At 38.9% G+C, this 144,179-nt stretch overlaps 1 protein-coding gene across 1 annotated transcript; it reads left to right on the top strand.

Moving 5' to 3' along the window:
* The first annotated feature begins 90,831 nt into the window (after positions 1 to 90,831).
* CIAO2B (cytosolic iron-sulfur assembly component 2B) lies at positions 90,832 to 136,555 on the top strand. The gene is made up of 5 exons (XM_053712629.1): positions 90,832 to 91,019; positions 93,741 to 93,818; positions 132,414 to 132,539; positions 132,713 to 132,758; positions 136,097 to 136,555. Exons 1-5 carry the CDS (start codon positions 90,891 to 90,893, stop codon positions 136,192 to 136,194), a joined length of 477 nt encoding a protein of 158 aa, XP_053568604.1. The 5' UTR covers positions 90,832 to 90,890; the 3' UTR covers positions 136,195 to 136,555.
* Positions 136,556 to 144,179: the final 7,624 nt, after the last annotated feature.

The following is a 144,179-nucleotide window of genomic DNA, read 5'->3' as shown; positions in this document are numbered from 1 at the left end:
TATCTTAGAGTTTATTTTATAGGTAAGTATTTAGATTTAAATAGGAATATTTTAGTTTATAATATGAATTAGATTTATTTAATAAGAATTTAGTTAGGGGTGTTAGGGTTAGATAGAGTTAATATAGTTTATATAAATACTATAGTAACTATATTAACTATATTAACCCTAATATGATTAGGGTTAATATAGTTAATATGTATAATGTAATAACTATATTAACTATAATATACTTAGGGTTAATATAGATAATATAGCTGGCGGCGGGGTAGGTAGATTAAATTAGGGGTTAATAATTTTAATATAGATGGCGGCGGTGTAAGGGGTTCACATTAGGGGATAGATCAGTTAGATGGTGGCGGTTTTAGGGGCTCACAGTAGGGGGTTAGTTTATGTAGATGGCGGCGGTTTAGGGGTTAAATACTTTATTAGGGATTGCGGCGGGGGATCGCGGTTGACAGGGAGATAGACATTGCGCATGCGTTAGGTGTTAGGTTTTATTTAGCAGATCGCGGTTGACAGGGAGATAGACATTGCGCATGCGTTAGGTGTTAGGTTTATTTAGCAGCCAGTTTAGGGAGTTACGGAGCTCCAATAGTCAGCGTAAGGCTTCTTACGGCTGCTTTTTGTGGCGAGGTGAAAATGGAGTAAGATTTCTCCATTTTCGCCACGTAAGTCCTTACGCTGTATATTGGATACCAAACTGCGCGGGTTTGGTATACCTGCCTATGGCCCAAAAAACTACGGGCGACGGCAGAAATATACGCGCGTAACTTCTAGGTTACGCCGTATATAGGATACCAAACCCGCGCAAATATTGGCGTCGCCGACTTTTGCGGGCGACGATTTTTATCGGATCGACCCCCAAGTGGGGAGCGACATTAGAAAGGACTTTACTTTCATTCTTTTTCTATGTAATCAGCAATGCATATCAACTAATTGTGAGCCAACATTTTAATCTAATAATATAGTTTAGAACCACCCCACCTCCCTCTGTTCGAGTAACACATTTGATACCCACAAAATATTCTCTGTATAACTTAACTCTAGTGATCTTCCAACTTAAATCCCAACATTCCCTTGTTTTAACTATATCTTACACCCTCTTTATATTAACTGTTGGGGGAAGATAAGCACCATTTATTACTATGTGACCAACAAAGTATATCAACTGGCTCGATGCCAACATTTGAACCCTTGAGCAAAGTACAATATAAGGCCCTCTTTACTCCATATATTTATACTATACAGTCAGCATAATGTACAGTACATTACGTTTGGTCCTAACGACCTCTCGACAGACATCTTACCAGTCCCTTGATGTAAAAGCATTTCGAATGTTCTATAAATTAGTTACTTGGTCAAGGTCCAGGCCGTTTAGTATTTGAAACCCTTGTCCATCCAGACCTTCTGTTGTTCTGTATTGCAGGTTGTGCTTTTATCCTATCACCAAGGTCAATTTCTTGAGGTAATTCCGGAATTTCCAAACCAAAGATTCTACAGGCTGCTGGTATCTCCGTAGGGGTCTTGATTGAGATCATCTTCCCATCTTTAAGTATGTTGAGGGCGAAAGGAAAGCCCCAGCGGTACTGAATTTGGTGTTTTCTCAACAATGATGTAAATGGCCGGAGTCTGCCACTCCTTTGCAATGTTCTCACACATAAATTCTGGAAAATTTGCACCACATTGCCTTGGAATTTGAATGTAGGATTCTTCCTTGACGCATTTAAGATTTTTTCTTTGTCAGTGAACTTCAGGAATTTAATAATCACATCTCTTGGTGGCATATCTCTCTGTGGTCTAGCCCTGAGTGCCCTATGTGCTCTCTCGATCTGGTATTCTGTGCCCTCTGACTCCGCTGTTATAGATTTGAACAGGGTTTGTAGATAAGGTAGTAAATCTGACATGGTAACGGATTCTGGTATACACTTTAGTCGAAGATTCGACCGTCTGTCGCAATTCTCCATGTCCTCCATCTTATCTTGCAAATCTGCTATTTGTTGTTGTTGCTGGGAGACTGTTTGCGACATGACGCAGACATTTTCCTCAAGGTCCCCTCTATCATTTTCCAAAGCATCAACTCTGTTACCAATTTCCATCATCTCCTTTTTAATCTCTGAGAGACTGCTGGTAACTGTAGTGTGGAGGCTATCAATTTTGTCCCATAGTTTCTCGAAATTTATAGAAATGTCCTTTTTTGAGACTAGTAAATGAAGATCTGCTTTGGTTGCAGGAGTCTGGGCATCGATATTATCACATGAGCTGGATTCCACATCAGACTCCCCCTCTGCCTCCATTCTATTAATTTCTGTTTGTTTATGGTTTATATTAGACCTGAGATATGTATCCATTAAAGCAGACTTAGAGACCTTATAAGCTTTTTGTATTCTTCTAGATGACATTTTTACTGTAAGTTCAATCCTCTATGCAGCCAAGCTATACAGTCTGTATATAGATAGAATCTGGACAGCCAGAAAAATAGCTCCACTGGAAATAATGCTATAGGTCTTGTTACAGCATATCGCCAACAAATCAAAGTCCCCTTAATTATAGGGCAGCAGCAACAGTAGGGTTGTATGCGCCATGTGATATGTATTTCTTCTATTAGCTTTACTGGTTAGTGACAGCTTCAACCAAAGCAGCACATAGGTTGTGTTATTGCTTCTAAGGCCAGTTTCCATTAAATAACTTCCCTTGCTTAGAACTTTGTGGCATTTCAATGTACTTTAAGGCATACTTTGAGTCGTGCGTGCTGCTCAGTAGTCTTGTCTGACCTCACAGTATCCCTCATAACTCCCCTGCGATGCCGTCATGAGTTCCGGTAAGCATAACCAGCCTGATGCAAATAAGTATCGTGGTTCTTTTATAGTTTTATGTCGTGAGGCAAATGGTTGCTTACCAAACTTCAGGCTTTATCCTGCACTTGTCTCCGCATCTGCTGCGTAGTTACTCCAAGATGGCACCTATCATACATTGCTGCATCTTGTTGGGGCTTTATTATCTCTTGTGGTGTTCTGCTCCGGTGTGAGATCCTCAAAAAATGGTTGGGGTAGTTCAGCCCCACAGACCTAGGCTCATGATGTCTCTGAGTGTTTGATTTTAGAACATTTGCTCTCTTTTACTTAGTATCGCTCTCCAGAGCTCCGGGTTCACACAGCCATCTATGTGTAGCGCTAGGCTCCGCCCCCCTATATTTTGTTTTTAGTAGACAACCCAAAGTATTGATCTAGGCCCATTTTGGTATATTTCATGCCACCATTTCACCACCAAATGCGATTGAATTAAAACATTTTTAACTTTTTCACAATTTTAGGTTTCTCACTGAAATGATTTACAAACAGCTTGTGCAATCATGGCACAAATGGTTGTAAATGCTTCTCTGGGATCCCCTTTGTTCAGAAATAGCAGACATATATGGCATTGCTTTTAGGTAATTAGAAGGCCGCTAAATGCCGCTGCACACCACAGTTGTACTATGCCCAGCAGTGAAGGTGTTAAAGGGATAGGAAAGTCAAAATTAAACTTGCATGATTAAGATAGAGCATGTCATTTTAAGACACTTTTAATTTCACTTCTATTTTCAAATGTGTTTTGTTCTCTAAGTATCCCTTGTTAAAAAAATGAATAGGCACATATCATACACTAGTGGGAGCTGCTGCTGATTGGTGCCTGCACACATTTGTCTTTTGTAATTGGCTAAATAGATATTTTCAGCTTCATGTCAGTAGTGCAATGCTGTCCCTTCAGCAAAGGATAACAAGAGAATGAAGAAAATTTGATAATAGAATTAAATTGGAAAGTTGTTTAAAACTGTATGTTCTATCTGAATCATAAAATAAAATTTTGGGGTTTACTATCCCTTTAATTAGGGAGCTTGTAGGGTTAATTTTAGCTTTAGTCTAGAGATCAGCCTCCCACCTGACACATCCCACCCCCTGATTCCTCCCTGACCCCTCTCAAACAGTTATCTTCCCTCCCCCACCCCCCCAAATGTCACCCCCATCTTAAGTACTGGCAGAAAGTCTGCCAGTATAAAGATAAATGGGGATATTTATCAAGCCATCAACCACAAATATACTGGAATTCTGCAGCGTAATTGTGGCAAGCTTGATTCAAAAGTTGAAATCTGTGACGTAACATACGATCCGCCGGTCTCAATCCGACAAAGATTGATGCTTACGTCATTACAGATGTTCCGAATACACATTCGGGCCTATTTGACACTTTTTAAAAGTTATCAAATAGTTGACAGGTACGCTCGCGGCTATTCCGGCCCAGCGTACCTGGTTTTCAATCCGTCACCCTGGAGGACGCGGATGCCATAGGAATCAATGGGAGTCTGAAAGCATCAAAAGCTTATGGTAGATGCTGCCAGATATCCCATTGATTTCTATGGAAGAAAACCAGTTACGTTTACACCTAACACCCTAACATAAGCCCCAAGTCTAAACACCCCTAATCTGCCGCCCGACACCGCCGCCACTAAATAAAGTTATTAACCCCTATCCTGCCGCTCCCGGACCCCACCGCTACTAAATAAATGTATTAACCCCTATTCCGCTGCTCCTGGACCCCACCGCAACTAAATAAACGTATTAACCCCTAAAACCCTGGCCTCCCACATCACTACCACTAACTAAACCTATTAACCCCTAAACCGCCAACCCCCCACATTGCTATAAACTAAATTAAGCTATTAACCCCTAAACCTAACAACCCGCTAACTTTACATTAAAATTATAACATCCCTTTCTTATAATAAATTAAAACTTACCTGTAGAATTAAATTAAACTATATTAAACCATTAATTAACCTACCCTAACTATTATACTAAAATTACATAAAAGGGACACTGAACCCAAAATTTTTCTTTTGTGATTCAGATAGAGCATGCAATTTTAAGCAACTTTCTAATTGACTCCTATCATCAATGTTTCTTCATTCTCTTGATATCTTCATTTGAAAAAAAGGCATCTACGCTTTTTTCTTGGTTCAGGACTCTGGACAGCAGTTTTTGATTGGTGGATGAATTTATCCACCAATCAGCAAGGCCAACCTAGGTTGTTCACCAAAAATGGGCCGGCATTTAACCTTACATTCTTGCATTTCAAATAAAGATACCAAGAGAATTATGAAAATTTGGTAATAGGAGTAAATTAGAAAGTTGCTTAAAATGTCATGCTCTATCTGAATCACGAAAGAAAAAATTTGGGTTTAGTGTCCCTTTAAACTACCAATTAAATTAACTATATTACATATTAAAAAAAACTAACCCTACTCAAATTATTTAAATCTACTATTAAAAATTACTAAATTACAAGAAAAAAACAAACACTCCGTTACAAAAACAAACACTAAGTTACAAAAACAAACAAACCACAGTATCAAAAATAAAAATGAATTACAACTAATCGAAAAGCCCTATCAAAATAAAAAGCCCCCCCAAAATAAAAAAAAACCTAGCCTACTTAATTTATTTGTATTTTTAAAGTAGTATTAGTTTTTTAAATTTAATAGTAACTTTAGTATTTGGTTAATTAGGTCATTTGGGTTAATTTAGGGGGGGTTAGGTTAGGGGGGGTTAGGTTAGGGGTTAGGGTTATTGCGTTGGGGGCTATGGCAGTTTAGGGGTTAATACTTTAATAGGTTTATTGCATTGTGGGTTAATGGGGGATTAAGGGTTAATAGTTAATAAGTTAGTTTGCGATGTTGGGTTTGGCGGTTTTAGGGGTTAATAATTGAGTTATTACTTGCGGTGTGGGTTTGATGGTGGATATAGGGGTTAATACATTTTATTAGTTATTGCGGTGGGGGATTGCGGTTGACAGGTAGATAGACATTGCGCATGCGTTAGGTGTTAGTTTATTTTTGCAGGCATTTTCGGGAGTTACGGTGCTCCCATACTCAGTGCAAGGCTTGCTACGGCTGCCTTTTATGGCGAGGTAAAAATGGAGTAAGATTTTTCCATTTTAGCCACGTAAGTCCTTGCGCTGGATACTGGATACCGATTTACGACGCGGTCCCATGTTAGCCTATTGGAGTAAAAATTGCGTGCGACGGGTGAAATATACATGCCGCATTTATATGCGGCGCTGTATATTGGATACCAAACCCGCGCAAAAAACGGCGTCGCTGGCTTTTGCGGGCGACACCGCATATGTAATGGAGCCCCAGGTGTTTTAGCTGGTCTGACAGCTAGAGGGTGATGTTGCAGAGCCTATATTAGTGTCTGCAGACAGGAAGTAGGGTCACTGTTTGTTGTCTTGCTGGTTGGAACAATGGAGAGGTCTCGTCGTACTTCTAAGGCTCCAAGGCGCTTTGTGGAAGAACAGGAGGCACCTGCAAAGAAGAAAAAGGCAGCGGTTACTACTTTGGGTGATGTTATCCCCCTTCTCCTCCTGTACCTTCTGCTATGCCCTTTCCCTTTGCCACCTATTCTCTTCTGTCTTCCTCTGCTGCAGTTTTTTTTTCTGCCTGCCTATTCTTTAACTCTCCCTTCTTCCTCTGTCTTTGCTATGTCTATTTATTCTTCCCCCCTTGCTCTCCCTTCTGTTTCTTTCTCATCTTCCTTAGCTGTCCCTGTCTCTTCTCCTATTCCCTTTGTCTCTTCTTATCCCCGTTTTTATCCCCCCCTGGCAGCATTCTCTGCCCATTTAGGTTTTACCCCCCCCCCCTGTATCCTTTAAATGTTCCCCACACCACGGGTCCTGTCATAACCACATGTCGCCACTTCTACTTGAGGACACGGTAGTGTCCGAAAGATCCACCTCTCCCCCTCTGACTCCCGGGCAAAGGGTGCCTGGTGGAGGCGAGGTGGATCGTGGAGCACATGCGGTAGGCTCTCCGGAGGCACTAGGGACCAGGGCCGGTGCGGCTTCTTAATTTGCCATCTGTTCCACCAGTTTGCGTGTTGCTGCGCAGGCCACGCCCAGTCACGTGGGCATCCTCTGAGCTCTGCGCCATCTTGCGCCATTGAAGTTACTGCGCGGGGAGCAGAGGCTGATTACGGAGGCTCTTCTGATCAGCGGTCATTGACACGGATCCCCACAATAGTAAGTGGGGTATCCGGAGTCGGCGGTGACCGCCGGGGGGGAGGAGGTTCCACTTTAAAGGGGCAGTGTGGCAGTAGTAAGAGGAAGCAAACCAAAAAGACAGTAACTGGGGCAAATAAAGGTAAAAGTAAGGCTGGCATAAAAAAGAGAGTTAAATCTGTGGAATTGACACTGTCAGGTAGAGGTGTAGATGTTAAAAGTGGATACATGAATATTTTGTCTAGTCTTAGAAAAAGGTTGCTAGCAAGGGGTTCAAGCAATTATCAGAGTGTGAGTGGTTTAGAGAAACAGGATCAGGGTGTGAGGGGCCTCATCACCGATTCCAGTTATACCCCCACTTGCACTTTTATTTTGCAGGTCCCCATGGCGTCGTCAGCAGTAGCATCCGCTGGGGAGGCTTCTTCTTCAACTCAGGCACAGACTGGGGTGACGGCAGCTGCAGCAGCACCTGCAACAAGGCAAGACCTCATGCCTACCCTGTTAGTGTCTATTCCGGCGTCATCTGGAGTCGGTATGATGTCTGGAGCTGGTGAGTCATTATCTACACAACACATTAGGGATGATGATAGTTATTCCACGGGATTTAAAGATAAGGGGCAACACAAGCTATTTAGGTACATCAGGAAAATAGCGAATGTGAAGGGGGCTAGCGTGGTGGGCTCCGTTAATTTAGGGGCGTCAGCAGGGGGTCAGGGAATAACGGGTTCTAGTTCTCTGTCAGGTAGCCAAGCCAGTTCCTCCAAGTCACTTGTAGCGAGCACAACCGATACTGCATTCTCATCTTAAACCACGTATAGCCAGATGGATTAGAGAAGGGAGGTACATTAAAATATTTGAGCTTTCTAGGTTGGCACAAGATTTGAAGGAAAGGGTCGAATAGGAGACAGGAGATAAAAAAGGTTAAAAGGCCCGAGACTTATGAAGAGTGGATGCGTTGCATCTGCGTGTTAGCATCCTGCTACTTGGAGGCTAACCCTCAGCATAACCTTAATATCCTCAAATATATGGAAGTCATGGATGACATTCATACCAGAGGGAAAGGGACAGCATGGTATCAATATGACACCGAATTCAGGCGTAGATTAGAGTACAATCCCATACTTACTTTTGGGATGAAGGAGATGGATCTGTTTTCTGGTCTAGAATTAGCAGATAGTGTAGCCATGGTGCCGGTAAGGCCCACAGTGTCAAACATACCGAATAGGCAGTTCAGGAGGAGCGGAGGGAGAGAGTGCTAGCGATTTCAGGAAAAGCAGTGTGACAAGGGTTTACATTGTCTTTTTTGGCACATCTGCATCTATTGCGGTGGGCCTCACGCAGGGGCAGACTGTCCCAGGCGTCGTGAGTCAGATGGGGGGAGGGTGCCATTTAGATCGGCTCCTGCAGGAAAGGGCCCATCTGAACCTAGGGGAAATTTGTAGTTTGCTTAGGGCTTATCCTGACGAGGCGGCGGAGGTCTTCCTCAGGTCTGGGTTATCATTTGGTTTTCGCATTCCAGTTAGGCGTCCCGTTTCCCCCTTTCCTGCAGTTCATAACCTTAAATCAGCTATTCAACACCCCCAGGCTGTTGCTGAGAAATTAGCGAAGGAAGTAGACTCAGGGCATATGGCGGGTCCTTATTTTTGCGTCCCGTTAGAGAATCTAGTTATCTCCCCACTTAGCATAGTGCCTAAAAAGGAGCCAGGGAAGTTTAGGCTGATTCAACATTTGTCTCACCCGGAGGGAGCATCAGTAAATGATGCTCTCGACGAAGGGGACACGTCAGTATCATATCAGTCATTTGAATCTGCCCTGGCGGTCATTCAAGGGCTTGGTCCAGAGGTGGAGATGGCGAAGGTGGACATTGAATCAGCCTTTTCGCCTCCTCCCTATTCACCCAGAGAACTTCTACCTGATGGGGTGCATGTTTCAGGATTAGTATTACGTGGACCGCTGCTTGCCAATGGGTTGCACAATATTGTGAGCATATTTTGAACTGTTTAGTTATTTTCTGCATTGGGCGGTGGTTCACGAATCTGGGCTGGAACAGGTAGCTCATTATTTAGATGATTTCCTTTTCTTGTGGAGGGCAGGATCCGGGGATTGGACTAGGCTTCTGGCTAGCATGCAACAATTGTCCTCGCACTTAGGTGTTCCGCTGGTGGCCAAAAAGACAGACGGTCCATGCACGAATATTGTATTCTTAGGCATAGAAATTCATACCGTATCCGGGGAATGCAGACAACAGGCACAAAAAGTTGACTCTGCCTTGTCAGCTATCCAGGCCATCTGGGAGGCCAGTAGGTCCACGCTACGGGACTTTCAATCTTTGCTAGGCCTATTGAACTTCGCATCCAGGGTGATCCCCATGGGTAGGATATTTAACAGGAGGATGGAGGCTGCAACTCGGGGGCTTAGGTTACCAAGGGCTCCGGTGAGGATCTCCCTAGATATTCAGAAGGACCTGACAGTTTGGTTTTTGTTCTTGCGGTAATTTAATGGTGTGAGGATCTGGTCAATGGCGTGAGGATCTGGTTGCCCAAACTGGTCAGCAGCCAGCAATTGCATTTGTACATAGATGCGGCAGGAAGTCATGGGTTGGGAGCTTATTTTGAGGGATCTTGGTGCGCAGCCACCTGGCCAGCCGAATGGATCGGCACAGGTGGGTTAAAAAATTTGTCATTACTTGAGCTCTTCCCCATTTTAGTGGTCGTGGATTTATGGTACGGGCAATTACAGAACCGGGCGGTCAATTTTTGGTGTGACAATCTGAGTGTGGTTCACGCCATCAATAGGCTGTCTGCTTCTTCCCCACCCCAGTAGTTAACGTCTTGCGCCAATTAGTTCTGCTCTGTTTGTGGCATAACATTTCATTCATGGTGAGGCACGTTCCCGTGGCACGCAATGTCATCACGGACACGCTGTCCAGGGGTCAGTGGGATAGGTTTAGGGAAGTAGCGCCCGCTGCTTTAGCTCATGGTGATGACTGTCCTGCTTATCTCTGGCAGGTGGTTCTGGGGAACTGCGCTAAGGTTACTACAAGGGTTGTTGGCGGCTAAGACCTGGCAATCGTACCGCAGGTATTGGGGCGATTGGGAGGAATTTTTGCTCATGCAGGGGCTATCTTGGAGAATGCAGGGCACACACAGTTTTTTTACAGTGGGTTGCGTGTTTGCATGAGAAGGGCCTGGCGCCATTGCCAGCCGAGCTGCGGCCATTTCTTTCTTTTCCAAATTGTATGGAATCATAGATGTCTCCAAATACTTCCTAGCTAGGGCCGCTTTTAAGGGAGCACATAGATTTAGAGGGGCAACTAAGGACATTAGGGAACCAATCACTAGGGGGAGGTTAGGCACCATGATTCAGGTCCTCCCGACAATTTGTAGCTCTGAGTACGAAGTCGTCCTCTTTGCTGCAGCATTTTCCCTTGCATATTTGCCGCGCTGCGTATTAGTGAGTTGGTAGCTCCATCTAAGGGTTCAGCAGGGTCAGCGCTGCTTAGGGATCATGTTAGGAAAGAAGGGGAAGCTATTTAAGTTTTCGTGGCACGTTCCAAGACCGATCAAACGGGTAAGGGTAGATGGCTCAATTTGCTTTCGCAGGTGGAGCCATCGATTTGCCCAGTTAGGTTGTGCAGAAGGTTCTTGGAACTCAGGCCAGGGGTTGAGGGGGTGTTCCTGGTTCACAAAAATGGGTCATTCTTATCCATGTTTCAATTTTGGGTAGTCCTGAAGAAGGTAGTTTCAAGTTTAGGGTGGGATCCCTCGGTATTGGACCCACATTCTTTCAGGATTGGGGCTGCTACAGACACGGCCTTGGCAGGGACTTCTGAGGGTGAAATTAAGGTTTTAGGAAGATGGGCATCAGCAAAATTTAAGAAATATATACGGCCGCTGAAGCAAGAAGTTGGTTCTTAATATAGCTCAGTTTTTGTTCTTTTGTTGCTTAGGTGGAGAAGCCAGGTTTTTTATTTCTTATGTTATTGCAGGTGAGGGGCTGCCGTGCAAAAGAGTTTGGATCTTAGGACATTCATATGTCCATTGGGCAGCGTTGCGTGCAGCAGCAAGTGCAGGAGGCTTGCAGTTGGGGTTGCCATCACAGAGGCTGGGCATTCGTTGGCTGGGAAAGCGTGGAATGATGTGGTCGGATTTACCGACTCAAGTGGTGGGGGCGTCCCCACATGATTGTATTACACTTAGGTGGAAACGATGTTAGGACTATGCCCATGGGGGATTTAGCTAGTGTCATGCTAGCAGATATTAGGTGGTTGGCGGCTCAGTTTCATGGGGTCAAGATTGTCTGGTCACAGATTATTTCTAGAAATGTGTGGAGGCACATGAGTTCCCGTAAGGCAGGTTTTAGGGTAAAGAGGAAGCTTAATAGGGACGTAGGTAGGGCAGTGTTAGCTGCAGGGGGAAAGGTTATCACCCATGACAACATCAGGATTGATTGACCTGGTCTCTTCCGCAGGGATGAGGTCCATCTGTCAGATACGGGTACTGACTTGTCTTTGCAGAATATTCAGTGTTCTCTGGCTTCCCTTTGTGTTTAGTGGCGGCAAGAGTTCCTTGTCCTCTTTGGGTGGCGGCAGCAGGGGTGTGACAAATCTCCAGTTGGGGCAGCCTGGCGGGGTGAAAGAGGAGGGGGACAAGTGAGCACATTTAACGTCAGCCGAAAGGGCTGACGCTCGGTAGCTCCCTGCACAATCCCTCCAGGCTGTCGGAATGGGGGGTGCCCCCCATTCCTTTAGGGCAGTCACACCCCTTTCTTGCCGGCCAACGCTAAGTTATTATTATTGTTATTTAGGTTTAAGTCTTAAGTTATGGGGAGGGGTTTTTTTCTCCCATAACTGGTGTCCGTGTGTTTATTGGGGTTGTAGGAGTTTGGGGGTACCTCAACTCCAGTTAAGTAGTAATATGGCATCATGTTTCCTGTTGCGGCGGCAGCAGGGGTGTGACAAATCTTCATTTGGGGCATCCTGGCAGGGTGAAAGAGGAGGGGGACAAGTGAGCACATTCAATGTCAGCCGCAAGAGCAGACGCTCAGTGGCTCCCTGCACGATCCCTCCTAAAAAGCCCTCCAGGCTGTCGGAATGGGGGCACCCCCCCATTCCTTTAGGGCAGTCACACACCTTTCTTAGGAGTTGTTCTTGCCGGCCAAAACTAAGTTATTATTATTAAGTTATTTAGTGTTTAAGTCTTAAGTTATTGTTTAATAAATGCAACCCTTGTCCCCGGATGGGGAGGGGTTTTTTTCTCCCATAACTGGTGTGCGTGTGTTTATTGGGGTTATTGGGTTAAGGGTATTGCATCACATAGCAGGTAAGGTATAGAAAGTTTTACCCTTAAGGAGTAAGATCTTAATTTGATAACAGAAGTACATTTGAAAGTTTTTAAAAATTGTACAGAAATTGTAAAAAAAAAAAAAATGGTGCTTTCAACGTACCCTTTGATTTTCATGGTTTTATTTTTAAGTTTTCCTATCTATTTCCTTTCAGTAATAATATTTTATGCAGATGACGCTCTAGTTAGCAAACCAGTCAAAATAAGCACATACACTTTAGGAGAATAATTGTATCTGATGTTTCATGTAACATCAACATCAATGCAAACTCAACAAAACTAAAACATCTAAAAGATTAGCGCAAATACAACAATCACATCCTGTGCAGCAAACATTATGCATCTGTCTCAATGATATTATATAATGATAGCATAAAATATAAAAAAAGGGTTATATAACTAAATAGATAGATAGATAGATAGATAGATAAAGGATGGATAGATATAGATATATTTATTATTATTATTAATAATAGTAAAGTATAATAACTCATTTCCATTTGAATGCATGATTTTAACCTTTAAGTGTGTTTTTAGTGCAGCATTATCTTTTATTTCATTGAATGGAAACACAAGACAGCTTTTCAGTTTTAGATACAGTGGGAATGATAATTCAGTGCAAACAAGAAGTTACATAAAGTAAAACACAAACTAAGAATGTGTGGAGGCATTATGTTGAGAAAACCATACAAAATCAGATTTATTGATTTCCCTACATGAAGCATGGTTGGTTTGTGATCGCACATGACAAAGAAAACCACACTGTTAGAAATGTGTCATGTGTTTGAGTTCCGGGCATAAGAGTTTGGGAATCAAACATAAACTAATTATGTTTACAACTTTACAATAAAAAACACAATCAGTAATGTGTGTTGTCAAACTTGAGGTTATTTAAAGGGATATTTTACTCAAAATAAATTCAACTTTATCCTTGTTGCAGAAAGAAAAAGTTTAATGGTGAATATGGAGTTATAAATAATATAGAATGTGTTTGTAGAAATGTTTTTTTTTTTGTTTTGTTTTTTTCTTTAAACTAAACATCTCATCAGATTAACTTCTCAGTGACTAGCTACAGTTTAGAACAGGGGTGGGCAACTATTGGCCTTCCAGATGTTATGGACTACATCTCCCATGATGCTTTACCAGCATTATGGCTGAAAGAGCATTATGGGAGATTTAATCCATAACATCTGGAGGGCTGATAATTTGCCCACCCCTGGTTTAGATCCTCTTCCTACATTCATCTGCCCGTTAAAACCAAACAGTCTATAAACATTACATGTGCTGAGTTTGAACTTTGTTTTATTATGATCTTGCAATATTTCAAAGTATACAACTATAGACGTCAGTGCCAGGAACTCCCACTAACAAAACACTGGAAAATATAGGTGAATCGATGCTCAATAAATTTGAAGATGATCTCGCTTTTAGCCACTTGACCCAATATGACATACATATAAGTCATGCGATACAAAGCCAATCGTACAACATAACGTACATATGTTGCAGCTTTAGGAAGCTCCAGCAGTCTTGGCTGTCAAGTTACAGTCAAGAGCTGCTCTTCCTAAGCTGCAGGCATCTGTCTGCATTTGGACACAAAGCACGATTGGTGCTTCGGTTCTATATAATGCCAGATCATTATAGACAATGACACTGTTTCACAGGGGGTGTGAAAGGGAAAGCGGGAGGCGAAAGCTTAGCTCAGCGGTGGAGGGGGAATGGAGGGGGGAGGTAGTGTGATGGGCCCTACATTGCAGAAAAAGAAAGTGATGGGAGAGAGAGGGATGGGGAGCTATACTACAGAAAAAAGGTGGAATGGGGGTGCCCTAACTAATGATTACTGGAGGGGGGAGGTGTGGGGACCATTACACTACAGAAAAATAAAAAAAAATATAAAAAAATAAAATAAAAGTAAATAAATGGCCGTCATTAGTGGGAGAAGGAGCATTAGAGAGCTATTTGGGGGCATCAGGGAGGTGGGAGGGTTTAGGAGGATAACTACACTGCAAAAAAAATATATAATAATAAATAAAAAAAACTGCATGCTGGCAAACTGTTTACCAGTACCTAAGATGGTAGAGATGAGTATGGGGGGGTGCGAGGTTCAAGGGTAACCTTACAAGCTACCTGATTAACCCCTTCACTGCTGGGAATAATAGAATTGTTGGGCTCAGTGGAGGCTCCTCCATATGTGCACTGTCGCACGTGAACCCCCAGGGGGCAGAGGAGGGGGGGGGGAATTAGCAGAACTTAAGAAAAAAAAATGAGAGAAAAAAAATTATAAATTTTTTTTATTTTTATTTATATTATTTTATATTATATTTATTAATAAATGTATTATTTTCCTGTGTGCTGTCTTCTGTGAGACTGTGCAGTGTAACTATCATCATGACATCATGCATATTAGGCTAAAACCTGAAAGTGGAAAGGGCTATTTTGCCTATACTTCTATGTATCGCACATGCTGTGCAGTGCGATACATAGAAGTATAGGCAAAAGCACTTTCCACTTTAAAACTGCATTGACTGCAGCGCTACCTACAGGCCAGCCCATAGCCTTCCTGTTCGCACAGCTCTTAGTGTGCGGGAGCCAGCTGTCACGTGACATTCGCACACTAAGAGCTGAGCTGACTATGTGTGTGGGAGGAGAGGAGGCAGGGGCGTAACAGAAGTTCAGCCAATCATATCCCTAATCCCTGGGCCTTCCCAATTCCTAAATCGGCCACACAGGCGCATGGTTTCTGGCGGGGAATTAAGCTACTGACTGAGAGGTGTGCACTGTGAGTGACGACACACCCGGCCACATGACACAGAGAGGCTGTTAGACAGATTAGTGTGTGTCAGTGCGCAGGGAGACCAGAACGATGCTGCCACCAGGATCGGGTCCATTCAGTGAGGCTCAGGGGAGGGCCCAGGGCTACTGAGCAGGGCTGAGTGAGGAGAGGCTTCTGCAAGTGCGACAACGAGACTGCGACTCAGCAGGTGGCCAGGTATGTGAGCCTGCAGTGCACCGCTCCCTCTGTTCTCACAATCTCACTCCCATGTGTGTTCATGTGTTACTGTTGTCTTTGCTGCCCTGGTTGCTCAGCAAGTGCTCAACAACCGCATGCTGCTAGCTGGTGCAGCCTCTACTGTGGCCTGTAATGCGAGACACACCTTCCTTCACATGTTTTTAATGATGGCCCCGCCATCCTGCTGTTTCTTTTAACTGACTCAGTCTGGAGTCACTTGGGCAATACTTCATCATATATGGGTGAGTAAGCTGCCTACAATAACTCAGTCTATAGCACAAATTGTTTTTACTTGTGATGCCCAAACACGTCTCTATTTTTATTATTTTATTATTAATATGCCCTTTGCCTTTTGCCTTCAAAAACTCTAAACCAGGGCTCACGTTCCCATCCTCCAGCAGGTCTCAGAAAGAGAGGACCTTTTTTTTTTTAACATAAATTAATACTAGTGTAATTAGTAGGCACCGGACTCCTCTGCTGCGGGCTGCAGTTGTATGGGGATTGCAAAGCAGATAAGATCATGATTCATTCATCTGCTTTACAAATCCCTGTGCACTGTTTGCAGCGACAACGCACGCTGTACATTTAAAGTTTTTCATAGTGTTTCAGGCCTCTTCAGCTGTGATCAGTGAAGCAGTTGAAGTGTTAGTCAGAAATCTCTCTGACCAGGGTAATCATCAAAGAAAAAATGTGGGTATCATGGCCCTTTAACATGGTCCTAGTTCCCTTAACTAAATGTTTTTGTGCAATTTTTTGTATGTATGTTAGTAAATATGTATGTAAGTAATTATGTGTGTGTATATGTATCTGAGTGAGTATGTATGTATGCATGTAATTATGTGTGTATTTGTATGTATGTGTATATATGTGAGTGAGTATGTATGTAATTATGTATTTGTATGTATGTGAGTGAATATATATGTATGCATGTAATTATGTGTGTGTATTTGTATGTATGTGAGTGAATATATATGTATGCATGTAATTATGTGTGTGTATTTGTATGTATGTGAGTGAATATATATGTATGCATGTAATTATGTGTGTGTATTTGTATGTATGTGAGTGAATATGTATGTATGCATGTAATTGTGTGTGTGAATTTGTATGTATGTGAGTGAATATATATGTATGCATGTAATTATGTGTGTGTATTTGTATGTATGTGAGTGAATATATATGCGCATGTAATTATGTGTGTGTATTTATATGTATGTGAGTGAATATGTATGTAAGTAATTATGTGTGTGTATATGTATCTGAATGAGTATGTATGTATGCATGTAATTATGTGTGTATATGTATGTATATGTGTATATATGTATGTGAGTATGTATGTAATTATGTATTTGTATGTATGTGAGTGAATATATATATATATGCGCATGTAATTATGTGTGTGTATTTATATGTATGTGAGTGAATATGTATGCATGTAATTGTGTGTGTATTTGTATGTATGTGAGTGAATATATATGTATGCATGTAATTATGTGTGTGTATTTGTATGTATGTGAGTGAATATATATGTATGCATGTAATTATGTGTGTGTATTTGTATATATGTGAGTGAATATATATGTATGCATGTAATTATGTGTGTGTATTTGTATGTATGTGAGTGAATATATATGTATGCATGTAATTATCTGTGTGTATTTGTATGTATGTGAGTGAATATGTATGTATGCATGTAATTGTGTGTGTGTATTTGTATGTATATGAGTGAATATGTATGCATGTAATTGTGTGTGTGTATTTGTATGTATGTGAGTGAATATATATGTATGCATGTAATTGTGTGTGTGTATTTGTATGTATGTGAGTGAATATGTATGTATGCATGTAATTGTCTGTGTGTATTTGTATGTATGTGAGTGAATATGTATGTATGCATGTAATTGTGTGTATTTGTATGTATGTGAGTGAATATGTATGTATGCATGTAATTGTCTGTGTGTATTTGTATGTATGTGAGTGAATATGTATGTATGCATGTAATTGTGTGTGTGTATTTGTATGTATGTGAGTGAATATGTATGTATGCATGTAATTGTGTGTGTGTATTTGTATGTATGTGAGTGAATATGTATGTATGCATGTAATTGTGTGTGTGTATTTGTATGTATGTGAGTGAATATGTATGTATGCATGTAATTGTGTGTGTGTATTTGTATGTATGTGAGTGAATATGTATGCATGTAATTATGTGTGTGAATATGTATGTATGCATGTAATTGTGTGTGTGTATTTGTATGTATGTGAGTGAATATGTATGTATGCATGTAATTGTGTGTATTTGTATGTATGTGAGTGAATATGTATGTATGCATGTAATTGTGTGTATTTGTATGTATGTGAGTGAATATGTATGTATGCATGTAATTGTGTGTATTTGTATGTATGTGAGTGAATATGTATGTATGCATGTAATTGTGTGTGTGTATTTGTATGTATGTGAGTGAATATGTATGTATGCATGTAATTGTGTATATATGTATGTATGTGAGTAAATATGTATGTATGCATATAATTGTGTGTGTGTATTTGTATGTATGTGAGTGAATATGTATGTATGCATGTAATTATGTGTGTGTATTTGTATGTATGTGAGTGAATATGTATGTATGCATGTAATTGTGTGTGTGTATTTGTATGTATGTGAGTGAATATGTATGTATGCATGTAATTGTCTGTGTGTATTTGTATGTATGTGAGTGAATATGTATGTATGCATGTAATTGTGTGTGTGTATTTGTATGTATGTGAGTGAATATGTATGTATGCATGTAATTGTCTGTGTGTATTTGTATGTATGTGAGTGAATATGTATGTATGCATGTAATTATGTGTGTGTATTTGTATGTATGTGAGTGAATATGTATGTATGCATGTAATTGTGTGTATTTGTATGTATGTGAGTGAATATGTATGTATGCATGTAATTGTGTGTGTGTATATGTATGTATGTGAGTGAATATGTATGTATGCATGTAATTGTGTGTGTGTATTTGTATGTATGTGAGTGAATATGTATGTATGCATGTAATTGTGTGTGTGTATTTGTATGTATGTGAGTGAATATGTATGTATGCATGTAATTGTGTGTATTTGTATGTATGTGAGTGAATATGTATGTATGCATATAATTGTGTGTGTGTATTTGTATGTATGTGAGTGAATATGTATGTATGCATGTAATTGTGTGTGTGTATATGTATGTATGTGAGTGAATATGTATGTATGCATGTAATTGTGTGTGTGTATTTGTATGTATGTGAGTGAATATGTATGTATGCATGTAATTGTGTGTGTGTATTTGTATGTATGTGAGTGAATATGTATGTATGCATGTAATTGTGTGTGTGTATTTGTATGTATGTGAGTGAATATGTATGTATGCATGTAATTATGTATGTGTATTTGTATGTATGTGAGTGAATATGTATGTATGCATGTAATTGTCTGTGTGTATTTGTATGTATGTGAGTGAATATGTATGTATGCATGTAATTGTGTGTGTGTATTTGTATGTATGTGAGTGAATATGTATGTATGCATGTAATTATGTGTGTGTATTTGTACGTATGTGAGTGAATATGTATGTATGCATGTAATTGTCTGTGTGTATTTGTATGTATGTGAGTGAATATGTATGTATGCATGTAATTGGGTGTATTTGTATGTATGTGAGTGAATATGTATGTATGCATGTAATTGTCTGTGTGTATTTGTATGTATGTGAGTGAATATGTATGTATGCATGTAATTATGTGTGTGTATGTGTATGTATGTGAGTGAATATATATGTATGCATGTAATTATGTGTGTGTATTTGTATGTATGTGAGTGAGTGAATATGTATGTATGCATGTAATTGTGTGTGTATTTGTATGTATGCATGTAATTATCTGTGTGTATTTGTATGTGTGTGTATGTAGAAAAATGTGTGTGGGTGTATTTCTGGTGCAACACTGAGAAAATAAATTACTGTTAAAGTATATAAATAAAATTAACTAGATTAAATAATCAGAGACCACTTCAAGACTCAATGGTATGTCATACTTTCTATACTTTCATCCTTGAGCAAATCAAATTTCTCTCTGTAAACAAAATAAAATATTTATAGAAACCTATGGCTGGAATTGTGCAAATATTTTTTTTTTGTCCATAGAGAAATGATTGGTTCAGTGGAATGTCATTTTAGCTATGGCTTCAGTCAGACGTATGCTATAGAGAAGATGTTCTGCAAACTTGTTATATTAAAAAAAAAACATATTTAGCTAACAGTTGTTTAATATGCAGCATGCCTCAACTAAGAAATCAGTTTCTAGGTTTCTGCTGCACCAGTTAAAGGGATACTAATCTTTCTTTCATGATTCAGATAGAGCAGTAGAGCACCAATTTTAAGCAACTTTCTAATGTACTCCTATTATCAATATTTCTACATTCTCTTGCTATCTTTAGTTAAAAAGCAGGAATATAAAGCTTATGAGCCAGCCCATTTTAGGTTCAGCACCATGGATAGCGCTTGCTTATTGGTGGCTACATTTAACAAATCAATAAGCAAGCATAACCCATGTTGTGAAAAAAAGTCTGGCCCCTAAGCTTTACATTCCTGCTTTTTAAATAAAGATAGCAAGAGAACGAAGAAAAATTGATACTAGGAGTAAATTAGAAAGTTGCTTAAAATTGCATGGTCTATCGGAATGATGCAATAATTTTTTTTTTGTTTAGTATCCCTTTAAGGTCTGACACCCTACCTAAAGTACATTTAAATAAGAAGTGGTGAGTGGAGGGGGGGGGGGCCTCTATGCCCCAAAATGCCCGGGCCTTTTTTTGGTTCCAGTCCGGCCCTGTTTCTGTAAGTACCCATTATGCTAAATATAAATGTATATACCTTCCTTCTGGACTGTATATAGCACCATGTACTTTTGCTGCTGTGCTGCTTCACAGCTGATGTGTCAAATACATTTTGGGGTATTTCAATACGTTGATTCCCTATAAAGCCTGCATCAACTTGTATAAACTCATTGCATTCCTGTGTTCTAATATATATATTCTGTCACTATCCCATCTCTTATCAGTGATTCTTTCTCATGCAGATAAAAGACAGTTTATTGAACTCAAATAATATTTGAGTTCAATAAACTGTCTTTTATCTGCATAAGAAGAGAATCACAGATAAGAGATGGGATAGTGACAGAATATGTGTGTGTGTGTGTGTGTATATATATATATATATATATCCATATACTGCGGCTGCCCCAGTGACAGGACTCTTGTACCCAGTATATATATATATATAAAATGGGCGGAGCCATCTGAGGGGCGGGGCTAGTGCTCCCCCATCTTCAAAAGTCACCAGCCGCCACTGGTTAAGGCTGCTATTTCTGAACAAAAGGGATCCTAGAGAAGCTTTTACAATAATTTGTGTCAAGATTGCACAAGCGGAATTTGAATAATTTCAGTGAGCATCCCAAAGTTTGTGAAAAAGTTTTTGTTTTTTTTATCACTTTTGGAGGCCTATTTATCAAATGTCTGTCGGACCTGATCCGACAGTGCGGATCAGGTCCGACAGACATCGCTGAATGCGGAGAGCAATACGCTCTCCGTATTCAGCATTGCACCAGCAGCTCTTGTGATCTGCTGGTGCAACGCCGCACCCTGCAGACTCACAGCCAATTGGCCCCCCAGCAGGGGGGGGTGTCAATTAACCAGTTCGTAGTCGATCAGGTTGAATTGTGGCGATCTCTGTCTGTCTGTTCAGAGCTCTCCATATTTAGCATTGAACCAGCAGCTCTTGTGAGCTGCTAGTGCAACGCCGTCCCCTGCAGACTCGCGGCCAATCGCATTCGATCGGGTTGAATTAGGGCGATCTCTGTCTGCCTGCTCAGAGCAGGCGGACAGCGTTATGGAGCAGCGGTTTTTAGACCGCTGCTTCATAACTGCTGTTTCTGGAGAGTCTGAAGATTTGCCAGAAACACGGGCCCTCAAGCTCCATCCGGAGCTTGATAAATAGGAATCTATGTCTTTAAATACCATATGCAGATCTTTGTCACGCACTTGTTGTACGCTTGTTAGATTCTGACTCTTACCTGAATATCTAGATTTTAACTGTCTGTGTGCTGATCTACTTTTGGTTGTAACTGTAACTAGACTTCTGTTTTGGACTTTTCGGTCATTCTATTACTTTCACTATTGGGTTGCTGTTTCCAAAAAACAGGAGTAACTACAACGGGAGTGCAACTAAGGCTGGGTCTCCTGAGCTGGACAAGGCTTTGTTTGTCTTGTAGGAGGATTTCAATTAGTATGCAAAAAGGTAGTAAAAGGGGAATGGATAGAAAGGGAGGTATAGGACAGGTAGGGATGGCGTGACAGAAAGAGAGGGGATAGAAGGGTGGTAGACAGGAAGTGACTACACTAATATTTTTCTTGTATTTCAGGTAAGACGTGCTTTACAAGTAAGAAGATGGTAGCGAAAAACAGGAAGATTCCCAAGAAATGTATTAACGGGGGTGACACCATTTGGAGGACAATAGCTATACAGGCCCAAAGAAAGTTGAAGAGGATGGAAAAAAAAAAAAGAAAAAAGAAGAGCGGTCTGGACAGGGAGCGGCAACGGCAGAAGTACCTGGATTGGAGCTCAGGTGATATCTGCAATGGAATCCGGTGGCGCATATGCAGGGAGGGAAGTTGGTCGGGGTAGGAGAGGTATGTGCCGCGGTCCCAGTGGGCCGAGTGCATATCAACGGGTGGCTGATATGAGGGAGAGTCAGGATAGAGAGATTATATGTGAAGTAGGGAGGAGGGATTTGATAAAAAATATGGAATACAGATCAGAAGAGAGGGACGGTAGCGAGGAGGATGAGAGGAGGAACATTATAGGAGTTTATAACATGCAGTATAGGGATTCAAGGCCCCAAAAACGGTATAGAACTGGAGATAATGTCAGGGAACACCCCAGAATGATCAGAGACATAGATAGTAATACATATGTGATGCTTGAGTGAAACCAGGAGATAGAGAAAAGGCGATTCACAGATAAAGAGGTTGGCAGAGAAAGGCAGAAGGAATATGTGGGGCATAAGGGAAGGATTGGCATAAAAGTATGAGGTGTCAAGGGAATAATAAAAGGCCTGTATTGCAGAAAACAATGGCATCAGATGCATCAAGAACCACATTGGAAGAAAAGGATGCAGAAGGAGAGTACTCAGAAGAAAATAGCAGGGGAGAGCAGACGGCAGGTGGAAGTACTGGAGCAGTACAAAGCAAAACGGATACAAGAATCAACCGAAGCAAGGTAAAAAGATAACATATTGTATGAATAATGGGTCAGGTAGTTCATCTGGTAATAGGAGAATTTTGAAATTTGCTAAAAAAATATACGCAAAGCAAGGAAAAGGGTAGAGAACGATACGACAATGGTAGATGAGAATAGTGAAGGAGAGTTTAATGCAGATGATGAGGTGGCAGGAACAAAACTGTTACCTTTGACTACACATTTAAAAGGCAAAAATAATATTAAGAGCACAAAAAAGACAAATATGTAGACGTGTTTGACATTACAAGGGAGGCGGTTGCTTTAAAATCAAGGAGTGATGAGGGAAAGGGGAGAAAAATAAAGCAGTCATTTCCTGAGTGGGTAAAAGGGATTATGATATATGCGGAATATTTTGTTTCAGAGAACCCAGAAAAAGTTTAGGGCATCCTGAGGTACATACATTTGATAGCAGAGTGTTACACCACATATGGGGGATTTGTATGGAAGGATTACAACGGGGATCTTAGAAGGGGTAACCTACAGTTGAGGGATAAAGAAAGGAAAGAATTTGGGGTAAAAATATTAGATATGTTGACACGATTGATTAAACCAACAGATGGGCAGGTACAGAGGCCACTAATGCAAAGAAGGGTGGCAAGATTGGAAGGAAAAACATAATTTATGTAAGAACTTACCTGAGAAATGAATTTATTTCATATTGGCAAGAGTCCATGAGCTAGTGACGTATGGGATATACAATCTTACCAGGAGGGGCAAAGTTTCCCAAACCTCAAAATGCCTATAAATACACCCCTCACCACACCCACAATTCAGTTTAACGAATAGCCAAGAAGTGGGGTGATAAAGAAAGGAGTAAAAAGCATCAACAAAGAAATTTGGAAATAATTGTGCTTTATACAAAAAATCATAACCACCACAAAAAAGGGTGGGCCTCATGGACTCTTGCCAATATGAAAGAAATGAATTTATCAGGTAAGTTCTTACATAAATTATGTTTTCTTTCATATAATTGGCAAGAGTCCATGAGCTAGTGATGTATGGGATAGCAATACCCAAGATGTGGAACTCCACGCAAGAGTCACTAGAGAGGGAGGGAAAAAATAAAAACAGCCATTTCTCGCTGAAAAAATAATCCACAACCCAAAATATAAGTTAATTCTCATTAAATGAAAAGAAAAAACTTAAAACATAAGCAGAAGAATCAAACTGAAACAGCTGCCTGAAGAACTTTTCTACCAAAAACTGCTTCCGAAAGAAGCGAATACATCAAAAATGGTAGAATTTAGTAAATGTATGCAAAGAAGACCAAGTTGCTGCTCTGCAAATCTGATCCACTGAAGTTTCATTCTTAAAAGCCCATGAAGTGGAGACTGATCTAGTAGAATGAGCTGTAATTCTCTGAGACGTGGGCTTGACCCGACCTCAAATAAGCTGAATGAAACCAAAGCTTTAACCACGAAGCCAAGGAAACGTCAGAAGCCCTTTGACCTTTCCTAGAACCAGAAAAGATAACAAATAGACTAGAAGTCTTCCTGAAATCTTTAGTAGCTTCAACATAATATTTTAAAGCTCTTACCACATCCAAAGAATGGATTTCTCCAAAGAATTCTTAGGATTAGGACACAAGGAAGGGACAACAAATTCTCTATTAATGTTGTTAGAAATCACAACCTTAGGAAAGAATTTAAATGAAGTCCACAAAACCGCCTTATCCTGATGAAAAATCAGAAAAGGAGATTTACAATAAAGAGTAGATAATTCAGAAACTCTTCTAGCAGAAGAGATGGCCAAAAAGGAACAACACTTTCCAAGAAAGTAGTTTAATATCCAAAGAATGCATAGGCTCAAATGGAGGAGCCTGTAAAGCCTTCAAAACCAAATTGAAACTCCAAGGAGGATAGATTGATTTAATGACAGGCTTGATACAAACCAAAGCCTGTTAAAAACAGTGAATATCAGGAAGCTTAGCAATCTTTCTGTGAAATAAGACAGGAAGAGCAAAGATTTGTCCCTACAAGGAACTTGCAGACAAAACCTTATCCAAACCATCCTGAAGAAACTGAAAAATTCTAGGAATTCTGAAAGAATGCCAAGCGAATTTATGAAAAGAACACCATGAAAATAAGTCTTCCAAACTCGATAATAAATCTTAATAGAAACAGATTTACGAGCCTGTAACATAGTATTAATCACTGAGTCAGAGAAACCGCTATGACTAAGAACTAGGCGTTCAATTCCCATACCTTCAAATTTAATGATTTGAAATCCTGATAGAAAAAACGGACCTTGAGACAGAGGATCCGACCTAAATGGAAGAGGCCAAGGTTGGCAACTGGAGATCCGAACAAGATCTGCATACTAAAACCTGTGAGGCCATGCTGGAACTACCAGCAATACAAATGACTGTTCCATGATGATTTTGGATATCACTCTTGGAAGAAGAACTAGAGGCGGGAAAATATAAGCAGGTTGGTAGCACCAAAGAAGTGTCAACGCAACCACTGCTTCCGCCTGAAGATCCCTGGACCTGGACAGGTACCTAGGAAGTTTCTTGTTTAGATGAGAAGCTATCGGATCTTTTTCTGGAAAACCCCACATCTGAACAATCTGAGAAAATACATTTGGATGGAGAGACCTCTCCCCCGGATGTAAAGTCTGACGGCTGAGATAATCCGCTTCTCAATTGTCTACACCTGGGATATGTACCACAGAAATTAGACAAGAGCTGAATTCCGCCCCAAGAAAGTATTTGAGATACTTCTATCATAGATAGGGGACTGTGAGTCCCACGCTGATAATTGACATATGCCACAGCTGTGATATTGTCGGTCTGAAAACAAATGAATGGTTCTCTCTTTAACAGAACTGAAGAGCCATGAGAATTGCACAGAGTTCTAAAATATTAATTGGTAATCTCGCCTCTTGAGATTTTCAAACCCCTTGTGCTGTCAGAGATCCCCAAACAGCTCCCCAACCTGAAAAGACTTGCATCTGTTGTGATCACAGTCCAGGTTGGATGAACCAAAGAGGCCCCTTGAACTATACAATGGTGATCTAACCACAAAGTCAGAGATAGTCAAAGACTGGGATTTAAGGATATTAAATGTGATATCCTTGTATAATCCCTGCACCATTGATTCAGCATACAAAGCTGGAGAGGTCTCATATAAAAATGAGCAAAGAGAATCACGTCCGATGCTGCAGTCATGAGACCTAAAACATCCATGCACATAGCTACTGAAGGGAATAATAGAGACTGAAGGTTCCGACAAGCTAAAACCAATTTAAATTGTCTCTTGTCTGTTAGAGACAGAGTAAAAAGGTGACCCTTGTCTGAGTAATTAAGGAACATTTTGGTAAATTGATCCTCCAACCATGTCTTTTAAGAAACAACAGTAGTTGATTTGTGTGAGATTCTGCAGAATGAAAAGACTGTGCAAGTACCAAGATATCATCCAAATAAGGAAACACTGCAACACCCTGCTCTCTGATAACAGAGAGTAGGACACCAAGAACCTTTGAAAAGATTCCTAGAGCTGTCGCTAGGCCAAAAATGAAGAGCAACAAATTGTTAATGCTTGTGTAAAAAAGAGAATCTCAGAATTTGAAAGCAATCTGGGTGAATCGGAATAAGAAGATATGCATCCTGTAAGTCTATTGTGGGCATATAATGCCCTTGCTGAACAAAAGGCAGAATAGTCCTTATAGTCACCATTTTGAAAGTTGGTACTCTTACATATCTATTCAACATTTTTAGATCCAAAACTGGTCTGAATGAAATTACTTTCTTTGGGACAATGAATAGATTTGAATAAAACCCCAGACCCTGTTCCTGAAACAGAACTGGCATGATTACCCCAGATAACTCCAGGTCTGAAACACACTTCAGGAAAGCCCGTGCCTTACCGAATTTGCTGGAATGCGTGAGAGAGAAAAAAAATTTTTATCGGTCTTACTCTGAATCCTATTCTGTACCCCTGAGAGACAATATTCTGAATCCAATTTTGGACCGAATTGATCCAAACATCTTATAAAAATCTTAATCTGCCCCCTGCCAGCTGAGCTGGAATAAGAGCCGAACCTTCATGTGAATTTAGGGGCTGGCTTTGATCTCTTAAATGGCTTGGATTTATTCCAATTTGAAGAAGGCTTCCAATTGGAAACAGATTCCATGAGGTTTCTGTTCCTTGCTTAAAGGGATAGTAAACCCAATTTTTAAAAAAAAACGTATTAAATACTTGTTAAAATAATAAATACATTTGCAATTGGTACCTTTGTAAAATATTCTCTCTTTTTTTTGTAATTTCAATTTGAAACTTAGTACTGCGCCAAACCCATTTTCTAAACATTATATGGGGCCTGTTATGATGTTCTACCTAGGTAGAAACATCATGGTGGCCCGCATGCGCATTAAAACTATTTTATAAGCAACGCATGCGCAGACTTGCCCCCCAGTCTCCAGCAGTCGAACTGACAGAAGCACAAGTTCTTTTACACCGACATCAAGACAGTCACACACAGAGTGCAAATCATCTCTTGCAAATGAGGGGAAGAGAGACGTATTCAACGTCTAAAACACAGATGGACTTCATCACAGGCAGTGAAGAATTCTAATATACACTCTGCTCTCCTCAGCTTATAAAGTCTTGCAACACAGCTCATACTGAAGCGTGGGTAATAGAGAACCCCTGTTTATATTGTTCCCTGTCTCCGCTGTTGCCGGTGTGAAGCTGCCCTTCAACCAATAGGATGACTAAGCTGTGAACAGCTGTGCTTTAACCTCAGTACTGCGCATGCAATACTGACTAAATGTATTATTTAAATTAAGGGGCCCAGCCGCTTTGCCATTGGATGGGGGGCGTATGGTGGTTTATATGAGCCATGCCTCATTTTAAGGGCTGTCATTACCACACATTAAATGACAATTTAACCTTTAAAATTAAGGTATGTGAAAGCTTAATTTAATAAAGAAAACTATTTTAATTTATTACATTGATCATAGTAATTATAATAATATAGTTTAATTACTTTCACATGGGAATCAATTTCTAACCCTTTAAGAACAAAAACGGTTCAAAGCTTTATATTTACCCTTAGATCTTATCTTGAGGCAAAAAACTTCCTTCCCCCCCCCCCGTGACAGTTGAAAATATTGAATCCAACTGAACCAATTAATTTATTAACTTGGAAGGAAAGAAATATCAATCTGGACTTAGAAGTCATATCAGCATTCCAAGATTTAAGCCACAAAGCTCTTTTAGCTAAAATAGCTAAAGACAGAGGATTAACATCAATTTTGATGATATCAAAAAATGTCATCACAAATTAAATTATCAGCATGTTGAATCAAGTTAACAATGCTAGACAAATCATGATCCGATACTTGTTGCGCTAAAGTTTCCAACCAAAAAGTTGAAGCAGCTGCAACATCAGCCAAAGAAATTGCAGGCCTAAGAAGAAGACCTGAAAATAAATAAGCTTTCCTTAGATAAGATTCATGTTTCCTATCAAAAGGATCTTAAAAAGAAATACTATCTTCCATAGGAATAATAGTACGTTTTAGCAAGAGTAGAGATAGCCCAAACAACTGTGGGGATCTTTTCCCAAAACTCCAATCTAACTGCTGTCAAAGGATACAATTTTTTAAACCTTAAAGAAGTACCAGGCCTATTACATTCCTTAGAAATCATAACAGAAATTACATCAGGAACTGAAAAAAAAAAAACTCTGAATAACCACAAGAGGTTTATAAACAGAATTTAAACGTTTGCTAACTTTAAAATCAAGAGGACTAGTCTCCTCAATATCCAATATAATCAACACTTCTTCAACAAAGAACGAATGTACTCCATTTTAAATAAATAAGTAGATTTGTTAGTGTCAATATCTGAGGAAGGATCTTCTGAATCAGATAGATCCTCATCAGAGGAGGATAATTCAGTATGTTGTAGGTCATTTGAAATTTCATCAACTTTATGAGAAGTTTAAAAAGACCTTTAAATTTATTAAAAGGCAGGATGGCAGACAAAGCTTTCTGAATAGAATCAGCAAAAAATTCTTATAAATTCACAGGTATATCTTGTACATTAGATGTTAAGATAACAGCAACAGGCAATGTATTATTACTGGTGGACACATTCGCTGCATGTAAAAGTTTATCATGACAACTTATTACAAACCACAGCTAGAGATAGTGGCCTCTAGTTATCAACGTGTCTACTTACCTGCCATCGCCGGCCCCAATACATTCGCCTAAGCTCGCCTCACATCGCCACCGCGGACCTGAATATGCTCGCCAAAGTTATCAAAAAAGCTGTCAAAAGCTGCGCAGCAAGTACGGGGCGATGAGCAGCGGATCCGATCTCGCTGCTGTTCGGCTTTTCTACAGCTTTATTGATAAGCTGTCACTAAGCACTCACACTAAACTACACTGTTCTACCCCCTATACCGGCGTCCCCGGAGCCCCCCGCAACTAAATAAAGTTATTAACCCCTAAACCGCCGCTCATAGACCCCGCCGCAACTATAATAAATTTATTAACCCCTAAACCGCCGCTCCCTGAGCCCACCGCCACTCTAATAAACTGATTAACCACTAATCCGCCACTCCCGGACCCCGCCGCCACCTACATAACACCTATTAACCCCTATCCTGCCCCCCCTATAACTCCGCCACCTATAATAAATTTATTAACCCCTATCCTGCTGATCCCGTACCCCGCCGCAACTAAATAAATTGTTTAACCCCTAAACCGCCGCTCCCGCACCCCGCCGCAACCTATATTAAACTTATTAACCCTTAATCTGCCCCCCACACCGTCGCAACCTATAATAAAATTATTAACCCCTAAACCTAAGTCTAACCCTAACCCTAACACCCCCCTAACTTAAATATTAATTAAATAAATCTAAATAAATATCACTCTTATTAAATTAGTTATTCCTATTTAAAACTAAATACTTACCTATAAAATAAACTCTAATATAGCTACAATATTACTAATAATTATACTGTAGCTATTTTAGGATTTATTTTTATTTTACAGGCAAATTTAAATTTTCCATTAAGGTAGGAAAAATCTGATTGGCTGATCCAATCAGCCAATCAGATTGAGCTTGCATTCTATTGGCTGATTGGAACAGCCAATAGAATGCAAGCTCAATCTGATTGGCTGATTGGAGTCAGATTTTTCCTACCTTAATTCCGATTGGCTGATAAAAACCTATCAGCCAATCGGAATTCGAGGGATGCCATCTTGGATGACGTCACTTAAAGGAATATTCATTCAACTAGTAGCTGTCGGTGGATGAAGATGGCTCCACGTCGGCTGCTTTGAAGATGGCTCCGCTCCACTCTGGATGGATGAAGATTGAAGACGCCGCCTGGATGAAGACTTCTATCGGATGGAAGACCTCTTCAGCGCCCCTTGGATGAAGACTTCGGCCGCTGCGGATGTCCTCTTCTGTTCCATCGGTGGTAGGCTGGCTAAAGACGACTAAAGGTAGGATGATCTTCAGGGGGGTAGTGTTAGGTTTTTTTAAGGGGGGATTGGGTGGGTTAGAGTAGGGGTATGTGGGTGGTGGGTTTTAATGTTAGGGGGGTTGTATTTTTTTTAACATGCAAAAGAGCTGAATACTTTGGGGCATGCCCTGCAAAAGGCCCTTTTAAGGGCTGGTAAGGTAATAGAGCTGTTAACTTTCATAATTTAGAATAGGGTAGGGCATTTTTTTATTTTGGGGGCTTTGTAATTTTATTAGGGGGCTTAGATTAGGTGTAATTAGTTTAAAATTCTTGTAATCTTTTTTTATTTTTTGTAACTTAGTTTTTTTTATTTTTTGTACTTTAATTAGTTTATTTAATTGTATTTAATTGTAGGTATTTGTAGATAATTAATTTAATTTATTTAATGATAGTGTAGTGTTAGGTTTAATTGTAACTTAGGTTAGGATTTATTTTACAGGTAATTTTGTATTTCTTTTAGCTAGGTAGTTATTAAATAGTTAATAACTATGTAATAATTATTCTACCTAGTTAAAATAAATACAAAGTTACCTGTAAAATAAATATAAATCCTAAAATAGCTACAATGTAATTATTAATTACATTGTAGCTATCTTAGGGTTTATTTTACAGGTAAGTATTTATTTTTAAATAGGAATAATTTAGTTAATGATAGTGTAGTGCTAGGTGTAATTGTAACTTAGGTTAGTTTTTATTAGTTATATTGTAGCTATATTAGGGTTTATTTTATAAGTAAGTATTTAGTTTTAAATAGGATTAATTTAGTTAATAATATTATTTTAATAAATCTAAATAAAATTACTATTTAAATTAGGGGGTGTTAGGGTTAGACTTAGGTTTAGGGGTTAATTAGCTTAATATAGATGGCGGCGGTATAAGGGGGGCAGGATAGGGGTTAATAAATTTATTATAGGTGGCGACGGTGTAGGGAAGGCAGATTAGGGGTTAATAAGTTTAATATAGGTGGCGGTGGGGTCTGGGAGCGGCGGTTTAGGGGTTAAACAATTTATTTAGTTGCAGCGGGGTACGGGATCGGCAGGATAGGGGTTAATAAATTTATTATAGGTGGCAGCGGTATAGAGGGGGCAGGATAGGGGTTAATAGGTATTATGTAGGTGGCGGCGGGGTCCGGGAGCGGCGGTTTAGGGGTTAATCAGTTTATAAGAGTGGCGGTGGGCTCCAGGAGCGGCGGTTTAGGGGGGAAATACATTTATTATAGTTGCGGCGGTGTAGGGGGGGGCAGATTAGGGGTGTTTAGACTCGGGGTACATGTTAGGGTGTTAGGTGTAGACAGCTCCCATAGGAATCAATGGGATGTCGGGCAGCAGCAAACATTAACTTTCGCTATGGTCAGACTCCAGGGCGGCGGATTGAAAACCAGGTACGCTGGGCCGGAAAAGTGCAACCTCAAATGGTCATTTGATAACTAGCAAAAGTAGTCAGATTGTGCCGAACTTGCGTTCGGAACATCTGGAGTGACGTAAGAATCGATCTGTGTCAGACTGAGTCCGGCGGATCGTAGGTTAAGTCACAAAATTCAACTTTTGCCGAGCAGCAGGGCTTGATAACTTAGGCGAATCAGCCTCGCCACAAATACGCTGCGGAATTCCAGCGTATTTGAGGTTGACGGCTTGATAACTAGAGGCCATAATCTCCATAAGATTACAACAAATGTACTTAGCTTTAGTAGAACTGTTATCAGTCAGCAGGATTCCAACAGTGTTTTCTGAGACAGGAACAGATAGAGACATCTTGCAAAATGTAAGAGTTTCAGGAATGGGAAAAAATGCAACAGCATTTTCTCTGATAGAGAAAAAAGGAAAGAGGCATATAGGAATGGAGTTTAAATTATGAAAATAGAAACATAGAAACATAGATATTGACGGCAGATAAGAGCCATAGGCCCAGCATGTCTGCCCGACCTTACCTAACAGTATAAACTTATCTAGTTCGTAGGATAGCCCTATGCTTGTCCCATGCATTTTTAAAGTCCCCCACAGTGTTTGTTGCTACTACCTCTTGAGGAAGTTTATTCCATAAATCAATCACTCTTTCTGTAAAGAAGTGCTTCCTCAAATTACTCCTGAATCTACTACCCTTTAGCTTGAGCTCATGACCCCTTGTTCTTGAATTTTCCATTTTATGTAAAATACCCACAGCCTCAGTTTTACTAAACCCTTTAATGTACTTGAAAGTTGCTATCATATCACCTCTTTCCCTTCTCTCCTCTAAGCTATACATATTTAGGTCATTGAGCCTATCCTGGTAAGTTTTATTTTTTAGACCATGTACCATTTTGGTAGCCCTCCTTTGCACAGATTCAAGTTTGTTAATATCCTTCTGAAGATATGGCCTCCAGAACTGCACACAATACTCAAGATGAGGCCTAACTAATGATCTATAAAGTGGCATAAGAACCTTACTATTTCTGCTGCAAATACCTCTACCAATACATCCAAGCATTCTGCTAGCCTTACTCGCTGCATTACTACATTGTTTACTAAGTTTTAAATCATCTGAAATAATAATTCCCAAGTCCTGTTCCTCGTCTGTAACAGTCAGTAAAGTGTCATTGAGTCTGTAATTAACATTTGGATTTTTCTTCCCTAAATGCATTATTTTACACTTTGCTGTGTTAAACTTTAGATCCCAGTCGTTTTTCCAATCCTCCAATTGTTGTATATCACTTCTCATTTTGTCTACCCCCCCTGGAACATCCACTCTGTTGCAAATTTTTGTATCATCTGCAAAGAGACATACTTTCCCCTGTAGCCCTTTGCTGATATCGCAGATAAATATGTTAAACAAAACAGGCCCCAGAACTGACCCCTGAGGAACACCACTAATAACAGCCCCCTCTGCTGAATGAACTCCATTTACTAAGACACTTTGTTTTCTGTCCTTAAGCCAGCATTCCACCCAGTTCACAATTTTTGAATCTAGACCAAGGAGATATAGTTTGTGAATAAGTTTATTGTGTCGGACGGTGTCAAATGCTTTGCTGAAATCTAGATATGCTACATCAACTGCTCCTCCCTTGTCTAATACTTTTGTTACATAATCAAAGAAGTCAATTAGATTAGTCTGACATGATCTCCCTGAAGTAAAACCATGCTGATTTTGGTCGTCTAAATTGTTTTTCTTTATGTAAGTCATAATTCTTTCTTTTAAGAGGCTTTCCATTAATTTCCCTACTACTGAAGTTAAACTAACTGGCCTGTAGTTGCCAGATTCTTCTCTACTGCCCTTTTTATGAAGAGGTATTACATTTGCTATTCTCCAATCATCTGGGACAGCTCCTGTTAATAGTGACTGATTAAACAGATCAGTTAATGGGACAGTTAGCACTGATCGAAGTTCTTTTAAAACCCTTGGATGAATATTATCAGGACCCACTGCCTTTGTAACATTTATTTTTGATAATGCTAACAAAACCTCATCCTCTGTAAAAAGATTACTGTTAAGCTTGTTTCTATTTTGCGTAGCCCTACCCTACAGTAAATTACAAATAGCCCTTAAAAGGGCCTTTTGCGGGGCATTGCCCCAAAGTAATAAGCTCTTTTACCTGTAAAAAAAAAGTACAAATACCCCCCAACATTAAAACCCACCACCCACACAAGCAACCCTACTCTAAAACCCACCCAATCCCCCCTTAAAGGGACAGTCAACCATAGAATTGTTATTGTTTTAAAAGATAGATAATCCCTTTATTACTCATTCCCCAGTTTTGCATAACCAACACTTATATTAATGTACTTTTTACCTTTGTGATTACCTTGTATCTAGGAACCTTCTTCCAGCCCCCTGATCACATGACTGTGACTGTTTATTATCTATTGTCTTAAATTTAGCATTGTATTGTGCTAGATCTTAAATAACTTTCTGTGCCTGAACACAGTGTTATCTATATAGCCCACGTGTACTTTCTGTCTCTTTGTGTTGAAAAGAGATTTAAAAAGCATGTGATAAGAGGCAGCCCTCAAAGGCTTTGAAATTAGCATATGATCCTACCTATGTTTGGTTTTTAAACTAAGAATACCAAGAGAAAAAAGCAAATTTGATGATAAAAGTAAATTGGAAAGTCAATTAAAATTAAAAGTCCTATCTGAATAATGAAATTTTAATTTATACTTGACTGTCCCTTTAAAAAAAACTAACACTAACCCCCTTGAAGATCATCTTACCGGGAGACGTCTTCACCCAACCAGGCTGAAGTCCTCAAACTGGGCAGAAGTGGTCCTCCAGACGGGCAGAAGTCTTCATCCAGACGGCATCTTCTATCTTCATCCATCCGGCGCGGAGCGGGTCCATCTTCAAGACATCCGACGCGGAGCATCCTCTTCTTTCCATGGCCGACGACTGAATGAAGGTTCCTTTAAATGACGTTATCCAAGATGGCGTCCCTTCAATTCCGATTGGCTGATAGAATTCTATCAGCCAATCGGAATTAAGGTAGAAAAAAATCCTATTGGCTGATGCAATCAGCCAAAAGGATTGAAGTTCAATCCTATTGGCTGATCCAATCAGCCAATAGGATTGAGCTGGCATTATATTGGCTGTTCCAATCAGCCAATAGAATGCCAGCTCAATCCTATTGGCTGATTGGATCAGCCAATAGGATTTTTTCTACCTTAATTCCGATTGGCTGATAGAATTCTATCAGCCAATCAGAATTGAAGTAACGCCATCTTGGATGACGTCATTTAAAGGAACTTTCATTCAGTCATCGACCGTGAAAAGAAGAGGATGCTCCGCATCAGATGACTTGAAGATGGACCCGCTCCGCGCCGGATGGATGAAGATAGAAGATGCCGTCTGGATGAAGACTTCTGCCCGTCTGGAGGACCACCCGGTTGGGTGAAGATGTCTCCCGGTAAGGTGATATTCAAGGGGTTAGTGTTAGGTTTTTTTAAAGGGGGATTGGGTGGGTTTTAGAGTAGGTTTGGTTGTGTGGGTGGTGGGTTTTAATGTTGGGGGGATTGTAATTTTTTTCAGGTAAAAGAGCTGATTACTTTGGGGCAATGCCCCGCAAAGGGATATTTGTAATTTAGTGTAGGGTAGGGCTTTTTTTATTTGGGGGGGCTTTTTTATTTTGTTAGGGGGATAAGATTAGGTGTAATTAGTTTAAAAATCTTGTAATTTGTTTATTATTTTCTGTAATTTAGTGTTTTGTTTTTTTGTGCTTTAGATAATTGTATTTAATTGTATTTAATTGTATTTAGTTTAGGGAATTTATTTAATTATAGTGTAGTGTTAGGTGTAATTGTAACTTAGGTTAGGTTTAATTTTACAGGAACTTTTGTATTTATTTTAGCTAGGTAGTTATTAAATAGTTAATAACTATTTAATAACTATTGTACCTAGTTAAAATAAATACAAAGATGCCTGTAAAGTAAAAATAAACCCTAAGCTAGATACAATGTAACTATTAGTTATATTGTAGCAAGCTTAGGGTTTATTTTATAGGTAAGTATTTAGTTTTAAATAGGAATAATTTAGTTAATTATAGTCATTTTATTTAGATTATTTTAAATTATATTTAAGTTAGGGGGGGTTAGGGTTAGGCTTAGGTTTAGGGGTTAATAACTTTATTATAGTGGTGGCGAAGTTGTGGGAGGCAGATTAGGGGTTAATAAATGTAGTTAGGTTGCGGCGACATTGGGGGCGGCAGATTAGGGGTTAATAAATATAATGTAGGGTTCGGCGATGTTGGGGGCAGCAGATTAGTGGTTCATAACTATAATGTAGGTGGCGGCGGTGCCCGGAGCGGCAGATTAGGGGTTACTAATATAATGTAGGTGTCGGTGATGTCGGGGGCGACAGATTAGAGGTTAATAAGTGTAAGATTAGGGTTGTTTAGACTCGGGGTTCATGTTAGGTGTATTTTCCCCATAGGAATCAATGGGGCTGCGTTAGGAGCTTTACGCTGCTTTTTTGCAGGTGTTAGACCTTTTTTCAGCCAGCTCTCCCCCATTGATTGCTATGAAGAAATCGTGCACAAGCACGTTTTACCAGTTCACCGCTAACGTAAGCAGCGCTGGTATTGAGGTGAGATGTGGAGCAAAATTTTGCTCTTCGCTCACTTTTTTGCGGTTAACGCCGGGTTTCTAAAAACCTGTAATACCAGCGCTGTCTGTAAGTGAGCATAAACTGCTCGTTAGCACCGCACAGCCTCTAACGCAAAACTCGTAATCTAGGCAAAATTTTCCTAAAAAAATGCATTTCCCAGATATGAAACTGACAGTCTGCAAAAGGAAATATACTGAAACCTGAATCATGGCAAATATAAGTACAAAACATATATTTAGAACTTCATATAAATAAATAAAGTGCCAATCCATAGCTGAGAGTGTCTTAAGTAAATGAAAACATACTTACCAAAGACACCCATCCACATATAGCAGATAGTCAAACCAGTACTGAAACGGTTATCAGTAGAGGTAATGGTATATAGGGAAAAGGGAGGTAGGAGATGAATCTCTACGACCGATAACAGAGAACCTATGAAATAGATCCCCGTGAGGAAAACCATTGCATTCAATAGGTGAAACTCCCTTCACATCCCTTTGACATTCAATGTACTCAGAGAGGAACCCTTCACGACCCGCGTATCTAATGCTGGCTTTTTTCTGTCCGCACCTTTAAAATAACTCTGGTATTGAGAGTCCACAGAATGGCTGCGTTAGGCTCCAAAAAAGGAGCGTAGAGCATATTTAACGCCACTGCAACTCTCGATACCAGAGTTGCTTACGGACGCGGCCAGCCTCAAAAACGTGCTCGTGCACGATTCCCCCATAGGAAACAATGGGGCTGTTTGAGCTGAAAAAAAACCTAACACCTGCAAAAAAGCAGCGTTCAGCTCCTAACGCAGCCCCATTGTTTGCTATGGGGAAACACTTCCTACGTCTGCACCTAACACTCTAACATGTACCCCGAGTCTAAACACCCCTAACCTTACACTTATTAACCCCTATTCTGCCGCCCCCGCTATCGCTGACCCCTGCATATTATTATTAACCCCTAATCTGCCGCTCCGTAAACCGCCGCTACTTACATTATCGATATGTACCCCTAATCTGCTGTCCCTAACACCGCCAACCCCTATATTATATTTATTAACCCCTAATCTGCCGCCCACAACGTCGCCTCCACCTGCCTACACTTATTTACCCCTAATCGGCCGACTGGAGCTCACCGCTATTCTAATAAATGTATTAACCCCTAAAGCTAAGTCTAACCCTAGCACTAACACCCCCCTAAGTTAAATATAATTTAAATCTAACGAAATTAATTAACTCTTATTAAATAAATTATTCCTATTTAAAGCTAAATACTTCCCTGTAAAATAAATCCTAATATAGCTACAATATAAATTATTATTATATTATAGCTATTTTAGGATTAATATTTATTTTACAGGTAACTTTGTATTTATTTTAACCAGGTACAATAGCTATTAAATAGTTAAGAACTATTTAATAGATACCTAGTTAAAATAATTACAAAATTACCTGTAAAATAAATCCTAACCTAAGTTACAATTAAACCTAACACTACACTATCAATAAATAAATTAAATAAAATACCTACAATTACCTACAATTAAACCTAACACTACACTATCAATAAATTAATTAAATACAATACCTACAAATAACTACAATGAAATAAACTAACTAAAGTACAAAAAATAAAAAAGAACTAAGTTACAAAAAATAAAAAAATATTTACAAACATAAGAAAAATATTACAACAATTTTAAACTAATTACACCTACTCTAAGCCCCCTAATAAAATAACAAAGCCCCCCAAAATAAAAAATGCCCTACCCTATTCTAAATTACCAAAGTTCAAAGCTCTTTTACCTTACCAGCCCTGAACAGGGCCCTTTGCGGGGCATGCCCCAAGAGATTCAGCTCTTTTTCCTGTAAAAAAAACACATACAATACCCCCCCCCCCAACATTACAACCCACCACCCACATACCCCTAATCTAACCCAAACCCCCTTTAAATAAACCTAACACTAAGCCCCTGAAGATCTTCCTACATTGTCTTCACCTCACCGGGTATCAGCGGGGGCTAGACATCCATCATCCGACGGCTGAAGAAGTCCAGAAGAGGCTCCAAAGTCTTCATCCTATCCGGGAAGAAGAGTAGATCCGGACCGGCAACCATCTTCTTCCAAGCGGCATCTTCTATCTTCATCCGATGAGGACCGGCTCCATCTTGAAGACCTCCACCGCGGACCCATCTTCTTCCGACGACGACTTCCCGATGAATGACGGTTCCTTTAAGGGACGTCATCCAAGATGGCGTCCCTCGAATTCCGATTGGCCAATCGGAATTAAGGTAGGAAAGTTCTGATTGGCTGATGGAATCAGCCAATCAGAATCAAGTTCAATCCGATTGGCTGATTCAATCAGCCAATCAAATTGAGCTTGCATTCTATTGGCTGTTCCGATTAGCCAATAGAATGCGAGCTCAATCTGATTGGCTGATCGGATCAGCCAATCGGATTGAACTTGATTCTGATTGGCTGATTCCATCAGCCAATCAGAATTTTCCTACCTTAATTCCGATTGGCTGATAGAATCATATCAGCCAATCGGAATTCGAGGGACGCCATCTTGGATGACGTCCCTTAAAGGAACCGTCATTCGTCAGGAAGTCGTCGTCGGAAGAAGATGGGTCCGCGGTGGAGGTCTTCAAGATGGAGCCGGTCCTCATCGGATGAAGATAGAAGATGCCGCTTGGAAGAAGATGGTTGCCGGTCCGGATCTACTCTTCTTCCCGGATAGGATGAAGACTTTGGAGCCTCTTCTGGACTTCTTCAGCCGTCGGATGATGGATGTCTAGCCCCCGCTTGGGCTTAGATGAAGATATCGGAGCCAGGACAGATCGGTGTGATACCCGGTGAGGTGAAGACAAGGTAGGAAGATCTTCAGGGGCTTAGTGTTAGGTTTATTTAAGGGGGTTTGGGTTAGATTAGGGGTATGTGGGTGGTGGGTTGTAATGTTGGGGGGGTATTGTATGTGTTTTTTTACAGGAAAAAGAGCTGAATTTCTTGGGGCATGCCCCGCAAAGGGCCCTGTTCAGGGCTGGTAAGGTAAAAGAGCTTCGAACTTTGGTAATTTAGAATAGGGTAGGGCATTTTTTATTTTGGGGGGCTTTGTTATTTTATTAGGGGGCTTAGAGTAGGTGTAATTAGTTTAAAATTGTTGTAATATTTTTCTTATGTTTGTAAATATTTTTTTATTTTTTGTAACTTAGTTCTTTTTTATTTTTTGTACTTTAGTTAGTTTATTTCATTGTAGTTATTTATAGGTATTGTATTTAATTAATTTATTGATAGTGTAGTGTTAGGTTTAATTGTAGGTAATTGTAGGTATTTTATTTAATTTATTTATTGATAGTGTAGTGTTAGGTTTAATTGTAACTTAGGTTAGGATTTATTTTACAGGTAATTTTGTAATTATTTTAACTAGGTAGCTATTAAATAGTTCTTAACTATTTAATAGCTATTGTACCTGGTTAAAATAAATACAAAGTTACCTGTAAAATAAATATTAATCCTAAAATAGCTATAATATAATTATAATTTATATTGTAGCTATATTAGGATTTATTTTACAGGTAAGTATTTAGCTTTAAATAGGAATAATTTATTTAATAAGAGTTAATTAATTTTGTTAGATTTAAATTATATTTAACTTAGGGGGGTGTTAGGGTTACACTTAGCTTTAGGGGTTAATACATTTATTAGAATAGCGGTGAGCTCCAGTCGGCAGATTAGGGGTTAATGTTTGAAGTTAGGTGTCGGCGATGTTAGGGAGGGCAGATTAGGGGTTAATAATATTTATTATAGGGTTAGTGAGGCGGATTAGGGGTTAATAACTTTATTATAATAGCGGTGCGGTCCGGTCGTCAGATTAGGGGTTAATAAGTGTAGGCAGGTGGAGGCGACATTGAGGGCGGAAGATTAGGGGTTAATAAATATAATATAGGGGTCGGCGGTGTTAGGGGCAGCAGATTAGGGGTACATAGCTATAATGTAGGTGGCGGCGCTTTGCGGTCGGCAGATTAGGGGTTAATTATTGTAGGTAGCTGGCGGCGACATTGTGGGGGGCAGGTTAGGGGTTAATAAATATAATATAGGGGTCGGCGGTGTTAGGGGCAGCAGATTAGGGGTACATAAGTATAACGTAGGTGGCGGTCGGCAGTTAAGAGGTTAAAAAAATTGAATCGAGTGGCGGCGATGTGGGGGGACGTCGGTTTAGGGGTACATAGGTAGTTTATGGGTGTTAGTGTACTTTAGAGCACAGTAGTTAAGAGATTTATGAACCGGCGTTAGCCCAGAAAGCTCTTAACTACTGACTTTTTTCTGCGGCTGGAGTTTTGTCGTTAGATTTCTAACGCTCACTTCAGCCACGACTCTAAATACCGGCGTTAGAAAGATCCCATTGAAAAGATAGGATACGCAATTGACGTAAGGGGATCTGCGGTATGGAAAAGTCGTGGCTGAAAAGTGAGCGTTAGACCCTTTTTTGACTGACTCCAAATACCGGCGGTAGCCTAAAACCAGCGTTAGGAGCCTCTAGCGCTGGTTTTCACGGCTACCGCCAAACTCCAAATCTAGGCCTTAGGGTTTATATTACAGGTAAGTATTTAGTTTTAAATAGGAATAATATAGTAAATGATAGGAATATTTATTTCGATTTCTTTTAATTATATTTAAGCTAGTGGGTGTTAGGTTTAGGGTTAGACTTAGGTTTAGGAGTTAATAAATCTAATATAGTGGCGGCGAAGTTGGGGGCGGCAGATTAGGGGTTAGTAAATGTAGGTAGGTGGCGGCAATGTTAGGGCCGGCAGATTAGGGGTTAATAATATTTAACTTATGTTTGCGAGGTGGGAGTGCAGCGGTTTAGGGGTTAATATGTTTATTATAGTGGCAGCGACGTTGGGGGCGGCAGAGTAGGGGTTAATAAATATAATATAGGTGTCGGCGATGTTGGGGGCAGCAGATTAGGGGTTCATAAGTATAATGTAGGTGTCGGCGATGTCGGTGGCGGCAGATTAGGGGTTAATAAGTGTAAGATTAGGGGTGTTTAGACTCGGGGTTCATGTTAGGGTGTTAGGTGTAGACATAAATTTTATTTCCCCATAGGAATCAAAGGGGCTGCGTTAAAAGAAGCTTTGTTGAGTATGTTGAACAAGCTAGGAGTTCAAGTAGCAGCAGAGAAATCGGTGGGCCCTTGCGTGAGATTGATTTTTCTAGGTATAGTAATTGATTTTGTGAAGGAACAATAAAGAAGCCGGAACACATGGTGAGGTTATCTGGTACAATAAAAGAGGATATAAGGTTTGGGATTCTTTATTAAGGGAATTTCATGGAATTAGGATATGGCCCAAAGAAGTGTCAGTGGAAGAGTTTGAGTTATATACGGATGCCGTGGGGGTGGGCGGGTTTTGGAGCATACCTGCAGGGTAGATGGTGTGTTGGAGAATGGCCAGAGGCATGGGAAAGTGACGGTTGGGTAAAGAATCTGGCATTGTTAAAATTGTTCCATATTGTGGTAGCGGTGGAATTGTGGGGCCCCTTGTTAGCAAATAGAAGTATTGTATGTTGGTCAGACAATCAAGGGGTAGTGGACATGCTGAACAACCTATCTGCTTCACCCGGCCCAGTGATTAAATATTTAAGGAATTTTCTGATGAGATGCTTGCATTAAAATATCGGTTTTAGAGCCAGGCATATTCCTGGGTATAAGGACATAGTCACAGATGTTCTGTCAAGATTCAGATCGGAATTATTTAGAAAAGTAGCACCTGCAGCCAAAAAAGAAGGTGAATGTTGCCCTATCTCTCTTGCAGATTGGGAATGGATAGAAGGAATCCAGAAGTTGGTTGAACATACAAAAAATATTGGAAACAGTGGCTCCAGTTTAGGGGTTGCAAGGTAGTAGGTGAACTGGCTAGATTTTTGGAATGGCTATGGATCCTGAAAAAAGGTGAGATGAAAAAAAAGGTCAGTTAGGCACAGATTTAGCTGGGGTATCATATTTTTAAAAAATAACGGATGAGGAAGATTTAAGTAAATCATTTCTGGTAAGAAAAATAATGAAAGCATGGCAGGTAAGGGAAGAAAGAAGTGCAGATAACCGAGAACCGGTAACAGGAAAGACTGGAAAAATGTTAGACGTATTGAAGGAGGCTTCTATGGATGAGCATGAGGCAATTCTGTTTAAGGTGGCTTTTACAATGGCTTTTTGTGGGGCATTGAGGATAGGGGAATTGGTAGCAGAAAGTAAGAAGGATAAGAAAAACGGGGTTGGGGCAAAAGATGTCAGGATAAATGAGGATGGAGTATTGGTGTTAATAAGAAGATCAAAAACAGACAGGGAAGGGAAAGGAGCTTGGGTATCTATGAAAAGGACAGGAGGTATCGCATGTCCGGTAGCATGTATAACGGAATAGTTAGGAACGAAGAGAGGAAATGGTAGACTGTTTCTCTTGTAAGCTGTATCCAGTCCACGGATCATCCATTACTTGTGGGATATTCTCCTTCCCAACAGGAAGTTGCAAGAGGATCACCCACAGCAGAGCTGCTATATAGCTCCTCCCCTAACTACCATATCCAGTCATTCTCTTGCAAGCTCTCAACATAGCTGGAGGTAGTAAGAGGAAAGTGGTAAAATATAGTTAGTTTTTTCTTCAATCAAAAGTTTATTGTTTTTAAATGGTACCGGAGTTGTACTATTTTATCTCAGGCAGCATTTAGAAGAAGAATCTGCCTGCGTTTTTTCTATGATCTTAGCAGAAGTAACTAAGATCCACTGCTGTTCTCACATATGTCTGAGGAGTGAGGTAACTTCAGAGGGAGAATGGCGTGCAGGTTATCCTGCAATAAAGTATGTGCAGTTTAAGTTTTTCTAGGGATGGAATTTGCTAGAAAAAAGCTGCCGATACCGGATTAATGTAAGTTAAGCCTAAATACAGTGATTTAATAGTGACTAGTATCAGGCTTGCTATCAGAGGTATATACTCTGATTAATGTGCAATATAAAACGTTTGCTGGCATGTTTAATCGTTTTTATATATGCTTTGGTGATAAAACTTATTGGGGCCTAGTTTTTTCCACATGGCTGGCTTGATTTTTGCCTAGAAACTGTATCCTGAGGCTTTCCACTGTTGTAATATGAGTGGGAGGGGCCTAGTTAAAATTACAGACAGAGACATTCAGCTTCCCTCAGCAGTCCCCTACATGCTTTAGGACATCTCTGAAGGGCTCAAAAGGCTTCAAAAGTCATATATTGAGGAAGGTAAAGCCACAGTGAAGCTGTGGCAGTTGTTGTGACTGTTTAAAAAAAAAAAAAACGTTTTTTTCAATTTGTTAATCCGTTTTTTGTATTAAGGGGTTAATCATCCATTTGCAAGTGGGTGCAATGCTCTGCTAACTTGTTACGTACACTGTAAAAATGTTGTTAGTTTAACTGCCTTTTTTCACTGTTATTTAAAATTTTAGCAAAATTTGTTTCCCTTAAAGGCACAGTAACGTTTTTTATATTGCTTGTTTAACTTGATGTAAAGTGTTTTCCAAGCTTGCTAGTCTCATTGCTAGTCTGTATAAACATGTCTGACATAGAAGAAACTCCTTGTTCATTATGTTTAAAAGCCATGGTGGAACCCCATATGAGAATATGTACTAAATGCATTGATTTCACTTTAAACAATAAAGATCAGCTTTTATCTTTAAAAAATTTATCACCAGAGGATTCTGACGAGGGGGAAGTTATGCCGACTAACTCTCCCCACGTGTCAGACCCTTTGACTCCCGCTCAAGGGACTCACGCTAAAATGGCGCCAAGTACATCAAAGACGCCCATAGCGATTACTTTGCAGGACATGGCGGCAATCATGGATAATACACTGTCAGCGGTATTAGCCAGACTGCCTGAATTCAGAGGAAAGCGCAATAGCTCTGGGGTTAGACGTAGTACAGAGCGCGCAGATGCCTTAAGGCCCATGTCTGATACTGCGTCACAATATGCAGAAGCTGAGGAAGGAGAGCTTCAGTCTGTGGGTGACATTTCTGATTCTGGGAAACCTGATTCAGATATTTCTACTTTTAAATTTAAGCTTGAGAACCTCCGTGTATTGCTTGGGGAGGTGTTAGCTGCTCTGAATGACTGTGACACAATTGCAGTGCCAGAGAAATTGTGTAGACTGGATAAATACTTTGCAGTGCCGATGTGTACTGATGTTTTGCCAATACCTAAAAGGTTTACAGAAATTATTAATAAGGAGTGGGATAGACCCGGTGTGCCGTTTACCCCCCCCCCCCCCCCCTCCTATTTTTAGAAAAATTTTCTAATAGACGCCACCACACGGGACTTATGGCAGACGGTCCCTAAGGTGGAGGGAGCAGTTTCTACTTTATCACAGCGTACCACTATCCCTGTCGAGGACAGCTGTGTTTTTTCAGATCCAATGGATAAGAAATTAGAAGGTTACCTTAAGAAAATGTTTATTCAACAAGGTTTTATCCTGCAGCCCCTTGCATGCATTGCGCCTGTCACTGCTGCTGCTGCGGCGTTCTGGTTTGAGTCTCTGGAAGAGGCCTTTCAGACAGCTACTCCATTGACTGAAATACTTGACAAGCTTAGAACACTTAAGCTAGCTAATTCTTTTGTTTCTGATGCCATTGTTCATTTGACTAAACTAACCGGGCCTGGTTTGAAGGAAATTATTGCTGACATTACTGGAGGTAAGGGTCATACCCTTCCTCAGGACAGGGCCAAATCAAAGGCCAAACAGTCTAATTTTCGTGAACTTTTGCTCAATCCAAACCTAACCAGTCCTGGAACAAAGGCAAGCAGGCCAGAAGGCCTGCTGCTGCCTCTAAGACAGCATGAAGGAACGGCCCCCTATCCGGTAACGGATCTAGTAGGGGACAGACTTTCTCTCTTCGCCCAGGCATGGGCAAGAGATGTTCAGGATCCCTGGGCGTTGGCGATCATATCTCAGGGATATCTTCTGGACTTCAAAGCTTCCCCTCCTCAAGGGAGATTTCATCTTTCGAGATTATCTGTAAACCAGATAAAGAAAGAGGCATTCTTACGCTGTGTGCAAGACCTCCTAGTTATGGGAGTGATCTGTCCAGTTCCACTGACGGAACAGGGACAGGGTTTTTATTCAAATCTGTTTGTGGTTCCCAAAAAAGAGGGAACCTTCAGACCCATTTTGGATCTAAAGATCTTAAACAAATTCCTCAGAGTTCCATCGTTCAAAATGGAAACTATTTGGACCACCCTACCTATGATCCAGGAGGGTCAGTACATGACGACAGTGGATTTGAAGGATGCTTACCTTCACATACCGATTCACAAAGATCATCATCGGTTCCTAAGGTTTGCCTTTCTGGACAGACATTATCAATTTGTGGCTCTTCCCTTCGGGTTAGCTACAGCTCCAAGAATCTTTACAAAGGTTCTGGGATCGCTTCTGGCGGTCCTAAGACCGCGAGGTATATCAGTGGCCGCTTATCTGGACGACATCCTGATACAGGCGTCAAGCTTTCAGATTGCCAAGTCACATACGGACATAGTTCTGGCATTTCTCAGGTCACATGGGTGGAAGGTGAACGAGGAAAAGAGTTCTCTATCCCCACTCACAAGAGACTCCTTCCTAGGGACTCTGATAGATTCTGTAAAAATGAAGATTTACCTGACAGAATCCAGGTTATCAAAGCTTCTAAAATCTTGCCGTGTTCTTCATTCTAATCCGTGCCCTTCGGTGGCTCAGTGTATGGAAGTAATCGGCTTGATGGTAGCGGCGATGGACATAGTGCCATTTGCGCGCCTACATCTCAGACCACTGCAACTATGCATGTTCAGTCAGTGGAATGGGGATTACACAGATTTGTCCCCTCTACTAAATCTGGATCAAGAGACCAGAGATTCTCTTCTCTGGTGGCTATCTCGGGTCCATCTGTCCAAAGGTATGACCTTTCGCATGCCAGATTGGACAATTGTAACAATAGATGCCAGCCTTCTAGGTTGGGGTGCAGTCTGGAATTCCCTGAAGGCTCAGGGATCGTGGACTCAGGAGGAGAAACTCCTCCCAATAAATATTCTGGAGTTAAGAGCAATATTCAATGCTCTTCTAGCTTGGCCTCAGTTAGCAACCCTGAGGTTCATCAGATTTCAGTCGGACAACATCACGTGTGTGGCTTACATCAACCATCAAGATGGAACCAGGAGTTCCCTAGCGATGTTAGAAGTCTCCAAGATAATTCGCTGGGCAGAGACTCACTCTTGCCACCTATCAGCAATCCATATCCCAGGTGTAGGGAACTGGGAGGTGGATTTTCTAAGTCGTCAGACTTTTCATCTGGGGGAGTGGGAACTCCATCCGGAGGTGTTTGCTCAATCGGTTCTAGCAGCGCCTTGGTTCTGTCATGATCCTTCCGGTCATCGCCGTGTCGCCGCGGCTCCCGGATCTTCTCAGTATGAATGACGTCACGTTGCTTAGCAACGTGACGCGTCCTCTGACACACCCCTCTGATGACGTCGCCGCTCCTGCCTTTAAACCACGGCGGGAGATCTTACTCGGGGCCCGTTTGTTGGATTTCTCTGGCGTTGTGAGTACTTTCCCTGAAATCTGTTTTCTGATACTTGTGTACCGACTATTGCCTGCCTGACCTTGCTTATGCCTTATCCCTTCTACTGATGTCTGGATACCGACTGCTGCCTGCCTGACCTTGCTTATGCCTTATCCCTTCTACTGATGTCTGGATACCGACTGCTGCCTGCCTGACCTTGCTTTTGCCTTTTCCCTCAATCTAACTCTTGGAAATAATTTCCTTTGCCTGTCTGAGTCAGCTTCAGTCTTATGTTCTGTTACTGCTTTGCCTAAAGTAAGCTTTTTATTTTGTTTGTTGCAAACCTGCTCAAAGGACATTTACTTTTACAAGCTGCAAAAGAGAACTTTGTGTATTTGTTTATTGCATTTATCCATGGCCGTGGCTCACCAGGGACAACTATTGGGATCTCATGCTACCCACTTGCAATCCCTGGACACTAAGCTTGATCAAATAACCGCTTTATTACAAAGTTTGGTTGCTCCTACACCTCCCAATCCTAATCCTAATGAGGCATTACCTCCTTCGATCCCAAACAACCAGTCTCAAGTACAACTGAGTCCCAGGATACCTCTTCCGGATAAGTATGATGGGAATCCTGAAGATTGTAGGGGTTTTCTGAATCAGTGCCGTCTCCATTTCTGAAATAGCCCTACTCTTTTTGCTACTCCCTCTTCTAGAATCACATTCCTTATTTCCTTAATGAAAGGAAAAGCTTTGGCTTGGGTATCACCTTTGCTAGAAAAGAATGATCCTATACTTTTGGATGTAGATGCATTCCTCTCTGTGTTTTCAAATGTATTTGATAAACCTGGAAGATCTTCCGCTGCTGAAGCTACTCTCTTGGATTTACAACAAGGTAGTCAACCAGTTTCTCAATACGCTATTGAGTTCTGCACCCTTGCCTCTGAAACTACTTGGAATCAGGGAGCACTTAGAGCCGCTTTTCGTAAAGGACTTTCTGAGCGTCTCAAGGATGAATTGGTGTATCGGGAACTTCCAGAATCCTTGGAAGCTTTAATAAATCTTTGTATCAGTCTCGACGCCAGATTTCGTGAACGCCAACAAGAAAGGGATAGAACACAGAGGTCATCAACTCAAACTCCTTTTCGTTTGGCTCCTCGTTTTTCTAATCCAGTCACTCCTGTCTCTCCTACTCCTGATCAGGCTGAACCTATGGAAGTGGGAAGTATAGAATTAACAGAGACTGAACGCTTGAGAAGACGTTCTCTTGGCCTGTGTTTGTACTGTGGCCTTAAAGGGCATTTATTAAGGGATTGTCCTACCAGGCCAGTAAAAGCCAGGGCTTAACTCTAGTCCAGGGAACTGAGTTAAGCCAAAAGAGTAGTCATTCCCTATACAAGAAACTCTTTGTTCCAGTAACCCTTCAAATTGGACATAGTAAGATTCATACCCAAGCTCTTATCGACTCTGGTGCTGGAGGAGTGTTCATTGACTCCACATTCGTCTCTACTCACACTATACCCTTACTAAAGAAAGAGTATTCTATTTCTGTCTCTACGGTTAGTGGAGATCCTTTGGGTTCCGGATACATTCAGTTTGCTACTAAACCTTTACTTCTCACTGTTGGAATACTTCATTCTGAGACTTCATTTTGACGTCATTCCTACTCCTCAATTTCCCATTATCTTGGGACTTCCCTGGCTCCAAGTACATAATCCTACTTTTTCTTGGACTTTTGGCGAACTCACTTCCTGGGGATCAACATGCCAGACTAAATGTCTTCAAAAGATCACTAAGTTACCACTCACTATCGCTCTCACAATCGAAACTCCGGACTCTCTACCTATGCCTTATCATGACTTTGTGGATGTTTTCTCCAAGAAGGAAGCTGAACGTCTTCCTCCTCACCGTCCTTTCGATTGCCCCATTGATCTCCTTCCTGGGGCTACCTACCCTCGAGGCAAGACATATCCACTTTCTAGACCTGAAAACGTGGCTTTGGAAGAATATATTAAAGACAATCTGGCTAGAGGATTTATTCGACCCTCCTCTTCTCCTGTAGGGGCTGGTTTCTTTTTTGTAGGAAAGAAGGATGGCGGACTACGACCCTGTATTGATTACAGAGGACTAAATCAAATTACCATCAAGAACAGTTATCCTCTACCCCTTATTCCTGAACTTTTTACTTATCTTCAGGGATCCACCATATTTACTAAACTAGATCTACGTGGTGCTTACAATCTTATCCGTATACGCAAGGGAGATGAATGGAAGACTGCTTTTAACACTCGATTTGGGCATTACGAGTATCTGGTCATGCCTTTTGGGCTATGCAATGCTCCTGCAGTTTTTCAACATTTTGTGAACGAGATTTTTCGTGATTTTTTGAATATCTTTGTCATCATATACCTTGACGATATCCTGATTTTTTCTCAAAACCACCAAGATCATGTGCACCACGTCAGGAAAGTACTTCAACGTTTAAGAGATTAACATCTGTTTGCTAAGCTGGAGAAATGTTCATTCCATCAAAAATCCATACCCTTTCTGGGTTATGTGATATCTGCATCTGGATTTGAAATGGATCCTACTAAACTTTCTGCCATTTTGGATTGGCCTAGACCTGATTCTCTGAAGGCTCTGCAACGTTTTCTTGGCTTCGACAACTATTACAGGAAGTTCATCAAAGATTTTGCTACTATTACTTCTCCCCTTACTTCTCTCACTAGAAAGGGGCAAAATTGTAAAAAATGGCCTCCTGAGGCTATTGTGGCTTTTGAGTCTCTCAAAGAAGCTTTTTCTTCTGCACATATTCTCCGTCACCCAAATCCAGATTTTCAGTTCATCCTGGAAGTTGATGTTTTCTCTGTTGCTGCTGGAGCTGTTCTTTCCCAACGAATACCTGATACTGGAAAGATTCATCCTGTTGGATTCTTCTCTAAAAAATTCACTCCTTCTGAATTTAACTATGACGTAGGCAATAAAGAGTTGCTTGCCATTAAAATGGCCTTGGACAAATGGAGGCATTGGCTGGAGGGTACCTCTTTGCCGTTTACCATACTCACTGATCATAAAAACCTTCTTTATCTCCAAACGGCCAAACGATTAAATTCCAGGCAAGCACGCTGGTCTTTATTCTTCTCCCGGTTTCACTACAATTTGTCCTATATACCCGGTTCTAAAAATATTAAAGCAGACGCCCTTTCCAGACAATTTCAAGATACCCCAATTCCTGAGTCTGGTACCATTCTCCAACCTCATGAAGTCATAGCCCAGTTAACAACTTCCTGGTTACAAGATTTACAGTCTGCTCAAAGGAATCTTCCTTTCTCCTGTAAACCTCCTGATGGTCTACTCTTTGTTCCTGAACGCCTTCGTTCCAAGATCCTATTTTGGGCTCATGATAGTCCCCTTTCTGGACATCCTGGCATCAGTAACACCGCTCGAAATCTCAAACAACATGTCTGGTGGCCCACTCTCTCTCAAGATGTTAAAGATTATGTTTCAGTATGCACACAATGTGCCATGAACAAGACTCCTCGTCAACTTCCTTCAGGGTTGCTTCAACCGTTGCCCATACCTCATCAGCCTTGGACTCATGTATCCATGGACTTTATTACCGACCTTCTTCTTTCAGCTGGAAACAACACTATTTGGGTGGTGGTCGACAGGTTCACTAAGACTGCTCATTTTGTTCCCTTACCCGGGTTACCGTCTGCCAAAAGACTTTCTGAACATTTTATTTTGCATATTGTGAGAATACATGGATTTCCTCTGGATATTGTTTCAGATAGAGGGGTACAGTTTGTTTCCCGATTTTGGAGATCACTTTGTAAACACTTTGGAACAACAATTTCTCTGTCTACTTCACATCATCCACAATCTAACGGCCAGACCGAAAGGGTAAACCAGTGTCTTGAAACATATCTTAGACATTATGTGGATCATTTTCACTCTAACTGGACTTCTTACCTTCCATTAGCTGAATTGGCTCATAACGCCCGGTATAATTCCTCCCTTCAGACCTCTCCTTTTCATGCGGCCTACGGATATCAACCCAGAACATTTCCTTTGCATACTTCTTCCACAGAAAATCCTGCTTCTGATCTTTCTGCCCGAAGTTTAACTCGTCATTGGCGGAGAATACATCATATCCTTTCTGTAGCTTCTAAACGTTACAAGTTCTTTTCAGATCTTCGACGGAAGAAGGCTCCCAAGTATCGTCCTGGTGATAAAGTTTGGATTTCTTCTTGTTATCTTCGCCTGAAACAACCTTCTACCAAACTGGGACCACGATACGTGGGTCCTTTCCGAATACTGGGTCAAGTGTGTTCCACTGCTTACCGGGTGACTTTACCCAAGACTCTCAAAGTCCATCCGGTATTCCACGTTTCTCTTCTAAAACCTATGTTGTCTAACAGGTATTCTAAACCTCTTTCCAAGCGTCCACCTCTTTTTGTTCATGGATACCCTGAGTTTGAGGTCAGCCACCTTCTGGATTCCACACTCCGTGGCAAGAAATTGTATTATCTCATTCATTAGAAAGGTTATCCAGTCACAGAACGATCCTGGGAGCCGGCTCATCAAGTAAATGTTCCTACCTTAATAAAGGCCTCCCACAAGTCTCATCCTGCTAGGCCTGGTCCTGCAGCAACCTCGCTTTCTTTTTGGCTTCGGAGCGTAATACGCTTAGCCTATGAGACTGCTGGACAGCGGCCCCCTGAAAGGATTATACAGCTCATTCTACTAGAGCTGTGGCTTCCACCTGGGCCTTTAAAAATGAGGCTTCTGTTGAACAGATTTGCAAGGCAACGACTTGGTCTTCGCTTCATACCTTTTCAAAATTTTACAAATTTGATACTTTTGCTTCTTTGGAGGCTATTTTTAAGAGAAAGGTTCTACAGGCAGTGGTTCCTTCCATCTAAGCCTGCCTTGTCCCTCCCTTCATCCGTGTACTTTAGCTTTGGTATTGGTATCCCACAAGTAATGGATGATCCGTGGACTGGATACACCTTACAAGAGAAAACATAATTTATGCTTACCTGATAGATTTATTTCTCTTGTGGTGTATCCAGTCCACGGCCCGCCCTGTCTGTTTAAGGCAGGTCAAAATTTTAATTTAAACTACAGTCACCACTGCACCCTATGGTTTCTCCTTTCTCGGCTTGTTTCGGTCGAATGACTGGATATGGCAGTTAGGGGAGGAGCTATATAGCAGCTCTGCTGTGGGTGATCCTCTTGCAACTTCCTGTTGGGAAGGAGAATATCCCACAAGTAATGGATGATCCGTGGACTGGATACACCACAAGAGAAATAAATTTATAAGGTAAGCATAAATTATGTTTTTTAAGACATGCGGACGGGTCTAATTTGACAAAGTTTCAATTTAGAAGAATTGGCTCATAACGCCCGGTATAATTCCTCCCTTCAGACCTCTCCTTTTCATGCGGCCTACGGATATCAACCCAGAACATTTCCTTTGCATACTTCTTCCACAGAAAATCCTGCTTCTGATCTTTCTGCCCGAAGTTTAACTCGTCATTGGCGGAGAATACATCATATCCTTTCTGTAGCTTCTAAACGTTACAAGTTCTTTTCAGATCTTCGACGGAAGAAGGCTCCCAAGTATCGTCCTGGTGATAAAGTTTGGATTTCTTCTCGTTATCTTCGCCTGAAACAACCTTCTACCAAACTGGGACCACAATACGTGGGTCCTTTCTGAATACTGGGTCAAGTGTGTTCCACTGCTTACCGGGTGGCTTTACCCAAGACTCTCAAAGTCCATCCGGTATTCCACGTTTCTCTTCTAAAACCTATGTTGTCTAACAGGTATTCTAAACCTCTTTCCAAGCCTCCACCTCTTTTTGTTCATGGACACCCTGAGTTTGAGGTCAGCCACATTCTGTATTCCACACTCCGTGGCAAGAAATTGTATTATCTCATTCATTGGAAAGGTTATCCAGTCATGGAACGATCCTGGGAGCCGGCTCATCAAGTAAATGCTCCTACCTTAATAAAGGCCTCCCACAAGTCTCATCCTGCTAGGCCTGGTCCTGTCTCCCGGAGGGGTCCTTGAGGAGGGGGGTGCTGTCATGATCCTTCCGATCATCGCCGTGTCGCCGCGGCTCCCGGATCTTCTCAGTATGAATGACGTCACGTTGCTTAGCAACGTGACGCGTCCTCTGACACACCCCTCTGATGCCGCTCCTGCCTTTAAACCACGGCGGGAGATCTTACTCGGGGCCCGTTTGTTGGATTTCTCTGGCGTTGTGAGTACTTTCCCTGAAATCTGTTTTCTGATACTTGTGTACCGACTATTGCCTGCCTGACCTTGCTTATGCCTTATCCCTTCTACTGATGTCTGGATACCGACTGCTGCCTGCCTGACCTTGCTTATGCCTTATCCCTTCTACTGATGTCTGGATACCGACTGCTGCCTGCCTGACCTTGCTTTTGCCTTGTCCCTCAATCTAACTCTTGGATATAATTTCCTTTGCCTGTCTGAGTCAGCTTCAGTCTTATGTTCTGTTACTGCTTTGCCTAAAGTAAGCTTTTTATTTTGTTTGTTGCAAACCTGCTCAAAGGACATTTACTTTTACAAGCTGCAAAAGAGAACTTTGTGTATTTGTTTATTGCAAGCCTACTTAAAGGGACATTTACTTTTACAAGCTGCAAAAGAGAACTTTGTGTATTTGTTTATTGCAAGCCTGCTTAAAGGGACATTTACTTTTACAAGCTGCTTACAGAGAACATTATCTTTTATATGTTACAAACCTGCTTAAAGGGATGTTTACTTCTACAAGTTGCTAAAGAGAATTTTTATCATTTGTTTGATTCAAAGCTACTAAAAGGAACGCTAACACTTTTGTGGCTATCCAGCGTAAATTAACAGTTATTATTTTTTGTAACCTATCTTATTTGTTTCCTGAGTGGGTCATGTCCTGGTTATTTCTCAGTGTGTTAGTGTGTGTTTTACTTTTCACGCTAACAGTTGGGTTAAACCCCGGACTGATTCCTAAACGGCTGACAGGTTCTTCAACCTGGCTTATGTGTTTCCACCGTTTCCTCTGCTCCCTCGACTGATTGCCAAAATCAAACAGGAGAGAGCATCAGTGATCTTGATAGTGCCTGCGTGGCCACGCAGGACCTGGTATGCAGACCTAGTGGACATGTCATCCTTTCCACCATGGACTTTGCCTCTGAGACAAGACCTTCTACTACAAGGTCCTTTCAATCATCCGAATCTAATTTCTCTGAGACTGACTGCATGGAGATTGAACGCTTGATTTTATCAAAACGTGGCTTCTCCGAGTCAGTCATTGATACCCTTATACAGGCACGAAGCCTGTCACTAGGAAAATCTACCATAAGATATGGCGTAAATACCTTTTTTGGTGTGAATCCAAGAATTACTCATGGAGTAAGGTTAGGATTCCTAGGATATTGTCCTTTCTCCAAGAGGGTTTGGAAAAAGGATTATCAGCTAGTTCTTTAAAGGGACAGATTTCTGCTCTGTCTATTCTTTTGCACAAGCGTCTGGCAGAAGTTCCAGACGTTCAAGCTTTTTGTCAGGCTTTGGTTAGAATTAAGCCTGTGTTTAAACCTGTTGCTCCCCCAGGGAGCTTAAACTTGGTTCTTAAAGTTCTTCAAGGGGTTCCGTTTGAACCCCTTCATTCCATTGATATCAAACTTTTATCTTGGAAAGTTTTTTTTTGATGGCTATTTCCTCGGCTCGGAGAGTCTGAGTTATCTGCCTTACAATGTGATTCTCCTTATCTGATTTTCCATTCAGATAAAGTAGTTCTGCGTACAAACCTGGGTTTTTACCTAAGGTAGTTTCTAACAAGAATATCAATCAAGAAATTGTTGTTCCATCATTGTGTCCTAATCCTTCTTCAAAGAAGGAATGCCTTTTACATAATCTGGACGTGGTCCGTGCTTTAAAGTTTTACTTACAAGCTACTAAAGATTTTCGCCAAACATCTACACTGTTTGTTGTTTACTCTGGACAGAGGAGAGGTCAAAATGCTTCAGCAACCTCTCTTTCTTTTTGGCTTCGGAGCATAATACGCTTAGCCTATGAGACTGCTGGACAGCAGCCCCCTGAAAGGATTATACAGCTCATTCTACTAGAGCTGTGGCTTCCACCTGGGCCTTTAAAAATGAGGCTTCTGTTGAACAGATTTGCAAGGCAGCGACTTGGTCTTCGCTTCATACCTTTTCAAAATTTTACAAATTTGATACTTTTGCTTCTTCGGAGGCTATTTTTAAGAGAAAGGTTCTACAGGCAGTGGTTCCTTCCATCTAAGCCTGCCTTGTCCCTCCCTTCATCCGTGTACTTTAGCTTTGGTATTGGTATCCCACAAGTAATGGATGATCCGTGGACTGGATACACCTTACAAGAGAAAACATAATTTATGCTTACCTGATAGATTTATTTCTCTTGTGGTGTATCCAGTCCACGGCCCGCCCTGTCTTTTTAAGGCAGGTCAAAATTTTAATTTAAACTACAGTCACCACTGCACCCTATGGTTTCTCCTTTCTCGGCTTGTTTCGGTCGAATGACTGGATATGGCAGTTAGGGGAGGAGCTATATAGCAGCTCTGCTGTGGGTGATCCTCTTGCAACTTCCTGTTGGGATGAAGAATATCCCACAAGTAATGGATGATCCGTGGACTGGATACACCACAAGAGAAATAAATTTATAAGGTAAGCATAAATTATGTTTTTTAAGACATGCGGACGGGTCTAATTTGACAAAGTTTCAATTTAGAAGAGTCATGGAGATGGTAATAAAGAAATTAGGGTGGGAACAGCAGAGGTTTGCACCACATTCATTCAGGATAGGGGCAGCAACTAGTGCAGCAGAAAAGGGTTTTTCTGGAAAAAAAATATCTAGGGAGATGGAAATCTAAAGCATACAAATCCTATTTCAGGTTAAAGAGTGAATAACAAAAATAAAATTAAAAAAAAAAATCTGTTTTTGTGGATTGGGATCAGTTTGAAATTTTTGGATAATGAAATACTGAGATTAATTGGCATGGTATGTTAAGGTGTGTTCATTAACAATTGTTATTGTTGTTTGTTTTTCCAGATAGAGCTTTGAGAGTGTGGGTGGTGGGTCACTCATATGTGTATTGGGCTAGGGTGAGGGCTGCAGCATCGAGAGAGGGAGTACAGATGGTTGGGAAAAAGGGGTAGGAAATGGGACAAGTTAATCGGAACAATACAGCAGGCTAGAAGGAGATATATTGCTCATTCACTTAGGAGGTAATGATATAGGGGCATACCCGCTGAGAGATTTGGAAGAAAAAAATAACAGAAGTAATTGGGTGGTTGAATGTTGCATGGCCTCAGGTATGGATTGTATGGTCCAGCATAATATCCAGGTTATATTGGCGAAACACGGATACAGGTTATAGATCCCGTAGAAAGATTAATCAGGTAGCGGAGAAAAGAATACGACAAATAGGGTGTAGGGTGTTGGAGCATCTGTTGATTGCGGCTATGAAAGAGCAGCTGTTTCGTGCACTTGAACGATGTTGGGAATGACCAGTTTCTAAAGGATATAAGATCAATGGTGGTGGATTTAGTTAAGGTAAAGAAGGTCACTATATTAAGGTTGGCTGAAAGAAATGTTCTTTTGTGGCGGTGAAAATGGGTCTGGCACGCGGGCGGGGCATTGAGGGGGCGGGATGATCCCACTGCATATTCGGCCTGGGGCCATGATCCAGCGGTCTAGCTGCTGGGCAGGCTATGCAGTAGGTTCTCTTGTATTTCCTCATGCCATGCCACAGGGGTTTGTGGTCCTCTCCTGATGCATGGACCCATGTTCTTGAAATGCTGGTGCATTGTTGACCTGAAGAATTGGAAGTGGTTTGAAATTGATTTATTGACTATTGCTCTCATAAAAGATTTTGCTATAACAGCAAAATGTAAATTCAATTCAAAGTGACCTTTCCATTTTTATTGGCAAATAATTGTGTTGTGTGTTTGTTTATGGTAAAATAAATGAGGGAAATCGTAATGGTTTGGTGAGGATGTGGTATAATAAAGTAGGATGGTAATGCGAATAATTGGAAAGTAAAATAGAGTCTCTAAGCCTTACAAAAAACAGAAGGAGTAATTACGACTGGAGTGCAACTAAGGCTGGGTCTCTTGAGCTGGACAAGGCTTTGTTTGTGTTGTAGGAGAATTTCAATTAGTATGCAAAAAGGTAGTAAAAGGGGGGTGGATAGAAAGGGAGGTATAGGACAGGTAGGGATGGGTGTGACAGAAAGAGAGGGGATATAAGGGTGGTAGACAGGAAGTGATGTACACAAATATTTTTCTTGTATTTCCCTCCCCCCACCCTGCATTAGGAATGGTAAAGGAGAGAATGGAATCAGATCGGAGAGGTCACAAAGAGAAGATAGAGAGCATATGGACAGAATGCTGACCATTTGGTTGGATCATCATAAGACCGCCTGTGTTTTCTCTTAAGGACTGCAGCTGCAGCTGGAGGTTTAGCAGGTGATTCAAATTGGTCTAAGCTAACTAAAGGCATTAAGTTACATGGCAGTTATAGTTTGGATAGGAGTGTTGATGGTGATTATGTATTGCAGTGAAAATGGGTCTGGCACGTGGGCGGGGCATTGAGGGGACGGGAGGATCACACTGCATTCTTGGCCTGGGGCCGTAATCCAGTGGTCTAGCTGCTGTGCAGGCTATGCAATGGGTTCTCTTTTATCTCCTCATGCCTCGCCACAGGGGTTTGCGGTCCTCCCCTGATGTGTGGACCCATGTTTTTGAAATGTTGGTGCATTGTTGACCTGAAGAATTGGAAGTGGTTTGAAATTGATTTATTGACTATTGCTCTCATAAAAGATTTTGCTATAACAGCAAAATGTAAATTTAAATTAAAGAGACATTTCCATTTTTATTGGCAAATAATTGTGTGGTGTGTTTATTTCAGGTAAAATAAATGAGGGAAATGGTAATGGTTTGGTGAACAGGTGGTATAATAAAGTAGTATGGTAATGTGAATAATTGGAAAGTAAAATGGAGTCTCTAAGCCTTAAGTATCTATCAAATTTGTTTCAGCAATAACCTTCACCTGAGCCTGCTGAAATCTGTTTTACTACTGAGAGACTGATTAACTGCTGTCGCCATCTATCTGTGCATTTCTGTATTGCAATTCTAGTACTTCCTCTGCATTGCAGCTGCTTGTTCGGAGGCCTCGGCATCAGATAGGGGTGCTTATAAGCAAAGCTGAGACTAAAGAGTAAAAATTAGAGGGAAAAAGGGAAACAATTGTGGTGAGATTCAGTTCATACACAAAAAGAATGCTAGGTACCCAGATCATTTAGACCATAAATTAGCCAATCATTTTACACACAATATGCTCTCTGAGTATGAGTGAAGCTTGAATGAGGATGCCCAGGTCATATGAACATATGCTTCATGCACAATAAAAGAAATGTATGTACCTGACTAATAAAAAAACATTTTTTTATTCTTAAACAAGTTACTGTTAGGGTTGCCAGATGTCCAGTATTCAACTGGACAGTCCAGTATTGTAGCAGACTGTCCAGTAAAATCTGTACAAAAATACTGGACACTTAAATGACTAGCATTTTTAAAGACCCCTGTCTGCTAAATATAAAGGGTCTTCTATGCCTTTATGCATTTGAAATATGTCTCAAAAAAGAATATACACTGCACATTTTCTATTATATGTGTTACAGGCAACCATGGGGGTGTTCAATCAATGCTGGGTGTATACCTCTAGCAGCCAAGGGGGTCACATCACTGCTCTGTACATGTGTCACTGGCTTAGTTGTGAAAAATATATGTGGGGGGTTCAAGGGTGGGGCATAAGCACAGCTGGCAACCCTAGTTACTGTCCACCAATAGAGCTGTGGATTTTTGCTTATCAACCAGTAAGTTTCTTTCACAAGCATCAGTTATGCGCTTTATGTTAGTTTTAAAACCAAAGTAAACAGCTTTAACACACTATGGTGTCTATTGTGATATTTTAATATATAATGCATTCTTCCTAGTTTGTGCTCTGACTTGTAAATGTATATAATTGTTGCAAAGAAGCAGGGACGGGGACAATGTTGTTAGAGTTAGGAACCAGGAAATAAAGTGTGTAGTTAGTTGCTGTATAAATGGACTCTGTGTCAGATATATTTCTAAATCACCTGGATTTACAAACACTACATTTTGGCAAAGAGGATTATGTTTGAACCCTATTGCTTTGTCTCAGTAAACAGTGAGTAACCTGCTGCAATACCCACAAGAATGGCTGCATGTAATGAATACAACTTCCCTGTTTTGACTCTGATGCAGAACTTAGCTCAGTAGGCCCAAGATGGCTAAAATGGATTCAGAGATTTGAAAATGATCTTATTGCTTTGGATGTTACTGATGCAAACAGAAAAAAGGCTTTACTGCTTAATTTAGCGGGAGAAAAAGTGTATGACATTTATGATACCTTGTCTGCAACCACTGACACATACTGTCATGAGATGCAGGACATATTCAGGACACAGCAATGATGGTACAACTCTATTTTATTGCAGAGCATAACAATACACATCTAGTCAGGTTGATTGTACTAAACTAACTGCGACACAGACACCGGACCTAAGCCCCGCCCACATACTAGTGACATCACATCCTGCTCTCATCACATCTTCCCCTTTTCAAAGGCAAAGCATACATTAGCATATAATAAATAACAAGGTACACCAACAGGGTATACAACAACATTTTTGTTTTTGAACATTATAAAAACAGATAGATTAGAAAACATGAACTAATAAATTACATCCTGACTTGGACATAGGGGTAGACTACCCTAGTCCACAGTGACCATGGGATTATTCTGCCCATACTTCCGGTCACTGTTCTAGCTAAAGTCAGTCCCTGTATCGGGCCGGAAGTTTCACCACTCTTCCGCTTGATGTAACTTTGCATGAACTGTCCTCTGATACAGAAGATGGTGAACAAGAGTCTGCTGGAGGCAAAGATATATCCCCGCTGTGATCTTGCTGAGGGGAAGGCACCTCTCTTAGAACAGGGGATCCCACCGGCGGTGGTACTGAGGTATCCGGTTCCAGACTCTCAGGTACAGGCTGAAGATGTCTTCGGTTACGGCGTGTAACCGTCCCTCCCTCTGTAAGGACTGTGTAAGACCTTGGTTCTGGAGAGCGGCCCACTACCGTAGCAGGCGTCTTCCATTTCTTCTCATCATCCAGTTTAATTCTGACACTTTGGCCCGCTTTCAGTTCCTGTAAAGGCCTGACAGAATGTCTCCTGTCGTAGAAGAAACGATAACCCTTTTTGGCCTCTTCATCCCTCCTAAGGACTTCGTCCCGAGGAACAGGGCCAGGCGGCTTGAAGACACCCACTGAGGGTAAAGTGGTGCGAATCTGGCGTCCTAGCATCAGCTGTGCCGGGCTAAACCCGGTGGCTTGAATGGGCGTCGCCCTGTATGACAAGAGGGCTAGGTACGGCTCAGATTGCTTTAGAATAAATTTTGTTGTTTGAACTGCCCTTTCAGCCATTCCGTTGGCCTGCGGATAATGTGGACTTGACGTGGAATGTACAAAATCATATTCCCTGCTGAAAGCACTGGACTCTGTAGAAGCGAACTGCATACCATTATCACTCACCAGCTCCATTGGAATGCCCCAGCGGGCGAACAAGCTCTTCAGGCGAATGATAACGGCCTGACTTGTGATATCATTCAGGGGTGCAATTTCCAAATACCTGGAATAGTAGTCGATCACAACAAGAAACTTTTTCCGGTGCAGTTCACACAAATCAGCAGCTATTTTCTGCCACGGCCCAGCAGGCAGCGGAGTAGACATCAAGGGCTCCCTTCTCTGAGTAGGCCGGCATTCCCGGCAAAAGGCACATTTAGACACGTGATTTGCAATGTCGGAGCTGATCCCAGGCCACCACACAGCTGTAGCTGCCCTATCTCTGCACTTTGTAATGCCTAAGTGGCCATCGTGAATTCTGTTTAACATCTCCTTCCTCATGCTGACAGGAATTACAATGCGGTCCTGGAACAGCACCAACCCCTCCAGCTCCGTGAGCTGCGACCTCTCTGGCTGGTAAGCATTTAAAGACATCCAGGCTGCCCGGCTCTCGGGCCAGCCTTCTTTTATGTACCTTATAACCTCTTGCAGATCTGTGTCCAAATATGTCTCTTTCTTTATCTCTTCCAGTTTCCTTGAAGAAATGGACTTAGAGGCCAGAACTGAATCAACATACACTTTTACATCCGATTCCGTGGAGGATTCTTCAGCAGCAGCCAGCAGGAGCCTGGATAGTGTATCCGCCACAACCAGTTGTTTCCCCGGCACATGCACTGCCTGAACATTGAACCGAGCAGTCTCATTAAAAGTCTCTGGCATCTCAAAGGTGTTTTGCAAATGTCATAAGAATTGATTAAAGGGGCTAGCGGTTTGTGGTCAGTTTCCAGACTAAATTTCTCGAAACCCACTAGATAATGCTGAAAGCGCTCACAGGCCCAAACTGCAGCCAGGCACTCTCTCAATTTGGGCGTATTTTGACTCCGCAGCCGTCAGTGTGCGGGAACAGTAGGCAATAGGCTGTAGTTTGTTGTCATTCAGCTGCAGGAGTGCAGCCCCCAACCCATAACTGCTTGCATCGGCACTAACCACAGTCTTTTTTTGAAGGGTCGTAGAACCCCAGCACTGGGGCAGACCCCAGCAGGGACTTGGCATGCAGAAAAGCTTTTTCTTGCGAAGGTCCCCAGACCCAGGCAACGTCTTTCTTAAGCAACTCTGTGACAGGGTGTAAAACTGTTGATAAATCTGGAAGAAACTTGCCCACGTAGTTTACAAGGCCCAATATCTGTCTCAGCTCATGTACATCCGAAGGGCTTTTCATCTGTTCAATAGCACGAATTTTCTCTGGGTCTGGCTTGATGCCATCCCCGTTGATGATATGCCCAAAGTAGCATAATTCAGTTTTCCTAAAATGACATTTTTCTTTATTCAGCTTCAGCCCAGACTCTTTGATAGCCTGTAGCACACAACTTAAATGCTGATCATGCTCCTCCACTGTAGACCCATACACTAGAATGTCGTCCATGATGACCGCTGTGCCCACGTGGTCACTCAGGAGAGAACTCATTTCCCTTTGAAAGATTTCAGGAGCGGAGGATATCCCAAAGGGGAGTCTGCAGAAGCAGAACTGACCTACCGGTGTGATAAAGGTAGTCAGTTTGCGGCACTTTGGATCCAGGGGATCTGCCAAAAGCCGCTAGAAGCGTCTAATGTGGAAAAGAACTTTGCCCCAGCCAACTTTGGAGCTATATCTTCTAATGTCGGCAGCACAAATCTCTCTCTCTTCACTGCTTCATTCAACCTTTTCAGGTCCACACAGATGCACACCTTTCCGTTTTTCTTTGCAACTGGAACAATGGGGGCACACCAATCAGTCGCTTCAACAACCTCTTCAATAACCCCCATAGACTTCATGCGCATAAGCTCTTTCTCCACTTGAGGCATGAGCGGGAACGGGATTCTACGAGGGGTAGAAATACTGTATGGGACTGCGTCACTTTTAAGTGCTATACGGACAGGTTTGCAGTTCAGTAGGCCCAACTCGCCAAACATATCTTCGGAAATCTCATTCACTCTGGCCACGAGGCCCAAGTCACAGGCTGCTTTTCTGCTCAATAAACTGTTAACACACTGGCCTCGGATCACATGCACCCACATGGTAAACTTCCTTTGCTTGTACTCACAGCTGGCAAGAAATTTCCCCACACAATCAATGCGGCCACCAGGACTATGGACATTTGTAGTAACCTTCGCCAGCTGGGGCTGTCGAGGCAGTTTCATAAATTCAGCAAAAGACATTACAGTGATATCTGCTCCTGTGTCAATCTTAAAATCAACTTTGGCTCCCATTACAGTAACAGTAACTTTCCAATCCTCATCTGAGCTTGTCCGTTCCACAACAGACCCCACAAAAGACACTTCCTGACCCTCCTGGTCACTGTCCACCTGCATCTCCTTAATGTATTCAGTTTTACACACCACTTCAAAATGGCCTATTCTGTTGCATTTCCTGCATCTTCTATCTCTGGCCGGGCATATAGCACTCTGATCATGAGCCCGGTAGCACCGTGTGCATCGGCCATGTTGCGCCCATCCACTTCTAGGCCTTTCCAGTACTTTAGATCTACCGCTCACACTGTGCCTTTCACTAGCAGTTTTCCTAGACTGTTGCACTTCATCCACAATACTCTCAGACCTCAGATCAGCACTTTGCTTTTTCACAAGTTCACTCTGGCGGGCCATCCTAATAGCCCCGTCTAACGTTAAATCAGGCTCTAACTGCAGCTTCAGGGAGACTTCAGCATCTGCAATTCCAATAACTATTCTGTCTCTGATTTGCTCTTCTTTAGTAACACCAAACTCACAGAATTCAGCTAGTTCATACAGGCTGCGCACAAATGACTCCACAGATTCTCCCACACGCTGATTATGTTTGTGAAAAAAAGCTCTCTCATTAATCACATTTCTTTTGGGCACAAAGTGGGCACTGAGTTTATCCATAACTATATCAAAGTTAACTTCTTCCCCTTCTTGGAAAGTAAAAGCATTGAACACTGGCTCCACATCTTTCCCCATAGAGTATAAAAGAGAATTAACTTGTACTTCACCACTCTCCTTGTTCAGTTTGGAAGCAATCCTGAAGCGCTGAAACCGCTGACGCCATGTGGGCCAAGCTGCAGGCTGAGAGAAGTCAAAAGGCTCAGGTGGGGTAAACTTTGACATTGCAATCGATCAGGAACAGAAGCGCAATCCAGAACTTCTGACACCATGTCATGAGATGCAGGACACAGCAATGATGGTACAACTCTATTTTATTGCAGAGCATAACAATACACATCTAGTCAGGTTGATTGTACTAAACTAACTGCGACACAGACACCGGACCTAAGCCCCGCCCACAAACTAGTGACATCACATCCTGCTCTCATCACACATACCATGATGTTAAAGATAAACTGACAACATATTTTCTCCCTAAAAAGAACACTCAGTATGAAATATACACATTCAGACAGGCAACACAACAGGGTGATGAACCTTTAGATGCATTTCAAACCAGGTTACATTTACTAGCAAAGAATTGTGAGTTTTCTATTGTTGAAAATGAGATTAAAGCACAGATAATACAAAGCTGCACTTTTTCAAAACTTAGGAAATACGCACAATCTGAACTATCTTTAAAAGATTTGCTTGATTATGGTAGAACATTAGAAATTGCTGACAGGCAAGCTGCAAGCATAGAAAATAGATCTACTTAAGATCAGTTTATTACAAATAGAGTTCAAAAAGACAGTTCAACAGTACAGCCCACAAGAAAGAACCAGACCTCATGTGTGTTATGCAGGAACTGTGGGGGTTTCTATCCACATAATGGGACTTGTCCAGCAAGGAATAAGCAATCCAGGGCATGTGGAAAATTTAATCATTTTGCAAAGCAATGTAGAACAAAATTGTATCAAATACCTCAATCACATACTGAGCCACATACAGCAGAGCAGTGGAACGTAAATCTAGTCAGATCTCCTGATCAAAAAGGACAATATTCAAACAATGATGAATGTAGTAAACAACATGTGTAACCTAACTCAGCCACAAGTTGATGTACTCATTAATGACACTAAAATCACTGCATTGATTGATTCAGGATCTGCTAATTTAGTGGGTGAACAAACATTTCACATGTTAAAACCACAACCACAGCTATTACAGAGTAAAATATATATACATATGGATCAACTAAACCCCTTAATGTCATTGGTAAATTTGCAGCCACATGTGCATTTAAACACAACAAAACAGCAACTATGTTTTATGTTGTAAAGGGTCAAAATTCTTCTCTTCTGAGTTTTGAAACTTCATCCAGTTTGAGACTTATAAAGCTTATGAATGCAATTTCACCTAGAAAGAGCACAGGATCTGTAGCAGATCAGTTAGTACCCAGTATTTTCATTTGTTTAATGGCATTGATAAATTGAAAGATTTTCAAGTGCAGCTGCATATTAATACACATATAAAACCTGTAATACAACCACATAGAATAATTCCATTTCATCTAAGGCACAAGGTTGATGCTGAACTCAAGAACCTTGAAACACAAGGAATCATCGAAAGAGTGCAGGGGCCAACTCCATGGGTCTCCCCAATAGTATCAATGCCGAAAACCAAAGACCCAAATAGTGTAAGAATTTGCATAGACATAAGACAAGCCAACACTGCCATTATCAGGGAGCGCCACGTTACTCCAACATTAGATGATTTAATTCATGATCTCAACCAGGCAAAATATTTCTCCAAACTTTATTTAAAATCAGGCTATCATCAACTGGAATTGGATCCAACAAGCAGATATATAACTACTTTCTCAACACACACAGGATTGTGGAGATACAAGCGCCTAAGTTTTGGTGTTTCTTCTGCTGCTGAAGTATTTCAAAATGCAATACAGCAAACTTATCTGGAATTCCAGGAGTTAAAAACTTCAGCGATGATATTATTGTGTTTGGAGCTACTCAAGAGGACCATGATAAAAATCTCACAGCAGTTTTTGAGCAACTTCATGAGAAAGGACTTACCTTAAATTGTAGTAAGTGTGAATTTAACAAAACTAAACTAGAATTTTATGGATTTGTCTTTTCAGCTGAAGGCATATCAGCAGACCCAAAGAAAGTGGAAGCAATTCAGAATGCAAATCCTCCTATAGACTCAAGTCAGAAGTTCCCTAGGGATGGTAAATTACTGTTCTCGGTTTATCCCTAATTTCTCTACTATTGCCACACCTTTAAGAGAGTTAACAAAGAAAAGTGTGCCATGGCGTTGGACTGAAACTGAACAACAAGCTTTTCAACAATTCATACAGAGTTTGACCAGTGACAAGACAATGTCCTATTTTAACTCTCAACGGCAAACTATTCTTTTAGTAGATGCTAGCCCTGTTAGTTTAGGTGTTATTCTGGCACAGAGAGACCAAGGCAAACATTATATCATTGCTTATGGTAGCCGTTCTTTAAATGATGTGGAAAAACGTTATTCTCTAACCGAACGTGAAGCTTTGGCAATAGTTTGGAGTTGTGAATACTTTCATTTATATGGTTCTCCATTCACACTGATCACAGATCATAAGCCTTTACAGTTGATCTGGAATAATCCAAAATCCAAACCGCCCGCTAGAATAGAAAGATGGGGTTTAAGGCTACAACCATATAATTTTACTGTGGTTTACAAATCTGGAAAAGAGAACCCAGCAGACTATATGTCTCAACATCCTATAGCAGCAGATTCATTCACAAGTACTCCAAGTTCCATGGTTGCAGAAGAATATATCAATTTTGTTACTAATCATGCTATACCTAAAGCATTGAGTGTAGAAGAAATACAACAAGCAACATTAGCTGATCCTATACTGCAAAAACTTGCTGTATTAGTTCAGAATGGAAAATGGTACACAGCTGATTCTGACAAAATATATGGAAAAGAGTTGAAGTCATTTGCAAGATTTGACAAAGAACTCTCAGTGAATAATGACAACAGTATTATCTTGCGACGTAATCGAATAGTCGTTCCGACATGTTTACAACAACAAGTATTATCCTTAGCACATGAAGGTCACCAAGGAATAGTTAAAATGAAGTTTATTACGAGAAAAAGTGTGGTTTTCATCAATAGATCAACTAGCAGAAAAGTTGGTGAGAAATTGTATTCTGTGTCAAGCCACAACTCCAGGAGCTCACAAAGAACCTTTAAAAATGTCTGCATTGCCTGAAGCACCATGGTGTAATGTGAGTATAGATTTTTATGGCCCATTACCTACTAGAGATTACTTGATGGTGGTTATAGACGAATATTCAAGATACCCGGTAGTAGAAGTTATCAGCTCAACATCTTCAGTCACTGTTATTCCAGTTTTAAACAAAGTTTTCTCTTTATTGGGAATTCCTAAAATTGTTAAAACAGATAATGGTCCCCCGTTTAACAGTATTTTAATAAATTTGCTTCATATCTTGGATTTAAACATAGGCGCATTACTCCTTTGTGGCCACAAGCTAATGCAGAAGCTGAAAGATTCATGCGTTCTATGGGGAAATTTCTAAGGGCAACTACAGCGCAAGATCATAGAAACAGTATGAGGCAGTGCATACCAGTCTTCCACAAGAGAGAGCCGCACAGTGTGTCTTCGGCAAGTACACAATCTCACCCCTTCCTACAACATGACATCACGGTCCAGGAGCCAAACGGACGGTGTCTCCACCCAGGACACCATAGCAAGCAAACAGCCGAATGGATATACAAGGAGTATGGCTGCACCGGACACAATGACAAGGTTATCCAACGTAGATAAAAATGAGTTTATTAGGAATAAGCATAAAAACAAAAAGTTATATCAAACTGACATAGAAAAATACCAAAAATAAGAACTGATCACTCCCTGTCTGGAGAGATCAGAAAGGCAGCAAAACAAGAAACTGCATACGCGTTTCGTGCGGGGCTACCACACTTGATCACTGCTTAGTTAACAGGTTAGGTTGATGCCCTTATAAAGCCACAGGGATATAAAATTAATAACCTTCTGGGGACCTGGTTTGTAAAAAGAAAATCCACCTCACTTCTTTTTTTGCAAAGGGTATAACTACAGCGCAAGGTAGACCATGGAAACAAAATGTATACTCTTTTCTGAGAGACTATCAATCAATTCCCGATTGTACTACAGAGCGGTTATTCAATCGCAAACTTCGGATCAAAATTCCGGATATAAATGATTCACTAACAGAGACACTCAACAAGGACTTGATACAAAAAGACAGTCATGCCAAAGCCAAGATGAAAGCTTATGCGGATAAATATTATCATACCAAATCTGCTCTTTTTGCTGTTGGAGACAGAGTCCTGTGTCGGCAAGATAGACGACACAAGTTGGATACTTTATATGATGTTGTCCCATATACAGTTACAAGAATTCAAGGATCAATGATCACTGCAGTAAGAAATGGACATACAAGTACTCTGAATTCTTCTTTCTTTAAGAAACTACACAAAGAACAGGACACTGAATTATCTGATGCAGAAGATGATGATTCTGATATACCCAAATTATTTCAAGAACATGATGATAATATAGATAACACAGAGAGCAGTGAGGGGGAAGAAAACATAGCACATGATCAGTCCTTAGATACTAATGGAAAATACCCTCTCAGAGAAAACAGAAGACCTCCTGAATACCTTAAAGACTATGAAAAATAATATGTGTTTTCATGTAATGTATTATAATGTCATCATGCAACTCTTTTATGCTAACTATAGTTGGTCTTATTTCTAGATATTAAGCATAGTATAGATATATAGTTATATTTATGTTTAGTTTAATTGTTATGTTTCTAATCTAAAGTAAGGGAGAGATATGGTGTCTGTTGTGATATTATAATATATAATGCTTTCTTCCTAGTTTGTGCTCTGACTTGTAAATGTACAGTATATAATTGTTGCAAAGAAGCAGGGGCGGGACAGTGTTGTTAGAGTGAGGAACCAGGAAATTAAGTGTGTAGAGTAAATTGCTGTATAAATGGACTCTGTGTCAGATATATTTCTAAATCACCTGGATTTACAAACACTACACACACTGTTTTTATACATGCAGCAACCTGTATTTTATATGGTTTTACTCATATTTAAGATGGCTGTTGTAATCATTTTATTATTGAGAAAAGAGAGGAACTTTGGGAGAGAGCGAGGAACCCGGAGGAGAAGAAGAAATGGAGTTAACAAAGAGAAAGAGATCATTTATAGAAAAGTTATTTTACTGTTTCCAAGATGGAAGAAGAGAGATAATGAAGAGAAAGGAGATTTTCCTATTCCCAAACAGGAATTATTTAGTTTGATGTCTGAATGTTAGCCCTAGCTCAGACCTTTCTACAACTGGATGTAGCAGAGATTCAGCGAGAAGATCCTTTTTTTTTTTTTTTAAAGCGAGCAAACCTTCTAAACTGTGTATAAATGTGTAATAAACAATAACCTGCATTATGTAATTCTCTCAACTCTATATAACAAGTGAATACAAGTAATAAGTTAAAAAGACATATTACCCTACATTTTTCTCCCCTTTAATTTGTTCCCAGTGATTAATTCTACCTGCTTGAGTATATTTATTTTTTTTACAGATAGATCATTTATCTTTATATTGATATTTGAAATTGCTGATTTTGGCCTTGGTATCCCTACCTATACTATAAGTTTCTATACTTAAAGGGACAGTCTACTCCAGATTTTCTTATTTTTTGAAAAGATAGATAATCTCTTTATTATCTATTCCCCAGTTTTGCTTAACCAACACAGTTATATAATACTTTTACCTCTGTGATTACCTTGTATCTAAGCCTCTGCAGACTGTCCCCTTATTTCAGTTCTTTTGACAGACTTGATTGTAGCCAATCAGTGCTCTCTCATAAGTAACTCCACAGGCCTGAGCACAATGTTATCTATATCAGGGGTCGCCAACCTTTCGGACCTCAGGGACCACTAAACTCACAATTTTGAATCCCGTGGACCACTTACATAATTTTTTTTTAAAAAAGGTACAAACCTCTATAATGTGTGTGTGTGTGTGTATATATACATATATAAATATATATATATATATATTATATATATATATACACATATACACACACATACTGTACATAACTAGAATAACCATAGCTAAGTTTACAATATATATACACACATACTGTACATAACTAGTATAAAAACTTACTTAATATTCATTGAGTTATGATGTATTAGTATGAAACTATTCATTATTTAAGATGAAAAATATATTTATATACAATATTTGACATGTATATCAACATTAAATATAAGAAGGTTTGCGGAATAATTTTAGGAATGAACAGGGAAAACGCAATAAGCATATGTCTTTATATTTTCCCTCATTTAACATATGCTGGAAGGAAATGGAGAATCAGCAAATCAGGAGCTACAGCAGGGTATTTAAAAATGCACAGGTGCAGGGAGAAGTATCTTGACAAAGACCCATACGGGTTGAAACGCGTAGAGGATTCACCCTGCTACTGGAATATACAAACAAACTGTTTTCTTGCTACTAAGTCCCTCTACGGATTGAGACCAAAGGAGAACTCCATACCGCGTACTGTGTAAGTACTTAAGAGCGGTGAAGGATTCGGAAGCTTTCTAAACCTGTCAATAGGCTTGCGCAAGTCAGAATAACCTGGAGGTTCCGGAAACCAGGTGACACAGAAATCTTGGAGACCGTTAGCCACGGTCAGCTGTTTGTTCGAGCAGAGCGGCTGAAATACAGAACAGAGACACGGTAAGAAGGCGAAATAGCCCTAGTGTCATAGATAACGGAACTACTCAGAGAGGCAAGTCAACACCGCTTTGTGTAAAAACACTCACGGTGAATCTCACACAGCGCCGGTGATAAATACCGACGGCTGTTAGCTATTTGCATCTGGGATCATTCCTTTGGAAGAGACTATTCACTCTGCATTTAACCCTGCTGTAGCGGGCCAGTTATATACCCTACCTTTAGACTTTTAAAGAAATAGACATTCAAATTTGAAGTTTCTAACTTCGGGAAAGGAGATATTTTAATATAAGTTATTGTTGTGTATTTGGCAATTAGAAGTGTGTTAACACTTCATGTCATTTGTGTGAAGTGTTATTTTCCAGCATTGCGATATTTTTTATTTGCATCCACTTTTTTCATTCATATTAATTGGGAGTATTATATTGTTTTAGGAAAGTGTGTGAATGGCTGTATGAACAACTATAGTTGGGAGTGATTGATTATTATTATTATTTTTCTTTCTGATTATTATTGGATTAAACATTAGTTTATTATTGTATTAGCTAAAGTATTTTAATAAATATATTTTTTTGAATATACATTAATGGTACATTTGAAGTTATTCTTAAATCCCGTAATAGGTCATTTATTATTTGGACCCTAATTGTGGATTAATAAGATAGAAAACTTTAGGAGATCTAAATAGACATATCTACTTAACCTCCCGCTTTATGCGCCCATTGTCTCTTATTTTCGATTGATTTGGATTTTATACTATCTAGGAAGGGGATAGTGTTTTTCAGTGAGGCTGTGGAGGTTAGATTCAGCGCTTCACCCAAACTATTGGTTTTAAATTGTCCTCCTTGATGGTGTCAAGGACCACCAACATCTTCTCGTGGATCACCAGTGGTCCATTGACCACTGGTTGGCGACCGCTGATCTATATGGTACACATGAACTAACACCCTCTAGCTGTGAAACACTGTCATATGAGTTTCATTTTGACTAGAATGTCCCTTTCTAAGAATAAATTATAGAAAAGCTTAGTAAACATAGCCAGCAGGAAAAAAATTACACTCCCATTGGAAGATAGGATAGATAAGCAATAAAATTTTATTGTTAAATTGTTCTCTCTAGGGGCCTGATCTTCAAAACCTCGCCGGTATGGAGAGAAATCACACAAAATCTTTGGGATTTCTTTTAGACCTTGTATTGTAATGTACTGTAGGAGTCTCTGTTTCACATAAAGAACACTACAGAGTAACATAAGCATTTCTCAAGATCACATTTGCATTTCTAAAAAAATGTAAGGCCTCGCCATACTGACGAGACTTCTTATATACAAAAATAAACTTAAAGAAGTAATTTATCATACATTTTATTTACAACTATCCTGGATATTGCAGGACTGTCACAGGTTGGGAGATCTTCCAACTTTCACTCCTGCAGCTTCATGCTGCCAGGGCAAATGCCCTGGTATTCCAGACACTGCCCTGGCCCTACCTACAACAAGACAACTCTAGCAACAACACCCAGTCTCATCACAGTACACTGGTAGACTAGGGTTGCCACCTTTCTTGGGAAAAAATACTGTCTGTGCTCATTAGCATAAATTTGCCAACATACAACATAACTCAGAAATTAAAGCTGCTAGGGCTGATTTTAAATGAGTATTTGAGTATAATTAGATTCCAACATATTCAGAAGTCATTTCACAATGACATGGGATTGTTTCAATATTTTTTTTTATTTTCTTCATTTCAATTAACCTTAAAAATAGCATCCATGTTGGTAAAATACCAGCTGGGTCGCAACCTTACCATGGCATCATCCCTTCTGTCACAGCTCTGGACCCTGGTACCACTGCGCCTATGGTAGTTTCTCCTCTGTAGGGGAGTCATTAAAAAGGGACACTGAACCCAAAAATGTTCTTTCATGATTCAGATAGAGCATACAATTTTAATAAACTTTCAAATTTACTCCTAGTATCAATTTTTCTTCGTTCTTTTGCTATCTCTATTTTAAAAGCAGGAACATAAATGTTAGCAGCCAGCCCATTTTAGGTTCAGCACCATGGATAGCGCTTGCTTATTGGAGGCTGACATTTACCCACCAATAAGCAAGCATAACCCAGGTTCTCAACCAAAAATGGGCCGGCTCCTATGCATCACATTCCTGCTTTTTAAATAAAGATAGCAAGAGAACAAAGAAAAATTGATAATAGGAGTAAATTAGAAAGCTGCTTAAAATTGCATGCTCTATCTGAATCATGAAAGAAATAATTTGGGTTTAGTGTCCCTTTAATGTTGGAGATATGTTCATTCAATATTACAGATAGCCGAGGCTTAAGTATTGCAAAACAGGTAGACAGCAATAAGCTTACCGAGATACGTCAGTGCTTACAAAAAAACATTCAAAAATAGCCTGGCCGTTTAGCCCAGTTTGGACCACAGGAGGGAACTCATTCCCCTGCTTTCATGCAGTACTTTTAGATATTAAAAAAGGATAATAAAAACATGTTAAAGGGATATACAACTCAAAATGTTTCTTTCATGATTCAGATAGAGCGTACAGTTTTAAACAACTTTCCAATGTACTTATATTATTTAATTTGCTTAATTCTCTTGGAATCCTTTGTTGAAAAGCATACCTAGGTATGCTCAGGAGCTGGTAGGGAAAATATACTGTAAAAAAATTTTTTTTTTTCCATGAATGTGTTTCCAAATTCTTGTTATAACAGCAGAGGAGTATACAATGCATGAGAAATTGCTCATTTAGGCTTATTTCAATCAATACATGCTACATGCTTTTAATTTGATATAGACAAGGAGTTAAACCAGTGATGCTGAAAGTGTAAAGGTCCTAACATCACAGCACAAATGTCCTATCTTTTTTGTATTATAGAGAAGTTAGAGAACCTGTTGCTAAAATCCCACCACTGGCTAGCTCCCAGTAGTGTTATGCTGCTTCTTCAATAAAGGATATCACAAGAATGAAACACAAATGATAATATAAATAAATTAAAATTGTATGCTCTGTCTGAATCATAAAAGAAAAAGTATGGGTTTCCTTGCACTTTAAACATAAAAAGAAATAGATTCTGTTACAAAAAAAAAACAAAGACAACAACAAATTGCTTTTTTTTCTTTGAGCACTAAGAAATTCGCAGTGTAGCAACTGCCTTAAGGGATTAAGAGAGCTGACACGTTACATTCTGCCTATTCTGAGCATGGGCAAACCTGGCTTTCTGTTTATCTAGTATTTATACCAACTCATCTTACTCTAGAAGTTGTATGACATCAAGATAAATAAGCCATTACTTAGAGACCCTGAAAAGTAAGAAGATATACAGAGGGCGACTCCTAGTGTGGAATTAGTAAGCAGAGTGTGAACCCACCAGCTTTACCCTTCAGAGATATACTCACAAAGTATAGAGCACACTGTAGTGCTAATGAAGCAAGCTGGGTATATTAAAAGTGGCCCAGCGCACATACCACTCCGGTGAAAGATGGTCCAATGTATTCAGAAGGTTCAGATAAAAAATTCAGGAGACTCCAGATATATATAAAAAACACTTTATATAAAAATATAACAGTGTACAATAAAAAATCAGTAGAATTCGCTACGCGTTTCTCAGAGCTACCACTCTGTTTCCTCAGGCAAGTTATACTGATCTAAAACTGAAGTCTCCTATTTATACATCCTCAAATAAATTAAAACATTGGTCACACCCAATTTACCAATTACTTATGCAAATGTTGCTATGGTGACCTTCACAATACAAACTGACTTTTCTTGATACCAGTATGTGAATATATAACTCATTGTATGCATAGATCTACTTTAACATATACAGCTAGTATCAAAACAAGTATATATCAGATATTACAATATATCTCATAAACATTTCGGAAGAAAACATATATAGTATGCACAATAGTGTTTCAGCAAAAAAACAAATACAGCACTCATATAGTTGGTTCATTAAATTTTCAGCAATCTCTCTTTATGAAAGTGAATGCACTATTTATTTCTATTTTATATGGTTAATAACTTCTTTATTTCATGAGGATTTCTTTCCTCCCCTTTGTTCATAGTAGAAAGTCTAATTTATTTATTAATTAAAAGCATTAGCTAGTTTGTTTATATCATATATAAAGCTGTCAGCTTGTGGGTGTGTGTCATTAGCCTATCTCACACTTCCATATGTGTGGGTAATGGCTAGTGGGCGTGTATCATTTATCGCCGGTCTTTAAATACAATTCCTCAACTTTCTTCCTAATATATTCTTACCCCTTTTGACATGATCTCCTACAATAAACTGTTTAAATGTTATCTGAATTGTTGTATTGTGCATATCATAAGCTGATTTTATGAAGGGCTATGTCTATTTGTTTAAAGCTCCCTCTCTGATTTCACAATGTCCAATGTGTAGGTGATAATCCGTGGGCGTGTAGCATAAACCAATCACGCGTCACTATGTGTGTGAATCCCAGCTTATAGGCGTGTGTTTTCTATCGTTAAAAAAAAAAAAAAAAAAAAATAAATCAACTATTGTCTATTTATTTTTTTGGGATATGAACTGCTTTGCTATTATGATATATTTATATATAACCCTATGGCTATGTTCGAGATAGCATCAGCCAATTTGTGTAGCCCTTTGGTATTACTGCTCTGTGAAAGCATATCCTATCCTCACAGTATTCGTCAATTTTTACTGAATCATAACATTCAAAATAATGCCAGTCTCGTAATCATTGCGCTTCAATCGAATAGATGCATATACTCATATATTTTTATATATTGGTAACCTGTATAATGTATATAAATAAAACTATATATATATAAAAAAATATGAATTATAGTCTTCCATTTTTTGTGTGTGCTTTCTGTGCCCTAGTGAATAAATTAATAAATTGTTCTATATGAAAAGACATGTGAAAAAACATATAGAGGAAAATTATGGTTACTATATGCTATAAATAGTGATAATTAGTGAATTCTATGTGTGACTAGTGTTAAGTACTCTAACTATATCTTATTTTATGTAAATAAATATATATAAATAGATGTGCTATTATAAAAACCTATGTGACTAGAGTAATAATATATAAATAATATAACTATAATAATATTATGTGTATGACCATGAATATATCAATTCCTATGTGACTCATATGATTAAATGTGTATAGTGTGACAATGTTAAGTGTTTATAATTAATATAATAAATACTCTATGTGTATGAATATAGACAAATTGTATGTTTATAGTATTCTAAATATACATATCTCCATTAATGTGATTAAATGTGTTTTATAGTGATATGATGCTTGAATGATTGTAAGATGGATAGTAAATACTGAATATATTTTCAAGATGAAACATTACTGGTATATTAAGATATTTACTGGGTGGTGACCTCAGGTGATCTATACTTACATTCCTTCTAAATAATATATATCAATATCAATGAGGATATGATCCATTATATACACATTAATATTAAGTGCACTACTAATGTGAGAGAACAGATATGAAGCTTGTATAACAGAACCCTTAAATTAAAAGATAGAATGAACTGAATGTTTGTACTGGATTGATCTAAAAGGCTGCTGTATCAATTACTTCATTGAGGCCTTCTGGATGTAAAGATGAAAATCTATAGATCCAGAAGGTCTCCCTTTGACGAAGTTTAATCATTCTATTTTGGGAATTACTAGCAGTCACTACCTCGAGTGGGGTTATCTTCATAAGGCATTTGTTAGTGCCATGTGATGCTGTATGATGTCTAGAAGTACTGTATTTATCTAATCCTTTCACAATGCATCTGAGATGTTCAGACCATCTCTGTCTTATCATCCTGCAGGTGCGGCCTATATAATGTAGGCCACAGATGCAGGTGATACAATAGACCACATAAGTAGAACTGCATGTTATTTTTTGTGTTAATGTAAAAGTTTCCCCTGTGTTATTTACTTTGATACTCTTTTGTCCATTGATGGTATATTTACACATACTGCATCTATTTTTGTGACATCTGAAAAAGCCTATTTTTGCACCTTGAGTGCTATCTTGTATGTTTCCTCTATTGAATGGTGCATTTGTTTCCCTTTTGCACATCACTATCTTACTAGGTGCAAGTTTTTCCTTTATTGTTGGGGCTCTCCTAAAAGTGCATATTGGTTTCTCCCCTAAAATGGATCGCAGAACAGGGTCTTTCTTTAATAGTGTCCAATGTTTAGATAAGATCTTTCTAATCTCCCTATGGTTGTCGTTATATCTCGTAATGAATGTTGATTCATATCCTGAATCAAATGTAGATTCTTTCTTCTTTTTACTAGTGAATAATTCATGCCTATTTTGGGCACGTGCCCTATGGTAACTATGTTCAATGAGAGATGCAGGGTAATGTTTTTCTTTAAAACGATCTATGAGGGTCTGGCTTTGGATATCAAATGTATTGATATCTGTACAATTTCTTCGAATTCTTCGAAACTGACTGTATGGTATGTTTATTTTCCAACTGGAGTAATGGTTACTGTGATAGTCTAGTAAATTGTTGCTATCGACTGTTTTGAAAAAAGTGCATGATTCCACCTTATCATCTATGCCCCACATTAGGGAAACATCCAAAAAATCAATTTTATCTATTTGTACGTTCCATGTGAACTTAATCCCCATATTATTCATATTTAATTCATTCTGAAAGGCTGTCAGAGAATCCAATGGACCCTTCCATAAAAAAAGCAGATCATCTATATAACGGCCATAGAAGACCAGATTTTGCTCCCAGTTAGAATCATAGATGTAAATTGATTCAAAATAACCCATGAATAGGTTTGCGAAACTGGGAGCAAATCTGGTCCCCATGGCCGTCCCTTTAATTTGTATATAAAAGTTATCTAAAAACTGAAAATAATTATGGGTCAAAATAAAATTGATGAGTTCTAATATGTAATTTTTTTGAAGGTCCGACATATATATGTCTTCACTTAGAAAATAATCTATTGATTTTAACCCTATGTTATGTGCAATATTTGAATAAAGCGAAGTGACATCACAAGAGACCCAATACAAATTTTCTTCTTTTTTGATGTTAGAAAGTTTGATTAATAGATCAGTAGTGTCTCTAATGTAGGACCTCAGTTGTGATACATATTTTTGAAGATAAAAATCAATATAAGAAGATAGATTGTCAGTGATACTATTCATTCCTGCAATGATAGGCCTACCGGGTGGGTTATTTAGTTGTTTATGTATTTTGGGTAGGTGATAATAATAAGGTATGTTCGGACTTTTGGGAATCAAATATGTTTTTTCTTTTTTATTCAAAATGCCATTTGTATGTCCAAAATTAATCAATGTTATTAACTCTTTTGAAAAGTTGTCTGTGGGATCTTTTTCTAATTTATTATAATATTCTTTGTCAAGAACTATTCTGTATGCTTCATTGATATAATCCAGGTAGTTTTGGATCACTATCCCCCCGCCTTTGTCCGCCTGGCGGATGACTATGTTCTTATCTCTAGTAAGTTCCAAAAGGGCTTTCTTTTCATTGGGCCAAATATTACTATGATTGCTGTTGCGGATGGGAAGTTTTTCCAAATCTTCTAACACTAGACTTTGAAAAATATCAAGATATGCTGTATCCTCTCCTTTTGGATTGAATGAAGATGGTGGTGCAAAATTTGTGTGAATCACTCCCTCAAAAAGTTGTTCTGATAGATCTTCAGGATCAACATATATTACTGTAGTATTCCTACATGTTGGCATGTTATCTGTGAGAATGGGGATACCTATATTTCTATTTGTTTGAAGTGATTTTTTTGCAAAATATCGTTGTAATGATAACTTTCTCGTGAATTTATTTAAATCCACATATATTTCAAACATCCTATGTGGATTTGAGGGGCAAAAACTTAAACCCTTACCCAAAATTCTTATTTGGTCATTAGTGAGAATTTTGTCGGATAGATTGAAAATACCTTTACTTAATTGCTGTAACTTTTCTTCCTGGGAGGCAATTCCCCTTCCCCTCCGTCCCCGTTTGTGTGTGTTCTTTTGGTTTTTCCTGGTTGTTGATAAGGTGTATTTTGCCCTTCCCTTCTCCATAGAGGTGCTAGGGGAATACGTTCCTCTAAAAAAGGAGGGGGATTCTGTGGTAATGGTGAATTGTGTGTCTGTAAATTATCCCTATTGTTAATGTGTTGATCTTCATATGTCCTATTATTGTTATTGGCGTTTACTCCATGGGTCCTTGGTGTTTCTGCTACATAATCCCTAGCTTGGTGTGTTCTATTATGATGTTGATTATCTCTATAATCCGATGAATGATTATCTCTATATTGATTATAAGTGGGTTTATATGTAGAATAGTGATGTGGCTGCTCTCTATAATGAGAGCTAGTGTTCTGTCTATTTTTATCTTGTTGGTCTCTTTGGTCTCTTTGATTGAAGTGTTGTCTATCATATTGTGTGTAATTTTGATCATTAAGTGGTGTGAACCTATTTGAAATGGGTATCTGATAAGGTTGTTGTTCTCTATGTTCTCTAAAATCTGTGTATGCCGTGTTAGTTTTATTATTTTTTTGTTGTTGAGACTGGGTATTAGAATAATGTCTATTTCCCATGTATTGGGGTCTATTAGAATAGTTTTGGTTTCTAAATCTATTTCTATTGTGATGTGTCACTTTAGTCCAAGTAGATTCATCTGGTTCTTTGTTCTCCTTCTTATTATAGGTATAAACTGTTCCCTTTGTATAATCCTCATCATCCCTTTCTTTTTTCTTATTTTTTTTAAAAATAATTTCATCTTGATATTCATCAGTAGCTTTGATAGTTCTCTCATTGAGTGCTGAATACTCAGAATGATCTTTAAATTGTTCAAGTGATTTTTGGATATTTTCAATTTTTGAGGCTATTTCCTCTGCTAATTTTTCTCTATGGGAAATCAAAATGTCTATTAGATTAAAGGAACAGCTGTCCAGAGCTGAATACCATTTGTTAAGTAATGTGTCGTCTTCTTTAAATGAACAACTTTTCAGTAGTCTTAAACCTCTTGGTATTTGTTTTTTGTCTCTATAATATTTCAATGAGTCCAGGTCCCACCAATGTCTATGTTCAGTCTTGATTAATTCTTCCAACTGAGAAAATAATTGTTTAATAGACATTGCACCAGTGTGATCTGTACTCATAGAATTGACATTTGGTTGATATATAGATCTCTTGTTGGCCCTTTCTTTTAGAGATAACATATTCTTATCTATCTATATATATAACAAAAATATACAGTGACCTCTTAGATAGATGATCTCTTAGAAAAAAGAACAGATAGTAAAATACTAAACCCAATACATAAATATTACTTAAATATGTATATGGTACCTGTAACTGGTATTATAAACAGATATAAATATAGATCAGCAGTGACCTCTAGATAAATAAACCAATATTCAATGCCAATGCATGAATACAGCTAAAATAAATATATGATACCTGTGGCTTGTATTATAAATGCAGCATTAGCCAAGACAAAGAACAAAAGAAAGTCCAAAAGAAAGTCCAAAGATGATAGTAAATCCGTTTGTGTGTTGATGATCCAATGATTTATTGCAAAGTTGTTGAGCAGCTCCTTTCAAATGAAATCCTCTACCAGAATTCACTAGACAAATGAAACAAAAAAAGAAAGGGCGCCTCCTAGTGTAGCCAGTATATATAAGGATAAATAGAATGAGATATAGATTTTGTACTCACATGTAGTGAAGGCAAAGATAATGCCTAGATAAGCAGTCTGGAAACTTATCAGTGTCCCAGTTGACTGTGCATTAGAATGCTAGGGCAGCTCCTCTTAGTAGATTTCCAAAATCATCTGAAAAGTAAGAAGATATACAGAGGGCGACTCCTAGTGTGGAATTAGTAAGCAGAGTGTGAACCCACCAGCTTTACCCTTCAGAGATATACTCACAAAGTATAGAGCACACTGTAGTGCTAATGAAGCAAGCTGGGTATATTAAAAGTGGCCCAGCGCACATACCACTCCGGTGAAAGATGGTCCAATGTATTCAGAAGGTTCAGATAAAAAATTCAGGAGACTCCAGATATATATAAAAAACACTTTATATAAAAATATAACAGTGTACAATAAAAAATCAGTAGAATTCGCTACGCGTTTCTCAGAGCTACCACTCTGTTTCCTCAGGCAAGTTATACTGATCTAAAACTGAAGTCTCCTATTTATACATCCTCAAATAAATTAAAACATTGGTCACACCCAATTTACCAATTACTTATGCAAATGTTGCTATGGTGACCTTCACAATACAAACTGACTTTTCTTGATACCAGTATGTGAATATATAACTCATTGTATGCATAGATCTACTTTAACATATACAGCTAGTATCAAAACAAGTATATATCAGATATTACAATATATCTCATAAACATTTCGGAAGAAAACATATATAGTATGCACAATAGTGTTTCAGCAAAAAAACAAATACAGCACTCATATAGTTGGTTCATTAAATTTTCAGCAATCTCTCTTTATGAAAGTGAATGCACTATTTATTTCTATTTTATATGGTTAATAACTTCTTTATTTCATGAGGATTTCTTTCCTCCCCTTTGTTCATAGTAGAAAGTCTAATTTATTTATTAATTAAAAGCATTAGCTAGTTTGTTTATATCATATATAAAGCTGTCAGCTTGTGGGTGTGTGTCATTAGCCTATCTCACACTTCCATATGTGTGGGTAATGGCTAGTGGGCGTGTATCATTTATCGCCGGTCTTTAAATACAATTCCTCAACTTTCTTCCTAATATATTCTTACCCCTTTTGACATGATCTCCTACAATAAACTGTTTAAATGTTATCTGAATTGTTGTATTGTGCATATCATAAGCTGATTTTATGAAGGGCTATGTCTATTTGTTTAAAGCTCCCTCTCTGATTTCACAATGTCCAATGTGTAGGTGATAATCCGTGGGCGTGTAGCATAAACCAATCACGCGTCACTATGTGTGTGAATCCCAGCTTATAGGCGTGTGTTTTCTATCGTTAAAAAAAAAATAAATAAATAAATCAACTATTGTCTATTTATTTTTTTGGGATATGAACTGCTTTGCTATTATGATATATTTATATATAACCCTATGGCTATGTTCGAGATAGCATCAGCCAATTTGTGTAGCCCTTTGGTATTACTGCTCTGTGAAAGCATATCCTATCCTCACAGTATTCGTCAATTTTTACTGAATCATAACATTCAAAATAATGCCAGTCTCGTAATCATTGCGCTTCAATCGAATAGATGCATATACTCATATATTTTTATATATTGGTAACCTGTATAATGTATATAAATAAAACTATATATATATAAAAAAATATGAATTATAGTCTTCCATTTTTTGTGTGTGCTTTCTGTGCCCTAGTGAATAAATTAATAAATTGTTCTATATGAAAAGACATGTGAAAAAACATATAGAGGAAAATTATGGTTACTATATGCTATAAATAGTGATAATTAGTGAATTCTATGTGTGACTAGTGTTAAGTACTCTAACTATATCTTATTTTATGTAAATAAATATATATAAATAGATGTGCTATTATAAAAACCTATGTGACTAGAGTAATAATATATAAATAATATAACTATAATAATATTATGTGTATGACCATGAATATATCAATTCCTATGTGACTCATATGATTAAATGTGTATAGTGTGACAATGTTAAGTGTTTATAATTAATATAATAAATACTCTATGTGTATGAATATAGACAAATTGTATGTTTATAGTATTCTAAATATACATATCTCCATTAATGTGTATATACATTATACAGGTTACCAATATATAAAAATATATGAGTATATGCATCTATTCGATTGAAGCGCAATGATTACGAGACTGGCATTATTTTGAATGTTATGATTCAGTAAAAATTGACGAATACTGTGAGGATAGGATATGCTTTCACAGAGCAGTAATACCAAAGGGCTACACAAATTGGCTGATGCTATCTCGAACATAGCCATAGGGTTATATATAAATATATCATAATAGCAAAGCAGTTCATATCCCAAAAAAATAAATAGACAATAGTTGATTTATTTTTTTTTTTTTTTTTTTTAACGATAGAAAACACACGCCTATAAGCTGGGATTCACACACATAGTGACGCGTGATTGGTTTATGCTACACGCCCACGGATTATCACCTACACATTGGACATTGTGAAATCAGAGAGGGAGCTTTAAACAAATAGACATAGCCCTTCATAAAATCAGCTTATGATATGCACAATACAACAATTCAGATAACATTTAAACAGTTTATTGTAGGAGATCATGTCAAAAGGGGTAAGAATATATTAGGAAGAAAGTTGAGGAATTGTATTTAAAGACCGGCGATAAATGATACACGCCCACTAGCCATTACCCACACATATGGAAGTGTGAGATAGGCTAATGACACACACCCACAAGCTGACAGCTTTATATATGATATAAACAAACTAGCTAATGCTTTTAATTAATAAATAAATTAGACTTTCTACTATGAACAAAGGGGAGGAAAGAAATCCTCATGAAATAAAGAAGTTATTAACCATATAAAATAGAAATAAATAGTGCATTCACTTTCATAAAGAGAGATTGCTGAAAATTTAATGAACCAACTATATGAGTGCTGTATTTGTTTTTTTGCTGAAACACTATTGTGCATACTATATATGTTTTCTTCCGAAATGTTTATGAGATATATTGTAATATCTGATATATACTTGTTTTGATACTAGCTGTATATGTTAAAGTAGATCTATGCATACAATGAGTTATATATTCACATACTGGTATCAAGAAAAGTCAGTTTGTATTGTGAAGGTCACCATAGCAACATTTGCATAAGTAATTGGTAAATTGGGTGTGACCAATGTTTTAATTTATTTGAGGATGTATAAATAGGAGACTTCAGTTTTAGATCAGTATAACTTGCCTGAGGAAACAGAGTGGTAGCTCTGAGAAACGCGTAGCGAATTCTACTGATTTTTTATTGTACACTGTTATATTTTTATATAAAGTGTTTTTTATATATATCTGGAGTCTCCTGAATTTTTTATCTGAACCTTCTGAATACATTGGACCATCTTTCACCGGAGTGGTATGTGCGCTGGGCCACTTTTAATATACCCAGCTTGCTTCATTAGCACTACAGTGTGCTCTATACTTTGTGAGTATATCTCTGAAGGGTAAAGCTGGTGGGTTCACACTCTGCTTACTAATTCCACACTAGGAGTCGCCCTCTGTATATCTTCTTACTTTTCAGATGATTTTGGAAATCTACTAAGAGGAGCTGCCCTAGCATTCTAATGCACAGTCAACTGGGACACTGATAAGTTTCCAGACTGCTTATCTAGGCATTATCTTTGCCTTCACTACATGTGAGTACAAAATCTATATCTCATTCTATTTATCCTTATATATACTGGCTACACTAGGAGGCGCCCTTTCTTTTTTTGTTTCATTTGTCTAGTGAATTCTGGTAGAGGATTTCATTTGAAAGGAGCTGCTCAACAACTTTGCAATAAATCATTGGATCATCAACACACAAACGGATTTACTATCATCTTTGGACTTTCTTTTGGACTTTCTTTTGTTCTTTGTCTTGGCTAATGCTGCATTTATAATACAAGCCACAGGTATCATATATTTATTTTAGCTGTATTCATGCATTGGCATTGAATATTGGTTTATTTATCTAGAGGTCACTGCTGATCTATATTTATATCTGTTTATAATACCAGTTACAGGTACCATATACATATTTAAGTAATATTTATGTATTGGGTTTAGTATTTTACTATCTGTTCTTTTTTCTAAGAGATCATCTATCTAAGAGGTCACTGTATATTTTTGTTATATATATAGATAGATAAGAATATGTTATCTCTAAAAGAAAGGGCCAACAAGAGATCTATATATCAACCAAATGTCAATTCTATGAGTACAGATCACACTGGTGCAATGTCTATTAAACAATTATTTTCTCAGTTGGAAGAATTAATCAAGACTGAACATAGACATTGGTGGGACCTGGACTCATTGAAATATTATAGAGACAAAAAACAAATACCAAGAGGTTTAAGACTACTGAAAAGTTGTTCATTTAAAGAAGATGACACATTACTTAACAAATGGTATTCAGCTCTGGACAGCTGTTCCTTTAATCTAATAGACATTTTGATTTCCCATAGAGAAAAATTAGCAGAGGAAATAGCCTCAAAAATTGAAAATATCCAAAAATCACTTGAACAATTTAAAGATCATTCTGAGTATTCAGCACTCAATGAGAGAACTATCAAAGCTACTGATGAATATCAAGATGAAATTATTTTTAAAAAAAATAAGAAAAAAGAAAGGGATGATGAGGATTATACAAAGGGAACAGTTTATACCTATAATAAGAAGGAGAACAAAGAACCAGATGAATCTACTTGGACTAAAGTGACACATCACAATAGAAATAGATTTAGAAACCAAAACTATTCTAATAGACCCCAATACATGGGAAATAGACATTATTCTAATACCCAGTCTCAACAACAAAAAAATAATAAAACTAACACGGCATACACAGATTTTAGAGAACATAGAGAACAACAACCTTATCAGATACCCATTTCAAATAGGTTCACACCACTTAATGATCAAAATTACACACAATATGATAGACAACACTTCAATCAAAGAGACCAAAGAGACCAACAAGATAAAAATAGACAGAACACTAGCTCTCATTATAGAGAGCAGCCACATCACTATTCTACATATAAACCCACTTATAATCAATATAGAGATAATCATTCATCGGATTATAGAGATAATCAACATCATAATAGAACACACCAAGCTAGGGATTATGTAGCAGAAACACCAAGGACCCATGGAGTAAACGCCAATAACAATAATAGGACATATGAAGATCAACACATTAACAATAGGGATAATTTACAGACACACAATTCACCATTACCACAGAATCCCCCTCCTTTTTTAGAGGAACGTATTCCCCTAGCACCTCTATGGAGAAGGGAAGGGCAAAATACACCTTATCAACAACCAGGAAAAACCAAAAGAACACACACAAACGGGGACGGAGGGGAAGGGGAATTGCCTCCCAGGAAGAAAAGTTACAGCAATTAAGTAAAGGTATTTTCAATCTATCCGACAAAATTCTCACTAATGACCAAATAAGAATTTTGGGTAAGGGTTTAAGTTTTTGCCCCTCAAATCCACATAGGATGTTTGAAATATATGTGGATTTAAATAAATTCACGAGAAAGTTATCATTACAACGATATTTTGCAAAAAAATCACTTCAAACAAATAGAAATATAGGTATCCCCATTCTCACAGATAACATGCCAACATGTAGGAATACTACAGTAATATATGTTGATCCTGAAGATCTATCAGAACAACTTTTTGAGGGAGTGATTCACACAAATTTTGCACCACCATCTTCATTCAATCCAAAAGGAGAGGATACAGCATATCTTGATATTTTTCAAAGTCTAGTGTTAGAAGATTTGGAAAAACTTCCCATCCGCAACAGCAATCATAGTAATATTTGGCCCAATGAAAAGAAAGCCCTTTTGGAACTTACTAGAGATAAGAACATAGTCATCCGCCAGGCGGACAAAGGCGGGGGGATAGTGATCCAAAACTACCTGGATTATATCAATGAAGCATACAGAATAGTTCTTGACAAAGAATATTATAATAAATTAGAAAAAGATCCCACAGACAACTTTTCAAAAGAGTTAATAACATTGATTAATTTTGGACATACAAATGGCATTTTGAATAAAAAAGAAAAAACATATTTGATTCCCAAAAGTCCGAACATACCTTATTATTATCACCTACCCAAAATACATAAACAACTAAATAACCCACCCGGTAGGCCTATCATTGCAGGAATGAATAGTATCACTGACAATCTATCTTCTTATATTGATTTTTATCTTCAAAAATATGTATCACAACTGAGGTCCTACATTAGAGACACTACTGATCTATTAATCAAACTTTCTAACATCAAAAAAGAAGAAAATTTGTATTGGGTCTCTTGTGATGTCACTTCGCTTTATTCAAATATTGCACATAACATAGGGTTAAAATCAATAGATTATTTTCTAAGTGAAGACATATATATGTCGGACCTTCAAAAAAATTACATATTAGAACTCATCAATTTTATTTTGACCCATAATTATTTTCAGTTTTTAGATAACTTTTATATACAAATTAAAGGGACGGCCATGGGGACCAGATTTGCTCCCAGTTTCGCAAACCTATTCATGGGTTATTTTGAATCAATTTACATCTATGATTCTAACTGGGAGCAAAATCTGGTCTTCTATGGCCGTTATATAGATGATCTGCTTTTTTTATGGAAGGGTCCATTGGATTCTCTGACAGCCTTTCAGAATGAATTAAATATGAATAATATGGGGATTAAGTTCACATGGAACGTACAAATAGATAAAATTGATTTTTTGGATGTTTCCCTAATGTGGGGCATAGATGATAAGGTGGAATCATGCACTTTTTTCAAAACAGTCGATAGCAACAATTTACTAGACTATCACAGTAACCATTACTCCAGTTGGAAAATAAACATACCATACAGTCAGTTTCGAAGAATTCGAAGAAATTGTACAGATATCAATACATTTGATATCCAAAGCCAGACCCTCATAGATCGTTTTAAAGAAAAACATTACCCTGCATCTCTCATTGAACATAGTTACCATAGGGCACGTGCCCAAAATAGGCATGAATTATTCACTAGTAAAAAGAAGAAAGAATCTACATTTGATTCAGGATATGAATCAACATTCATTACGAGATATAACGACAACCATAGGGAGATTAGAAAGATCTTATCTAAACATTGGACACTATTAAAGAAAGACCCTGTTCTGCGATCCATTTTAGGGGAGAAACCAATATGCACTTTTAGGAGAGCCCCAACAATAAAGGAAAAACTTGCACCTAGTAAGATAGTGATGTGCAAAAGGGAAACAAATGCACCATTCAATAGAGGAAACATACAAGATAGCACTCAAGGTGCAAAAATAGGCTTTTTCAGATGTCACAAAAATAGATGCAGTATGTGTAAATATACCATCAATGGACAAAAGAGTATCAAAGTAAATAACACAGGGGAAACTTTTACATTAACACAAAAAATAACATGCAGTTCTACTTATGTGGTCTATTGTATCACCTGCATCTGTGGCCTACATTATATAGGCCGCACCTGCAGGATGATAAGACAGAGATGGTCTGAACATCTCAGATGCATTGTGAAAGGATTAGATAAATACAGTACTTCTAGACATCATACAGCATCACATGGCACTAACAAATGCCTTATGAAGATAACCCCACTCGAGGTAGTGACTGCTAGTAATTCCCAAAATAGAATGATTAAACTTCGTCAAAGGGAGACCTTCTGGATCTATAGATTTTCATCTTTACATCCAGAAGGCCTCAATGAAGTAATTGATACAGCAGCCTTTTAGATCAATCCAGTACAAACATTCAGTTCATTCTATCTTTTAATTTAAGGGTTCTGTTATACAAGCTTCATATCTGTTCTCTCACATTAGTAGTGCACTTAATATTAATGTGTATATAATGGATCATATCCTCATTGATATTGATATATATTATTTAGAAGGAATGTAAGTATAGATCACCTGAGGTCACCACCCAGTAAATATCTTAATATACCAGTAATGTTTCATCTTGAAAATATATTCAGTATTTACTATCCATCTTACAATCATTCAAGCATCATATCACTATAAAACACATTTAATCACATTAATGGAGATATGTATATTTAGAATACTATAAACATACAATTTGTCTATATTCATACACATAGAGTATTTATTATATTAATTATAAACACTTAACATTGTCACACTATACACATTTAATCATATGAGTCACATAGGAATTGATATATTCATGGTCATACACATAATATTATTATAGTTATATTATTTATATATTATTACTCTAGTCACATAGGTTTTTATAATAGCACATCTATTTATATATATTTATTTACATAAAATAAGATATAGTTAGAGTACTTAACACTAGTCACACATAGAATTCACTAATTATCACTATTTATAGCATATAGTAACCATAATTTTCCTCTATATGTTTTTTCACATGTCTTTTCATATAGAACAATTTATTAATTTATTCACTAGGGCACAGAAAGCACACACAAAAAATGGAAGACTATAATTCATATTTTTTTATATATATATAGTTTTATTTATATACATTATACAGGTTACCAATATATAAAAATATATGAGTATATGCATCTATTCGATTGAAGCGCAATGATTACGAGACTGGCATTATTTTGAATGTTATGATTCAGTAAAAATTGACGAATACTGTGAGGATAGGATATGCTTTCACAGAGCAGTAATACCAAAGGGCTACACAAATTGGCTGATGCTATCTCGAACATAGCCATAGGGTTATATATAAATATATCATAATAGCAAAGCAGTTCATATCCCAAAAAAATAAATAGACAATAGTTGATTTATTTTTTTTTTTTTTTTTTTAACGATAGAAAACACACGCCTATAAGCTGGGATTCACACACATAGTGACGCGTGATTGGTTTATGCTACACGCCCACGGATTATCACCTACACATTGGACATTGTGAAATCAGAGAGGGAGCTTTAAACAAATAGACATAGCCCTTCATAAAATCAGCTTATGATATGCACAATACAACAATTCAGATAACATTTAAACAGTTTATTGTAGGAGATCATGTCAAAAGGGGTAAGAATATATTAGGAAGAAAGTTGAGGAATTGTATTTAAAGACCGGCGATAAATGATACACGCCCACTAGCCATTACCCACACATATGGAAGTGTGAGATAGGCTAATGACACACACCCACAAGCTGACAGCTTTATATATGATATAAACAAACTAGCTAATGCTTTTAATTAATAAATAAATTAGACTTTCTACTATGAACAAAGGGGAGGAAAGAAATCCTCATGAAATAAAGAAGTTATTAACCATATAAAATAGAAATAAATAGTGCATTCACTTTCATAAAGAGAGATTGCTGAAAATTTAATGAACCAACTATATGAGTGCTGTATTTGTTTTTTTGCTGAAACACTATTGTGCATACTATATATGTTTTCTTCCGAAATGTTTATGAGATATATTGTAATATCTGATATATACTTGTTTTGATACTAGCTGTATATGTTAAAGTAGATCTATGCATACAATGAGTTATATATTCACATACTGGTATCAAGAAAAGTCAGTTTGTATTGTGAAGGTCACCATAGCAACATTTGCATAAGTAATTGGTAAATTGGGTGTGACCAATGTTTTAATTTATTTGAGGATGTATAAATAGGAGACTTCAGTTTTAGATCAGTATAACTTGCCTGAGGAAACAGAGTGGTAGCTCTGAGAAACGCGTAGCGAATTCTACTGATTTTTTATTGTACACTGTTATATTTTTATATAAAGTGTTTTTTATATATATCTGGAGTCTCCTGAATTTTTTATCTGAACCTTCTGAATACATTGGACCATCTTTCACCGGAGTGGTATGTGCGCTGGGCCACTTTTAATATACCCAGCTTGCTTCATTAGCACTACAGTGTGCTCTATACTTTGTGAGTATATCTCTGAAGGGTAAAGCTGGTGGGTTCACACTCTGCTTACTAATTCCACACTAGGAGTCGCCCTCTGTATATCTTCTTACTTTTCAGATGATTTTGGAAATCTACTAAGAGGAGCTGCCCTAGCATTCTAATGCACAGTCAACTGGGACACTGATAAGTTTCCAGACTGCTTATCTAGGCATTATCTTTGCCTTCACTACATGTGAGTACAAAATCTATATCTCATTCTATTTATCCTTATATATACTGGCTACACTAGGAGGCGCCCTTTCTTTTTTTGTTTCACTTAGAGACCCTGCCTACTTGTAGGGCTATGACAGGAAACAATGGACACTGCACAAATTAAGTTAAAACAAAAAGAAACATAAAAATCATTTTAAATGATAAATAATACATATTGTACACTCGTCCCCACCGCTTAGTGGTTTTTATTTTATTTATTACAATAAAACACTCCGTTTTATATCCCTTTAACTCTGTAGAAATGACTGAAGACAGAAAGGGGGCAACTGATAACAAAAGCGGCTTAGGGACATAGAACTGTTTCTTTTTCTGAGATGTCCCTAATAAAAGCCTATAACACGCTGTGTGCTGTTTCTTACAATAATGATGTTACTGTTTATGAGACAGGGATAGAAACAATTGCAAACGTGCACTATAATGGAACGAGTTGCCTAACCAAACTGAATTTCATATACGTTGGCAATAAATAATCTATCCCGATCTCTGCCAGTAATATACATGGCCGCCTACAGCTTCCGCCCTTACGTTAGAGCTGTAGCAGATTCTAAGCACATTGCAAACTGATTTGCTTGCTCCAAGAGCAAATGACCAATCAGATCACTAGGAACGAAAATTTGCGTGCATCACTTTTATGCCTCCGCTCTAGAAAGTTGCTGAATGTGAGATCCGGAGATGGTTGGTGGCACTCAGCTAGAAAACGCGAACCCGCTGATCTACCAGCGTAGCGGGGAGCGGCAAGTGACCGCGCAGGAGGAGGACGAGGAGCTGCCGGACATTATCGATGACCGGGAGATCTTTGATATCCTTGTGCTGGCGGGTGTATCGTGTTGTGTTATCCGGTTATTGTAGGGAGCTGTTGCACCTCACACTAAACTCAAACTAAGTTTCACATAAAGTATAGGTAGTTCAAGAAACTTTATAACGGTCTTTAATAATTTACCTCTTTCCCCGAAAATTAACTTTGAAACGTGTGACGTTTAACTCTACGAGTGAGGTTTGGGTAAAGCTTGTAGGATCCTGAGCAATAACCCTGCAACATGCTACATGTTGATCAGGGCAGATGCTCACTTATGACCATTATGACACAAATGGTTGTAAATGCTTCTCTGGGTTCCCCTTTGTTCAGAAATAGCTTTGCTGTTGCTTTTTGGTAAATAGAAGGCAATTAAATGCCACTGCGCACCACACTTGTATTATGTACAGTGAAGGGGTTAATTAGGTAGCTTGTAGGGTTAACTTTATCTTTAGTGTAGAGATCAGCCTCCCACCTGACCCATCCCTCCCTGACCCTCCTCAAACAACTCTCTTCCCTCCCCCACTTCACAAATGTCACCGCCATCTTAAGTACTGGCAGAAAGTCTGCCAGTACTAAAATAAAAGGCATTTTTTTAATATATTTATTTTGCAGTTTTGGATCCACCCTTAGCCCCCAACCTCCCTGTCCCCCCCCCCCCCCCATAAAAACTCTAACCCTCTCTCCTCTACCTATTTGCTGCCATCTTGGGTACTTGCAGCTGTCTGTCAGTATCCAGTTTGTTAAAAAAAAAAAAAAAAACACCTTTTTTTTTATAAAAAAAAATAAAAACCTAATTTTCTGTAGTGTAGCTGCCCCCCTCTCAGATCCATTTCCCAACATTTATTCCCCCCTCTCCCTCCATCCCTTACACTTTTCTGTAGTGTAGCAGTCCCAGTACCGCCCGCGCGCTCACTTCCGGCACCATCATCCAGCCTAACAGGAATTGTACCAGCAATGGGCCGCCCACCCGCCTCCCTGCTATGGCTCCCACCCACCAACGATCGACACCATCGCTGGTCGATGCAGAGTGTGCCAAAGAGTGGCTCTCTCTGCATCAGTGGCTAAAAAAAGGGTATTGCAGGATGCCTCAATATTGAGGCATCACTGCAATACCCTGAAGGCATCTGGAAGTGATCACGATCGCTTCCAGTGCTTGAAACCAGGCACGTCCTTGATCGTTAGTAACCGTTTTTTGTAGGACGTGCCTGGCATGTCCTTGGTTGTTAATGGGTTAAAAGATAGATAATCCCTTTATTAGCCATTCCCTAGTTTTGCATAACCAACACAGTTATATTAATGTTTTACCTCTGTGATTACCTTGTATCTAACCCTTTGCAAACTGCCCCCTTATTTCAGTTCTTTTGACAGAGAAGCATTTTAGTCAATCAGTGCTTGCTCCTAGGAACTCCATGTGTGTGAGCACAATGTTATCTATATGACACACATGAACTAACACCCTCTAGTTGTGAAAAACTGTAACAATGAAGAGGTGGCCTTCAAGGGCTTAGAAATTAGCATATGAACCTCCTAGGGTTAACTTTCAACTAAGAATACCAAAAGAACAAAGCAAAATTGGTGATAAAAGTAAATAGGAAACTTATTTAAAATTACATTCCCTGTCCCACTGGTTTTCAAACCCGTTCTCAGGCCTCCCTAACAGGCCACATTTTGTGGATATCTGAACTAGGGCACTGGTGAAATAATGAGCTGATTAGTAAACATGTTTAGTTTACCTGCTCTCATCCAAGGTTATCCGGAATGCCTGGCCTGTTGGGGAGGCCTGAGGACAAGCTTGAAAATCAGTGGACTAGACTGTCGTTTTAAATGTTAAATTTAGCTCCTGGGCCTTAAAGGGACATAAACCCCAAATGTTTCTTTCATGAATCAGATACTGCATAACATTTTAATTATGACTTTCTCCATTCTCTTGTTATCTTTTTTTGAAAAGCAGGTACATAAGCTCAAGAGCGTGCATGTGTCTGGCGCACTATTTTCTGACATGTAGTGCTCCAGATACCTATCCAGGTAACTCTTCAACAAAGACTACCATGGAAAATGAAGTAAATTGGAAACTTTTTTTTTTTTTTTAATTCTATGCTCTGTCTGAATCACAAAAGAAAACTTTGGGGTTTTATATCCCTTTAATACACTACTGGGAGCTAGCGGTACATATCTGGTGAGCCAATGACAAGAGGAATATGTATTTAGCCACCAATTACCACCTAGGTATGCTTTTCCATTAAGAGTACTAAGAGAATTTTGTAGATTTAAAAAGGTATTAACAATTGTAAGCTTTATGTAAGCAATGCAAATTTAATTTGACTTTCATGTCACTTTATCCTCTTGCTAGAATTGGTGAAAAAAACTAAATTACATGTGGGCAAAATATATATAATAGTAAATTGCACAATTATTTCAACTAGGCATAAACTTTTTATGGCATTATGTAACTTTTTTTTTTTATATATTAAACTTCCAGGAAGTACGTTTACCTAAATTAAAATATTGGATAATTGCTCACTGGCTGGTAAGGAAGCGTCTATAATTTTATTGGTGGACAGTGCCACGCCCACAAGCATATAAATAAAGTCGTCTTTTTGTAGCATAGGAACCGACATTTAATATATTTTAATATATCCTCTTTCAGATGCTGAAACAAAAAAAAACTGACTTTCCCTTGCTGACTTGTGTTATTTGTGTGCTTCCTTAACTTTTTGTCTTTACATCTTATCCGCTCGATTAATGACCCAGAACATCCACTCAGTTTGGAAGAATTAAATGTGTTGGAAGAAATTCGAGTGAAGGTAGAACTTGCTTTTTACTTCTCTTTCTGAAATATCAATAATTTGCTTACAACAGCGCAGAATTGTACATTTTAATTCATCTGCCTTTATCATCCTTTACTGAAATGCTCCAAAGTTAAAGGGACATTCTACTCACACCAGATTTTTTATTGTTTAAAAAGATAGATAATCCCTTTATTACCCATTCTCCGGTTTTGCATAACCAACATGGTTATAATAATATACTTTTTACCTCTGTAATTATCTTGTATCTAAGCCTCTGCAGACATGCATATATAGATTTCTTAAACTACTTGTGATTAGCTATATAGCTTGGTTACTCTGGTGTTTAGTATTGCTCACTTGAATTTCTGTCTCCTTTAATATACTGTGGAATTATGCATATGTGATGTTTGTGTGTATATATAATGTCTGTGTCTAGGTTTTTCCAGCCACACCCATTGCTAACAGGTGCATACAATCCAGCACATAGCCATGAAATCTCCATAGAACAGCATTGACACCACTATGGGTGGTACTGATGAGCTCAGTGACTTTAAATGTGGCACTTTTATAAGATGCCACAACTCCATTCCTGAAATTTCTGCCCTACTAGATCTGTCTCAGGCAATCGTAAGTGCAATTTTTGTGAAGTGGAAGCGTCTAGGAGCAACAACAGCCCTGCCACAAAGTGGTAGACAACGCAAACTCACAGAGCGGAGCCGCTAAGTACTGAAGCAAGTAAAAATCACCTATTGAATGGGCACAAATTCTGAGAGATACGCTTCAAAATCTTGTGGAAAGACTTCCCAGAAGAGAGGCAAAAGGTGGGACAGTTCCATGTTAGTGCACATGGTTGTGAAATGGAATGTCGAGCAAGCTCATATATAAATACAGATATCCACATACTCCTGGCCATATAGAGTGTGTATATTTGTGAGCCTATCACCATTTGGCCAATTACTGTAAATATATATATATATATATATATATATATATATATATTTGTGTGTGTGTATGTTTATGTATGTGTGTACAGGTATGCATCGCTTAACGTCCGCAATACGTTCTGCAAAACTGGCCGTAAAGTGATTTGGACGTTGTGTGTTTGTGTGAACAATCTATATAAAGTACTTTATACATAGTATGCAAAGTACAGGGCAACGTGTAAAATGTAATCTGTACTTACCATAATTGGAGCTTGTAAAGCGAAAGTTGATGAGTCTGTAGGCTGTTGCTGGTACAAGATACTGTATGTTATGCACACAATAATACACAGTACAACTGTATGTGCAACAATTTTTTTACAGTTGGGTACAGTAGGTACTGTACATAAGCCTAACTTAGGCTACTTTGTAAACTTTACTCTTTTTCACTTTTTAAACTTTTATGAACACACGATTTAAAGGGACACTGTAACCAAAATTTTTCTTTCGTGATTCAGATTGAGCATGAAATTTTAAGCAACTTTCTAATTTACTCCTATTGTCAATTTTTCTTCGTTCTCTTGCTATCATTATTTGAAAAAGAAGGCATCTAAGCTTTTTTTTGGTTTCAGTACTCTGGACAGTACTTTTTTATTGGTGGATGGATTTATCCACTAATCAGCAAGGACAACCCAGGTTGTTCACCAAAAATGGGCCGGCATCTAAACTTACATTCTTGCATTTCAAATAAAGATACCAAGAGAATGAAGAAAATTTGATAATAGGAGTAAATTAGAAAGTTGCTTAAAATGTCATGCTCAATCTGAATCACGAAAGAAAAATTTTGGTTACAGTGTCCCTTTAACTGAGGAACAAGATCATCACTGTCCTTCGCTTCCTCATAGTGTTCCACTGTAATAATTTCAGTATCTATAGTTTCCACTGATGAACTGTCATAAATAATGTAAATAATGACAATGTCCTGTCCTGTAATGGCTGAGGTTCATCTTGGGGAGGTGTTATAAAATCCATTTATACATTACATCACAATGTATAAACGATACATTGATCATTTGATCTTTGTTTGGACAGGATCACAGGAACAGTCTTCCCTGTTTATCGATTATTTGAATAAAAATAACGGTGGTTTCAGATTTACACACAGCTTCGACAAATGTGATATGCCATATCTAGATTTGATGCTTTCGGGTGATGTAGAACAGAGAATTGTGAAAACCACACTTTTTATAGGAAACGGATTTCTGCTAAAATGCAGAGGATGCATGGTTCATCATGTATCCACCTATTGTATTTATATTTGTCTTTATTTTTACATACTCCCTAGTATATATGCATGAAGAGAAAAATAATCACATTTTGTTGCTTTGCAGCCTGAAATAAAGACACATAGTTTTTATTTATCCAGTTGTAATTACTCAGTGCAACTTATAACATCCAAGTGAAAGATATAACACCAGCATGTCAGGCAAAAATAAGGACAATTCAAAAACAGAATCACTGAGTTGCAAAAAAGGATCAACCCCTCCTAAAATTACTTGTAAACTCAATCAGGTGTAGCTAATCACCTTCTCAACAGCACACAAAAAGCATTTGACCTTCAACTGGGATCAGCTGTGGGCATATTGATTAGCTCAGCATGAAAAGAGCTTTCCTGGAGCATCTCAGTCCCTGGTAGTGCAACTGAAGCAAACAATCAACTATCGGTGGCATGTCACTGTCAAAAGATCTCCAGGATAATGTTGTGTACAGGCACAAGTCAGGAGATGGATACAAGAAAATATCAAAGGCTTTATAAATGCCTAGAAGCACAGTGAAGTCTATTATTAAGTGGAAGGATTAGGGTTAGTGTGTGTATGTATGTATATATATATATATATATAAGACTCTAGTCTTGTGTGTAAAATAACAAAGTGGGTGGTTTATGGTTTATCAATCTTTTTGTTCATATTTTTGTGTATTATGTTTATACATGTTGGTAATTGTATGATATATTTATACATGTCCTGACACTTTAAGAGGGGTTGTCTTGTCCATGATGAGGTTGCTGTTTTTTTAAAATATGTGGTTGTGAAATGAGAGACTAGGCTCTACGATTAATGCGGCATCCTCCCAAAACGCGTAAAGACCTAGTCTCTGATTCATTTTGTTTTTGTATTTTTACGCTGTGTCCTGTCGATTGCTGGTCCCATGATGTAATTAAGGGGACCTTTTACTTTCATCCATGCCAGCTCTTTTGTTGACTTCTCCAGAAACATGTTAAGTGTTGTCTACCTAGTTTGCTTTTTCTTCTCTTCATATATTTCTTTATATGCAGCAAACACTGCATGAGCATTTCTCTCTATCAATGAAAACCGTTCAGTGTTTGGGTCCATCTCTTCTTCAACATTCTTCAACAAATGGTTAAGGTCTGCAAATAATTTTGAGTTCTTTTCCTTTATGCAGTTTCCTTTTCCCTTGCCTCTTCTTCAGCTATCTCTCTTGTTCTAGCATCAGCAACTCTTCATTACTCAGCTCCTCAGGTTCCACCTCTAGGAGTTCTTCAATATTCTCATCATCTGTCAAGTTTCAGGCTGTTTACCATGTTAACAATATTTATGTTAATCTTTGAAACCTCCTCATCCTTTTCAAAACCTTTAAAATCCTGTGCATACCGCTTCAGTATTTTTTTTCTCCATATTTCTTTAATGCATTGTGTGGCCACATCATCCCAGCCCAAGCAAGGTTCTTTATGCAGTGCTATATGTTTAATTCCTTCAAGAACTGCAGCAGTGTCTTGCCAGTGTCCTCAGTTGGTGCAATAGAATGAGCAAAGGTCCTCTTCAGGTAGTAGCCTTGAAAGCTGAAATGACCCCCTGATCCATTGACTGAATTACGGTGGTGGTGTTTCGTGGGAGAAACACACCTTTAAAGTGAAAGTAAATTTTGACGAATTAGTTCCCTGTTTTTAATAAAAGTTTTTGAAGAAAACGCTTGAAATGTCAATTTTGATGAATTAAAGTGCCCTTGTTTTTAAAAGGATTATTAAAATCCGGGCACTAATTCGTCAAAATTGACCTTCCCTTTAATGTTGCTGAGAAGGTCACCAATGAAAGGGAGATGTCCTGGAGCATTGTCTCTAATCATTAAAATCTTGAAAGGTTTGCCTTCTTCCAGGCAGTACTTCTCCATTTCCCTGGCATAGCAATGAAGGGCATCCTGGAAAATCACGCCGACACAAATTCAGGTCAGGTGCTGAGCTGTCACAAGTCAGGTGCTGACGACGGCTCTGGCACTCACCCACCTCTGGGGGCTTCACTTGCAGACTTACCACTCACTGTCACATTATTGGTACTATGTCCTGTTTTGGTGGAGGGGGTGTGTCGTCACACACTAATATAGAAGGGGGCGTGCTGCTATACTCTAAAGGAAAGCATGTCTCAACATTCTCCAGTTCCTGTTTTTCATAAAGTCTAGCTGGAAGACTCTAGATCACTGGTTTTCAAACCTGTCCTCAGGCCTCCCTAACAGGCCACATTTTGTGGGTATCTCAACTAGAGCACAGGTGAAATAATCAGCTGATTAGTAAACACGGTTATTTTACCTTCTCTCATCCAAGGTTGTTATTATCAGTTATTTGTAGAGCGCCAACAGATTCCGCAGCGCTATAAGCATAGGCGGTATACAAGACATTTACAGGTATCAAATGGGTAGAGGGCCATGCAGAGAGTTGCACTGTTGTAGTCGGTTCTTATGAAGGAGATCTACAAACAGCTGGGCTCATAGGCTTACATTCTAAGGGGTTCAAAGGGAAAGCAATGGAGTTAGGAAAGGTTAGTGTAGGTTGTATGCATCCCTGAATTGAAGAGTCTTTTGGGAGCGCTTGAAGCTGTTAAAACTAGGGTAATATCTTGTGGAGCGAGGCAGGAAGTTCCAAAAGATGGGAGCCAGTCTGGAGAAGTCCTGTCAACGGGAATGTGAGGAAGTAACAAGAGTGGAGGAGAGTAGGAGATTGTGAGCAGAGCGAAGGGGACGGGAGAGAGAATATCTGGAGACAAGGTCTGAAAGGTAGGTGGGAGCAGTGCAGTTAAGGGCTTTGTATGTCAGAGTGAGGATTTTGTGTTTAATCCTGGAGGCAAGAGGAAGCCAGTGAAGGGATTGGCAGAGGTGTGCAGCAGATGAAGAGCGACGTGTAAGGACGATGAGCCTGGCAGAGGCATTCATTATGGATTGTAAAGGAGCTAGGCGGCAGCTAGGGACACCAGAGAGGACAGAGTTTCAATAGTCGAGGCGGGAAGGGATGAGAGAGTGGATTCAAATCTTAGTTGTGTCTTGTGTAAGGAAATGTCTAATTTTAGAGATATTTTTAAGGTGGAAGTGGCAGGCTTTTTGAAGGGCTCTCTAGCTGGGCAGAGACCCTCCTGCAGCCCATAGTCCAACTCCTACCCTCATATCAAGGATACAAAACATTTGCTAAATACCCTTGATCAAATTATCTGGGAGGACAATTGCTCTTGGCTAACGGTTGATGTGATGGGGCTATACTCGGCCATACCACATAACTTCGGTATAGATGCCGTCAAATCTTCACTTGAGACTTACAGTAGTTATGACAGTGGACTGAAGGATTACTTACTGCGGGTACTTAATCTACTTCTGACACATTATTATCAGTTTGATGGAGAGTTCTTTCTCCAGAGGCGTGGGACCGCTATGAGGGCAAAATTTGCCCTTGCGTATGCCAACCTTTTCATGGGTTGGTGGGAGCGGTCTCTCGTTTGTAGAGAAAGAAATCCTTTTCGTCAATGTATCAAAATATACAAGAGGTACATTGACCATCTCCTACTGGTTTGGACCTGCACTGAACAAGAAGCCCATGAATTTGTACATTATCTGAATGACAATATAGTAAATCTAAAATTTACCTTTTTCTATCACACTAAAAGTATACCATACTTAGGTGTCACACTGATTGGGAATATACAAACCAAAATGATCAATACTGTCTTATACAGAAAACCAATTACATCTCATGCAGTTCTACATGCACGCAGTAAACATCCACCACACACTGGTTTCGTATTGCCAAAGGGCAGTTTATCCGTAGAAAACGGAATTGCTCCGATACAGACTTTGAGAGAGAAAGTAAAGTTCTTATAGCACAACTTAAAGATAGGGGTTATAAAAATAAAATTGTCAACAGAGCATACCTTTAAGTTACTAGTGACAAGAAGTAAATGTTACAGGTGAATAGGAGAGGAATAGCTCACATAGAGTTTGATGCCTCCAAACCAATCTTTGTAACAAGATATAGTTCCCAGTTCAAGGAAATCTGTACTGTTGTTGAAAAACACTTGCCCATTCTGATAGCTGACATGTAGTCATGCTAAGACCACACACACTTTCCAATCTAAAGTATTATTATCAACAGTTTTAGAAAATTGGGGGGGGAGGAGATTTAGGAGGAAGGAGGGGGGAAATGAGTTCAGTTTTGGAGATATTTAGCTTAAGGTAGTGAGAGGACATCCAAGATGAGATATGAGGAAGACCGTTAGTGACACAGGTTAGTAAGGAAGAGGAGGTAGGTCTGGTGCAGAGAGATACATTTGGGTGTCATCGGCATACAAATGATATTGAAACCCATGGGACTTTATTAAGGAACCTAATGATGACATGTAGATTGAAAAGAGAAGGGGACCAAGGACAGAGCCTTGAGGTACCCCAACAGAAAGTGGTAACGGGGCAGAGGATGCTCCAGAGAAGACTACACTAGAGGTACAGATAGATAGGAAGAAAATCACGAGAGAGCTGTGTCGCAGATACCGAAGGATTGGAGGGTTTGGAGCAAAAGAGGTTGGTCAGCAGTATCAAAGGCTGCAGACAGATCAAGGAGGATAAGCAGAGAGAAGTGACCTTTGGATTTTGCTGTAAGTAGGTAGTTGGTAACCTTGACAATTGCTGTCTCTGTGGAGTGATGGGGACACAGTCCAGATGGCAGTGGGTGAAGAAGAGAGTTTAGGGGGGGCGGAGCCAGCAGCCTAGAGGAATGGTCGCATGCTTATAGAGCTCCGGCTCTACTCACTACAAATCTGCACTAAGACTTTAATTAAAATCAAGAAACTGGAGGCTAATTGCTTAGCTATAAGCTAGAGAGGGTGCCGATTTTCCCTAACAGTGCAACAATCTACTAGTGAGACCGGCAGCCTGAATATAGCCCTCATAGACAACAGCCATATCGAGGTCCACGTGGCCCAGTGCTAAAAATAATGGAGAGCGCTCGCCAGATCTTATCTGCCATTAGCAGACTCTTAGAATCATATGAATTTGGGCTTACAGATACCCTGACTGTAGCGTCCGGACCCGTGGCTAGCACTGAGACCTTGATAGAGGAGTGCTTATACACTGCCGATGGCGAAGGCACAAGTGGGGCGGCTCCAGAGTTCCAACACTTACTGCGCACTCCTAGCTATCCTGGGAGAGCGGATGGAAGCCCAACACGCCAAGGGTCTAAACACCGATTAGAGGAGCATGTGGCAGTACAAGCGAAGGCAAGTTTGTGGGGGCATGATGGAAAAGTGGGGCCAGGAGCGGCGGATGTGGCGGTGATATTGGGGCCTGGGATCCCGGCTCCGGTTCTCAGGCCTCTAGTGCAAACCCTAAAGGCGATGACTTTACAGGCTACATTTGCCGCTGATGGCGCACACAACGGGCTGTTACCGAAAGGAGCTCTAGGCACTCAGAGGCTGCGTTCGATGGGACATAAAACTCGACAGGGAGTATTCATAGATCAACCTTGTTCCTACCATCGTACTCAATGTTTGATCCAGCTGCAGTGGGACCCTGGCAAAGTCAGCGTGAGAGGCTGACAGAGTGCTTTTCAACGAACTCAACCTGTCCTGAAAGGGGCCAGCAACAAAACCTTTGTTGAACTTCTGTGACATAAAACCGGCACTGTTGCAGGAGGGTAATGCTCTCACTACAGATTCATATGTGTTTACATGCTGGTTGAGCCTGTTATTTGTTTTTGTTTTTAATTTTCTCTTAGCCTAGTACCACTACTCACTGCATACAGTACATTATTTTTGCTACAGCATGTTGAGTCTGGCATGGAAGCATAACCCCACAGTGTTATCTACTAGATCCTATTGAATACCCCTGCAGAATATAAATATATAAATGCTAGTAGGATCTTTAGTGCTCCAATGCTCAAAGCCAGGATCCAGTGCATATTTCACCTTCAGTAGGTATAACCCAGACACACTTCCTATGCTATGCTTACCTTGAAACACTTTGTCATTATGACATATGTATGCAATGTGTGTTTTCTCGGTGCATCCCTCCTGTTGTTACTGTACTGAAGTGTTCAGAGATGCTATATGTTTTATTAGATGGGTCCTGCTGTTGTATATACTTCCTAATCTGGCAGAATTGTGAATGGGGCCATATAGAATACTTATAAAGTCTACACACTACATTAGTGCAGCTATATAGTGGGTTTATCTATTTCTATACAGTACAGACGTAGCCAGCGGCCGAGGCTGCGTCCTAACATTTGGTATGCTCCACCTTGCAGTTCATTCTGCCTCAACTTCAACTTTAGATTCCACGTAGCTCTGGGGACAATTATGCATAGCTATATGTATTGCACTTTAAGCTGGTCCCATCCTAACTACTATAGTCTATTTGTGCCCTAGCATACAATCTATGTAAATGTCCCAATTTTTTCTGTTCCAGAACATGATCCACTCTTAATATATCACCTTTACATGATTCCCACAATTGCAACCATACCCAGTGCCCTACTAAGCCTATTACCTTTGGCCCATTTGTTTAGCGCTCCAACTTACATATAGCCCTTGCCTAAATGATATCAACAATTCAGTAAAAAGGCCTAGAAGTCATATACACAGTTTCCCTTACACAGTTGTTAGAGCAGGCAGGTCCTGCACCATTGTTATTCCCTTTTATGTAATATGGCGCTTTACTTAAATATTTGGCCCAACATACTCAATTTACCGCCTCTCCCCCCCTCCTCCCCATCCTTAATATATCTCCTATTTAACAAAATACCCCCTCCCCCCCCCCCCCGCTATAATATAATGTACCCTCTATACTAAGAGGGACAACTGTGCAGCTTTTCTATCTAATGGATGCCCTATATTTTATATGCTTCCTTTGACTACTTGTCTCCTACCAGATATTATATTAATGTGAAGCATATTCTATCATACACACCTTATTCAATCGCCCAGCTACTCCTTTATTAATCCTTACTATTAACAATTATCCTCTAGCCATGGTTTTTAGTCTAAATCTCAATTCACATTCCAATGACCACCTCCCCCCCCCCCCCCATCTTATAATGTTCCTCCTAGGTAAGGAGGCCTAACTATGCGGTCTTTCTAACCAGTACCGCAACCTATCCCATCTATTTTCTATGTTTCTGGGTGTAGCTTGTCACTTTACTATAAAACTGACTCTATTTCTACTACCTTGTCAAGCGAAACTGTTAAGCTCCACTTACAAATTGAGTTACAAGTTTTAAGTTTAGTATGTTCAATTTTACCACACTACTTATATATTACAATAACTTGTTTTGCTGTGTTATTAAAAAAAAAAAAAAATAAGGAAGACACATGAAGACCATTTGCTATTTACATATTGTGAAATATATGCCATAACTATTGTTTATACTTGACTTACTTTGAGAATTTTGAATATATTTCACTGGCAAGTTTGTGTATTATAAACATTCCTACAGATCTAGCTTATGTATAATTTTACATCCCTGTATATTCTCATGTCTATATGGCTTCGTGATAATATGCATGTAACCTTATTGCTTTTTCTTTGTCTTCAATAAAAAGAATATTTAAAAAAAAAAAAAAAAAAAAAAGAAGAGAGTTTAGTTTAAGGAAATGGGATAGACGTGCATATACAAGCTTTTCAAGGAGCTTTGAGGGAGTAGGGAAATAGGACAGTAGTTGGATAAGGAGGTTGGATCGAGAGAAGGTTTCTTGAGGATAGGTGTGACCAGTGCATGTTTTAGAGATGAGGGAAATATACCAGTGCTGAGGGAGAGGTGGAAGATTTGTTGCGAGTATAGGGGTAAGGGTAGATGATGGGGAGGGGAGTAGCTGTGAGGGGATGGGGTCGAGGGGACACATAGTGAGGTGGGAGGATAGTATAAGGGCAGAAACTTCTTTCTCGGTAACGGGAAAAAGATCTAAATTTATGACTATTTGGGTTTTGGATGATTGTGAGCTTTTGAAGGGATGGGAGATTGGTAGTATGTTGAGAGCTGATTTCATATCTGATTAAGTCAATTTTGTTATTGAAGTGGCTGGCAAAATCTTGAGCGGAGAGAAAAGTTGTATTAGGAGGTGAGCGGAGAAGAGTATTTAACGTGGAAAACAGACGTTTTGGGTTAGAGGAAAGAGTAGAGATGAGAGTAGAGCAGTATTATTGCTTATAAAGATTAAGGGCAGAATAGAAGAAGTTAAAGATGAACTTGTGAAGAAAGTCAGCTGAACTCCGAGATTTTCTCCAGTGTCGCTCAGTACGGGAACATCTGCGTAGGTACCGTGTCAGAGGAGTATGCCAGGGCTGAGAGCATGGTTTCTGAGCTATGGTAGGTGGGGCCAGATTGTCAATGACCGAAAAAAGGAGGGGATGGAAGAGAGGAGAGGTTCGAGAGAGCTAGCAAGCTGTTGCTGATCTAATGACTTAGTGTTTCTGTGAAGTTTGGTGTGAGGGGTAGAGGGAGTTGTAGGGAGGGATGTGATGTTGCAAGTGAGGAGATGGTCAGAAAAAGGAAAAGGGGAGTTTGTGAAATTCGAGAGAGTGCATCGATAGCTGAAAATCAGATCGAGGGAGTGACCATCTTTGTGAGTGGGAAAGTCAGTCCATTGTGACATAACCGAAAGAGGAAGTGAGTTGCAGAGGAGGCAGTGGGATTGTCAAGAGGGATGTTAAAGTCGCCAAGAATGAGGGCAGGGGTGTCTAGGGAAAGGAAATAAGGAAGCCAGGCAGCAAAGTGATCTAAAAATTTAGTTGAGGAGCCAGGGGGCGGTATATGACTGCAACACGTATAGAGAGGGGAGAGAATAAACTAATCATGTGTGCTTTAAATGACGAAAATGTGAGGGAAGAGAAGGGCTGTATTTGCTGAAGGGTGCAACGAGAGGAAAGTAAAATACCAACGCCACATCCTTGTCTATTGCCAGACCTAGGAGTATGACTGAAGTGGAGACCCCCATGTGACAGTGCAGCAGTGGATGCTGTGTCTGAAGCAGAGAGCCAGGTTTCTGTAAGAGCCAGTATGTTGAGAGAGTGGGAGATAAAGAGGTCATGGATTGAAGTGAGCTTGTTGCAAACAGAGCAAGAGTTCCAGAGTGCAAAAGTGAATGGGGTGGAGGCTTTAGATGCAAGAGGAACGAGATTAAAGGGACACTGTACCCAATTTTTTCTTTTGTAATTCAGAAAGAGCATGCAATTTTAAGCAACTTTCTAATTTACTCCTATTATCAAGTTTTCTTCGTTCTCTTGCTATCATTATTTGAAAAAGAAGGCATCTAAGCTTTTTTTTGGTTTCAGTACTCTGGACAGCACTTTTTTATTGGTGGATGGATTTATCCACCAATCAGCAAGGACAACCCAGGTTGTTCACCAAAAATGGGCCGGCATCTAAACTTACATTTCAAATAAAGATACCAAGAGAATGCAGAAAATTTGATAAAAGGAGTAAATTAGAAAGTTGCTCAAAATTTCATTCTCAATCTGAATCACGAAAGAAAATTTTTGGGTACAGTGTCCCTTTAAGGTTACCAGAGTTTTGTTTTTGAAGTCTATTGAAAGGCACACATGGATGTGCAAGGCTAGGAAGTTGTGGGGGGCCGAGATTAGGGGAGATGTCACCAGCAGCTAGTATGAGCAAGAGGGAGAGTGACATGAGATGCAGATTTGCAGCAGTGAGACTGTTTTCGGGCTGAAGTGCAAGAGGGAGAAAGAGTCTTTAGGAATGTGTGAAGTTCATGAATACAAAAGTAAGGTGAGGTTAAGAGAGATGGGCTAATGAGCAGTGCAGGTGGTGAGGGGGAAGGAGTAACTGAGTAATGTAGTTTGTTATAGAGACAAAGGGTAGCAAAAAGGAATGTGAAGATATTGAGCACTATTACAAACTAAGCAAACAGTGGATAAAACACAGTGTTACAAAAGAACTTGCCTTATCCCTTGTCCAATCCATGTTCAATTCTTGTATGCTTCCCCATAGCAGTGTTAAATTTATAGGCCAGAGCATTCAGCTGATTGCAATAAATAAGTTAATGACATGATCAAAGACAGTCAAAAGGCCAAGTGGGAAAATTTGATTCAGGGTGAGATAAGTAAAAGGGACACTGAACCAAATTTTTTCTTTTGTGATTCAGATAGAGCATGCAATTTTAAGCAACTTTCCTTCCTTTTATCAAATTTTCTTCATTCTCTTGAAAGGACCATTTTTTGGTAAACAACCTGGGTTGTTCTTGCTGATTGGTGGGTAAATTCACCCACCAATAAACAAGTGCTGTCCAAGTCTGAACCAAAAATTGGCTGGATCCTTAGCTTAGATGCCTTCTTTTTCAAATAAAGATAGCAAGAGAACAAAGAAAGATTGATAATAGGAGTAAATTAGAAAGTTGCTTAAAATTGCATGCTCTATCTGAATCACGAAAGAAAAAAATTGGGTTCAATACCCCTTTAAGAAAACGGACAATAGAATTTGGAGGAGGCTGGGGTTATACCATTAGTGAATTATAAATTTAGGAAATATCACAAGTATTGACAAGGTTTGAAAATCACATAAAGACAAGATATCAGCAGAGTAAATACATAACATTTCACAGACTACAGACACATACCAAAAGAGAGACTTTGAGTACAATTAACACAGAAAACAGGGATTTTGGCAGCAGATGATTGCAGGGACACAATTCACATACCTGAAAGCAGAAGAGAGAGAGTAGGTTAACTTAGCATTCCTTAGCAGATGTCAATATGCAGTACATTCGTTAATAAGCAGCAGTGTGGTATTGAGTATAATTCTTCTATAATTCTTTGTCCAATTGTTAATGCCTCACTTATAAATGTTCACTTAAGAGATGGGAACATATGATGTTACAATACTGCTATCTAAACCTGCAATGCTTGCCCCTTGCAATAACCTGGACTGTTGGGGAGGACTGAGGACAGGTTTGAAAACCAGTGCTCTATATCGGGGTTCTTCAAACCACGGGTCAGGACCCATTACTGGGTCACAACACCATATGTACTGGGTCGCGACTGGTGTGTGTGTTGTAGGAGTGTGTGTGGTGTATTGTATGAGATTGCGTGTGCTGTGTATGAGAGTGTGTGGGGTGTTTGTTGTATGAGAGTATGTATTATATGAAAGTGTGTGTTGTATGAGTGTGTATGGGGTGAGTGTGTGTGTTATATGAAAATGTGTGTTGTATGAGTGTGTGTCTTGTATAAGAGTGTGTGTGTGTTATTACGTTTTTAAATTTGAGTACAATCAGGAATAAAGCATGCACATATTTTAGTCTCTTTGCCAAAAATTGCAGCTATCATGTTTATTTTTTAAGAAAATGTCAGACCAAGTATAAAAATTGGGTCACAAAGGTATGTGGTGTCATGTCACTGGGTCTTGGGGGAAAAGTTTGAAGAACCCTGCTTTAGATAATCCAGCCTGTTCTACAAGCACTACTAGTAGTTCCTTAAATAGCGTGAGGGCTTTTGTGTATTTCTTTATGCACTTACCTGTACAGGCGTAAGCATTATTACCCTATAAAGCGCCTCCTCTTCTGTTTTTAGCAGGGAGCAAAGAAATGCACACTCAAATGATTCACATAAATAAAAACAAACCTTTTTTTCAGTCATTTAATTTTAAAACTTAAACATTTATGAAAATATCAGTGCACTATTGTGACTTTTATTCTTCTTTTTGTTAGGTGTTTTGTTTTTATTCAGCAAATACTTCATCCAAAGGGCTAAAATGCCAATGCTTAAAGGATTACTTTCTGTTATAATTTTTAAGCTAAACAACTAACATATTAAAGTTAATAAACATTAATTAAAACCTACTGACCTATATTTTCTCCAAAACGAAGTTTCATAACGTTCTAAAAGTTATATCTTTTATTCGCTGATGATGTCACGTTATCCTGCCCACTATTTTCAGCACTGCATGTTCAAAATACTTAAACCAATAACTTTGTGTTTAAAGCGCCATTTTGAAACCTAGGTATTGTAAACGGATTGGTACAGAGCAAAGGATACCCACGGAGTGGGTTTGGAAAACAATTAAATTTGCGGACAAGATTTCTGATATATGGTAGAGATATGTTAATGAAATGCTATTGATAAAAAGCGTATTTGGGGTAGTTGGTTAGTAACAGGCATAGAAAATATTTGCTTACAGTGGCCCTTTAAGATCTCATGTGGCGCCATCTTGTGGATATTTTTAGTCAGAGGAATGCAAAAAAGCAGTCCATATTAAAGGGACAGTCTAGGCCAAAATAAACTTTCATGATTCAGATAGAGCATGTAATTTAAAAAATGTTTCCAATTTACTTTTGTCACCAATTTTGCTTTGTTCTCTTGGTATTCTTAGTTGAAAGCTTAACCTAGGATGTTCATATGCTAATTTCTTAGACCTTGAAGCCCACCTCTTTCAGATTGCATTTTAACAGTTTTTCACCACTAGAGGGTGTTAGTTCACGTATTTCATATAGATAACACTGTGCTCGTGCACGAGAAGTTATCTGTGAGCAGGCACTGATTGGCTAGACTGCAAGTCTGTCAAAAGAACTGAAAAAAGGGGCAGATTGCAGAGGCTTAGATACAAGATAATCACAGAGGTTAAAAGTATATTAATATAACTGTGTTGGTTATGCAAAACTGGGAAATGGGTAATAAAGGGATTATCTATCTTTTAAAACAATAAAAATTCTGGTGTAGACTGTCCCTTTAAAGAATACCCAAGTAGTAGTGAAGTAATTATATAACAAGGATAAATTTACTTAGGGCTCTAAAACAGGGGTTGGCAACATTTTATTTAAAAAAAAATATTATTTAGCAAGATTATTTAGGAAACAACCACAAATACTCGAGAGCAAGGAAAGGGGTGTGTATTTCTTTTATAGAGATATGTAAAATTATCCAAAAAGTCTAAAAGAGATACATAATATATGCAGAATACATTTGCCAAAATAGATGATTTTAAAAGGGCATGCGCCCTGATTTAATTTGTAATAATAAGTAGATTTTTGTATAATATCATGTGGCATTAACCAAATTCATATGGAAAAAATAGAAAGAATAAAATTAGTTTTGAAAAGCTTGTTGTCCCCGTTAAAACTGGGGTATTGCTCCTTGCAAGCATGAAATGGTATAATTGGGAAGCTGTAAATAAGATAGTTGTGGACTGGTTCTGGGGTCATTTTGTTCTGACAAATATAGAAATGGCATTAGTGGCCTTTTTTTGACCACGTGCCACCACAGTTTTCTGTAAAGAATTAAAAATCCAGTTTTTAAGAAATATTGAACACTAAGTAAATGCTAGACATATAGGTAAATTTGTTATTTAAAAACAAATATTAATGAATAATTTTGGATTTGGGGATTTGTACCTTTATATACAGACACAGATAAAAACAAATAACGGATACCTCTTTCCTACCCATAATCCCTACCCTTCCATTTGTAATTTGTGCATTATTCTTAGTGCCATATAACGCACCCTGTGCTATCAATCGTGCATACTGTGCCTATTTATTTAAATCCGTGTTTCCCACGTACCCCCAACAGGCCAGGTTTTCATTATAGCTTACTAGAGCACAGGTGAAGTAATCAGCTGATCAGTAACCATGGTTACTTACCTGCTCTCACCCATCAGTTGATTATTTCACCTGTGCACTAGTTCAGCTGTAATGAAAACCTGGCCTGTTGGGGGTACGTGAGGACCGCGGTTGGGAAAACACTGATTTAAATGCTCACAGATTTAAAAGTGCAAAAAAAGAAAATGCTCTAATATATCTATTGCTTGTATTTATCTGTGTGTTGAACCTTTACAAAATGGTTAAAGGGACATGAAACCCCGAAAAATATTTTATAATTCAGATTATACAGTTTTAAACTTTGCAATTTACTTCTATTATCTAATTTGCTTATTTCTCTTGGTATTCTTTGTTCAAAAGCATTCTTAAGTAGGCTCAGGAGCTGGTAACTAGCTGCTGATTTGTGGCTACGCATATATACCTCTTACCAATGTGTTCAGCTAGCTCCCAGTAGTGCATTGCTGCTCCTTCAATAAAAGATACCAAGATAATCAAGCAAACTGATAATATAAGTATATTAAAAAGATGTTTAAAATGGTATGCTCTATCTGAATCATGAAAGAAATACTTTGGGTTTCATGTCTCTTTAAACACATAGTTAAAGTCCGCTCCAGAGCAGGAATGGCCTACTGAGAGCTAGCAGAAAACATCTGGCGAGCCAGTTACAAGAGACAAATGTGTGCAGCCACTAATCACCAGCTAGCTCCTAGTAGTGAAGGATATGTACATAGTCTTATACAACGGATACCAAGATTACAAAGTACATTTAAAAATAAACGTGACTGTAGCAGTACCTTAAAATGACCTGCTCTATATGAATTGTGCTTATGTGATTAGGATAAACGTGACTGTAGCAGTACCTTAATGACCTGCTCTATATGAATTGTGCTTATGTGATTAGGATAAACGTGACTGTAGCAGTACCTTAAAATGACCTGCTCTATATGAATTGTGCTTATGTGATTAGGATAAACGTGACTGTAGCAGTGTCTTATAATGACCTGCTCTTTATGAATTGTGCTTATGTGATTAGGATAAACGTGACTGTAGCAGTACCTTAATGACCTGCTCTATATGAATTGTGCTTATATGATTAGGATAAACATGACTGTAGCAGTACCTTAAAATGACCTGCTCTATATGAATTGTGCTTATGTGATTAGGATAAACGTGACTGTAGCAGTACCTTAATGACCTGCTCGATATGAATTGTGCTTATGTGATTAGGATAAACGTGACTGTAGCAGTACCTTAATGACCTGCTCGATATGAATTGTGCTTATGTGATTAGGATAAACGTGACTGTAGCAGTACCTTAATGACCTGCTCTATATGAATTGTGCTTATGTGATTAGGATAAACGTGACTGTAGCAGTACCTTAATGACCTGCTCGATATGAATTGTGCTTATGTGATTAGGATAAACGTGACTGTAGCAGTACCTTAATGACCTGCTCGATATGAATTGTGCTTATGTGATTAGGATAAACGTGACTGTAGCAGTACCTTAAAATGACCTGCTCGATATGAATTGTGCTTATGTGATTAGGATAAACGTGACTGTAGCAGTACCTTAAAATGACCTGCTCTATATGAATTGTGCTTATGTGATTAGGATAAACGTGACTGTAGCAGTGTCTTATAATGACCTGCTCGATATGAATTGTGCTTATGTGATTAGGATAAACGTGACTGTAGCAGTACCTTAAAATGACCTGCTCGATATGAATTGTGCTTATGTGATTAGGATAAACGTGACTGTAGCAGTACCTTAAAATGACCTGCTCTATATGAATTGTGCTTATGTGATTAGGATAAACGTGACTGTAGCAGTGTCTTATAATGACCTGCTCGATATGAATTGTGCTTATGTGATTAGGATAAACGTGACTGTAACAGTACCTTAATGACCTGCTCTATATGAATTGTGCTTATGTGATTAGGATAAACGTGACTGTAGCAGTACCTTAAAATGACCTGCTCTATATGAATTGTGCTTATGTGATTAGGATAAACGTGACTGTAGCAGTACCTTAAAATGACCTGCTCGATATGAATTGTGCTTATATGATTAGGATAAACGTGACTGTAGCAGTACCTTAAAATGACCTGCTCTATATGAATTGTGCTTATGTGATTAGGATAAACGTGACTGTAGCAGTGTCTTATAATGACCTGCTCGATATGAATTGTGCTTATGTGATTAGGATAAACGTGACTGTAGCAGTGTCTTATAATGACCTGCTCGATATGAATTGTGCTTATGTGATTAGGATAAACGTGACTGTAGCAGTGTCTTATAATGACCTGCTCGATATGAATTGTGCTTATGTGATTAGGATAAACGTGACTGTAGCAGTGTCTTATAATGACCTGCTCGATATGAATTGTGCTTATGTGATTAGGATAAACGTGACTGTAACAGTACCTTAATGACCTGCTCTATATGAATTGTGCTTATGTGATTAGGATAAACGTGACTGTAGCAGTACCTTAATGACCTGCTCTATATGAATTGTGCTTATGTGATTAGGATAAACGTGACTGTAGCACTACCTTAATGACCTGCTCTATATGAATTGTGCTTATGTGATTAGGATAAACGTGACTGTAGCAGTACCTTAATGACCTGCTCTATATGAATTGTGCTTATGTGATTAGGATAAACGTGACTGTAGCAGTGTCTTATAATGACCTGCTCGATATGAATTGTGCTTATGTGATTAGGATAAACGTGACTGTAGCAGTACCTTAATGACCTGCTCTATATGAATTGTGCTTATGTGATTAGGATAAATGTGACTGTAGCAGTACCTTAATGACCTGCTCTATATGAATTGTGCTTATGTGATTAGGATAAACGTGACTGTAGCAGTACCTTAATGACCTGCTCTATATGAATTGTGCTTATGTGATTAGGATAAACGTGACTGTAGCAGTACCTTAATGACCTGCTCGATATGAATTGTGCTTATGTGATTAGGATAAACGTGACTGTAGCAGTACCTTAATGACCTGCTCTATATGAATTGTGCTTATGTGATTAGGATAAACGTGACTGTAGCAGTACCTTAATGACCTGCTCTATATGAATTGTGCTTATGTGATTAGGATAAACGTGACTGTAGCAGTACCTTAAAATGACCTGCTCTATATGAATTGTGCTTATGTGATTAGGATAAACGTGACTGTAGCAGTACCTTAATGACCTGCTCTATATGAATTGTGCTTATATGATTAGGATAAACGTGACTGTAGCAGTACCTTAATGACCTGCTCTATATGAATTGTGCTTATGTGATTAGGATAAACGTGACTGTAGCAGTACCTTAAAATGACCTGCTCTATATGAATTGTGCTTATGTGATTAGGATAAACGTGACTGTAGCAGTGTCTTATAATGACCTGCTCTATATGAATTGTGCTTATGTGATTAGGATAAACGTGACTGTAACAGTACCTTAATGACCTGCTCGATATGAATTGTGCTTATGTGATTAGGATAAACGTGACTGTAGCAGTACCTTAATGACCTGCTCTATATGAATTGTGCTTATGTGATTAGGATAAACGTGACTGTAGCAGTACCTTAATGACCTGCTCTATATGAATTGTGCTTATGTGATTAGGATAAACGTGACTGTAGCAGTACCTTAAAATGACCTGCTCTATATGAATTGTGCTTATGTGATTAGGATAAACGTGACTGTAGCAGTACCTTAATGACCTGCTCTATATGAATTGTGCTTATGTGATTAGGATAAACGTGACTGTAGCACTACCTTAATGACCTGCTCTATATGAATTGTGCTTATGTGATTAGGGTAAACGTGACTGTAACTATCACGAACGGCGTACCGCTTCAGGCCCTGAACCGGCTTCAACCGGAAGTAAGTGGGAAAAATAGTAGTGGAGCACTGGGGGTGCACGCCGCTATTAGCAGCCGGTTCCGCTGCTTGTAATGCAAAAGGACAAAGGAATTACGGCAGCAACAAGCAGAGAAAAAATAGATTTAAAAAAAAATACTTTATTTGAACATATGTTAAAAAGCCAATTTGGCAAAAAGTACAAGGGTAGCAGTAGAAAAAACCCCTCCTTACATGTTTCGTGCCTATGCTCGGCACTTAATCATAGGAGTGTGATGTGATAGTACAACCCCGGCTATTTAAAGGGGAAGTACCCAATGATGGTAAAGCTATAGAAACACCTGTGGAAAATAGTGTTAAAACTGCTTGCCCTCACCTGCACTATCAATGAACACAGAAAAGAATGTTACATTTGAAAAAACGTATATATATATGTATGTATTTAGGTTTAAATACTTTTTGAAATGTACTAATACACATATTTAGCCAACACTTCCAACACAGTATTATGTCTTTATAAATGCAGATTCAGAGTCAGCTCATACAGCAGTACTATGCTTATTATATGTATTAAATATATCCAATGACTATAAAAAGGATGGGAAAATGTACTCAGATTTTCTTATTAATATTTTTTGACTTAATTCATTATTTATGCATTCCTTGTTAGGCTTGATATATAATATTTAATATTTGATAATGAATATAAATGGAATATCTATCCCAAATTCAATATTTCAGAAAAAATAGATTTCTATATACACTGTAAAGCAATGGACCTGGTTGTAATTCTTGTGAATTAAAACTTAAAACTTAAATAGAAGGGCAAAATAATTTTTTATATATATATATGAGAATATTTAATGTATCAATTATTCAACATAATAAGACATGTCCCATTCTCTATTCAAACCCTGTGGTGCTATTGTTTTAAGTTTATATATCCAAAATAATTCACGTTTAAGCAACAATTTTTGTTTGTTCCCCCCTCTGATGGGTGACTGAATCTTGTCAATGACTTTAACAGTAATATGTGCTATGTGAGTCATATGTGTTTGATTAAAGTGAACTGCTACCGCCGAATCTTTGTTATAATTTTTCGTGTCCCTAATGTGTTCCCTAATTCGCGATCGGAGCTCCCTGGTCGTCTGACCAATGTATTGTAGGGAGCAAAGAGAACATTCTATTAGATAGACCACGAATTCTGTCTTACAGTTTGCATAGAATTCCATATTATATCTTTCATGTGTTGTTGAGCTAGTAAAGGTATCACTTTGTGTTGGAAGTGTTGGCTAAATATGTGTATTAGTACATTTCAAAAAGTATTTAAACCTAAATACATATATATATATATATATATACGTTTTTTCAAATGTATTATTCTTTTCTGTGTTCATTGATAGTGCAGGTGAGGGCAATCAGTTTTAACACTATTTTCCACAGGTGTTTCTATAGCTTTACCATCATTGGGTACTTCCCCTTTAAATAGCCGGGGTTGTACTATCACATCACACTCCTATGATTAAGTGCCGAGCATAGGCACGAAACATGTAAGGAGGGGTTTTTTCTACTGCTACCCTTGTACTTTTTGCCAAATTGGCTTTTTAACATATGTTCAAATAAAGTATTTTTTTTTAAATCTATTTTTTCTCTGCTTGTTGCTGCCGTAATTCCTTTGTCCTTAAACGTGACTGTAGCACTACCTTAATGACCTGCTCTATATGAATTGTGATTAGGATAAACGTGACTGTATCAGTACCTTAAAATGACCTGCTCGATATGAATTGTGCTTATGTGATTAGGATAAACGTGACTGTAGCACTACCTTAAAATGACGCGCTCTATATGAATTGTGCTTATGTGATTAGGATAAACGTGACTGTAGCAGTGTCTTATAATGACCTGCTCTTTATGAATTGTGCTTATGTGATTAGGATAAACGTGACTGTAGCAGTACCTTAAAATGACCTGCTCTATATGAATTGTGCTTATGTGATTAGGATAAACGTGACTGTAGCAGTACCTTAAAATGACCTGCTCTATATGAATTGTGCTTATGTGATTAGGATAAACGTGACTGTAGCAGTACCTTAATGACCTGCTCGATATGAATTGTGCTTATGTGATTAGGATAAACGTGACTGTAGCAGTACCTTAATGACCTGCTCTATATGAATTGTGCTTATGTGATTAGGATAAACGTGACTGTAGCAGTACCTTAAAATGACCTGCTCTATATGAATTGTGCTTATGTGATTAGGATAAACGTGACTGTAACAGTACCTTAAAATGACTTGCTCTATATGTATTGTGCTTATGTGATTAGGATAAACGTGACTGTAGCAGTACCTTAAAATGACCTGCTCTATATGAATTGTGCTTATGTGATTAGGATAAACGTGACTGTAGCAGTACCTTAAAATGACCTGCTCGATATGAATTGTGCTTATGTGATTAGGATAAACGTGACTGTAGCACTACCTTAAAATGACCTGCTCGATATGAATTGTGCTTATGTGATTAGGATAAACGTGACTGTAGCAGTACCTTAAAATGACCTGCTCTATATGAATTGTGCTTATGTGATTAGGATAAACGTGACTGTAGCAGTGTCTTATAATGACCTGCTCGATATGAATTGTGCTTATGTGATTAGGATAAACGTGACTGTAGCAGTACCTTAATGACCTGCTCTATATGAATTGTGCTTATGTGATTAGGATAAACGTGACTGTAGCACTACCTTAATGACCTGCTCGATATGAATTGTGCTTATGTGATTAGGATAAACGTGACTGTAGCAGTACCTTAATGACCTGCTCTATATGAATTGTGCTTATGTGATTAGGATAAACGTGACTGTAGCAGTACCTTAATGACCTGCTCTATATGAATTGTGCTTATGTGATTAGGATAAACGTGACTGTAGCAGTACCTTAATGACCTGCTCTATATGAATTGTGCTTATGTGATTAGGATAAACGTGACTGTAGCAGTACCTTAAAATGACCTGCTCTATATGAATTGTGCTTATGTGATTAGGATAAACGTGACTGTAGCAGTACCTTAATGACCTGCTCGATATGAATTGTGCTTATGTGATTAGGATAAACGTGACTGTAGCACTACCTTAAAATGACCTGCTCTATATGAATTGTGCTTATGTGATTAGGATAAACGTGACTGTAGCAGCACCTTAAAATGACCTGCTCTATATGAATTGTGCTTATGTGATTAGGATAAACGTGACTGTAACAGTACCTTAATGACCTGCTCTATATGAATTGTGCTTATGTGATTAGGATAAACGTGACTGTAGCAGCACCTTAATGACCTGCTCTATATGAATTGTGCTTATGTGATTAGGATAAACGTGACTGTAGCAGTGTCTTATAATGACCTGCTCGATATGAATTGTGCTTATGTGATTAGGATAAACATGACTGTAGCAGCACCTTAATGACCTGCTCTATATGAATTGTGCTTATGTGATTAGGATAAACGTGACTGTAGCAGTACCTTAAAATGACCTGCTCGATATGAATTGTGCTTATGTGATTAGGATAAACGTGACTGTAGCGGTACCTTAATGACCTGCTCTATATGAATTGTGCTTATGTGATTAGGATAAACGTGACTGTAGCAGTACCTTAATGACCTGCTCGATATGAATTGTGCTTATGTGATTAGGATAAACGTGACTGTAGCAGTACCTTAAAATGACCTGCTCTATATGAATTGTGCTTATGTGATTAGGATAAACGTGACTGTAGCAGTACCTTAATGACCTGCTCGATATGAATTGTGCTTATGTGATTAGGATAAACGTGACTGTAGCAGTACCTTAATGACCTGCTCTATATGAATTGTGCTTATGTGATTAGGGTAAACGTGACTGTAGCAGTACCTTAATGACCTGCTCTATATGAATTGTGCTTATGTGATTAGGATAAACGTGACTGTAGCAGTACCTTAATGACCTGCTCGATATGAATTGTGCTTATGTGATTAGGATAAACGTGACTGTAGCAGTACCTTAAAATGACCTGCTCTATATGAATTGTGCTTATGTGATTAGGATAAACGTGACTGTAACAGTACCTTAATGACCTGCTCTATATGAATTGTGCTTATGTGATTAGGATAAACGTGACTGTAGCAGTACCTTAATGACCTGCTCGATATGAATTGTGCTTATATGATTAGGATAAACGTGACTGTAGCAGTACCTTAATGACCTGCTCTATATGAATTGTGCTTATGTGATTAGGATAAACGTGACTGTAGCAGTGTCTTATAATGACCTGCTCTATATGAATTGTGCTTATATGATTAGGATAAACGTGACTGTAGCAGTACCTTAAAATGACCTGCTCGATATGAATTGTGCTTATGTGATTAGGATAAACGTGACTGTAGCAGTGTCTTATAATGACCTGCTCTATATGAATTGTGCTTATGTGATTAGAATAAACGTGACTGTAGCAGTACCTTAATGACCTGCTCTATATGAATTGTGCTTATGTGATTAGGATAAACGTGACTGTAGCAGTGTCTTATAATGACCTGCTCGATATGAATTGTGCTTATGTGATTAGGATAAACGTGACTGTAGCAGTACCTTAATGACCTGCTCTATATGAATTGTGCTTATGTGATTAGGATAAACGTGACTGTAGCACTACCTTAAAATGACCTGCTCTATATGAATTGTGCTTATGTGATTAGGATAAACGTGACTGTAGCACTACCTTAAAATGACCTGCTCTATATGAATTGTGCTTATGTGATTAGGATAAACGTGACTGTAGCAGTACCTTAATGACCTGCTCGATATGAATTGTGCTTATGTGATTAGGATAAACGTGACTGTAGCAGTACCTTAATGACCTGCTCGATATGAATTGTGCTTATGTGATTAGGATAAACGTGACTGTAGCAGTACCTTAATGACCTGCTCTATATGAATTGTGCTTATGTGATTAGGATAAACGTGACTGTAGCACTACCTTAAAATGACCTGCTCTATATGAATTGTGCTTATGTGATTAGGATAAACGTGACTGTAGCAGTACCTTAATGACCTGCTCTATATGAATTGTGCTTATGTGATTAGGATAAACGTGACTGTAGCAGTACCTTAATGACCTGCTCTATATGAATTGTGCTTATGTGATTAGGATAAACGTGACTGTAGCAGTACCTTAAAATGACGCGCTCTATATGAATTGTGCTTATGTGATTAGAATAAACGTGACTGTAGCAGCACCTTAATGACCTGCTCTATATGTATTGTGCTTATGTGATTAGGATAAACGTGACTGTAGCAGTACCTTAAAATGACCTGCTCTATATGAATTGTGCTTATGTGATTAGGATAAACGTGACTGTAGCAGTACCTTAATGACCTGCTCTATATGAATTGTGCTTATGTGATTAGGATAAACGTGACTGTAGCAGTACCTTAATGACCTGCTCTATATGAATTGTGCTTATGTGATTAGGATAAACGTGACTGTAGCAGTGTCTTATAATGACCTGCTCTATATGAATTGTGCTTATGTGATTAGGATAAACGTGACTGTAACAGTACCTTAATGACCTGCTCTATATGAATTGTGCTTATGTGATTAGGATAAACGTGACTGTAACACTACCTTAATTACCTGCTCTATATGAATTGTGCTTATGTGATTAGGATAAACGTGACTGTAGCAGTACCTTAATGACCTGCTCTATATGAATTGTGCTTATGTGATTAGGATAAACGTGACTGTAGCAGTACCTTAATGACCTGCTCGATATGAATTGTGCTTATGTGATTAGGATAAACGTGACTGTAGCAGTACCTTAATGACCTGCTCTATATGAATTGTGCTTATGTGATTAGGATAAACGTGACTGTAGCAGTGTCTTATAATGACCTGCTCTATATGAATTGTGCTTATGTGATTAGGATTAACGTGACTGTAGCAGTACCTTAATGACCTGCTCTATATGAATTGTGCTTATGTGATTAGGATAAACGTGACTGTAGCAGTGTCTTATAATGACCTGCTCTATATGAATTGTGCTTATGTGATTAGGATAAACGTGACTGTAGCACTACCTTAATGACCTGCTCTATATGAATTGTGCTTATGTGATTAGGATAAACGTGACTGTAGCAGTACCTTAATGACCTGCTCTATATGAATTGTGCTTATGTGATTAGGATAAACGTGACTGTAGCACTACCTTAATGACCTGCTCTATATGAATTGTGCTTATGTGATTAGGATAAACGTGACTGTAACAGTACCTTAATGACCTGCTCGATATGAATTGTGCTTATGTGATTAGGATAAACGTGACTGTAGCAGTGTCTTATAATGACCTGCTCTATATGAATTGTGCTTATGTGATTAGGATAAACGTGACTGTAGCAGTACCTTAATGACCTGCTCTATATGAATTGTGCTTATGTGATTAGGATAAACGTGACTGTAACAGTACCTTAATGACCTGCTCGATATGAATTGTGCTTATGTGATTAGGATAAACGTGACTAGCAGTACCTTAATGACCTGCTCTATATGAATTGTGCTTATGTGATTAGGATAAACGTGACTGTAGCAGTACCTTAATGACCTGCTCTATATGAATTGTGCTTATGTGATTAGGGTAAACGTGACTGTAGCAGTACCTTAAAATGACCTGCTCTATATGAATTGTGCTTATGTGATTAGGATAAACATGACTGTAGCAGTACCTTAATGACCTGCTCTATATGAATTGTGCTTATGTGATTAGGATAAACGTGACTGTATCAGTACCTTATAATGACCTGCTCTATATGAATTGTGCTTATGTGATTAGGATAAACGTGACTGTATCAGTACCTTAATGACCTGCTCGATATGAATTGTGCTTATATGATTAGGATAAACGTGACTGTAGCAGTACCTTAATGACCTGCTCTATATGAATTGTGCTTATGTGATTAGGGTAAACGTGACTGTAGCAGTACCTTATAATGACCTGCTCGATATGAATTGTGCTTATGTGATTAGGATAAACGTGACTGTAGCAGCACCTTAATGACCTGCTCGATATGAATTGTGCTTATGTGATTAGGGTAAACGTGACTGTAGCAGTACCTTAATGACCTGCTCTATATGAATTGTGCTTATGTGATTAGGATAAACGTGACTGTAGCAGTACCTTAATGACCTGCTCTATATGAATTGTACTTATGTGATTAGGATAAACGTGACTGTAGCAGTACCTTAATGACCTGCTCTATATGAATTGTACTTATGTGATTAGGATAAACGTGACTGTAGCAGTACCTTAATGACCTGCTCTATATGAATTGTACTTATGTGATTAGGATAAACGTGACTGTAGCAGTACCTTAATGACCTGCTCTATATGAATTGTACTTATGTGATTAGGATAAACGTGACTGTAGCAGTACCTTAATGACCTGCTCTATATGAATTGTGCTTATGTGATTAGGATAAACGTGACTGTAGCAGTACCTTAATGACCTGCTCTATATGAATTGTACTTATGTGATTAGGATAAACGTGACTGTAGCACTACCTTAATGACCTGCTCTATATGAATTGTGCTTATGTGATTAGGGTAAACGTGACTGTAACTATCACGAACGGCGTACCGCTTCAGGCCCTGAACCGGCTTCAACCGGAAGTAAGTGGGAAAAATAGTAGTGGAGCACTGGGGGTGCACGCCCCTATTAGCAGCCGGTTCCGCTGCTTGTAATGCAAAAGGACAAAGGAATTACGGCAGCAACAAGCAGAGAAAAAATAGATTTAAAAAAAAATACTTTATTTGAACATATGTTAAAAAGCCAATTTGGCAAAAAGTACAAGGGTAGCAGTAGAAAAAACCCCTCCTTACATGTTTCGTGCCTATGCTCGGCACTTAATCATAGGAGTGTGATGTGATAGTACAACCCCGGCTATTTAAAGGGGAAGTACCCAATGATGGTAAAGCTATAGAAACACCTGTGGAAAATAGTGTTAAAACTGCTTGCCCTCACCTGCACTATCAATGAACACAGAAAAGAATGTTACATTTGAAAAAACGTATATATATATGTATGTATTTAGGTTTAAATACTTTTTGAAATGTACTAATACACATATTTAGCCAACACTTCCAACACAGTATTATGTCTTTATAAATGCAGATTCAGAGTCAGCTCATACAGCAGTACTATGCTTATTATATGTATTAAATATATCCAATGACTATAAAAAGGATGGGAAAATGTACTCAGATTTTCTTATTAATATTTTTTGACTTAATTCATTATTTATGCATTCCTTGTTAGGCTTGATATATAATATTTAATATTTGATAATGAATATAAATGGAATATCTATCCCAAATTCAATATTTCAGAAAAAATAGATTTCTATATACACTGTAAAGCAATGGACCTGGTTGTAATTCTTGTGAATTAAAACTTAAAACTTAAATAGAAGGGCAAAAGAATTTTTTATATATATATATGAGAATATTTAATGTATCAATTATTCAACATAATAAGACATGTCCCATTCTCTATTCAAACCCTGTGGTGCTATTGTTTTAAGTTTATATATCCAAAATAATTCACGTTTAAGCAACAATTTTTGTTTGTTCCCCCCTCTGATGGGTGACTGAATCTTGTCAATGACTTTAACAGTAATATGTGCTATGTGAGTCATATGTGTTTGATTAAAGTGAACTGCTACCGCCGAATCTTTGTTATAATTTTTCGTGTCCCTAATGTGTTCCCTAATTCGCGATCGGAGCTCCCTGGTCGTCTGAGCAATGTATTGTAGGGAGCAAAGAGAACATTCTATTAGATAGACCACGAATTCTGTCTTACAGTTTGCATAGAATTCCATATTATATCTTTCATGTGTTGTTGAGCTAGTAAAGGTATCACTTTGTGTTGGAAGTGTTGGCTAAATATGTGTATTAGTACATTTCAAAAAGTATTTAAACCTAAATACATATATATATACGTTTTTTCAAATGTAACATTCTTTTCTGTGTTCATTGATAGTGCAGGTGAGGGCAATCAGTTTTAACACTATTTTCCACAGGTGTTTCTATAGCTTTACCATCATTGGGTACTTCCCCTTTAAATAGCCGGGGTTGTACTATCACATCACACTCCTATGATTAAGTGCCGAGCATAGGCACGAAACATGTAAGGAGGGGTTTTTTCTACTGCTACCCTTGTACTTTTTGCCAAATTGGCTTTTTAACATATGTTCAAATAAAGTATTTTTTTTTAAATCTATTTTTTCTCTGCTTGTTGCTGCCGTAATTCCTTTGTCCTTAAACGTGACTGTAGCAGTACCTTAATGACCTGCTCTATATGAATTGTGCTTATGTGATTAGAATAAACGTGACTGTAGCAGTACCTTAATGACCTGCTCTATATGAATTGTGCTTATGTGATTAGGATAAACGTGACTGTAGCAGTGTCTTATAATGACCTGCTCTTTATGAATTGTGCTTATGTGATTAGGATAAACGTGACTGTAGCAGTACCTTAATGACCTGCTCTATATGAATTGTGCTTATGTGATTAGGATAAACGTGACTGTAGCACTACCTTAATGACCTGCTCTATATGAATTGTGCTTATGTGATTAGGATAAACGTGACTGTAGCAGTACCTTAATGACCTGCTCTATATGAATTGTGCTTATGTGATTAGGATAAACGTGACTGTAGCAGTACCTTAAAATGACCTGCTCTATATGAATTGTGCTTATGTGATTAGGATAAACGTGACTGTAGCAGTACCTTAATGACCTGCTCTATATGAATTGTGCTCATGTGATTAGGATAAACGTGACTGTATCAGTACCTTAAAATGACCTGCTCTATATGAATTGTGCTTATGTGATTAGGATAAACGTGACTGTAGCAGTACCTTAATGACCTGCTCGATATGAATTGTGCTTATGTGATTAGGATAAACGTGACTGTAGCAGCACCTTAATGACCTGCTCTATATGAATTGTGCTTATGTGATTAGGATAAACGTGACTGTAGCAGTACCTTAAAATGACCTGCTCTATATGAATTGTGCTTATGTGATTAGGATAAACGTGACTGTAGCAGTACCTTAATGACCTGCTCTATATGAATTGTGCTCATGTGATTAGGATAAACGTGACTGTATCACTACCTTAATGACCTGCTCTATATGAATTGTGCTCATGTGATTAGGATAAACGTGACTGTAACAGCACCTTAAAATGACCTGCTCTATATGAATTGTGCTTATGTGATTAGGATAAACGTGACTGTAGCAGCACCTTAATGACCTGCTCTATATGAATTGTGCTTATGTGATTAGGATAAACGTGACTGTAACAGTACCTTAATGACCTGCTCTATATGAATTGTGCTTATGTGATTAGGATAAACGTGACTGTAGCAGTACCTTAAAATGACCTGCTCTATATGAATTGTGCTTATGTGATTAGTATAAACGTGACTGTAGCAGTACCTTAATGACCTGCTCTATATGAATTGTGCTTATGTGATTAGGATAAACGTGACTGTAACACTACCTTAAAATGACCTGCTCTATATGAATTGTGCTTATGTGATTAGGATAAACGTGACTGTAGCAGCACCTTAATGACCTGCTCTATATGAATTGTGCTTATGTGATTAGGATAAACGTGACTGTAGCAGTACCTTAATGACCTGCTCGATATGAATTGTGCTTATGTGATTAGGATAAACGTGACTGTAGCAGCACCTTAAAATGACCTGCTCTATATGAATTGTGCTTATGTGATTAAGATAAACGTGACTGTAGCAGTACCTTAATGACCTGCTCTATATGAATTGTGCTTATGTGATTAGGATAAACGTGACTGTAGCAGCACCTTAATGACCTGCTCGATATGAATTGTGCTTATGTGATTAGGATAAACGTGACTGTAGCAGTACCTTAATGACCTGCTCTATATGAATTGTGCTTATGTGATTAGGATAAACGTGACTGTAGCAGCACCTTAAAATGACCTGCTCGATATGAATTGTGCTTATATGATTAGGATAAACGTGACTGTAACAGTACCTTAAAATGACCTGCTCTATATGAATTGTGCTTATGTGATTAGGATAAACGTGACTGTAGCAGTACCTTAATGACCTGCTCTATATGAATTGTGCTTATGTGATTAGGATAAACGTGACTGTAGCAGTGTCTTATAATGACCTGCTCTATATGAATTGTGCTTATGTGATTAGGATAAACGTGACTGTAGCAGTACCTTAATGACCTGCTCGATATGAATTGTGCTTATGTGATTAGGATAAACGTGACTGTAGCAGTGTCTTATAATGACGCGCTCTATATGAATTGTGATTAGGATAAACGTGACTGTAGCAGTACCTTAATGACCTGCTCTATATGAATTGTGCTTATGTGATTAGGATAAACGTGACTGTAGCAGTACCTTAAAATGACCTGCTCTATATGAATTGTGCTTATGTGATTAGGGTAAACGTGACTGTATCAGTACCTTAATGACCTGCTCTATATGAATTGTGCTTATGTGATTAGGATAAACGTGACTGTAGCAGTACCTTAATGACCTGCTCTATATGAATTGTGCTTATGTGATTAGGATAAACGTGACTGTAGCAGCACCTTAAAATGACCTGCTCTATATGAATTGTGCTTATGTGATTAGGATAAACGTGACTGTAGCAGCACCTTAAAATGACCTGCTCGATATGAATTGTGCTTATGTGATTAGTATAAACGTGACTGTAGCAGTACCTTAATGACCTGCTCGATATGAATTGTGCTTATGTGATTAGGGTAAACGTGACTGTAGCAGTACCTTAAAATGACCTGCTCTATATGAATTGTGCTTATGTGATTAGGATAAACGTGACTGTAGCAGCACCTTAATGACCTGCTCGATATGAATTGTGCTTATGTGATTAGGATAAACGTGACTGTAGCAGTACCTTAAAATGACCTGCTCGATATGAATTGTGCTTATGTGATTAGGATAAACGTGACTGTAGCAGCACCTTAATGACCTGCTCGATATGAATTGTGCTTATGTGATTAGGATAAACGTGACTGTAGCAGTACCTTAATGACCTGCTCTATATGAATTGTGCTTATGTGATTAGGATAAACGTGACTGTAGCACTACCTTAATGACCTGCTCTATATGAATTGTGCTTATGTGATTAGGATAAACGTGACTGTAGCAGTACCTTAATGACCTGCTCTATATGAATTGTGCTTATGTGATTAGGATAAACGTGACTGTAGCAGTACCTTAATGACCTGCTCTATATGAATTGTGCTTATATGATTAGGATAAACGTGACTGTAGCACTACCTTAAAATGACCTGCTCTATATGAATTGTGCTTATGTGATTAGGGTAAACGTGACTGTAGCAGTACCTTAAAATGACCTGCTCTATATGAATTGTGCTTATGTGATTAGGATAAACGTGACTGTAGCACTACCTTAAAATGACCTGCTCTATATGAATTGTGCTTATGTGATTAGGGTAAACGTGACTGTAGCAGTGTCTTATAATGACCTGCTCTATATGTATTGTGCTTATGTGATTAGGATAAACGTGACTGTAGCAGTACCTTAATGACCTGCTCTATATGAATTGTGCTTATGTGATTAGGATAAACGTGACTGTAGCAGTACCTTAATGACCTGCTCTATATGAATTGTGCTTATGTGATTAGGGTAAACGTGACTGTAGCAGTACCTTAAAATGACCTGCTCTATATGAATTGTGCTTATGTGATTAGGATAAACGTGACTGTAGCAGTACCTTAATGACCTGCTCGATATGAATTGTGCTTATGTGATTAGGATAAACGTGACTGTAGCACTACCTTAATGACCTGCTCGATATGAATTGTGCTTATGTGATTAGGATAAACGTGACTGTAGCAGTACCTTAATGACCTGCTCTATATGAATTGTGCTTATGTGATTAGGATAAACGTGACTGTAGCAGTACCTTAATGACCTGCTCTATATGAATTGTGCTTATGTGATTAGGATAAACGTGACTGTAGCAGTACCTTAAAATGACCTGCTCGATATGAATTGTGCTTATGTGATTAGGATAAACGTGACTGTAGCGGTACCTTAATGACCTGCTCGATATGAATTGTGCTTATGTGATTAGGATAAACGTGACTGTAGCAGTACCTTAAAATGACCTGCTCTATATGAATTGTGCTTATGTGATTAGGATAAACGTGACTGTAGCAGTACCTTAATGACCTGCTCTATATGAATTGTGCTTATGTGATTAGGATAAACGTGACTGTAGCAGTACCTTAATGACCTGCTCGATATGAATTGTGCTTATGTGATTAGGATAAACGTGACTGTAGCAGTACCTTAAAATGACCTGCTCGATATGAATTGTGCTTATGTGATTAGGATAAACGTGACTGTAGCAGTACCTTAAAATGACCTGCTCTATATGAATTGTGCTTATGTGATTAGGGTAAACGTGACTGTAGCAGTACCTTAATGACCTGCTCGATATGAATTGTGCTTATGTGATTAGGATAAACGTGACTGTAACAGTACCTTAATGACCTGCTCTATATGAATTGTGCTTATGTGATTAGGATAAACGTGACTGTAACAGTACCTTAATGACCTGCTCTATATGAATTGTGCTTATGTGATTAGGATAAACGTGACTGTAACAGTACCTTAATGACCTGCTCTATATGAATTGTGCTTATGTGATTAGGATAAACGTGACTGTATCAGTACCTTAATGACCTGCTCTATATGAATTGTGCTTATGTGATTAGGATAAACGTGACTGTAACAGTACCTTAATGACCTGCTCTATATGAATTGTGCTTATGTGATTAGGATAAACGTGACTGTAACAGTACCTTAATGACCTGCTCTATATGAATTGTGCTTATGTGATTAGGATAAACGTGACTGTAGCAGTACCTTAATGACCTGCTCGATATGAATTGTGCTTATGTGATTAGGATAAACGTGACTGTAGCAGTACCTTAAAATGACCTGCTCTATATGAATTGTGCTTATGTGATTAGGGTAAACGTGACTGTAGCAGTACCTTAATGACCTGCTCGATATGAATTGTGCTTATGTGATTAGGATAAACGTGACTGTAACAGTACCTTAATGACCTGCTCTATATGAATTGTGCTTATGTGATTAGGATAAACGTGACTGTAGCAGTACCTTAAAATGACCTGCTCGATATGAATTGTGCTTATGTGATTAGGATAAACGTGACTGTAGCAGTACCTTAATGACCTGCTCGATATGAATTGTGCTTATGTGATTAGGATAAACGTGACTGTAGCAGTACCTTAAAATGACCTGCTCTATATGAATTGTGCTTATGTGATTAGGATAAACGTGACTGTAGCAGCACCTTAATGACCTGCTCGATATGAATTGTGCTTATGTGATTAGGGTAAACGTGACTGTAGCAGTACCTTAATGACCTGCTCTATATGAATTGTGCTTATGTGATTAGGATAAACATGACTGTAGCAGTGTCTTATAATGACCTGCTCTATATGAATTGTGCTTATGTGATTAGGATAAACGTGACTGTAGCAGTACCTTAATGACCTGCTCGATATGAATTGTGCTTATGTGATTAGGGTAAACGTGACTGTAGCAGTACCTTAATGACCTGCTCTATATGAATTGTGCTTATGTGATTAGGATAAACATGACTGTAGCAGTACCTTAATGACCTGCTCTATATGAATTGTGCTTATGTGATTAGGATAAACGTGACTGTAGCAGTACCTTAATGACCTGCTCTATATGAATTGTGCTTATGTGATTAGGATAAACATGACTGTAGCAGTACCTTAATGACCTGCTCTATATGAATTGTGCTTATGTGATTAGGATAAACGTGACTGTAGCAGTACCTTAATGACCTGCTCTATATGAATTGTGCTTATGTGATTAGGATAAACGTGACTGTAGCAGTACCTTAATGACCTGCTCTATATGAATTGTGCTTATGTGATTAGGATAAATGTGACTGTAGCAGTACCTTAATGACCTGCTCTATATGAATTGTGCTTATGTGATTAGGATAAACGTGACTGTAACAGTACCTTAATGACCTGCTCTATATGAATTGTGCTTATGTGATTAGGATAAACGTGACTGTAACACTACCTTAATTACCTGCTCTATATGAATTGTGCTTATATGATTAGGATAAACGTGACTGTAGCGGTACCTTAATGACCTGCTCGATATGAATTGTGCTTATGTGATTAGGATAAACGTGACTGTAGCGGTACCTTAATGACCTGCTCGATATGAATTGTGCTTATGTGATTAGGATAAACGTGACTGTAGCAGTACCTTAATGACCTGCTCTATATGAATTGTGCTTATGTGATTAGGATAAACGTGACTGTAGAAGTACCTTAATGACCTGCTCTATATGAATTGTGCTTATGTGATTAGGATAAACGTGACTGTAGCAGTACCTTAAAATGACCTGCTCTATATGTATTGTGCTTATGTGATTAGGACTCTCCTAGCCCTTTAAGGTATTACAAAGTAATTGGCAGTATTTACAAGACGTGCAAAAAAATGTTTGTTATTCGTTTGTGAAACAAATAAACAAATCAGAAACAATTTTGTCTGAATTTGGCCTTCATTTAGTTAATGAGCAAATTAGCTCCAATTCATTATTTTGTTTTGCACCAGTGTACACGTATGGGGTGATTATCTGTCATGTTAAACACATAAAGCTGTCCAGCTTTCAAATGACCTCACCAGATGGCTTTATATATATATTCATTATGAGAACTCAAGGTAAGTGGCAGTTACCAGTTAGTAGTTTCACCCCAGATGGAACCAAACCTTTTCCGTATTGATAGTAACGTTATGATTACAGCACAGGATATCCAGCTCGACAAGGAAAGCACCTGGCTCCATTTGGGCACAATCCCATTGCATCAGAACGATGAGCAGCTGAGTCCCGGGTTCCAACTTCATGGAGCACTTTTGAATTTTCACACTAACAAACTTATAATTGTCAGTTAACCTATAATTAAACTCAAATTCTTTTCTTTCATGATTCAGATAGAACATGCAATTTTAAGCAACTTTCTCATTTACTCCTATTATCAATTTTTCTTCGTTCTCTTGGTATCTTTATTTGAAAAGCAGAGATAAGCTTAGGAGCCGGCCTATTTTTGGGTTATCACCTGGGTAGCCCTTGCTGATTGGTGGATAAATGTAGCTTTCATGATTCATTGCATGACATTTAACAACTTTTCAATTTACTAATATAATGCATAGCACTCTATGGCAGCAGTGTTTGCAACAGTTTGTAGCAATGTGATACATTGTTGTAAACACTGCTGCCATAGAGCACTAACGATGCATGCACCCTCCTTAGCGCCTATCATCCCTACCTAGGTTTACTCTTACAAAAGATACCTCGAAATTGAAGCAAATTTGATAATAGAAGTAAATTGCAAAGTAGTTTAAAATGCAATTCTTTTTCTGAACCCCTTTACATTATGTCTCCTGACTGCTAATCTTTAACTGGGGTTACTTTGTGATATAGAAACGTCATTTATTGCAACAATGTTTTTTCATGGCGCTCATTTACATATGGCCTCTGATTGGGCACAAAAAGAGAGACAAGATATTTGTGGCTCATCATGCTGAAAACGATGGGCTTTAAAGAATTTTGCAATTCTTTGTTTAATTGCTGACATATACAATTCACGTAATAAAAAAGTCTACCTGTTCTGCCGACTGCGCCGAGCAGAAGTGGGCGTGGCCGAGCGTGACGTGGGCGGGGCCTAACGCGAAGACCCGTGAAGGGGCGGAGCCTAGCGTGAAGGGCCGTGGAGAGAGCTCAAACAGCTCAAGAGAGGGTGGAGAGATGTGGGGAGAGGGGGGGGAGAGGGGGGAAGATGTGGAGAGAAGGGAGAGATGTGCGGAGATGTGGAGAGAGGGGGGAGGTGTGGAGAGAGGGGAGAGATGTGGGGAGATGTGGAGAGAGGGGGGAGGTGTGGAGAGAGGGGGGAGGTGTGGAGAGAGGGGAGAGATGTGGGGAGATGGGGAGAGATGTGGGGAGATGTGGAGAGAGGGGGGAGATGTGGAGAGAGGGGGGAGATGTGGAGAGAGGGGGGAGATGTGGAGAGAGGGGGGAGATGTGGAGAGATGGGGGGAGATGTGGAGAGATGTGGGGAGATGTGGAGAGAGGGGGGAGATGTGGAGAGAGGGGGGAGATGTGGAGAGATGTGGAGAGAGGGGGGAGAGACGGGGAGAGAGAGACAGAGCGAGAGAGAGAGGGGGGGAGAGGGAGAGAGATAGAGAGGGGAGAGAGAAAGAGAGGAGAGAGAGAGACAGAGGGGGGAGAGAGAGAGGAGGAGAGAGAGAGAGAGGGGGAGAGAGAGGGGGAGAGAGAAGGGGAGAAAGAGGGGGGGAGAGAGAGGGGGGGAGGGGAGAGAGATAGAGAGAGAGAGGGGGGGAGAGATAGAGGGGCAAGAGAGAGAGAGAGGAGAGACAGAGGGGGGAGAGAGAGAGGAGAGAGTGGGGGAGAAAGAGAGGGGAGAGAGAGAGGGGGGGGAGAGAGATAGAGGGGAGAGAGAGGAGTGAGACAGGGAGAGAGGGGAGAGAGAGAGAGGAGAGAGAGAGGGGAGAGAGAGAGAGAGAGAGAGAGAGAGAGACAGAGAGACAGAGAGAGGGGAGAGAGAGAGAGAGGGGAGAGAGAGAGAGAGGGGAGAGAGAGAGAGGGGGAGAGAGAGAGAGGGGGGAGAGAGAGAGGAGGGGGGAGAGAGAGAGAGGGGGGAGAGAGAGAGAGGGGGAGAGAGAGAGGGAGGGGAGAGAGAGAGGGAGGGGGGAGAGAGAGAGAGAGGGGAGAGAGAGAGGGGAGAGAAAGGGGAGAGAGAGAGAGAGAGAGAGAGGGGAGAGAGAGAGAGAGAGAGAGAGGGGAGAGAGAGAGGGGAGAGAGAGAGAGAGAGGGGAGAGAGAGAGAGAGAGAGGGGGAGAGAGAGAGAGAGAGATAGGGGGAGAGAGTGCAAAAGAGAGGGGGCAGAGAGAGAAAGCAAAAGAGAGTGGGAGGGAGAGAACGCCAGGGGGGGGTGGGACCACTGTACTGGAAAAAATGGCCCGTGTGAACGGGCTTTAGGACTAGTATACAATAAAATACTATATTTTGTATTCCATTTCTTCTTCAGTTAGTTTCTTATTTATGATCTTGCTTAAAGGGACAGTTTACCCAAAATATTTCACCCTTTTAAATTGTTCCCAATGTATTAAATTGTTTACAAGTAGCTCATTTACCCTTATTTTAGCATTTGAAATAGCTGATTTAGCCTTTAAAAACCAACCTACAATGAAAGTTTCTATACTGGAGTTTAGGCTATTAACAAGCCTATGTAAACAAAGGAACAGAAGAAATTACACTCCCAGTGGGGTGCAGGGTAGTTAAGTAATAAAATGTTAATTTTCCAGTGTTCTCTCTAAGTATTAATTTTTTTCGTTTACAAACAAATATAAGATAAGGAAGCAAGTGTGTGTGTACACAAAGTAATAATATGAGATCTGATTTTACCTGCAAGCTCAACCCATTGTAATAGGCTGTGGTTTAAAAGCACAAAACCAGGTAATTCATATTCACAAATAAACCTGAAAATGCAATTTCTCATACATTTTATACTCTGCAGCTGGTATAACAAGTCATTGGAAATAAAATTAAGGGACAAACAATTTTACAGAGTACTTTAACAGATGAGTGAAGCACAGTTCTATATTTTATAAAAAGAATCGCTCATATGTTTACATTGTACGTATATTTCTTGCACAATGCAGTCATTTTTTTAACTGGATAAACAATGTCTTGAATTGTTTACTCCACAGGTAAATGACCAGGAGAGCACTGTGTCTGTTGAATTCACTCCCACCATCCCCCACTGTAGTATGGCAACATTGATTGGACTGTCCATTAAAGTAAAATTGCTTCGGTCTCTACCAGAGAGATTTAAAGTAAGTATGAGTATGTATTAACCCACGGGCATCCGGAAAAGGCAGCAATACATTTCACTGCCTTATGATCCTCTATGACACTTCGTAATGCTTTTTGTCTCGGTTAAACATGTTTAACAGATCTGACTATACTTTTTTTGTTAAACCATTATCTGTAATGTGCTTTCTTTTAGGTGGATGTCCATATAACGCCAGGCACGCATGCATCTGAACATGCTGGTGGGTATAGCTTCTGGACAAAATGCAGATGTTAATCTATTCAGTTAGTAATGCTAAGACGGAGAGAACATAGTGTTTCTTTAGATTTGATAACCCCCTCAAGTCCTTTGGGAAGATCTGATTGCACCTGGTAGGGTTTCAGACTAGTTTTGCACATTGGTAACAAGGACAATACAAGCTGGAAGACACACAGATGGGATGGTGACTGGTCTGAATATTTTATTACTCGGTAATGAATACAAATTAAATCCTTAATTCCTTTTGGTTTTTATATCAATTGGCCATATGCTGACACAAGGTGATTAGCCCTTGACCAGTCCTTATATAAAAAAAATTAAATGGACATGAAACCCAAGAGTATACAGCTTTAAACAACTTAAACATAACTTAGACATTAAACCTAAATATTTTTTTTCATGATTCAAATAGAGCATGTGATGTTAAACAACTTTCCAATTTACTTATATTATCTAATTTGTTTCATTCTCTTGGTATTCTTTTTTGAAGAAGCAGCAATGCACTACTGGGACCTAGCTAAATGATTTGGTCGGCCAATAGTATGAGGTATATGTGAGCAGCCACCAATTGGCATCTCTTGAGCCCACCTAGGTATCTATTTCAACAATTGATACCACGAAAATAAAACAAATTGGATAATAGAAGTAAATTGGAAAGTTGTTTAACATCACATGCTCAGTGACCAGTGTCAGGGACAATGATTTTAAAAATTCTATTTCTTGGGCAGGGGGGGTGGGGTGTTTTTGGATTCCTCTACGTACATTAATGTATAAAATTATTCCTGGGCTCCTAAACATTTCATGGCTGGCTCCCCAGTATTCTGGGTTTTTTCTGATTTTCAAATTTATCAAGCCCTTAAAGGGCCATGATACCCAAATGTTTAAACACTTGAAAGTGATGCAGCATAGCTGTAAAAAGCTGACTAGAAAATATCCCCTGAGCATCTCTATGTGAAAAAGAAAGATATTTACCTCAAATGTCCTTAGTATTCACATCCCATTGAAAAGGACTTCTAAGCAGCAAATCAGTATGCCTGTCCCGGGACCGGCAAGGGGGGTGAGCCTCATGCACACTCATCTTATTTCCCTATTCAGTTTAAGGAAGTTTACTATGAAATCTCATGAGATCACAGTAAAAGAGTTCATGACCTCCGCATTGATGATGCTGATTGGCTGCTGTACATTTCTTGCTTTTTTTTTTTTTTTCCTGCAGCTGGACAGCAGCTGAAGTATAACTTTTTACACAGCACTTACTCTGCTGAGTTGAGGAAGCTGTGAGGTAAAATATATTCTTTTTTTACATAGAGATGCTCAGGTGATATTTTCTGTCAGCTTTTAACAGTTATGCTGTGTCACTTTCAAATGATTTAGCATATGAGTATTATGTCCCTTTAAGTAGTGACTTTAATTTACAGAAGAAACTTTTTAATATTAATGCTTTAGCTGTTGGTGGGTTATTTAGTATTTTTTATACAGTCCTCTGTTTTGTTTTTGTATTATACATACACTGTGCTCTCACCACTCCAGACTATGCTTGTAGACTACAACGTTGGTGACTTCTGTTTCAGCATAACATACAATCATTGCTATTCAAATCAAGCACAGTGGCAAATACGCATGGAACAGTGTGAAATAGACACCCGCTAATCCAAATCATGCATTACAGCAGAAGTAGCATGCGTACCCAACACTTCCCCAGCTATGTTAATTGCTGCAGGAAACTAAACACGATTTTCTACACATAAGACAGCTATGTTTCCTGGAATCGCTATTCAAAAACCGCCCAAAAGTGCACCAACCACACAAATCCACACCTAATCTTGTTACTTAAGTTCTCTATCTGCTTTGTAGACCTCTCCATTGTGAGAAACGGGGCAAATAGACTTTACAAACTTTTTTTTTTTTTTTTAAATGAAGGCTTGACTTTTACATGTTTTTCATTGTGGTTTAAAATGTGCGTCCATGCATATGAATTATGGGTCATTTGTGTAGATATTTTAGACTGACGTTGTGACATTGACTCCATGCTCATAGTTTGTGTGTCAGAATTCTGAGTGGTGGTACGAGTCACATGCTTTGGGTTATACGGTTTACAGGAAGTACTTCCTCAGTGCTATCAGTTCTGCATGCCTAGACGTTATTCTCTGTAGTCTCACTTGAATTGTTCTCTGTATATTGTCAGTCAGCCAGGAGAGCTACAGATTTACACAATCTGCCTTGTGAACTAATAAAGATACATTTGTTCTATAGCAAGTTCCAGATTTCTTGTCTAAAAGTCATGATGTTTAATATGGTAAAGGAAGGAATTAATAGAAATAAATATAACCACCTGCTATTTCTACTAGAACATCAAACACACACTTTCAGTATACTCAGGTGTCTCATGCTACATCTCTGCTCAAAGAAAGATTAGAAAAGTTTGCTAATAATCCCTCTACAGCAATAGTCCTTTCCTCTAGTACAGTATGCTAATAAAATGCATCATCTACAGTATTATAAACATTTTATTCTTCACTTTTTGAGCAGCAAACTAAAAATAATTGCTGAACTTATAGCACCTTTTTTATAAAGCATTACAGGCTAAAGTTAGCTTTTGTGAGTTGCTCAGCGGTCATTTTGTAGACAGAGCTTGTGTTTAGTTTATTTACCACTAGGTATATCTCATCTGGCAAACTGTATGTTATTTATAACGGTACTCCATTATGCTGGGTGCCAGTGGCGCCTTAAAAATGTCTTCCCTACGTTTGAGGGTCTCCTCCAAATCACCCTTTTGTGTGCGTATATCCTGCGGGTCTGTCAGGGATGTTAAGCACACTGAGTGCTGCAAGATAAGCAGTGACACTGTGCTGTGATACACACCATTGCTGGCTGACCTCTTTTATTCCTAACAGTAGTAGTATATCTAGCACAGCCTTTTATTCAAAGTACAGTATTCACTGTCACAGAACATGTACCAAAATATAAAACAACATAACCGTTTCACCAGTGAAGTGTTGATGGTTTGTAGAGCTCATCCTGTTATTGTACTACAAACCGCTCGCTTTCATATAAGTTAGCGCTTGTCAGTTTTCCATTACTGGCGCTAACAAATTAGAGAGAGTCATTTTTGCATTAAAATAGCCTTTTTAATTGCACTTAATAGTTTACATGTATTATAGTTGATACTTTGTCTCTTGTCTGGCTGGTTTGTAGCTCATTGATTTTTATTTTTTCTAATTCTTCCTGACTGTGATTTTCTCTGCCTTATATATTTTACATAGAAGTGTATATTTGTATATGCATATAGTATCGTAACTACTTTCAATTCTCCTCTCTTTTCAGTAAACAAACAACTGGCTGACAAAGAGCGAGTTGCTGCAGCGCTGGAGAATTCTCATTTGCTAGAAGTTGTTAACCAATGTTTGTCTGCACGGTCCTAAACTCAAAATTATTTTTTCTCTTGTTGTTTTTATGGGTACCAAAAACATTTTGTTTACACGAGCTTGCTGCTATTAATACGTAGATATGCCTGTTTAGCATCAGCAATACAGTAAAAGCCTAATACCTAAAAACAACCCGTCAGCTTAATATTAATGATTTACAGCTGATACTTCTTTCTTGTACCCTTTAAACAATCCATGTTAACATTTGAATGTATTCGAGAGAATATCTTGCTAAATGTGCACCTTAGAATATGTAATGTCATATTGTGCATTATAAGCATTGTCTTATATGTATATAACCTTTCATAATAAAGTCTTTACATGTAAAAAATATTCCCATTAAACTCACAGGATTATTGTCAGTGTTTCATGTGTATATTTATACTTTGTAGCCCTGAACACAGCAGCCGTATACGGAACACAGAAAATCCCGTAATCTGCAAGTTGTATGAGGAAAGGATTGACATTAGCCTCATGTAAAATGCTCTTCTCACTATTTGAATGTTAGATAATTTGCATAGCAAAAGGAAGTTATTTGTAAATGTAAAGTGTGGCCGGGACAAGAAATAGCTGTTACTGAAAGTAACCATAAATGTGATGATTCTAGACCTGCTGATCTATGAGACAGAAGGGGGAGGTATTAGTGAGTATCCATATAGCTGAGTAGTTCTTAGCTGAAGGCTCCGTGACACCTTCCCTCTCTTTATCCACCATCTTAGGGATAACTTCCATTAAATATGTTTAAAACAATATCCACAGCACGTCTAGAAGACTAATAAGATATAAAATCATATGAGTTTCGTGCTCATTTATCTAATCATTCACATCATTGTTTAAAGGGACACTAGGCATGTGCAGTTGGATCAATTGTGATGATCTGAACTCTGAAGAATACGGCCATTCGCTAAATGAAACTTTTCGAAACTTGATTTTTATTTTTTTTATTGTGAAAGTGCAGCACACTAAGAACTGGATTTGCACAGATCTTTGTGTTGCTCTTTCACAAGAAGGAATCCGGCTCCGAAAAGAGCTTAATGCTGTGAGTGGCTTCCGCATTCAGATCATCACAAATGCACAATGCTACTAAGCTCTAAATACATTTTATGCAGCTCCCTCTAATTGACACTGTCTTTTTGTAACCTAAGTTTCACTGCAGGTATCTGAAGGAGAGTTGCTGCACATGTGTAAACACATCAACACTGGAATGCAGCTAAATTTCTTTCCTAAGATATGGAGAGTTCACAACGTCGTCATAGTGGGAATATCACTCCTAGCCAGCAGGAGGAGGCAAAGAGCACCACAGCAAAGCTGCTAAGTGTCACTCCCCTACCCATAATCCCCCGTCATTCTATTTGCCTCTGTCAATGGAGGAGGTGAAGTTTGGTGTCTGAGGAAAATTTGATTCCTTTCGCTACAAGAAAGATTTTTGGTTATAGCTGTAGTTCGCGTCAATCTCTGCAGTAGAGTAGTGGTGTCTTTAAAGCAGTTAGAAAGTTGTGAGGTAGTCCTTGCTGGGTTTTCTAACATATTTGCTGCCCATGGTATAGAAAGCCAGAGTAGGTTTACTCTGTTCTTTCATTTTCAACAGGTCTCTGTAAGGAGTATGTGTCCTTTCACACCTTGTGAGCTGTCTACCTGCCCGACAGCTGGATTTGCAGGTAAGTGCTTTTTGTCTTCTAAGTCTGGGAGATGTTGCACTTAAGAAAATTCCCTGCATTTTATTTGGGACATTTATAATCCTTAGGGTTTCATTTTGGCAGTGTGCAGTAGCGTTATGTGTATGTGACTAGAGACTGGGTTAATCCTTCTTATGGGAAGGAGTTAACTTTATAGTTGTGGCTCATTCTTTATTTTATAATTGCATAAACTGTTATTCTGTGTGAATTAGCAATGCAGCATTATTAACACATGGATTTATCTCAGTTGTCTATACACTTTGAGGTATTTAAACTGTTTAAATCTTTATATTCCCTGGGGGTCATTTTTTTCAACTCTGGGGCGTTTTTGTATTTGAGTGCTGGAATGGAGTTTGTTAAACTGGAGATGCGGTTTTTAGTTCAGTAGATTGTGTATCGATGTCATGTGAAGCAGTATACTTTTACCAGTCTTTATGGCTGTGGGATATACTCGGCTTGATTCGCGTGCTTTAGCCTTATTGCGCACTTTCAGCTCCTCCGATCACATGACCTACACGCTTTTGCTCTGAGGAGTTCATTTGAGCGGCGTCTGCTGTGCCTGTAAGACCGGCACAATTTCTCCAATGAATACCCTGTGTTGGTCTGCTTTTTGTTTACCAGAGAGGTAGGTGGGCACCTCAGTTCTGCTGAGAGGTAGTGGTTGTGAGTTAAGGGTGTTTTTATAAAGTAATAACGCTTAGGAATTTAAAGTGACAGTACCCTTATTTAAACAACAAGAAAAAAATAAAATATTTTTCTTTTCCTGTCTTTCTGGTGGATCACGATATTATAGGGTCATGGAGCAGGAGTCTGTTCCTATAGACAAATGCTTTTTATGTCTGGAGAACCAGATTGTGTTGCTATGCAATTCTGTATCTCATGTTTAGATAAACTTTAAAATGTAAAGTTTATTTTATTTCTGAGCCTAATGTCTCTCAGGATGATGCTGTTCAGGCAATGCCACAGCTTTCTCCTCAATGTCCCAAGCCTCTATGGCGTCACATACACTGCCCTGCAGTTTCTCTTAGCCTCCTGGAGGAGTTTATTTGCCTGCAGAAATTGCTGCTCAGGTATCTGCAGCATTATCTGTTTTTCCTATGCTAAATGGAAAACGCAAGAGGAAAATTAGAGATTCAGATTGTAAGGTTTCTGCTCCACCTACTGTTACGCAGGTGGCTCTCCCTCAAAAGTCTGATGAGGAGGATACGTCGGTAGCCTCTGAGGGTGAAATCTCAGATTCGGACAGTATAATTCCTTTATCTGATACTGAAAAAGTAAGCTTCAGATTTAAGCTTGAACACCTTTGTGTACTGTTAAAGGGACACTAACCCTAAATTTTTTCTTTCATGATTCAGATAGAGCATGCAATTTTAAGCAACTTTCTAATTTACTAATATCAATTTTTCTTTGTTCTCATGTTATCTTGATTTGAAAAAGCAGTAATAGAAGGTTAGGAGCCGACCCATTATTAATTCAGCACCTCGATAGCGCTTTCTGATTGGTTTGCTACATTTAGCTACAAATCAGCAAGTGCTATCCAGGTGCTGAACAAAAAATGGTCCGGCTCTAAAGCTTACAGTACTGCTTTTTCAACTCAAGATAACATGAGAACAAAGAAAAATTGATAATAGGAGTAAATTAGAAAGGTGCTTAAAATTTCATGCTCTATCTGAATCATAAAATAAATAAATTGGGTTTAGTATCCCTTTAAAGGAGGTATTGGCTACTTTGGATGACTCCAATACTCCTGTCGTTGTCAACCCTAATTTAGTAAACTTTATAAATACTATGATGTTCCTTCCTCTGTGAAGGTGTTTCCTGTTCCAGACCGTTTATATCACAGGAATGGAAAGAGACAGGGATACCTTTCTCACTGTCTCCCATCTTTAAAAAGCTGAAGGCTTATTTGAAGAAGATGTATGTTCATCAAGGTCTTCAATGGTAACCTGCAGTTTACCTTTAAGTCCAAGCTTCTGACACTTCCTTACAAAGATAAGACCTTGTTTGAGCCTGGTCTGGCAGAGAATTTCGGGTGGAAAAGGGTATTTTCTACCACAAGACAAGAAGAACAATCCTAAAGGTTGTCAAAGTAATTTTTGTGCCTTTTGTAACTTCAAAAGAAAGTCTTCCTCTTCCAAGCAGGAACTGTCCAAGTCTTCTTGGAAACCCAATCAGTCTTGGAGCAAGGGGAAACAATCACAGAAACTAGCTGCTGAGTCTAAGTCAGCATGAAGGGTCTGCCCCAGGTCCGGGATCGGATCAAGTGGGGGGCAGGCTTTCTCTATTTTGTCAAGCATGGATACGAGATCTCCCAGATCCTTGGGCTGTGGACATAGTATCTCAGGGTTATTAAATACTTTCCCTCCCAGTGGCAGATTTCATCTCAAGATTATCTGCAGACCAAATAAAGAGAGAGGCATTCTTGAACTGTGTTCAGGACCTTTCCTCCCTGGTAGTGATAGTTCCAGTTCCAGCAAGGGAACATGGCCTAGGATTCTATTCAAATCTGTTCGTGGTTCCCAAAAAAGAGGGGAATTTGCAACCTATTTTAGACCTAAAGTGTCTCAACAAGTTTCTCAGAGTACCGTCCTTCCAGATGGAAATCATTTGTTCCATTTTTCCTTTGTTCCAAGAAGGTCAGTTCATGACACTTTCAGTTTTGTGGCTTTTCCGTTTGGCCTTGCCACAGCTTCCAGAATCTTCTCAAAGGTTCTGGGGGCTCTCTCGGGGAATTGCAGTGCTCTATTCCTGGACGACATATTGGTTCAGGCGTCATCTTTTCAACAAGCAAACTCCTCATTCATAGATCTTGTTGTCTTTTCTACGTTCCCATGGATGGAAAGTGAATCTGGATAAGGTTCCCTTGTTCCAGCTACAAGGGTGGTTTTCTTAGGGACCATAATAGATTCCCTATCTATGAAAAAATTTCTGACTGAGGTCAGAAAATCCAAAATTCTCTCCTCTTGCATCTCTCTACAGTCTATTGTTCGGCCATCAGTGGCTTAATGTATGGAGGTAATTGATCTGATGGTCGCTTCCATGAACATCATTCCCTTTGCTCAATCCCATTTGAGAGCTATGCAGTTATGCATGCTCAGACAATGGAACGGAGACCATTCGAATCTGTCTCAGAAGATAGATCTGGACCAGTCGAAAAGAGACTCTCTCCCGTAGTGGCTTTCTCAGGAGCATCTGTCTAAGGGCACATACTTCCGGAGACCTTCCTAGGTGAAGGTGATTGTGACCACCTCAGTGACTTACATCAACCACCAGGGAGGAACTCAGAGTTCCTTAGCCATGAATGAGGTGGCACGGATTATTCAGTGGGTGGAAGCTCACAATTGTTGTCAATCTGCCATCCATATTCCAGTAGTGGACAACTGGGAAGCGGATTTCCTGAACAGACAGACATTTTATCTCTGGGAGTGGGCTCTCCATCCGAAAGGTGTTCTCCAGGTAAACCCTCAAATGGGGGTTGCCGGAGTTGGATCTGATGGCATCTTGGCAGAACGCCAAACTTCCAAGTTTCGGTTCAAGGTCATAGATGCTATGGCGGTTCCTTGGGATTTCAGTCTAGCATACCCGTTACCTCCGTTTGCGCTCCTTCCACAAGTTATTGCTTGTATCAAACAGGAGAGAGCATTGGTAATTCTAATAGCTCCTGCATGGCATCGCAGGATCTGGTATGCAGACTTAGTGAAGATGTCATCTCGGCCACCTTGGAGGTTGCCTCTGAGGAAGGACCTTCTAACTCGGGGTCCATTCCTCCATCCAAACTCGTTTCTCTGAGGCTGACTGCTTGGAGTTTGAACGCTTAGTTCTGGCTAAGTGTGGATTTTCTGAGTCGGTCATTGAGACCATGACCGGGCTCGCAAGCCTGTTACTAAAAAAATTCACCATAAGGTATGACATAAATACCTTTCTTTGTGTGAATCTTAGGGCTACTCTTGGAATAGGGTCTGGATTCCTAGAATTTTCTTTCTCAGTTCTCTAAAAGGTCAGATTTCTTCATTATCTATTTTGTTTCACTAGCGTCTGGCGGACGTTCCAGATGTTCAATCATTTTGTCAGGCCCTGGTCAGGTTTTTTTTTAAGGGTTAATAAAATTGAATAACTTACCCTTAAATAGATATTTAAGAAAATGTGTGGATATTTTTATTTTTAGAAGTAGATATTAAGCAATGGACCAGGTTATGTTTTATGTCTGGGTAACCTAATGTGACAACTATCTGTAAAATATCATTCTTTCTCTACATGCTGGTTTGTTCTAAAAAGACACTGTGCACAGCACAGACATTTTGAATCACTGGAATATTCAGTATTGATAGACAAGTCTCTATTTGTCTCTGTTCATTACTAGTTTTCTGTTGAACTTAGCAATGTATGAAACTTTACAACAGTTTAATCCTATAATAATGCACTTGTAACATAAAGGGTTAAATGCAAGGTGATGTATATCCCATATGATTGGGGGGTGGAGATTGAAGTCTCACTCGTTGCTAAATGATTTTAGCCAATCACATATAACTATGTGTTTTAAATGGTCTAATTGATCTGCACATGATTACGGCTGTATTTGCTGAAAACGCAGCTATGATTACGGCTGTATTTGCTGAAAACGCATCAGCAGCAGTGTTGGGGGGTGAGCTCCTCTCTCCATCTCCACTGTCATAGTGGTATTTTGATCCGGCTATGAATTTTATTTTATTTTTAACTTCTTTGTGAATAAAAGCTTACGTTTTACTTCAATCTGTGAGGCGGTGCTCCTCTCTCTTTTGTGTGTGGACTCTTAAGGTTTTACAGCAGACTCAGTTTAAGCCAATCATAGATATTAAGTTATCTTGGAAGGTTTTGTTTGTTATTGCTATCTCTTCTGCTCGAAGAGTCTCAGAGCTCTCGGCTCTGCAGTGTGATTCACCTTACATTATCTTTCATGCAGATAAGGCGGTCCTGCGTACTAGTTTGGGATTTCTCCCTAACGTGGTTTTGGATTGAAATATTAATCAGGAAATTGTTGTTCCTTCATTGTTCATAAAGAACGTCTGTTGCGCAACTTGGATGTTGTGCGTGTTCTAAAATTCTACCTTAAGGCGACTAAGGATTTTTGCCAGTCTTCTGCCCCGTTTGTTTTTCAGGAAAATATAAGGGTCAGAAAGCTACTGCTACTTCTCTTTCTTTCTGGTTGAGAAGTATTATTCGTTTTGCGTACGAGACTGCTGATCAGCAGCCTACTGAGTATTACAGCTCATTCCACGAGGGCTATTTTCCTCTTCTTGGGATTTCAAAAATGAAGCTTCTGTGGAACATATTTGCAAGGCTGCAACTTGGTCCTCTCTGCATACTTTTTCCAAATTTGATATTTTTGCCTCTTTTGGGAGAAAGGTTCTTCAAGCGGTGGTGCCTTCTGTTTAGGTCTGTCTGTCTTGTTTTCCCTCCCTAGCCATTCCGTGTCCTCTAGCTTGGGTATTGGTTCCCACTAGTAATTGATGACGTTGTGGACTCTCCATATTTTAGAAAAGAAAACAAAATGTATGCTTACCTGATGAATTTCTTTCTTTCCGGATATGGAGAGTCCACGACCCCACCTTTAATTAAAGACTGTTATTTTTTACTAAACCTCAGGCACCTCTACACCTTTGTGTTATTCCTTTTTCCATTTCCCTCCGGTCGAATGACTGGGGATTATGGGTAGGGGAGTGACACTTAACAGCTTTGCTGTGGTGCTCTTTGCCTCCTGCTGGCCAGGAGTGATATTCCCACTATTATTTGATGACGTTGTGGACTCTCTATATCCGGAAATAATTATATTTATCAGGTAAGCATACATTTTGTTTTTTAACAAAGTGGCATCCATGATTAGAAGGAGGCCAGGAATAACCTCAATACTATGTCTCTTTTAATCAGTGCTGCACAAACTAAACTCACGTGTAGCCCTCAATGTTGTATATTTGTACTACATCTTGAGGAGTATATCCAATTAAACATATTCTTTGTAAATGATTTCCTGTTTCATTTTTAACTAAAAAATGTGACTATAATCTTATTTTATTTTGAGGATTTATTTTTAACAAAGGTGTGATTATGAGGTAATGTTGTTCATTATCAATACCAAAAAGGTTGGGGTGTCCCTTGCTAAAATACTTCAAATTAGTGTTGCCATTTAAGTGACCTACAGGTATTTTTTTTTTCTCATTGTTGCACCTTCTTTCATGATTCAGATAGATCATACAATTTACTTCTATTATCTAATTTGTTTCATCCTCTTGGTATCCTTAGTTGAAGAAGCAGCAATGCACTATTGTGAGC

Source organism: Bombina bombina, chromosome 4 (assembly GCF_027579735.1).
Source record: "Bombina bombina isolate aBomBom1 chromosome 4, aBomBom1.pri, whole genome shotgun sequence".
In the NCBI taxonomy this organism is placed as follows: domain Eukaryota; kingdom Metazoa; phylum Chordata; class Amphibia; order Anura; family Bombinatoridae; genus Bombina; species Bombina bombina.
The sequence above is the reverse complement of the archived record's forward strand: the minus strand, read 5'-3'. Positions and strand labels throughout refer to the sequence as shown.

Excerpts from the sequence above, each read along its gene's own strand:
- CIAO2B (XM_053712629.1), top strand. The coding sequence starts at position 90,891 with ATGGTTGGTGGCACTCAGCTAGAAAACGCGAACCCGCTGATCTACCAG. Across the intron at positions 91,020-93,740 it reads ATGACCGGGAGATCTTTGAT|CTTATCCGCTCGATTAATGA; the intron begins ATCCTTGTGCTG and ends TTGTCTTTACAT. Across the intron at positions 93,819-132,413 it reads TGGAAGAAATTCGAGTGAAG|GTAAATGACCAGGAGAGCAC; the intron begins GTAGAACTTGCT and ends TTTACTCCACAG.